This window comes from Conger conger, chromosome 3 (assembly GCF_963514075.1).
Source record: "Conger conger chromosome 3, fConCon1.1, whole genome shotgun sequence".
In the NCBI taxonomy this organism is placed as follows: Eukaryota; Metazoa; Chordata; class Actinopteri; order Anguilliformes; family Congridae; genus Conger; species Conger conger.
Genome location: NC_083762.1, coordinates 12,625,676 through 12,755,153, shown reverse-complemented (window position 1 = coordinate 12,755,153; position 129,478 = coordinate 12,625,676). Strand labels below are relative to the sequence as shown.

Sequence of the window (129,478 nt, the reverse complement as noted above, 5' to 3'; positions counted from 1 at the left end):
GGGGGGGGGGGCAGGCCCTAATTTGCATTGGAACAAATTAGCTATGCTTTATGTTTCAAACATTAAAAATAGACAAATGTTTTACAGTAGGTAAAGGGTTCCAACTCCTGTGGTATTTCACTACGAGTAAAGTTTTTGGTTCATATCTACCATATGAAATGCTGGGTACTATGTTTAGAGTAATGTTTCTCATATGGATAAAAAGAAACAAAAAATTATCCTTTCTGCTTTGATGTTCAGTCTGATTAGTCTAATTGCTCTCCTGGACTGTGTGACTCCATTTCTGTAATATAGTTGACAGAACTGAGGACTGCTAGGATATGGACCTTTGCTGAACAAATACACAATCATAGAAAAATATAAAATATCACCCTCACGTGGGCAGCCATGTATTTGACTTCAAGGGACAGGCTTAGAAAGAGCCATGTAGCGGATAGCTAATGTGGGGCAACTAAGCTAATACTTGTAGCAGCGTGGCTGGCTAAATTGATTTTGAGCTACCATCGATGGTTGAGCAGGAAAGGTTTTTATTGAAGGCTGGGAGCCCCGATAAAAAATAGCTTCTCAGCACTGACCAGAGTCCTCAAACCTCTCAGATTCAAACCAATCAGAGGACCTAGCCTCACGGGAGCAGTTATGTCACAAGGCTTATGTGAAATACAAAGTCGAGGCTGTGAGAGTGGTAAGAAAGGTCACAAAAAGCTAAGGCTAGCTGAGGAGGAGTAGTGCTGCAGTGTCCTGTATGCTCTTACAGGAGGGCGGGTGCCAGTAGCATTGGACACACTACTGTCTGTCAAAGCCAGACCTGGTGCAATTGGATGTTCCTGCGGAGGTCATGACAGGTTGCGCTAAATAAGGCATGAATAGTTTTTTATATTACACTATGCATCAACGGCAGCTGATGTTAAACGAGTGTGTTGTGTTGTGCAACAGAAAATCAATATACGGGCAAGGGAAAGAAACCTGCGACTTACTCGTTGTGATGACTGAGTATACACTCGTTTTTATATGTCACACCATCATCCCCACACACAGGACTGGAAACCATGCACATTCTTTCATCCGGAGGTTCTGAGCAATCAGCCTGTTGCGGGAGAGGAGAGAAAGAACAGCCATTAATGGAACGGTGTACGGTGTTGTTTCTGTGATCGTGTATCTGTTCAACAAAGGGCTGCATCCTAGGTAACTGAAAGTCATTGCTTACATTTTCACATGCTACTAGTTTAGCAGATGGTTCTTTACAGGGGCAAATTGTATTACTTGTATTATCTACTTGGCATGTTAACTTGTAGCCACTGCTCGTCAAGGCCAGTTTTCAGACAGCATAACATATAGTGCTGGCCCATGAAGTCTTCAATTCTGTTACCTATATTACGGGAGTGGAGTCAGACAGTCCAGTCCAGGTCTAATAAATCAGACTGAACCTCAAAGAAGACATTAATGTTTTTCTTTGTTTTCTTTTGAATGTGAGAAACATTACTCAAACTCAGGGCTACCCAACCTTGCTCCTGGAGACCTACCGCGTTGTGGGTGTTCAGGACAGTATGTCTCCAGGAACAGGGTCGTCCTCTACGTCCAGTCACTGAGAGCACTGAAAGAAAGAACAGGGTTGCTATGAGTGCCATTTCGGGATTGGAAGTTCATCAGTAAAGAAATGTCATTGCTCAGCATATCTCAGTTGTAGTTCAGTGTGTAACAGTTGGGTTGTTGTAGATGAATACCGAGGGATTGGATACCACTGTCGATCTCCATTGTTGAACAGCATGACTTCCTGTTTTGCGTTCAGGAAAGCACTGTGCATCAAGGACATTTCCTCACACAAGGAAAATGCATTAATTCAGTCATCCATCCATCCATCCATTCATTTTCCAGCTACTTAGTCAAGGTTAGGGTCGCAGTGGCAACGGCACAAGCAGAGTAGCGCAAATGTCCCTCTCCCCAGTGGTGTTTATACATCGTCCCCCCATTTAAGGGCACCATAATGTTTGGGGCACATGGCTTCACAGGTGTTTGTAATTGCTGTGGTGTGTTTAATTGCCACCTTAATGCAGGTATCAGAGAGCTCTCTGCGCCTAGTCTTTCCTCTAGTCTGTTGATGGCAGTAATACAGGCCTGGTAGAGCATCACCAGAGAAGACCCCCAGCAACTTGTGATGTCCATGACAGACTTCAAGCAGTCATTGCATGCAAACAATATACTAAACATGACATTAAATTTCATAACATTGCTGTGTCCCAAACATTATGGCACACTGAAATGGGGAGACTATGTTTAAAAACTGAAACGTATAAAAATGCTCTAAATTAAATAATAAATGAAGGGTTTTTGTCCCAAGCGTTTACCTACATGTTTTTACTTATTCTAGCCTAAATTGTCTGTGTGTAATGCACAATCTGTGTTATTTGTTATATTTTAAGCCACTTTGGCCAGTACTCCCTTGTAAAAGAGATATACATCTCAATGGGACTATTTCCTGGGAAAATAAAGGTTAAATAAAAATTATGGAGGGCACTATTTTTTATTCTGTGAGCTGTGATAACAACACCGTTTTATGTTCTAAAATTTTTTGAACATGCCTTAAATGTCGTCAATAAAGAGGAAATCCCCTCACCATCCCCACCTTCAACACATAAGATAAAATAAGACACCTATTTAGGAAAGGTTAATAAATACAGATTCAGCACATTGTGCCCTGAACTTGCGGGTACTCACCAGAGAGCAGCACCAATGTGCAAACCAGGATAGTTAGTTTCATGGTGCCTCTGAGGTGGTCCTAATGAGAGTGTGACTGCAGGTGTGTAGGTCTCTGTTTCTGTCTCTGATCTGCTCCCACTTGGCTTTATATAAAGCCTGCCTTCCAGCATGCCATCCACCCTCCCTTCCATACACCAGCATTTGGTTGAAATGTAAAATAGGCTGTATTAGCAGAGCCAGAATTGTCCAGAATGTTCCAGAAACTTCAGCTCTTCGAGCAATTGGCAACATGAGTTCACCACAAATGGCCAGCGTGAATCATTGTTCATTGACTGCCCCACCTTACATACAATCCCTCATCACTCCCTACTCCCCAGCTAGACCACTCCTGTCTGGCAGCTCTGGTCACCTTACGGTTCCCTCTCTACGTGCATCTGGCGGTCGAGCTGCACGTTCACGCCTGTTTTCCGTTCTGGTTCCTCAGTGGTGGAATGACTTGCCTACCACTGTCAGAACAGCAGAATCCCTCCCCCTATTTCGACGCAGACTCAAAACCCACCTTTTCAAACTCTACCTTAGTCCTCCCTCCTGATTTCCCCTGCCCCTCCTTTCTGATATCCCTATCCTTGTCTAACCCCCTCCCCCCCAAAAAAAAAAAAAAAAAAAAAATGCACTTATGATGACAACTATGTTTAGAACAGCATTTCATGTGTATTTTGCTAGTTTCTGGATGTGATGCTTTGACTTATGGTAGAACCTATGCACTTGTAAGTCGCTTTGGATTAAAAGCGTCTGCCAAATGACTAAAATGTAAATGCAAATGTACAGAGCTGAAATATGAAGAACCAGCCATCTTTTATGACACCCACAAGTTTAAATTCGTCTCAAACATTGAAATGGGAGGCTACATATAAAAAGTGTTACTGAATGGTCAAACGAAAATATACAAAAATACCCTTTAGCCCTACTAATGTGTTAGGAAGCTACACACACCTTTTGTGTTTATGGTTAATTTTGACTCTAAATGGTACACTTAATGGTAAAGTTAAACATGGCACACTTCTATTTTCAAGCAAGATTATTTTTATTTTAATATTTTACAATTTGAAATAATAATTAAAAAAGAAACAAGTTTCAAAAGTTTGGGACCCCTGTCAGTTAGTTCTTTGTAACCCCTCCTCGCAACTATTACAGCTTGCAAACACTTCCTGTAGCCAGCTAAGAGTAATTCAATTCTCGCTTTTGGAATTTTTCCTCATTGTTGCTGGCAGAACACCTCTAGCTCAGAAATATTCTTCAGCCTCCTTGCATGTCCAGCATGTTTGAGATCTCTCCACAGATTTTCAATAATATTCAGGTCTGGGGTGTGTGGTTGCCATTCTCAAAACCTTCATCAGTCTTTCCTCTAGGTACTTCATGGTTGATTTTGAGGTATACTTTGGATCATTGTCTTGCTGGAATACCCAACCTCTCTTCAACTTCAATGTCTGGACTGACCTTCAAATAACAGTGTAGGTGTGATGTGTTGCTAGGATATAGTTAGGTTAAGGAGGCCAATGAAAATATGAATGACACTACATGACTGATGTTTTATGCTGTGCCTTGATAACAGCATGCAATTGATGTTTCTGATTTTTCCCATTTTAGTTGCCAATTGTACACTGTTTATTTCAATGAGCCATGTTGAGCCGTGTTGTAACACTGCTACAGCCCCTTCCCCCAACGGCTAGAAGGAGACGCCTTCTTCAAGCTCCGTCGTCTCATGCTCCGGACTGTGATTCCGGGGTGATCCGGGGCCCTTTTTGTACGCAGCGATCTTCCCTGCCTAATCACATGGCCTCCTCATGCGCTGGCCGTACTCGGTTTTGGCAGGACCGGGGTGCGAACCCGAGTTCACAGTGTGCAACTTGGACTGATGTCTGTATCAAGGTCCGATGCCTTAACCGTGCTCACACCACAACATGTGATTGGTGTTTTGTTCTCTGGTAAATCTGTCCTGATTTTCATGTTTTCTCCAAAATTCAACATGACTTAAAACTCATCGATAGAGAAAATCTGCACCTTCAACACAAAATGTAAAATGGCACCTTTTAAGGAAAGACATTTGTATCGTTGTACCCAAAACATGTCGGTAATGAAAGCACGACTGCTGGCATGTAGGTCTCTGTTTCTCATCTGGTCCCCCCTCTCTTTATAGAGCCAGAGCCCTTTCTGCACGTGCTGCTTCCTCCCCTGCATACGCCAGCATTTGGTTAAAAGATTAACTGTACTTATAATTTAAGTCATATTCAAAGAATATTTGAAGCAGCGCCAGAATGAGTCCTCTCAGTCTTTTCAGCACTGAGCACATTTAAATCTCTCGGAGTGCAAACTTTGTAAAATGTGTACACTGCAATCAACCAGCATGGACTATTGACACCATTGTTAATGTTTTGAAGCATGTTTAACCATTTTTTATGTTTTATGTACAGCACCTATATACTAAGAAAGTATTCACAATATTTTTACCAGCCATCTTTTATTACACCCATCACCCATCAGCTATACAATACTGTGCAAAAGTCTTAGGCACCTGTATAACATTCTGTACACATAAGAATCTTTCAAAAATAATTCAATGAAACGTCTTAAATAAACATACTATACATATTACATTACATTTTTGTAATTTGGCAGAATAGTTAAAAACTGAATCAAATCAATATTTTTTGTGACCACCCTTCAGCGTTAAAACTGCATCACTTCTCTAGGATAGCCAACGCAGTCCTACAGTTCTATAAGACAATCAGCAGGGAGGTTATTCCAAGCATGTTGGAGAACTTGCCACAGTTCTTCTGCAGACTTTGTTTGGCTCCTTGCTTCTGATCTCAGACAGCCTTGATCAAGTTTTTAAGTAAAAAGTAATGAATTGGTTATTTATTATTATTTACCAGCTATGTTGCTCCGTGATCCCTCTCCTTCACTATTATATTCTCTCCACTTAAGCTACACTTTTGCCACTGTCCACCTTTTCATTTTTCTCTTAAACAGTCGACTAAAATATGTTTCTGAAACATTTGAGGTGAGAAATAAACAATTCAGTTGCTGAATCTGGATTCATGTTTGATCTGCAATGCCTAGTTTGAAAGTTCGATCCGAGTTCTGCGTGTCAGGTGAGTGCCGGAAGTTCATTTTGGTTTTACATTGAAAAATTTCTCACTATTCTACACGATTTCTTGGATTATCTTGGACTTCTGATGACGTAAAAATGATAATTTATTTTACTTTCACCGCCTCAGGGTACTAATGCACCAAAATATTTATTCTCTGATGAAAAATTGGTTGTAATAAGGACAATATCCATTCTAAAATGTGTTAAGAACATAAACTAATTTTATTAGGTACTTATTCCGCTTACTTCTGCAGTCTTCTGCTGCTGTAGCCTATCAACATTGTATGTTCAGAGATGCTCTTCTGCATACCACTGTTGTAATATGTGGTTATTTATGTTTCTGACATTTTCCTGTCAGCTTCGACCAGTCTGGCCCTTCTCCTCTGACCTCTCTCATTAACAACACCTTTCTGCCCACAGAACTGCTGCTCACTGCATGTTTCTTGTTTTTCGCACCATTCTCTGCCAACTGCATCAAAATCAACAGTACTGAAACCACTCTGTCTGGCACCAACAATCATTGCACGGTCAGCCAGTGGCAAGACATAAAGGATTGTGTGACCCAGCCTTGTGTTGAGTTCCAAATGCATGAACTCCTACAAGGAACACACTGCACATTACAATGCATGTAAAATAGAGAAATTAAACATGTAAACTGGTTCATTTGCATATGGAACTTGTTGTTTTACCACATGCAGTCTATTGTGCAACAATTGGCAAGCTCCACAACTGTGACATGTCCCTATGGCAGGGTCAACGGGTTCAAATCAAAATTAATAGTCCAAAAGTCCCACGACTTCAGGAGACCACGAGTGAAAATGCTTCTATTTTGCATTATTTTCAATGGCGTTGAGGTCAGTTCATTGTGTATTTCCCAGCACTCCTTGCTCTTCTTTGGTTTTCGGGTAGTTCATGCAAAGCTTTGTAACTTTCATTTATTTAAATTTTTTCAAAATCCTAAAACTTTCTGTTGATTTCCAGGAGACTATTTCAATGTGGTCTCAGACTTTTGGACCCCACTGTATATGCACATTTTCACAGAAAACGTATTGTTAAAGGCTTGTATTTTGCTTTGTCAAACATAGTTTTCCCTTAATAATCAGTGTATTATCCCAAATGTGATAGAATAATAGATATTCTCAATAGTAAGAGTGCTAAAGGAGGGCCTTGTCTGAAAATGTGTTTTCGAATAAGTAAATAATTGTTCTTATTCATATATCATGTAATGTTCATCGTTTATTATCAACGATCATGAACTGAATGCATATCTCACACTCCAGGTGGCAGTAATTCCGGATTTCACCATCATTTTAAAGCAAATGAATGCAAATCGTCTGATTCCCCCTTGATAAAATTGTGTGTGTGTGTGTGTGTGTGTGTGTGTGTGCGTGTTTGCAGTTGCTGTTTGCTATCGGTTTGCTGCTGTCTCATTCTTTTTGCTAAAAGTTGGGTGGCGTGCGAGTGCTGGGGGATGCTTCCCAAGCCTCAGGGTGCGGGGCTCTACGTGTGAGAGTTACAGTGGGAGCAGTAATTATTTGATCCCTTGCTGATTTTGTAGGTTTGCCCACTTACAAAGAATGGAACTGTGTAGAATTTTAATCATAGGTACATTTTAACATTGAGAGACAGAATATCACAAAATAATCCACAATAACAACATCATATCAATTTTATAAATTTATTACTGTATTTTTGCATGAAATAAGTATTTGATCGCCTACCAATCAGCAATAATTCTGGCTCCCACAGACCAGTTCGTTTTCCATTAAGAAGCACTCCTAATCTCAACTCATTACCCAAAACACCTGTGTCAACTCGTTACACCATATGTAGCTGTATAAAAGACACCTGTCCACACAATCAATCAGATTCCAACGTTTCCACCATGGCCAAGACAAAGGAGCTGTCTAAGGACATCAGGGCCAAAATTGAAGACCTGCACAAGGATGGGATGGGCTACACGAAAATAAGCAAGCAGCTTGATGAGAAGTTAACAACTGTTGGAGCAATTATTAGAAAATGGAAGAAACACAAAGTCACTGCCAATCTCCTTCGGTCTGGGGCTCCAGCAAGATCTCGCCTCGTGGGATATCAATGATCATGAGAAAGGTCAGGGATCAGCCCAGTACTACACAGGAGGAGCTTGTTAATGACCTGAAGGCAGTTGGGACCACAGTCACGAAGAGAACCATCAGTAACACACTACACCATGAAGGATTAAAATCGTGCTGCACGCGCAAGGTTCCTCTGCTGAAGAAGGAACATGTACAGGCCCGCCTGGATGATCACCTGGATGATCCAGAGGAGGCTTGGGAGAAGGTGATGTGGTCAGACGAGACCAAAATAGAGCTATTTGGCATAAATGGTAAATGGTTGGCATTTATATAGCGCCTTTATCCAAAGCGCTGTACAATTGATGCTTCTCATTCACCCATGCATACACACACTCACACACCGACGCCGATTGGCTGCGATGCAAGGTGCCGACCAGCTTGTCAGGAGCATTTAGGGGTTAGGTGTCTTGCTCAGGGACACTTCGACACAGCCCGGGTGGGGGATCGCACCGACAACTCTCTGACTGCCAGACGACTGCTCTTACTGACTGAGCCATGTCGCCCTATCATCAACTCGACTCGCCGTGTTTGGAGGAAGAGAAATGCTGAGTACAACCCCAAGAACACCATCCCCACTGTGAAGCATGGAGGTGGAAACCTTATGCTTTGGGGGTGTTTCTCAGCTAAGGGGACAGGACAACTTCACCGTATTGAGGGGAGGATGAATGGGGCCATGTCACCCTCAGTGAGGGCACTGAAATAATTATTGCTCCCACTGTACCACCCTGCGTCATGACATGCTTGTCATGACCATCACTGTTGCTTGGAAACTGGGGTTGTCATTTGAGGATATTAAAGGATCATGAGGAAAACAGTAAGTTTCATGATGTGTGTTGGACATTCACCTTTATACATAGTCTTGTTTCGTTACGATTATATTACCTTGTTATGTTGAATGGTTATCGTCTTAGTTTCGTTTTGTGTTATGTTTTGATTTATGTTTATTGTTACGTAGACTGGTTACTGTTTTAACATACACTTTTACATGTCTTTCCGCAAACCTTGCGTTCCGCCTTTTCTCTCTCTCTCTCTTTCTGTCATTCACTCCCTAATTGTTTCCATTTGTCTATTTATTAAAACTACTAACGCTAGATCAGGATTGGGTAGAAACTAACAAACTAATCTTGTGTTCATGTTACCTTACGTTTCTCGTGCATGTCATTTACTAATTTACTAATGCTAGGGCAGGATAGGTTTATTACTAACGATCACCTTGTTAGACTTGTTAGGTCCATCGCACCTGTTTTTCCATTTCCTTGCTACGCTCTAACTAATTGTCTACACCTGCATTTATATCCCAGTCACGCTACTGTTCACTGCGAAATTGTCTGCCTCTAGTTTTACTACGCAACGCTTGAGCATTATTTCTGATTGATTCACGTTAAGAGCCAAGCCTGTTTTACCGGCCACCGTTATTGATTTCTGTTTCGTTGACCATTGTTTGTGTTTGACCACGTCCTCGCCTAGCGTCTTTGTACTTTTGCCTCGCTGATTGTTTTATGGTTTCGACTTCCGCATCGCCCTCGACTACGACTCTGCCTGCCGTCCGCCTGTACATCTGCCCCGCTGACGGCTCTCCTGCTACCGGACCTCCCTGCACGTTTACCGACTACGAGTTTGCCTCTTCCCTCGGCACCGTGCTTTTTATTTGTTTATCATTTGTTTGGCTGGATCTACGTGTATGGACTTTGCTTGTTGTGACTACGCTCCTGGGATTCGTCCCAAATAAAGCCCTGACGGGACTTTATTCCATTATTGTTTCTGAGTCGTGCATTTTGGGTCCAACCACCATGCACCCGTCTCACGTTGTGAGGCTGAAGAATAAGAGGAGCACTCTGCAGTAGCAGGAGCTGGCCCTCAGAGAGCAGGGCCTCGAGGAGGAGGAGGGCTACCACGGGGAGATTCTGACTTTTGGACCCCACTGTATATGTACATTTCCACAGAAAACGTATTGTTAAAGGCTTGTATTTTGCTTTGTCAAACATAGTTTTCCCTTAATAATCAGTGTATTATCCCAAATGTGATAGAATAATAGATATTCTCAATAGTAAGAGTGCTAAAGGAGGGCCTTGTCTGAAAATGTGTTTTCGAATAAGTAAATAATTGTTCTTATGCATGTTCATATATCATGTAATGTTCATCATTTATTATCAACGATCATGAACTGAATGCGTATCTCACACTCCAGGTGACACCCCTGAGGGACGGAATGGCACGATACAGGCAAATGCAGTAATTCCGGATTTCACCATCATTTTAAAGCAAATGAATGCAAATCGTCTGATTCCCCCTTGATAAAATTGTGTGTGTGTGTGTGTGTGTGTGTGCGTGTTTGCAGTTGCTGTTTGCTATCGGTTCGCTGCTGTCTCATTCTTTTTGCTAAAAGTTGGGTGGCGTGCGAGTGCTGGGGGATGCTTCCCAAGCCTCAGGGTGCGGGGCTCTACGTGTGAGAGTTACAGTGGGAGCAGTAATTATTTGATCCCTTGCTGATTTTGTAGGTTTGCCCACTTACAAAGAAAGGAACTGTAGAATTTTAATCATAGGTACATTTTAACATTGAGAGACAGAATATCACAAAATAATCCACAATAACAACATCATATCAATTTTATAAATTTATTACTGTATTTTTGCATGAAATAAGTATTTGATCGCCTACCAATCAGCAATAATTCTGGCTCCCACAGACCAGTTAGTTTTCCATTAAGAAGCACTCCTAATCTCAACTCATTACCCAAAACACCTGTGTCAACTCGTTACACCATATGTAGCTGTATAAAAGACACCTGTCCACACAATCAATCAGATTCCAACGTTTCCACCATGGCCAAGACAAAGGAGCTGTCTAAGGACATCAGGGCCAAAATTGAAGACCTGCACAAGGCTGGGATGGGCTACACGAAAATAAGCAAGCAGCTTGATGAGAAGTTAACAACTGTTGGAGCAATTATTAGAAAATGGAAGAAACACAAAGTCACTGCCAATCTCCTTCGGTCTGGGGCTCCAGCAAGATCTCGCCTCGTGGGATATCAATGATCATGAGAAAGGTCAGGGATCAGCCCAGTACTACACAGGAGGAGCTTGTTAATGACCTGAAGGCAGTTGGGACCACAGTCACGAAGAGAACCATCAGTAACACACTACACCATGAAGGATTAAAATCGTGCTGCACGCGCAAGGTTCCTCTGCTGAAGAAGGAACATGTACAGGCCCGCCTGGATGATCACCTGGATGATCCAGAGGAGGCTTGGGAGAAGGTGATGTGGTCAGACGAGACCAAAATAGAGCTATTTGGCATAAATGGTAAATGGTTGGCATTTATATAGCGCCTTTATCCAAAGCGCTGTACAATTGATGCTTCTCATTCACCCATGCATACACACACTCACACACCGACGCCGATTGGCTGCGATGCAAGGTGCCGACCAGCTTGTCAGGAGCATTTAGGGGTTAGGTGTCTTGCTCAGGGACACTTCGACACAGCCCGGGTGGGGGATCGCACCGACAACTCTCTGACTGCCAGACGACTGCTCTTACTGACTGAGCCATGTCGCCCTATCATCAACTCGACTCGCCGTGTTTGGAGGAAGAGAAATGCTGAGTACAACCCCAAGAACACCATCCCCACTGTGAAGCATGGAGGTGGAAACCTTATGCTTTGGGGGTGTTTCTCAGCTAAGGGGACAGGACGACTTCACCGTATTGAGGGGAGGATGAATGGGGCCATGTCACCCTCAGTGAGGGCACTGAAATAATTATTGCTCCCACTGTACCACCCTGCGTCATGACATGCTTGTCATGACCATCACTGTTGCTTGGAAACTGGGGTTGTCATTTGAGGATATTAAAGGATCATGAGGAAAACAGTAAGTTTCATGATGTGTGTTGGACATTCACCTTTATACATAGTCTTGTTTCGTTACGATTATATTACCTTGTTATGTTGAATGGTTATCGTCTTAGTTTCGTTTTGTGTTATGTTTTGATTTATGTTTATTGTTACGTAGACTGGTTACTGTTTTAACATACACTTTTACATGTCTTTCCGCAAACCTTGCGTTCCGCCTTTTCTCTCTCTCTCTCTTTCTGTCATTCACTCCCTAATTGTTTCCATTTGTCTATTTATTAAAACTACTAACGCTAGATCAGGATTGGGTAGAAACTAACAAACTAATCTTGTGTTCATGTTACCTTACGTTTCTCGTGCATGTCATTTACTAATTTACTAATGCTAGGGCAGGATAGGTTTATTACTAACGATCACCTTGTTAGACTTGTTAGGTCCATCGCACCTGTTTTTCCATTTCCTTGCTACGCTCTAACTAATTGTCTACACCTGCATTTATATCCCAGTCACGCTACTGTTCACTGCGAAATTGTCTGCCTCTAGTTTTACTACGCAACGCTTGAGCATTATTTCTGATTGATTCACGTTAAGAGCCAAGCCTGTTTTACCGGCCACCGTTATTGATTTCTGTTTCGTTGACCATTGTTTGTGTTTGACCACGTCCTCGCCTAGCGTCTTTGTACTTTTGCCTCGCTGATTGTTTTATGGTTTCGACTTCCGCATCGCCCTCGACTACGACTCTGCCTGCCGTCCGCCTGTACATCTGCCCCGCTGACGGCTCTCCTGCTACCGGACCTCCCTGCACGTTTACCGACTACGAGTTTGCCTCTTCCCTCGGCACCGTGCTTTTTATTTGTTTATCATTTGTTTGGCTGGATCTACGTGTATGGACTTTGCTTGTTGTGACTACGCTCCTGGGATTCGTCCCAAATAAAGCCCTGACGGGACTTTATTCCATTATTGTTTCTGAGTCGTGCATTTTGGGTCCAACCACCATGCACCCGTCTCACGTTGTGAGGCTGAAGAATAAGAGGAGCACTCTGCAGTAGCAGGAGCTGGCCCTCAGAGAGCAGGGCCTCGAGGAGGAGGAGGGCTACCACGGGGAGATTCTGACCCTCTTGACCATGTCTGCCACGTAAAATATTTGCATTAACAAGCTGGTGTACCGTTCTACTGAATAAAGTGCTCACTGTGTGTATATCACTTAGTGGACTTGTGTTCAATGAGTTTCTGACCTCATCACCTGTCATTTATCACTGCGGTCCCCACTGTTAACATGCATTAGAAATATCAGTTAGAAACTGTTGGCCTACAGACTATGAGTCATGGCACATAGATAAACTATTAATGAAGAATGAGGCACACGCTGAATTATTTTATTTCTGCGGTGTAATGAGGAAAGAGGCACACATTGAATGCCGAAATACTTTAATACACTAATTACTGCAGCGTGCAGATTAGCGGTATGCAGATTACACATAAAGCAGCGGTCTACAGATTACTTATAAAGCAGTGGTCAGCTGTACATTCCCTCAATGCAGGAGAATGTGCTTTGAGCATTGTGGAACGTTTAATACGACTCCCTCAGGAACCGTGTAGTGATTCCTGGACATTCGCCCTGTTGAACAATCCCAACATTCTTGTTGTATCTCCTGCAAGACAAATACAGCATAGTATCATGGTTTTACAGTGTTTGGTGTTTGAGATCATTTTGAAATACATATGCTTTTTTCACGTAATTAGACCCTAAACGTGAAACAGTTACGAAGTGCCGTTTCTTTGTCCATTCGTGCACCGACACGTCGGACAATGAGGTTTGGTGAGTTCAGCGATATATATGCGAGGCCTTTAACCTTTCCTTTTAGGCTTACTTAATTGCGTATTTTTATGGGACGTGTGGTTTATTATTTTTGAACAGTTCCGGTGGCTAGAGCAATTGTCTCGGGTGCACTCCGAGGCATTGGTGGAATCGCCAGTTTTCTGGTTGTTTTGCCATACCTGCGGGCTTGGTGCTCAATTCATCCCACCACCGGCCTGTTCGAAGCTTCGCGTTTAGTTAATTACATGGGTTTGTTTTGTTTTGCCTAGGGGGAATGGTCATTGGCCTTGGCTTGTATTATCGCTGGGCTTCCCGGTTTAGTTTTTGTGGTCTGACTTTGGTTATAATTAGTCTCCTATACTGTTTCGTTCAGTTGGTGATATGCGCGCAGTTGCTTGAATAATGACATCACTTGTTGAAAAGTTTGTGGAAGAACCTTCCAAGGTTGTGTTGGGAGACAGACAGATTTGTGTAATACAAAAACTTCACATATGCATGTTAATGTCTGCAGGAAGCTTCCATTGTTTTATAGACAACCAATAAAACACAGCGGTAGAAATTGCAGCCTATAGGGCAACCCTGTATTACAAATGACCAATCAGAGGTCACACTGTATTTAGCACCCAAATTTGAATACATGCAAATGTACCTGTATAAAGTCCCCAAACTCCAATGGTTCGATGGATACTTTTGTGTGAATCCTTCATGCTGGCTTCCTGCAATAAATACTTTCCTGACTCAAGACACAAACATCGGATTTGCTGCTTCCTGAGAAAACGGTCACTTTAATTATTTGGTAAAACTTTGTGTTACCAACAGTTGTGTTTGATGCATTAACCAAGGACCAGTTGATACAATTGGCTGGTCATTACAGAATTGAAGTCCCATCTATACGTGTTAAAGGTGAGGTTAAAAAAACGGTGAAGTATGTGCTATGCGTTTGATTAATGCATCCGATTACGCATCTGATGAGGAGGGTGAAAAAGACCCTCCCGTTTCAGATGAGCGACCAGAGTCCTCAAACCTCTCAGATTCAAACCAATCAGAGGACCTAGCCTCCCGGGAGCAGTTATGTCACAAGGCTTATGTGTAATACAAAGTCGAGGCTGTGAGAGTGGTAAGAAAGGTCACAGAAAGGTCACAAAAAGCTAATGCTAGCTGAGGAGGAGTAGCGCTGCAGTGTCCTGTGTGCTCTTACAGGAGGGCGGGTGCCAGTAGCATTGGACACACAATTGTCTGTCAAAGCCAGACCTGGTGCAATTGGATGTTCCTGCGGAGGTCATGACAGGTTGCGCTAAACAAGGCATAAATAGTCTTTTATATTACACTATGCATCAACGGCAGCTGATGTTAAACGAGTGTGTTGTGTTGTGCAACAGAAAATCAATATACAGGCAAGGGAAAGAAACCTGCGACTTACTCGTTGTGATGACAGAGTATACACTCGTTTTTATATGTCACACCATCATCCCCACACACAGGACTGGAAACCATGCACATTTTTTCATCCGGAGGTTCTGAGCAATCAGCCTGTTGCGGGAGAGGAGAGGAAGAACAGCCATTAATGGAACGGTGTACGGTGTTGTTTCTGTGATCATGTATCTGTTCAACAAAGGGCTGCATCCTAGATAACTGAAAGTCATTGCTTACATTTTCACATGCTACTAGTTTAGCAGATGGTTCTTTACAGGGGCAAATTGCATTGACTACTTGGCATGTTAACTTGTAGCCACTGCTCGTCAAGGCCAGTTTTCAGACAGCATAACATATAGTGCTGGCCCATGAAGTCTTCAATTCTGTTACCTATATTACGGGAGTGGAGTCAGACAGTCCAGTCCAGGTCTAATAAATCAGACTGAACCTCAAAGAAGACATTCATGTATTTCTTTGTTTTCTTTTTGTCCATGTGAGAAACATTACTCAAACTCAGGGCTGCCCAACCTTGCTCCTGGAGACCTACCACATTGTGGTAGGTCTCCCTGGCCGGTTCACATCCCTGGCCGACGGGGATTTGAACCCAGGACCTCCTTGCTGTGAGGCGGCAGTGCTACCCACTGCACCATCCGTGCCGCCAAAAATCTGCACCTTCAACACAAAATGTAAAATGACACCTTTTAAGGAAAGACATTTGTATCATTGTACCCAAAACATGTCGGTAATGAAAGCATGACTACAGGCATGTAGGTCTCTGTTTCTCTTTCTCATCTGGTCCCCCCTCTCTTTATGGAGCCAGAGCCCTTTCTGCACGCGCTGCTTCCTCCCCTCATATGCCAGCATTTGGTTAAAAGATTAACTGTAGTTATAATTTAAGTTATATTCAAAGCATATTTGAAGCAGCGCCAGAATGAGTCCTCTCAATCTTTTCAGCACTGAGCACATTTAAATCTCTCGGAGTGCAAACTTTGTAAAATGTGTACACTGCAATCAACCAGCATGGACTATTGACACCATTGTTAATGTTTTGAAGCATGTTTAACCATTTTTTATGTTTTATGTACAGCACCTATATACTAAGAAAGTATTCACAATATTTTTACCAGCCATCTTTTATTACACCCATCACCCATCAGCTATACAATACTGTGCAAAAGTCTTAGGCACCTGTATAACATTCTGTACACATAAGAATCTTTCAAAAATAATTCAATGAAACGTCTTAAATAAACATACTATACATATTACATTACATTTTTGTAATTTGGCAGAATAGTTAAAAACTGAATCAAATCAATATTTTTTGTGACCACCCTTCAGCGTTAAAACTGCATCACTTCTCTAGGATAGCCAACGCAGTCCTACAGTTCTATAAGACAATCAGCAGGGAGGTTATTCCAAGCATGTTGGAGAACTTGCCACAGTTCTTCTGCAGACTTTGTTTGGCTCCTTGCTTCTGATCTCAGACAGCCTTGATCAAGTTTTTAAGTAAAAAGTAATGAATTGGTTATTTATTATTATTTACCAGCTATGTTGCTCCGTGATCCCTCTCCTTCACTATTATATTCTCTCCACTTAAGCTACACTTTTGCCACTGTCCACCTTTTCATTTTTCTCTTAAACAGTCGACTAAAATATGTTTCTGAAACATTTGAGGTGAGAAATAAACAATTCAGTTGCTGAATCTGGATTCATGTTTGATCTGCAATGCCTAGTTTGAAAGTTCGATCCGAGTTCTGCGTGTCAGGTGAGTGCCGGAAGTTCATTTTGGTTTTACATTGAAAAATTTCTCACTATTCTACACGATTTCTTGGATTATCTTGGACTTCTGATGACGTAAAAATGATAATTTATTTTACTTTCACCGCCTCAGGGTACTAATGCACCAAAATATTTATTCTCTGATGAAAAATTGGTTGTAATAAGGACAATATCCATTCTAAAATGTGTTAAGAACATAAACTAATTTTATTAGGTACTTATTCCGCTTACTTCTGCAGTCTTCTGCTGCTGTAGCCTATCAACATTGTATGTTCAGAGATGCTCTTCTGCATACCACTGTTGTAATATGTGGTTATTTATGTTTCTGACATTTTCCTGTCAGCTTCGACCAGTCTGGCCCTTCTCCTCTGACCTCTCTCATTAACAACACCTTTCTGCCCACAGAACTGCTGCTCACTGCATGTTTCTTGTTTTTCGCACCATTCTCTGCCAACTGCATCAAAATCAACAGTACTGAAACCACTCTGTCTGGCACCAACAATCATTGCACGGTCAGCCAGTGGCAAGACATAAAGGATTGTGTGACCCAGCCTTGTGTAGCTGAGTTCCAAATGCATGAACTCCTACAAGGAACACACTGCACATTACAATGCATGTAAAATAGAGAAATTAAACATGTAAACTGGTTCATTTGCATATGGAACTTGTTGTTTTACCACATGCAGTCTATTGTGCAACAATTGGCAAGCTCCACAACTGTGACATGTCCCTATGGCAGGGTCAACGGGTTCAAATCAAAATTAATAGTCCAAAAGTCCCATGACTTCAGGAGACCACGAGTGAAAATGCTTCTATTTTGCATTATTTTCAATGGCGTTGAGGTCAGTTCATTGTGTATTTCCCAGCACTCCTTGCTCTTCTTTGGTTTTCGGGTAGTTCATGCAAAGCTTTGTAACTTTCATTTATTTAAATTTTTTCAAAATCCTAAAACTTTCTGTTGATTTCCAGGAGACTATTTCAATGTGGTCTCAGACTTTTGGACCCCACTGTATATGCACATTTTCACAGAAAACGTATTGTTAAAGGCTTGTATTTTGCTTTGTCAAACATAGTTTTCCCTTAATAATCAGTGTATTATCCCAAATGTGATAGAATAATAGATATTCTCAATAGTAAGAGTGCTAAAGGAGGGCCTTGTCTGAAAATGTGTTTTCGAATAAGTAAATAATTGTTCTTATTCATATATCATGTAATGTTCATCGTTTATTATCAACGATCATGAACTGAATGCATATCTCACACTCCAGGTGACACCCCTGAGGGACGGAATGGCACGATACAGGAAGATGCAGTAATTCCGGATTTCACCATCATTTTAAAGCAAATGAATGCAAATCGTCTGATTCCCCCTTGATAAAATTGTGTGTGTGTGTGTGTGTGTGTGTGCGTGTTTGCAGTTGCTGTTTGCTATCGGTTTGCTGCTGTCTCATTCTTTTTGCTAAAAGTTGGGTGGCGTGCGAGTGCTGGGGGATGCTTCCCAAGCCTCAGGGTGCGGGGCTCTACGTGTGAGAGTTACAGTGGGAGCAGTAATTATTTGATCCCTTGCTGATTTTGTAGGTTTGCCCACTTACAAAGAATGGAACTGTAGAATTTTAATCATAGGTACATTTTAACATTGAGAGACAGAATATCACAAAATAATCCACAATAACAACATCATATCAATTTTATAAATTTATTACTGTATTTTTGCATGAAATAAGTATTTGATCGCCTACCAATCAGCAATAATTCTGGCTCCCACAGACCAGTTCGTTTTCCATTAAGAAGCACTCCTAATCTCAACTCATTACCCAAAACACCTGTGTCAACTCGTTACACCATATGTAGCTGTATAAAAGACACCTGTCCACACAATCAATCAGATTCCAACGTTTCCACCATGGCCAAGACAAAGGAGCTGTCTAAGGACATCAGGGCCAAAATTGTAGACCTGCACAAGGATGGGATGGGCTACACGAAAATAAGCAAGCAGCTTGATGAGAAGTTAACAACTGTTGGAGCAATTATTAGAAAATGGAAGAAACACAAAGTCACTGCCAATCTCCTTCGGTCTGGGGCTCCAGCAAGATCTCGCCTCGTGGGATATCAATGATCATGAGAAAGGTCAGGGATCAGCCCAGTACTACACAGGAGGAGCTTGTTAATGACCTGAAGGCAGTTGGGACCACAGTCACGAAGAGAACCATCAGTAACACACTACACCATGAAGGATTAAAATCGTGCTGCACGCGCAAGGTTCCTCTGCTGAAGAAGGAACATGTACAGGCCCGCCTGGATGATCACCTGGATGATCCAGAGGAGGCTTGGGAGAAGGTGATGTGGTCAGACGAGACCAAAATAGAGCTATTTGGCATAAATGGTAAATGGTTGGCATTTATATAGCGCCTTTATCCAAAGCGCTGTACAATTGATGCTTCTCATTCACCCATGCATACACACACTCACACACCGACGCCGATTGGCTGCGATGCAAGGTGCCGACCAGCTTGTCAGGAGCATTTAGGGGTTAGGTGTCTTGCTCAGGGACACTTCGACACAGCCCGGGTGGGGGATCGCACCGACAACTCTCTGACTGCCAGACGACTGCTCTTACTGACTGAGCCATGTCGCCCTATCATCAACTCGACTCGCCGTGTTTGGAGGAAGAGAAATGCTGAGTACAACCCCAAGAACACCATCCCCACTGTGAAGCATGGAGGTGGAAACCTTATGCTTTGGGGGTGTTTCTCAGCTAAGGGGACAGGACGACTTCACCGTATTGAGGGGAGGATGAATGGGGCCATGTCACCCTCAGTGAGGGCACTGAAATAATTATTGCTCCCACTGTACCACCCTGCGTCATGACATGCTTGTCATGACCATCACTGTTGCTTGGAAACTGGGGTTGTCATTTGAGGATATTAAAGGATCATGAGGAAAACATTAAGTTTCATGATGTGTGTTGGACATTCACCTTTATACATAGTCTTGTTTCGTTACGATTATATTACCTTGTTATGTTGAATGGTTATCGTCTTAGTTTCGTTTTGTGTTATGTTTTGATTTATGTTTATTGTTACGTAGACTGGTTACTGTTTTAACATACACTTTTACATGTCTTTCCGCAAACCTTGCGTTCCGCCTTTTCTCTCTCTCTCTCTTTCTGTCATTCACTCCCTAATTGTTTCCATTTGTCTATTTATTAAAACTACTAACGCTAGATCAGGATTGGGTAGAAACTAACAAACTAATCTTGTGTTCATGTTACCTTACGTTTCTCGTGCATGTCATTTACTAATTTACTAATGCTAGGGCAGGATAGGTTTATTACTAACGATCACCTTGTTAGACTTGTTAGGTCCATCGCACCTGTTTTTCCATTTCCTTGCTACGCTCTAACTAATTGTCTACACCTGCATTTATATCCCAGTCACGCTACTGTTCACTGCGAAATTGTCTGCCTCTAGTTTTACTACGCAACGCTTGAGCATTATTTCTGATTGATTCACGTTAAGAGCCAAGCCTGTTTTACCGGCCATCGTTATTGATTTCTGTTTCGTTGACCATTGTTTGTGTTTGACCACGTCCTCGCCTAGCGTCTTTGTACTTTTGCCTCGCTGATTGTTTTATGGTTTCGACTTCCGCATCGCCCTCGACTACGACTCTGCCTGCCGTCCGCCTGTACATTTGCCCCGCTGACGGCTCTCCTGCTACCGGACCTCCCTGCACGTTTACCGACTACGAGTTTGCCTCTTCCCTCGGCACCGTGCTTTTTATTTGTTTATCATTTGTTTGGCTGGATCTACGTGTATGGACTTTGCTTGTTGTGACTACGCTCCTGGGATTCGTCCCAAATAAAGCCCTGACGGGACTTTATTCCATTATTGTTTCTGAGTCGTGCATTTTGGGTCCAACCACCATGCACCCGTCTCACGTTGTGAGGCTGAAGAATAAGAGGAGCACTCTGCAGTAGCAGGAGCTGGCCCTCAGAGAGCAGGGCCTCGAGGAGGAGGAGGGCTACCACGGGGAGATTCTGACCCTCTTGACCATGTCTGCCACGTAAAATATTTGCATTAACAAGCTGGTGTACCGTTCTACTGAATAAAGTGCTCACTGTGTGTATATCACTTAGTGGACTTGTGTTCAATGAGTTTCTGACCTCATCACCTGTCATTTATCACTGCGGTCCCCACTGTTAACATGCATTAGAAATATCAGTTAGAAACTGTTGGCCTACAGACTATGAGTCATGGCACATAGATAAACTATTAATGAAGAATGAGGCACACGCTGAATTATTTTATTTCTGCGGTGTAATGAGGAAAGAGGCACACATTGAATGCTGAAATACTTTAATACACTAATTACTGCAGCGTGCAGATTAGCGGTATGCAGATTACACATAAAGCAGCGGTCTACAGATTACTTATAAAGCAGTGGTCAGCTGTACATTCCCTCAATGCAGGAGAATGTGCTTTGAGCATTGTGGAACGTTTAATACGACTCCCTCAGGAACCGTGTAGTGATTCCTGGACATTCGCCCTGTTGAACAATCCCAACATTCTTGTTGTATCTCCTGCAAGACAAATACAGCATAGTATCATGGTTTTACAGTGTTTGATGTTTGAGATCATTTTGAAATACATATGCTTTTTTCACGTAATTAGACCCTAAACGTGAAACAGTTACGAAGTGCCGTTTCTTTGTTACTTTGAGCCGGTAACAAATGGGGGCTCGTCCATTCGTGCACCGACACGTCGGACAATGAGGTTTGGTGAGTTCAGCGATATATATGCGAGGCCTTTAACCTTTCCTTTTAGGCTTACTTAATTGCGTATTTTTATGGGACGTGTGGTTTATTATTTTTGAACAGTTCCGGTGGCTAGAGCAATTGTCTCGGGTGCACTCCGAGGCATTGGTGGAATCGCCAGTTTTCTGGTTGTTTTGCCATACCTGCGGGCTTGGTGCTCAATTCATCCCACCACCGGCCTGTTCGAAGCTTCGCGTTTAGTTAATTACATGGGTTTGTTTTGTTTTGCCTAGGGGGAATGGTCATTGGCCTTGGCTTGTATTATCGCTGGGCTTCCCGGTTTAGTTTTTGTGGTCTGACTTTGGTTATAATTAGTCTCCTATACTGTTTCGTTCAGTTGGTGATATGCGCGCAGTTGCTTGAATAATGACATCACTTGTTGAAAAGTTTGTGGAAGAACCTTCCAAGGTTGTGTTGGGAGACAGACAGATTTGTGTAATACAAAAACTTCACATATGCATGTTAATGTCTGCAGGAAGCTTCCATTGTTTTATAGACAACCAATAAAACACAGCGGTAGAAATTGCAGCCTATAGGGCAACCCTGTATTACAAATGACCAATCAGAGGTCACACTGTATTTAGCACCCAAATTTGAATACATGCAAATGTACCTGTATAAAGTCCCCAAACTCCAATGGTTCGATGGATACTTTTGTGTGAATCCTTCATGCTGGCTTCCTGCAATAAATACTTTCCTGACTCAAGACACAAACATCGGATTTGCTGCTTCCTGAGAAAACGGTCACTTTAATTATTTGGTAAAACTTTGTGTTACCAACAGTTGTGTTTGATGCATTAACCAAGGACCAGTTGATACAATTGGCTGGTCATTACAGAATTGAAGTCCCATCTATACGTGTTAAAGGTGAGGTTAAAAAAACGGTGAAGTATGTGCTATGCGTTTGATTAATGCATCCGATTACGCATCTGATGAGGAGGGTGAAAAAGACCCTCCCGTTTCAGATGAGCGACCAGAGTCCTCAAACCTCTCAGATTCAAACCAATCAGAGGACCTAGCCTCCCGGGAGCAGTTATGTCACAAGGCTTATGTGTAATACAAAGTCGAGGCTGTGAGAGTGGTAAGAAAGGTCACAGAAAGGTCACAAAAAGCTAATGCTAGCTGAGGAGGAGTAGCGCTGCAGTGTCCTGTGTGCTCTTACAGGAGGGCGGGTGCCAGTAGCATTGGACACACTATTGTCTGTCAAAGCCAGACCTGGTGCAATTGGATGTTCCTGCGGAGGTCATGACAGGTTGCGCTAAACAAGGCATAAATAGTCTTTTATATTACACTATGCATCAACGGCAGCTGATGTTAAACGAGTGTGTTGTGTTGTGCAACAGAAAATCAATATACAGGCAAGGGAAAGAAACCTGCGACTTACTCGTTGTGATGACAGAGTATACACTCGTTTTTATATGTCACACCATCATCCCCACACACAGGACTGGAAACCATGCACATTTTTTCATCCGGAGGTTCTGAGCAATCAGCCTGTTGCGGGAGAGGAGAGGAAGAACAGCCATTAATGGAACGGTGTACGGTGTTGTTTCTGTGATCATGTATCTGTTCAACAAAGGGCTGCATCCTAGATAACTGAAAGTCATTGCTTACATTTTCACATGCTACTAGTTTAGCAGATGGTTCTTTACAGGGGCAAATTGCATTGACTACTTGGCATGTTAACTTGTAGCCACTGCTCGTCAAGGCCAGTTTTCAGACAGCATAACATATAGTGCTGGCCCATGAAGTCTTCAATTCTGTTACCTATATTACGGGAGTGGAGTCAGACAGTCCAGTCCAGGTCTAATAAATCAGACTGAACCTCAAAGAAGACATTCATGTATTTCTTTGTTTTCTTTTTGTCCATGTGAGAAACATTACTCAAACTCAGGGCTGCCCAACCTTGCTCCTGGAGACCTACCACATTGTGGTAGGTCTCCCTGGCCGGTTCACATCCCTGGCCGACGGGGATTTGAACCCAGGACCTCCTTGCTGTGAGGCGGCAGTGCTACCCACTGCACCATCCGTGCCGCCAAAAATCTGCACCTTCAACACAAAATGTAAAATGACACCTTTTAAGGAAAGACATTTGTATCATTGTACCCAAAACATGTCGGTAATGAAAGCACGACTACAGGCATGTAGGTCTCTGTTTCTCTTTCTCATCTGGTCCCCCCTCTCTTTATAGAGCCAGAGCCCTTTCTGCACGTGCTGCTTCCTCCCCTGCATACGCCAGCATTTGGTTAAAAGATTAACTGTACTTATAATTTAAGTCATATTCAAAGAATATTTGAAGCAGCGCCAGAATGAGTCCTCTCAATCTTTTCAGCACTGAGCACATTTAAATCTCTCGGAGTGCAAACTTTGTAAAATGTGTACACTGCAATCAACCAGCATGGACTATTGACACCATTGTTAATGTTTTGAAGCATGTTTAACCATTTTTAATGTTTTAAGTACAGCACCTATATACTAAGAAAGTATTCACAATATTTTTTACCAGCCATCTTTTATTACACCCATCACCCATCAGCTATACAATACTGTGCAAAAGTCTTAGGCACCTGTATAACATTCTGTACACATAAGAATCTTTCAAAAATAATTCAATGAAACGTCTTAAATAAACATACTATACATATTACATTACATTTTTGTAATTTGGCAGAATAGTTAAAAACTGAATCAAATCAATATTTTTTGTGACCAACCTTCAGCGTTAAAACTGCATCACTTCTCTAGGATAGCCAACGCAGTCCTACAGTTCTATAAGACAATCAGCAGGGAGGTTATTCCAAGCATGTTGGAGAACTTGCCACAGTTCTTCTGCAGACTTTGGTTGGCTCCTTGCTTCTGATCTCAGACAGCCTTGATCAAGTTTTTAAGTAAAAAGTAATGAATTGGTTATTTATTATTATTTACCAGCTATGTTGCTCCGTGATCCCTCTCCTTCACTATTATATTCTTTCCACTTAAGCTACACTTTTGCCACTGTCCACCTTTTCATTTTTCTCTTAAACAGTCCACTAAAATATGTTTCTGAAACATTTGAGGTGAGAAATGAACAATTCAGTTGCTGAATCTTGATTCATGTTTGATCTGCAATGCCTAGTTTGAAAGTTCGATCCGAGTTCTGCGTGTCAGGTGAGTGCCGGAAGTTCATTTTGGTTTTACATTGAAAAATTTCTCACTATTCTACACGATTTCTTGGATTTTTTAGGACTTCTGATGACGTAAAAATGATCATTTATTTTACTTTCACCGCCTCAGGGTACTAATGCACCAAAATATTTATTCTCTGATGAAAAATTGGTTGTAATAAAGACAATATCCATTCTAAAATGTGTTAAGAACATAAACCAATTTTATTGGGTATTTATTCCGCTTACTTCTGCAGTCTTCTGCTGCTGTAGCCTATCCACATTGTATGTTCAGAGATGCTCTTCTTCATACCACTGTTGTAATATGTGGTTATTTATGTTTCTGACATTTTCCTGTCAGCTTCGACCAGTCTGGCCCTTCTCCTCTGACCTCTCTCATTAACAACACCTTTCTGCCCACAGAACAACAGTACTGAAACCACTGTCTGGCACCAACAATCATTGCACGGTCAGCCAGTGGCAAGACATAAAGGATTGTGTGACCCAGCCTTGTGTAGCTGAGTTCCAAATGCATGAACTCCTACAAGGAACACACTGCACATTACAATGCATGTAAAATAGAGAAATTAAACATGTAAACTGGTTCATTTGCATATGGAACTTGTTGTTTTACCACATGCAGTCTATTGTGCAACAATTGGCAAGCTCCACAACTGTGACATGTCCCTATGGCAGGGTCAACGGGTTCAAATCAAAATTAATATTCACTTAAAGTTGAAAACAAATCTCCACAAAAAGTGTCTGGTTTGATTTACCAAGGTCTAAAAGGAGTCCAAAAGTCCCACGACTACAGGAGACCATGAGTGAAAATGCTTCTATTTTGCATTATTTTCAATGGCGTTGAGGTCAGTTCATTGTGTATTTCCCAGCACTCCTTGCTCTTCTTTGGTTTTCGGGTAGTTCATGCAAAGCTTTGTAACTTTCATTTATTTTAATTTTTTCAAAATCCTAAAACTTTCTGTTGATTTCCAGGAGACTATTTCAATGTGGTCTCAGACTTTTGGACCCCACTGTATATGTACATTTCCACAGAAAACGTATTGTTAAAGGCTTGTATTTTGCTTTGTCAAATATAGTTTTCCCTTAATAATCAGTGTAATATCCCAAATGTGATAGAATAATAGATATTCTCAATTGCAAGTGTGCTGAAGGAGGGCCTTGTCTGAAAATGTGTTTTTGAATAAGTAAATAATTGTTCTTATGCATGTAAATATATCATGTAATGTTCATAGTTTATTATCAACGATCAATAAACTCACACTCCAGGTGACACCCCTGAGGGACGGAATGGCACGATACAGGCAGATGCAGTAATTCCGGATTTCACCATCGTTTTAAAGCAAATTAATGCAAATCGTCTGATTCCCCCTTGATAAAATTGTGTGTGTGTGTGTGTGTGTGTGTGTGTGCGTGTTTGCAGTTGCTGTTTGCTATCGGTTTGCTGCTGTCTCATTCTTTTTGCTAAAAGTTGGGTGGCGTGCGAGTGCTGGGGGATGCTTCCCAAGCCTCAGGGTGCGGGGCTCTACGTGTGAGAGTTACAGTGGGAGCAGTAATTATTTGATCCCTTGCTGATTTTGTAGGTTTGCCCACTTACAAAGAATGGAACTGTGTAGAATTTTAATCATAGGTACATTTTAACATTGAGAGACAGAATATCACAAAATAATCCACAATAACAACATCATATAACTTTTATAAATTTATTATCGTATTTTTGCATGAAATAAGTATTTGATCGCCTACCAATCAGCAATAATTCTGGCTCCCACAGACCAGTTAGTTTTCCATTAAGAAGCACTCCTAATCTCAACTCATTACCCAAAACACCTGTGTCAACTCGTTACATCGTTATGTAGCTGTATAAAGACACCTGTCCACACAATCAATCAGATTCCAACGTTTCCACCATGGCCAAGACAAAGGAGCTGTCTAAGGACATCAGGGACAAAATTGTAGACCTGCACAAGGCTGGGATGGGCTACAAGAAAATAAGCAAGCAGCTTGGTGAGAAGTTAACAACTGTTGGAGCAATTATTAGAAAATGGAAGAAACACAAAGTCTCTGCCAATCTCCCTCGGTCTGGGGCTCCAGCAAGAAAGGTCAGGGATCAGCCCAGTACTACACAGGAGGAGCTTGTTAATGACCTGAAGGCAGTTGGGACCACTGTCACGAAGAGAACCATCAGTAACACACTACACTGTGAAGGATTAAAATCCTGCTGCGCGTGCAAGGTTCCTCTGCTGAAGAAGGCACATGTACAGGCCCGCCTGAAGTTTGCCAAAGAACACCTGGATGATCCAGAGGAGGCTTGGGAGAAGGTGATGTGGTCAGATGAGACCAAAATAGAGCTATTTGGCATCAACTCGACTCGCCGTGTTTGGAGGAAGAGAAAGGCTGAGTACAACCCCAAGAACACCATCCCCACTGTGAAGCATGGAGGTGGAAACCTTATGCTTTGGGGGTGTTTCTCAGCTAAGGGGACAGGACGACTTCACCGTATCGAGGGGAGGATGAATGGGGCCATGTCACACTCAGTGAGAGCACTGAAATAATTTTTGCTCCCACTGTACCACCCTGCGTCATGACATGCTTGTCATGACCATCACTGTTGCTTGGAAACTGGGGTTGTCATTTGAGGATATTAAAGGATCATGAGGAAAACAGTAAGTTTCATGATCATGTCTATTCGTCCCCTCACCACCAAACTAGCTCGGGCCTCCCCCCCCAGTCCTTGGCTTTCTGATGCTCTACAAGCTGTCCGAACCGAACTGCGGGCGGCGGAGAGAAAATGGAAAAGGTCCTGTCTCCCCAGTGATATGGCTTCTTTCCATGCCCTCTTATCATCTTTCCATTCCTCTGTCTCTCTTGCTAAATCTTCCTTCTTTCACTCGAAAATTAACACGGCCGCCTCTAATCCCCGCAAACTGTTTTCAACTTTCTCCTCTCTTCTGGTCCCCCCTCCCCCCCCACCCCCCTCATCACTCACACCTGATGACTTTGTCTCCTTCTTTGAAAAGAAGGTTGATGCTATTCGCAATTCCTTCTCCCAACCCTCCACCCCTGCTGACCCTCCTACCCTCCCCAACTCCCTAACCTCCTTTTCTCCCCTCTCTGACGCCGACACACTGAAACTCCTTACTTCCCACCGCCCAACCACCTGTCCTCTTGACCCCATCCCCTCTCCCCTCCTACAATCTATATCTGATGACATTCTCCCTTTTCTCTCCTCTCTAATCAACACCTCCCTCTCTTCCGGCACCATGCCCTCTTCCCTGAAGAGGGCCAGAGTCACTCCCCTGCTCAAAAAACCTACTCTTGACCCCTCTGCCCTGAACAACTACCGGCCTGTCTCTCTTCTTCCCTTTCTCGCTAAAACTCTGGAACGGGCGGTCTGCTCCCAACTGTCCACTTATCTTCTCCAGAACAATCTCCATGACCCCAACCAGTCTGGCTTCAAGAGTGGCCACTCCACTGAAACCGCCCTGCTCGCGGTCACTGAGGCACTCCACTCTGCTAAAGCAAAATCCCTCTCCTCCGTCCTCATCTTCCTCGACCTGTCGGCCGCCTTCGATACAGTCAACCATGAGATTCTGCTCTCATCGCTGTCTGGGATGGGTGTCATAGGTTCTGCACTCGCTTGGTTTTCCTCCTACCTCTCTGGTCGCTCCTACCAGGTGACTTGGAGGGGCTCAGTCTCCGACCCTCAACCCCTACGAACTGGAGTCCCGCAGGGCTCGGTTCTTGGGCCTCTCCTCTTCTCGCTATACACCATGTCTCTTGGTTCTGTTATCTCTTCCCACTGCTTTTCTTATCATTCCTACGCTGATGACACCCAACTCTTCATTTCCTTCCCCCCCGACACCCAAATCACCACACAGATCTCTGCCTGCTTGGCTGATATCTCTGACTGATGACTTCCCATCACCTGAAGCTCAACCTTGCCAAAACTGAGCTTCTCTACATCCCTGCTAAGTCCTCTCCGTCAATCGACCTCTCACTGACTGTTGAGGACTTTGTAGTTTCCTCCTCCCGTACGGCAAAGAATCTTGGGGTGACTCTTGATAACTGCCTCACCCTGGCTCCGCAAGTATCCTCCACTGCCAGAACCTGCAGGTTCTTTCTGTATAATATACGCCGTATCCGTCATCTCCTGACTGAGAAAGCCACCCAGCTCCTAGTCCAGGCGCTCGTCATTTCCCGCCTGGATTACTGCAACTCCCTCCTAGCCGGTCTCCCAGCGTGTGCCATCAAGCCCCTCCAGCTGGTCCAGAATGCTGCAGCCTGCCTGATCACCAGTCAGCCCAGGTCGGCTCATGTCACCCCGCTTCTCATTGGCCTCCACTGGCTTCCTATTGCCGCACGCATCCGTTTCAAGGCCCTAGTGTTGGCATTTCAGGCTGCTAAGGGGACTGCCCCACCTTACATACAATCCCTGATCACTCCCTACTCCCCAGCTAGACCACTCCGGTCTGCCAGCTCTGGTCGCCTTACGGTTCCCTCTCTACGTGCACCTGGCGGTCGAGCTGCATGTTCACGCCTGTTTTCCGTTCTGGTTCCTCAGTGGTGGAATGACTTGCCTACCACTGTCAGAACAGCAGAATCCCTCCCCCTATTTCGACGCAGACTCAAAACCCACCTTTTCAAACTCTACCTTAGTCCTCCCTCCTGATTTCCACTGCCCCTCCTTTCTGATATCCCTATCCTTGTCTAACCCCCCCCTCAAAACAAAAAAAAACAAAAAAAAAGACTTCTGATGACAACTATGTTTAGAACAGCATTTCCTGTGTATTTTGCTAGTTTCTGGATGTGATGCTTTGACTTATGGTAGAACCTATGCACTTGTAAATCGCTTTGGATTAAAAGCGTCTGCCAAATGACTAAAATGTAAATGTAAATTCTATTGAAATAATTATGCCCATTTGTTTTGTTGTTGCCTAAAGACAACTGGCAAATGTCACATTCAACCACTATGTTACTCCTTTAATTTCAGGGTTTTATTTTTTATTAACTGTTATTTAGACAGGGTAAGTTGACTGAGCATGCATGCAGTTTTTGCAGCAACACCCCGTTAATGCCCCCCACCCAATTTACATCAGTGTAAATTTTAGGGGACCACAAGTAATTGATAGGCTTCTCAGATGGTGTATCCAATCGCTCACTTAGAGCAGGTATAAGAGAGCTTTCAGTATCTAGTCTTGATTCGAGGATCATGGAGGCCATTGTGAGGCTGAAGAATAAGAGGAGCACTCTGCAGGAGCAGTAGCAGGAGCTGGCCCTCAGAGAGCGGGGCCTCGAGGAGGAGGAGGGCTACCACGGGGAGATTCTGACCCTCTTGACCATGTCTGCATGCTTTTATGCATTTAGTTGCTGCCACGTGAAATATTTGCTTTAACAAGCTGGTGTACAGTTCTACAGAATAAAGTGTTCACCGTGTGTACATCACTTAGTGGACTTGTGTTCAATGAGTTGCTGACAGGAGCCTCATCACCTGTCATTTATCACTGCGGCCCCCACTGTTAACATGCATTAGAAATATCAGTTAGAAACTGTTGGCCTACAGACTGTGAGTCATGGCACATAGAGTAACTTGTAATGAGGAAAGAGGCACACATTGAATGCTGAAATACTTTAATACACTAATTACTGCAGCGTGCAGATTAGCGGTATGCAGATTACACATAAATCAGCGGTCTACAGATTACATATAAAGCAGTGGTCAGCTGTACATTCCCTCAATGCAGGAGAATGTGCTTTGAGCATTGTGGAACGTTTAAAACGACTTCCTCATGAGCTGTTTAGTGATTCCTGGACATTCGCCCTGTTGAACAATCCCAACATTCTTCTTGTATCTCCTGCAAGACAAATACAGCATAGTGTCATGGTTTTACAGTGTTTGGTGTTTGAGATCATTTTGAAATACATATGTTTTTTTCACGTAATTAAACCCTAAACGTGAAACAGTTACGAAGTGCCGTTTCTTTGTTACTTTGAGCCGGTAACAAATGGGGGCTCGTCCATTCGTGCACCGAAACGTCGGACAATGAGGTTTGGTGAGTTCAGCGATATATATGCGAGGCCTTTAACCTTTCCTTTTAGGCTTACTTAATTGCGTATTTTTATGGAACGTGTGGTTTATTATTTTTGAACAGTTCCGGTGGCTAGAGCAATTGTCTCGGGTGCACTCCGAGGCATTGGTGGAATCGCCAGTTTTCTGGTTGTTTTGCCATACCTGCGGGCTTGGTGCTCAATTCATCCCACCACCGGCCTGTTCGAAGCTTCGCGTTTAGTTAATTACATCCGATTACGCATCTGATGAGGAGGATGAAAAAGACCGTCCCGTTTCAGAAGAGGAGGAAAACCCTCTGTCTCCTAAACCTAAGGAAACGTTGACTTTTGAGGAGCAGAAAGAATGGCTTCGCATCCAGTTGGAGAATAGCAAACTTGAGAATGAACGCGCTCGCCGAGCATTTGAGCGGCAAAAGCTCGATCTTGAAGCTGAGCGTTTGGATCTTATTCGACAGGGGAAAATGCCTACACCTACTGGAGTAGATGCTAACAATGATCTTGTCACTAGTCTACGTTTCATTCCTCCTTTTAATGAAAAACACATAGATACTTTTTTTCTCCTGTTCGAGAGAGTGGCTGACGCGCAAGGTTGGCCGAGTTCACGCCGTGCGCTTATGCTTCAGTGCGTTCTTACGGGGAAAGCACAGCGGGCTTTCCCCGTAAGAAATCAAAGTCCAAAAGCCGCTATTCTTATGTAAAGCCTGCTATGTTGGCTGCATCCCCTTTTAAGTTGGATGTACATTCACGTTCTACTGAACCGAATTCCAATTACTATTCATTTCAGATGGATTGGTTTCCTTGATTGGCAGTGACGAAAAAGTTCCTGTAAAAATCCTGCGTGACACAGGAGCGTCAGAATCCTTCATTTTGGAGTCTGTTCTGGCAGATCTGTTTTGGTCCGTGGAATTGATCTCACTACCTTTGAAGTCCCTTTACATAAGATCTTGCTGTACTCAGAGTTAGTTGGGGGGGGAGGGCGAGTTGGGAGTACGCCCTGCCCTCCCTGTGGACTCTGTCTTGGTGATACTTGGAAATAATTATGCAGATGGACACGTTTGGCAGTGTAACCCTGTGCCAGTAGTGTTGTCTTCTCCTCAGCTGAGAAATGAAACTGATGATTGTTCGAAGCAGTTCCCTGAGGTGTTTGCAGCTTGTGCTGTGACCCGCTCGGCTGCTCGTGCAGGGGCGGAAGCCAAGCGGGTCAAGGTGGCTGCAGAGAAAACTAGGTTTGCCTTACCAGATTTTCCATTGAATCTGTCCTATGAGGACCTAGTTAAAGAACAGCGTGCAGATCAGTCCCTGTGTTCATTGTTTGACCGTGCTGTCCCAGCTGACATTTTTGAGAGCACGGCTCATGGGTACTCAGTTCAAAACGGTCTGCTTGTGAGAAACTGGACCCCCTCCACTGACACTTCGGTGGGGGAGCCATGGTTACAGGTTGTTGTGCCTGCCACCGCTAAACTTGCTGTGATGAAGATCGCTCATGACCTGTTAGGGCATTCTGGTGTGAGAAAGACATATGACCGCATTATGCGCCATTTCTATTGGCCGAGGTTAAAGAAAGACGTTGCTGCTTACATAAAAACTTGCCACATCTGCCAGATGACTGGTAAGCCCAATCAGGTCATCAGGCCTGCACCTTTGGAGCCGATACCTGTGGAGGCTGGTCCTTTTGACCATTTACAGTTGGACTGTGTTGGGCAGTTGCCTACTTCTACAAGTGGTTCTAGGTATTTGTTGACCATCGTGAGCCAGGTGACTCGTTATCCTGCTGCCTACCCACTGCATTCTATTAATAAAGTGGGCCTGGCCTTCGAGAGAAGCGGCGGGAGCTTTGCTTTGTCTTTTGTTCTGTTTGGCGTTTGAGATCATTTTGAAATACATATGCTTTTTTCACGTAATTAAACCCTAAACGTGAAACAGTTGCAAAGTCTCTCCTGCCGTTTCTTTGTTACTTTGAGCCGTAGTAAATGGTCTGCATTTATATAGCGCTGTACAATTGATGCTTCTCACACACACACACACACACACACACATGCTCACACAACAATGGCAATTGGCTGCCATGCAAGGCAACAGTTGCCCCATACAATGGGTCAGCAGTGTAGGTTATGCTGTTAGAGAACAGCATCACAGCGTCAAAATGGCAAGATGCTAAACTCAGTTTACTCCTGTAAAATGAATCTACTAAAATAGGGGCTTGTAAAAAATTAAGAAATAGCTGCAAATTACCATGGATATGGCCCTTTGCTGTACAGATACGCAATCATAGAAATATAAAACGGTGTCATATTCAACACATCCTTTTAACACATCCTCATTTCCTAATTCATGGCCACAAATAAGTATCTTTAGTGTGCCACATTATCATCTGTTGCATATATTGACAAGCCTCCTCTGTCTGACTTAATGTATTTAACACTTGCTATACAAAGTGCATAACCTGGAGTGCAGCCTAGGTCTTCCACAATGAAACTTGCTCCTCCGGAGTCACATCTCCAGTTTTATTTCTTTCCCTTCCTGTCTTTGTACTTATTGTTTCCTTAGTAAAGTTTCATTTCTTGTGTCACCCCATTTCTGTCTCTGTCTGGTTTTCTGCACATGGGTCCACACTTCATCACATTTTCTGTTACAAATTCCGCCTGCTTTCTGATGAAAATCGCTCAGTGTTGCTGCCCTAACTTTTTTCTTGTGTGGCTATAGCTTATGTTTGGCCCAGAAGGCCACAAGAAGGCATTTTCTATTATACTGCAAGCCTCTATGGCAGCTAATTTGTAAACCGAAGCTTCCCAACCCTGTTTCTGGAGATTCAATTCCATTTTCTTTCAGGAGCCTTTAAAAAGTCAAATCAATGTTTGTTGTGACCACCCTTCCCCGTTAAAAATACATCAGTTCTCTAAGGTAGACTGTCCTGCAGTTCGAAATGAAAATCAGCTGTTATTTGTTATTTGTCTCTTTTGCTGACTTCTGGCTCTCCAGGTAATCCCTGACAGCCTTGATCAAGTTTTTATCTGAAAAATGGTCTAATACTGAATATGTGACTTTATTTAACTTGATTTATTTGATTTAATGTTTTGGGAAATGAGTGAATGGAAATCTCACATGTTTTTACAAAACAAAACAAAAAAACATCCAAGACCAAAATTAGGTAAAATGATTGCACAGTACTTTAACTAAGCACTTGTCTCCATGTACCTCTGTGCACTTGTCTATATGTGCAATATGTGTTCTTTTTGTGCAACAGAATACAGCCAATACACAGGAGAGGTCATACTTGCTACATACTTGTTGTCATAACAGAGTAAACACTCAGTGTCATAAGTTTTGCCGTCGTCGCCACACACAGGTTCGAGAATTCTGTCACATATTCCAAGTTTAAACCTCACTGAGCATATAGCCTGTTAGAGAAAGACATGAAAAACAGCCATTAATTAGTGCACATGTACATGTATACAAAACATTTATACGATTGTGTATCTGTTTAGCAAAGGGCCTTATCCTAGGTAACATGCAGTCATTGTGTACATTTTCACATGCCACTAGTGGAGTAGATGAATACTTATTGGAGCAAATTGAGTGAAGCATTTTGCCTACTTGGCATGTGAACCTGTTCTAATGAGACTGAACCTCAAAGGAGATGGGATTCTTTTTTCTTGGTGTTTTTTTAACCATATGGGTGACAGTACTCAAACCCAGGGCTGCCCATCCCTGTTCCTGGAGATCTGACACAACATAGCATTTCATACGACTTACTTAAGCAATTTTTCACACATGCAAATGTGTGAAAGGTGTTGGAACCATTTACTTGCTGTACAACTTTACTCTGTTTTGCATCTTTGAAACATAACATATAATTAGTTCAGTGCACATAAAGGGAGACTTTTCAAACTTGGCTTGTTACTTAGCAACATAACTTTTCAGTCGTCCCCTCTAGAATGCCTCACCTCTCTGGGTGGGGTCAGTTTCCATCCTTGTCCCGTCACTGAGATCACTGAAAGAAAGAACAGGGGCCGATTGGGATTCGAAGTTGGACAGTAAAGACATGTCATGGCTCTGCATCACACAGTGTAGTGGATGAATACTGAGGGATCAGCCGCCACTGATCTGAGCCACTCTCTGAACTGAAATTTAATCCCACAAGGAAAAGTATGTTCTCGTAGAAACTATGGCAAATGTCTCCACCCTGCTGGCCTCTACTGTGAACAAAGTCACAGGTCCTCCTGGATGGTTGAGCTCCTCACACTCTCAAGGAGAGTAAGCCCCACCACCCTGTGGGGGAGCCCCATTTTGACTGCTTGTATTAGCAGTCTTACAGTTTTGGTCACTATCCATGGCTTGTGACCATAGGTGAGAGTAGGGATGAGGATGGAGAGCTTTGCCCTTTGGCGCAGCTCCTTCTTCACCACCACTGTCCCATATAGTGCCCGCATTACTGTGGCTGCTACATGGCAGTTGATCCTTTTCCCCCCTCACACCTGGGGCAGTTGCTCCCTCCCCCCTCACTGGAAGGGGACCATGGCCACAAACCTGGAGGTGCTGAACCTCATCCCAACCACATCACATTCAGTTGCCAACTGTTCGAGTACACATTCAAGGTCACAGGATGAGAGGATGAAGGATTAAAAGGACGACTTCATCTACAAACAGCAGGGATGCCACCCCATCTGATACTTCTCAGCGCTTTACAGAGCTTGTCTGGTATATTGGAATCTATGAAATTACATTGCATTACATTACATGTCATTTGGCTGACGCTTTTATCCAAAGCAGCTTACAGTTAATTAGACTAAGTTTGAGAAAATCCTCCCCTGGAACAATGCAGGGTTAAGAGCCTTGCAGCTGTGTGAATCTTATAGTGGCTACACCGGGGATCAAACCACCAACCTTGCAGGTCCCAGTCATGTACCTTAACCACTATGCTTAACCTTAACCACTACAGGCCGCCCCATACTCATACAAAAAGTGCAAACCTGACCTTCTGGTCCTCCTGGTTGAGATTGCACCAGGCAAGATAAATTGAGCACAGAAACATCCAAAAGAATTATGTATCTGAAGAGAAATTATAATATCTTTAATTCATATTAGGATACGCCTGACATGTCAGTAATACTGTATTCGTCTTGCCTTGATGACAAACTGCACTTGTGAACATTTAATTTTGACAGAAATATGTCAGGATGTTTCCTCAGAAGTAATCATCCCTTAAATGTCATCAATAAAGACAATAAAGACAATCCCCAACAGCTAAAATAAGACATATTTTAAGGAAAGGTTAACAAATGCAGATTCATCACATCGTGCCCTGAACTTGCGGGTACTCACCAGACAGAGAGAGCAGCACCAATGTGCAGACCAGGATAGTTAGTTTCATGGTGCCACTGAGGTGGTCCTAATGAGAGTGTGGCTGCTGGTGTGTAGGTCTCTGTTTCTGTCTGATCTGCTCCCACCTCTCTACCTTATAGAGCCAGAGCCAGTCCTTACCATCCTCCCCTTCATGCACCAACATTTGACTGAGAAAAAAATATAATTTAAATGATATTCAAAGCATTTGAAGCTGTGCCATTCTTTCTTTCAGCCGACTAATCATGTGGCCTGTGCCACAGGCATTTCTCAACAACTTAGACATGTACATTAAGCTGTCAGGCCCATAATGTTTTATTTCTAGCTACCAAACCTCAGGTTCAAAGGTGTTCTTGGCAATAGTTAGTGTGCTGAATGGCTAGTGTTGCAATTGCCAGCTGAATAATTAATTACCTGAGAATTTGCTGTGGGTCGTATATTTTTCAACGTTACCATTTAAAGGTACAACAGGTAAGATTTCTGTGTTAAAACATTCTTACAAGACCATTGTAAATCCCTTCCTATCATCGAAGAAGGCTCACTGACATGTTGACTCACCCTCTGCCTATGTTTATAGTCCTTAAATTCGGGTTTCAAAATATACAGTTAAGGGCCTTGCTCAAGGGCCCAACGGCTGTGCGGATCTAGTTCTCATTACCACGGCCAAACAGGTGAGCTTTTACAGTTTTAAATACATTTAAAGGATATTTAATAATATTTATTAAATGCATATTTGTTTTGTTGTTGCCAAAAGACAACTGGCAAGAGACACACTCAACCACCACGTTACTCCTTTAAATTCAGGGTACTTACATCTGTATCGGGTGATGCGTGTTGGAATGACATTCACATTTATATATAATCCCCCCCCCCCACACACACACACACATTTTAGGGGACCCAAAGTAATTGATTGGCTTCTCAGATGCTCAGATGGTGTATCCAATCGCTCACTTAGAGCAGGTATAAGAGAGCTTTCAGTATCTAGTCTTGATTCGAGGATCAAGGAGGCCATTGTGAGGCTGAAGAATAAGAGGAGCACTCTGCAGGAGCAGTAGCAGGAGCTGGCCCTCAGAGAGCAGGGCCTCGAGGAGGAGGAGGGCTACCACGGGGAGATTCTGACCCTCTTGACCATGTCTGCGTGCTTTTATGCATTTAGTTGCTGCCACATACCTGGCTGATAAAATATCTGCATTAAAAAGCTGGTGTACAGGTCTAGAGTGTATATCACTAAGTGGACTTGTGTTCAATGAGTTGCTGACAGGAGCCTCATCACCAGTCATTTATCACTGCGGCCCCCACTGTTAACATGCATTATAAATACCAGTCAGAATCTGTTGGCCTATAGACTGTGAGTCATTGCACATAGATAAACTATTAATGAAGAATGAGGCACACGCTGAATGCTGAATTACTTTATTTCTGCAGTGTACAGATTAACGGTCTACAGATTACACATAAAGCAGCAGTCTACAGATTACATATACAGCAGCAGTCTACAGATTACACAAGGCTTCGGTCTTCTCCACTCTTCCCCCAGGACACCACCTTACTGGATGAGCAAGCCGTTAGGGCAAGTGTAATGCGACAGCCGTTTACTGTACATTCCCTCAATGCAGGAGAATGTATTTTATAAGATGTAGAATGTTTACCCCCTTACCGGGTACAGAACACATTCGCCCGCTCGAACGATCCTGACATCCTTGTTGTATCTCCTGTAAGACAAATACAGCACAGTGTCATGGCTATACAGAGAAACACTTCAAGCCTGATATGTCGGCAAGTAACAAGCCATGGTTGAAAAAAAAAAGTCCCTGTACGAATTTGCATTTACATGATCAGGTGATCTCTATCATGGCAAATGCTGGGTAGTGCATTTACAGTGACGTTTCTCACATGGACAAAAATAAACAAAGAAAAAAGTATTCAGTCTGATTTTTTTGGACCCCCCGGACACAGTACAGTGTAGTAAATGGTCTGCATTTATATAGCGCTGTACAATTCATGCTTCTCACACACACACTCACACACCAATTGGCTGCCATGCAAGGCAAGAATGTCGCCCCATACAATGGGCCAGCAGTAGAAGTTATGCTGTTAGTATAAGTATGTTTGCTCAACTCGGTTTACTCCTTTTAAATTAATCTACTAAAATAGCGGCTTGTAAAAAATTAAGAAATAGCTGCAAATTACCATGGATATGGCCTTTTGCTGAACAGATACACAATCATAGAAATATAAAACTGTATCTCCAGACTTTTGATTTTACATGCGGTTGGCATTTATATTGCGCCTTTATCCAAAGCGCTGTACAATTGATGCTTCTGGATCCAGCAATGCGGTAGACTCAGTAAGGTGAAACAAACATCCCAGGCATAGCCAGTGTTTTGCTTATTCTTAACTGATATTGTTTTTCTATTTGCTTTGTGTTATCGTTTGATTGGATTCTGTTAGTTGTTTATGTGAATAGATTTGCCGTAATTTGCGTATGTATAGAGTTAAGCTACGCAAGTAGTCTCTCTTTTTCCACAGCTAACACTCTAACACTCCCTCCAGAACTGAAGCTAATTACCCAAGCTACCTACTTTAACCTTTCCTTTGTTCAAGGGACAAGTGGAACGCTTGCGCGTATTTTGTTGTCACATAGACATGAGAGCCGAGTTAAATCAGTCTTTCAAAGAAATTCCAACCTTCAGGTTATCCTTATCTTCAAGCATAAATATTGGTTATTTTAATTATTAATTAAAATAATACATTTGTGGTTAGATATTTCAGATAACAATAATTTTATAAGACTGAATACTTTGCAGTTATACTGCTACATAACATTAATTGGCGCCATACATGAGGATTATTAGTACAAAATGTTGGATGTATCAATCCTAGCAATCTCCACATAGCGTGTAGGTGTCAGGTTCTGTGTTTTTCACTGTCTAGCTTTGTCTAAGCTGTTAGCGTTTCCGTGCTTTTGTTACCTCAGTGCACACCGTAGCCATCCTGTCAGTTCGTTCACCTCATTCATTAGTTTCACCTGCGTTTCACTTCCTATTTCCACACCTGATTACCATTCCCTCTTGTTACCTATGTTATTTAAACCCCTTTGTTTGTCCAATTTGTCGCCAGATTGTTATGTGTCTTATCCATACTCTCCAGCATTTCCTGATTGATACCTATTACTACCGATTTTGCCCCCGACTTCCGTGTTTTGTTTATCCCATCTGTTTGATTTGGATCCGTAGCTTATCGACCTGTTTTTGGACTCCAACGTTTGTGTCTGGATTTTGTTTCTGTCTGCTTAGCCTGCGAGTTACCGCCCCTCATCTGTGACCACGATTAAGGTTTGGATTATCCCTGTTATACCTGCTATACCACTGGAGTTTTGACCCATTGCCTGGACTTTGTACGATGAACTGCCTTATCCCTGTTGAATCTTATTGAATATTGAATCTTATCCTGTTTGACTCACCTAAACAAAATAAAGACTCTGAACAAACTTTCTGTTTGATTACTGTGACTCGGTTCACTTGTTCTACGAACCTGATAGAACAATCTCGCCAAGATGAACCCAGCAGATCCAAATGCCAAACTGGCGTCCTGAACCAGGACGTAGCTACCTTGGTGGGCACCTTGACCGGCGCCCAGGTCCAGCAGCCTCCTCCTCTACCGGCCCCCATACCAGTCCATTCCCACCTGCACTGTCAGTCAAGCCAAGACGCTCACTGCCTCATTGGAGAGCTTTGCGAAACTTGCAACCGCCCAAGGGGTCTGTGTTTGACAACCCTTGGAGCAGTATGTGTATTTATTTATTTATTTATTTTGTTCAGTAAATACAGTATGTTTATTTAGTTGGAGCACTCATAGGTTTCCTGCATGGTCAGCTGAGCCGATGTGAGCGTCAGGTGAATCTCTGTGGCTTTCGGACTTTCCTAAAGTCAAGGAGTGTACACGGTCATTGGAGTATTGCCACTCTCAGCAGAGAGCTTTGCGAACTCGCCAATAAGCCCAGGGTTCACTTTCTCACTTACAGTCCTAGCTAGGATATGCCGTGCAGAAGTCTTAGGCACCTGTATAACATTCTGCACAGATAAGATTCTTTCAAAAATAATACAATGAAAGGTCCTACATTACATTACATTACTTTAATGGCATTTGGCAGACGCTCTTATCCAGAGCGACGTACAACAAAGTGCATACCCATAACCGGGGATAAGTGCGCTGAAAGACCCTAGAGGGAAGTACAATTTCAACTGCTACCTGTAAAACAAAGATAAGGGCCTATTTGAATTTTTTTTTTTTAACAAACAAACAACAAAGCAAAAGTGACCAAACTTAACTATCCGAACACTGCTTACCTAGCCAACTAAAAATACCAATACACAAAGTAAATCACAGAAAGACAACAATTAAGGTTCACAGGGAGGTAGGGAGGGACGGGGAGAGATTTATGTACATACATACAGATTTATGTACATACATACAGATTTATGTACATACATAAATGTACTGTACATTTTACATTACATTTTTGTAATTTGGCAGAATAGTTAAAAACTGAATCAAATCAATATTTTTTGTGACCACCCTTCGATGTTAAAACTGCATCACTTCTCTGAGATATAGAACTGTAGGACAGTGTTGGCAGGGAGGTTGTTCCAAGCATGTTGGAGACCTTGCCACAGTTCTTCTGCAGACTTTGGCTGGGACCTTGCTTCGGATCTCAGACAGCCTTGATCAAGTTTTTATGTAAAAAGTAGTCAATTGCTTACAGTAATATGTAACATAAAAAAAATTTTAATACAGAAATGTCTCTGTAAAATTAAATGGAAAATGAATATTTGGAAATCTCGAATGTGTTATTTTATACAAACACACACAAAAAAATAAACATATATATAATAAAGTCTAGTGTGCCTAGCACACAGAATTGTATGTCCTAATCATCTTGTTTTACTAATATCCCTCACCTCAGGGGATACCCCTACAAAAAAATGTGTGGTTATTTTTTGTTATGTGGCTATACCTTATGTTTGGACCAGAAGGGCACAAGAAACAAGCCATTTTATATCATAAAGCAAGCCTCTTTGGCATCTAATTTGTAAACTGAGGCTGCCCAACCCTGTTTCTGGAGATTTCATTCAATACAATTCAATTTACTTTCAGGAGCCTTTAAAAAGTAAAATCAATGTTTGTTGTGACCACGCTTCACCATTAAAATTGCAGCAATTCTCTAAGGTACACTGGCCTGCAGTTCTACATGAAAATCAGCTGTTAGGTTGCTCCAAACATATTTGGCTGTCTCACTTACTTCTGCCTCTCTGGGTAATCCCAGACAGCCTTGGTCAAGTTTTTATCTGAAAAATGGTCTAATACTGAATAATAACTTCATAACTTTCTGTGCACTTGTCAATGTGTGCATTATGTGTTAATTCCGTGCAACAGAACACAGCCAATACACAGGGGAGGTCAAGAAACTTGCTACATACTTGTTCTCATAACAGAGTTTACACTCGTTGTCATAAGTTTTGCCATTGTCCCCACACACAGGCTTGAGAATGCTATCACACAGTCCACGTTCAAACTTCTCTGAGCATTTAGCCTGTTAGAGAAAGACATGAAAGAACAGCCATTAATTAGTGCACATGTTTAAAAAATATATATTTCTATGATTGTGTATCTGTTTAGCCCAGGGCCATATCCTAGGGCAGTGATTCTGGAACTAGGGGTCGCGATCCCCAAAGGGGGTCGCCAAAAACTTTCGTGGGGTCGCCAAATGATTTGTTTCTTCAATCGGAAATTTGCCTGTTATTACGCCAGGTGAAACAACGAAAAATAAAATGTCAATAAAATGTAAATCTGCCTTTTTCTAATTCCTACACGCTGTTAAGACAAGAGAGAGAGAGAAAAAGTTATCTGTCTTTCAGTGGCTCTGGTTTAGTTTGGGCTACTGGTCCTCCAATGTAACTATCTGCTCCCACTACGCAAACTCAAACTTCTTCCCGTTTTTTTTTTTTATAAAACAAAACAAACGACATAGCCTACTAGCCACGTTTCTTGCGTTACTAGCCACGATAACTTGCATGGAAAATGGACAGCCGACATCCCGATGATGCTCAGAAACCTGTGACATTCTTTCTGCGAAAAGAAGCTGCGCTGCATGGGCAAAAGACTGTAGCGCCTTGGCAAGCTACTGTGCCCACCAAAGCCTTGGCAGCGTCATACGAAGTGGCCCACCTTGTAGCAAAAGCACAAAAGCCACACACAATAGCTGAAAGCCTCATCCTTCCTGCAGCAATTGCGAAGCCCACCGCAATGCATGGTGAAAAGATTGCAAGTGCGCTCAAACAAATCCCCCTCTCCAATGATACCATGTCCAAGCGCATTAACGAGATCGCTAATGACATTAAATGGCAGCTAATCGAGAGAGTAAAAACTGCCGGTTTTATTTGCAGTCAGACGAGTCTACTGACTTGATTAATGTCGCGCACTTAATGGTATTTATTCGCAACAGTTATGACGGGAAACCTGACATGCTGTTCTGCTCTTCGATGGAAGGAAGGTGTACCGGTGGTGACATTTTTAACTGTCTTAATGGTTGGATGGAGGAGGCAGGGCTGTATTGGAATAACTGCCTAAGCATATGCACTGACGGTGCCGGAGCTATGCTGGGGGAAAATAAAGGACTGAAAGCAAACGTCCTTAGCGTTGCACCACACGTCAAGTTCACTCACTGCATTATCCACAGGGAAGCCCTGGCATCCAAGACACTTGAGCCCGATCTTAACGATGTTCTCCAAACAGCAATCAAAATAGTGAATTTCATAAAATCGCGCCCACTAAATTCCAGACTCTTCGCCCTTCTCCGTCAGGAAATGGGGTCTACATATGAATCCCTTCTTTTCCATTCAGAAGTAAGGTGGCTTTCACGGGGCAAGGTTCTTACACGCCTGTTTGAGTTGCGAAGCAAGGTGCGCACCTTCCTCAGATGCGCACTCCCCTCTTGCGCACCATCTCACTGACTCGAAATGGATATCACGTCTTGCTTACCTGGCATGCATATTTGACAAATTAAACACTCTCAACATGTCACTACAAGGCCTCAACACTAACATCCTGACCCTCTCCGACAAAGTGAACGCTTTCACAAAAAAGTTGCAGCGTTGGGAAGCTCGTGCGGAGAGTGGGGATTTTGAAATGTTTTCGGAGCTGCATGACTTTTTGGAGGAGAATGACATGAATGCAATTCACTGAAAGCCTCAATTACCATTCATCTCCGAAGTCTCCTCGACAAATTCCATCAATATTTTCTCACGGAAAATGTAGAGCATTATGACTGGATACGACAACCATTCACCAGCTGCTCTTCAAACGACCGGCAGTCTGAGCTCGAGGATGCGCTGATTGAGCTGTCCAGCGACCGCACATTACAGACGTTGTTTGCCTCAAAAACACTGGATGAATTCTGGCTGTCAATTGCGCAGGAATACCCCGGGTTGTCCAGGGCTGCCATGGACATTCTCACGCCATTCTCACGACCTATCTATGCGAGAAAACATTTTCGTCTCTGGCCTATATAAAAAATAAATACAGATGTCGGCTCAGCAGCGTGGAGGAAAATCTTCGTGTCGCCGTGTGCAGCATCAATCCAATAATTAACTTGCTATGTTCGCGGAAGCAGGCCCATCCTTCTCATTAACATAGCCTATGTATGTTATTAAAGAAAATAAACCAAAGGAAGAAACTAAAATAAATAAAGTGAGATCGTTATAGCCGTGTCTCTGTCTCTCTCCGCCTCCATATTAGCTGCTCTGGTGTCTCTTGTCGCCCGTTTTAGATCGGGACTGGATCTGATGATTTGTGCATTTGTTTAATCGTGATTGCTCTGCTTGTTCCGGTTCTTGTTCGTTTTAATAAATTGTTGTAGTCTAGGCTATTTCTTACATTGCCTTATTCGTTTTGGCTTGATTGGCAGTTGTTAACATGGGTTTGGAATGGGTTTTGGGAAAGTGGGGTGGCCAGACCTCTCCTGTTTTTTTTTGTGGGGTCGCCAGACAAAAGGTTTAAGAACCACTGTCCTAGGTAACATGCAGTCACTGTGTACATTTTCACATGCCACTAGTTAAGTAGATGAATACTTATTGGAGCTATATGAGAGACAGTACTCAACCCCAGGGCTGCCCATCCCTGTTCCTGGAGATCTACTGTCCTGTAGGCTTTCAGGACGGTAGATCTCCAGGAATAGGGTTGGACAGCGCTGCTCTAAATACACTACATAGCATTTCATATGACTTAATTATACAATTTTTCACACAGTCAAATGTTGCAGGTGTTGGAACCATTTACTTGCTATACAACTTTATTCTGTTTTGCATGTTTTGCATGTTTGAAACATAACATATAATTAGTTCAGTACATATAATGGGTGACTTTTTTTCAAACTTGTTTTACTTCACAACATAACCTGTCGGTCTTGATAATGCCACAGCCTCCTGGGCTGGAACGGATTCAATCTCTGTCCCATCACTGAGATCACTGAAAGAAAGAATTGGAAGTTAAATGGACATTTTTGACTGGACACACTCCAGATCTCGGTTGCACCTGGAGATCCTGGCCATGAATACCAGGAACAATGTGTCTAACACCCACATTTAATTCATTTTTAAAAGGATGTGGTCAAATATCTATTCCACAGTTTATGCATATTCCCTGTTGCAATTTTACAGGTGGTGCTACTGCATGTGTTGCTTGGACAATATGCATATAAAATAGTTTTTGAGCATGGGAAAATGGTGGAAATGTAGTGATGAGCAAACTAAATATGAGAAGAAGGAGATTATTATATTGTAATTATAATAATTCTTATATTGCAGCTTTAACACTAAAATGCTGCTCAAAGTACCTTTAAGAAATGCATATATACACATATACAAGTTATACACACAGTGCATACATGTTAATGGCTTTAGTAAACAAAAGCTATGGGCGGCCTGTAGCGTGGTGGTTAAGGTAAATGACTGGGACCCGCAAGGTCGGTGGTTCCAATCCCGGTGTAGCCACAATAAAAAAAAAGAAATCTGCACAGCCATTGGGCCCTTGAGCAAGGCCCTTAACCCTGCATTGCTCCAGGGGAGGATTGCCTCCTGCTTAGTCTAATCAACTGTACGTCGCTCTGGATAAGAGTGTCTGCCAAATGCCAATAATGTAATGTAATGTCTATTGCTTCACAAGCTCTTAATAATTTCAGGCAGATGTTTGTGTGGGTTTTCAGAAACTAGAGTATAGTAAAAACAGCCAGCAGAACAACATGATACATTAAAATATCTTGAATTCATATGAGGATACGCCCTACATGTCACAAATACTGTATTCCTCTTGCCTTGATAACAACCTGCAATTTGTGTTGTAAAAAGGTATTTTTTCTCTGGCAAAAATATCTGAGGATGTTTCCTCAAAATTCAACATCCCTTAAATGTAATCCATAAAGAGAAAATTCCGTCACAATCTCCACCTTCAACACCACAGGCACACTATGCATTCATTCATTATCCTAACCTGCTTATCCTGAACAGGGTCGCAGGGGTGCTGGAGCCTATCCCAGCATACATCGGGCGAAAGGCAGGAATACACCCTGGACAGGTCGCCAGTCCATCACAGGGCACACACACCATTCACTCACACACTCACAACCTCAATTTAGACTCTCCAATCAGCCTAACCTGCATGTCTTCGGACTGTGGGAGGAAACTGGAGCACCCAGAGGAAACCCACGCAGACACGGGAAGAACATGCAAACTCCACACAGAGAGGCCCCGGTCGACGGGGATTCAAACCCAGGACCTCCTTGCTGTGAGGCGACAGTGCTACCCACTGCACCATCCTACACCATTTTTGTCCCTGGACTACTCACCAGACAGAGAGAGCAGCACCAATGTGCAGACCAGGATTGTGAGTTTCATGGTGCCTCTGAGGTGGTCCTAATGAGAGTGTGGCTGCTGGTGTGTAGGTCTCTGTTTCTGTCTGATCTGCTCCCACCTCTCTACTTTATAGAGCCAGAGCCAGTCCTTACCATCCTCCCCTTCATGCACCAACATTTGACTGAGAAAAAAATATTATTGAGTGATATTCAAAGCATTTGAAGCTGTGCCATTGTTTCTTTTGATAGACTAATCATGTGGCCTGTGCATTGGTAAAGTAATAGCTTAAACGTGTACAATAAGTTGTCGAGCCCATAATGTTTTATTGCTTACTACCAAACTACCATTGCTAGCACTCAACAGCCCAACTGTAACTGCGCTATGACTGAGATATGCTGTGATATGGTCTTTCTTTTGTGAACAACTTCCAAACCCAAAAGGGCACTCGTAGCAACCCTGTTTTTTCTTTCAGTGGTCTCAGTGACTGGACAGAGACCATCCAGAGAGGTGAGGCATTATGGCGCATAAGTCTGATATTATATTGCCAAGTAACAAGCCTTTGAAAAAAAAGTCTCTCCTTACCCATGAGCACTGAACAACATTTAAAACAGACGAAAGTTTTACAACAGGTACCAACAACCTATATACACTCAGTGAGCAAGTTATTAGGTAGACCAGCTTGTTAACGCAAATATTTATTCAGCCAATGATGTGGCAGCAACTAAATGCATAAAAGCACACAGACATGGTCAAGAGGTTCATCTGTTATTCAGACCAAATGTTAGAATGGGGAAGAAATGTGATCTAAGTGAGTTGGACCGTGGCATGATTGTTGATGCCAGACAGGGTGGTTTGAGTACTTCAGAAACTGCTGATCTCCTGTGATTTCCACACAAAACAATCGCTAGATTTCGCAGAGAATGGTGAGAAACAAAAAAAAACATTTTAGGTGGAGTGTGGGGTGTTAGGCCAAACGCAGACACCAGAGTTCCTAAAAGCTGTTCGCAATTGAACAACCACTAAATCTGCAAAGCAGACTAAAGGGACAGGAAAACAAAAAGATAAAAGGAGGAATAACCTTTAACTGAAAACTACCCCACCGGGGAAAACCTCTCACAAAGGGAAGGATAAAGAAGGAGAACTTAAATAGATCCCAATGGATGTAAAAAGAAAACTTGTCATAGCAAATAAACTAACACAGGGAGAGTAGACTCCCCCAAATACGATTCCCAGGGAAAATAGAAGGGCATTCTAACAAAGAAGACTCCCACAAACGCTTTTCCTAGTGAACCAGCGACACCGTTTACCAGCTTCAGCATAACACAAATTACACAGAAGCACCCAAGTGCTGTCAGAGGGTTTATCATGGGTGCAGACTGATTGCACAGAAATTACTACACCTGTGAGTAAATAGGCTGAAAAAGCTGTCAACCGACCAAATCACAAAAAAAACACACTGTTAATGAGAGATGTCAGAGGGGAATGGGCAGACTGAAGCTGGGAGGAAGATGACCATAAATAACCACGCATTACAACAGTGGTATGCAGAATAGCATCAAACCTCCAAGTGGATAGGCTACAGCAGTAGAAAACCAATAAGTAAAATTAATACCTAATGAATAGCTAATAAAGTGCTCACTGAGTGTATTATAACTCTGGTATTCTAACTGTGGTATTTGAATGTGTTGTAAAAATATGTTCTTCGGCCCTTTCTACCATAGTAAATGGCGGGAAGTGTATTTACACTAATGCTTCTCATATTGATAAAAAAAACAAAATATGAAGAAACTGATGTCCAGTATGATCATTTTCAGACCCCTCTTGGACCGTCAGACTCCACTTCTGTAATAATATGAAATAGTCAACAGAACTGAGGACTGCATGGGCCAGCAGTATAATGCTGTTAGACAACTGGCCTCGACCAGCATTCCTCTCCTAAAGTGGCATGTGAAAATGTAAGCAATATTCGTAAGTTACCTAGGATACAGCCCTTTGCTGAACGGATACACGATCACATAAACGTAAAAAAACACGTACCCCGTTCCATTAATGGCTGCTCTTTCATGTCTTTCCCCCAAAGGCTGAATGCTCGGACCGTTCTGAAAGAGGGATGTGTATCAGAATTTGCGAGCCTGTATGTGGCAGTGTTTGCTCTGTTACCACAACACGTAAGTTGCAGGTTTCTTTCCTTCACCTGAGCATTGAGGGTTTTCTGTTGGACAACAAAATAAAACGCACAAATAAAACGTACAGAGTGCACAGAAGTTGAGAGTTATGTTTCGAGTACGTTTTATATACACTGTTCCTTGCCATTCAGTATAATGTCAAATGCAGTTGTTTCTTGTGCCTCTATGGCCAAAACATTTGGTATAGTCGCAGAACAAACAATGGTTTAAAGGCGAGGACAATATTTAACCAACAGTGAGAGACTTCCATAAGAAAGCAGGTGGTCACCTTGAACGGGCAAAAATAACACGTTTCTTTGTGAAAGAGAAAGACCGATATGAGACGGGACTCCGCTGTTGTACTGCATGGACTCAGACAGAGGAGGCTTGTCTACATATGCGCCAGATGATAATGTGGCAAACTATAGATTATCAGAATATTTATGGACACAAATGACAGGAAATCTAATGGATGTGTTTAATATAGTTAACCACAACATGTCTAGGACATGAATCACACCCAAAAGTTATACACCCCCAAACATATATGAATTTGCTATATTCAGATCAAGAAATAGAGAATCCAACCTGAGACTTGTTTTTATTTTGGAGAAATGTAAGTAAATTGCATACAGATGACCCAAAACAAGCAAAGATTGTGAGGGAGACCAAAGTTACCAATGTTAAATTGAATAACCACTGGTATAATCTAGGAACCCCTCACAGATGTGTGGGCCATTAGAGGAGAGGGAAAAAACAGAAAACGGGAAAGAAACTCCCTGGCAAAATGCCAACTGAAACAAAACCGCAAAATCGGTCAAACAGTGTATGTGCAAACCAGCACGGAATGCCCGAAGAAACGGGCGAGTTTCATGTGAAAAAAATACTGGAAAAGGGAACCAAAACTCCCCGGCTATTCGACAACAGAAATTTAACCTGACCGTTACGTCAGGGAAAAATGAGATTCCTCAACCTGTCTCGATAAGACTAAACCTCAGAGGCGAACTCCGCTAGTCGCTCCTCTAAACTGAAGAGGGCTTAAGAAACCAAAATAGGGAAGGTCCAGGGGAGCCACCCAACCAAAGAAAAGCCGAACTACTAGGCCCTATGCTTCTCATTAATTCTAAAGAGGTTACTGAATGCCTTCCCAGACTAAAAGCAATTCAGTCCTCCAACTACCTCATTTTCGGCTCAGTGTATGTGTCAAAATGAAACACCAAAGCCCAGAGCAGCTGACTGCAATCGGCAATGATTACGCCCGCATTCTGCATGCGGAAGGTCATTTCTCATGCTGAACGTGGCTGGCGCACCCTCTGGTGGTCTAGAGAGGTAAAACCCGGAATTTCCATTTGTAGGCAGGGGAAACCATGACAAAGAATTCAGAGGGTGGCTATTTAGTCTCCACTTTCTCAAGTCTGAGAGACACATTTTATATTTCTATGATTATGTTCTGTTCAGCAAAGAGCCATATCCATTTTTACATGACACTAGTTTACTGGAGTAGACAGATATTTACAGGAGCAAATACGGCATGTGAACTTGTCTGCTGGTCAAGGCCAGTTTTCTAACAGCATACAGTAACTCATAATGCTGGCCCATGCAAACCTAGGTTCTGTTAACAATTAACAGAAGATGAGTCTGACAGTCCAGCAGGTATCTCACAAATCAGACTGAACCTCAAAGCAGACTGGATTATTTTTACATAACTGTACATTACCAAACATTTATATGGTAGACATGACTTGGGAATTTTTAAACATCATTTTCATTGAAACATGTATTGGTCTAGGGCGGCATGGATGGTGCAGTGGGTAGCACTGCCGCTTCACAGCAAGGAGGTCCTGGGTTCGAATCCCGGTCAGCTGGGGCCTCTCTGTGTGGAGTTTGCATATTCTCCCCGTGTTTACGTGGGTTTCCTCCGGGTACTCCGGTTTCCTCCCACAGTCCAAAGACATGCAGATTAGGCTGATTGGAGAGTCTAAATTGCCCATAAGTATGAGTGTGTGAGTGAATGGTGTGAGTGAATGGTGTGTGTGCCCTGCGATGGACTGGCGACCTGTCCAGGGTGTATTCCTGCCTTTCGCCCAATGTATGCTGGGATAGGCTCCAGCCCCCCTTCGACCCTGTTCAGGATAAGCGGGTTAGGGTAATTAATGAATGAATGAACGTATTTGTCTATCTGACTTTTTCAAGAGAATGGTATGCATTAAAGCAAGATTGAAAAAGTATATGAATGTAAGGATTCAATGTATATGTTACATATTAATGTAATGTTAAATTGGCTAATTGGTGAAGCCACTTGCAGCACTGTTTTATAGAGGAGACTGAGGTGGTTGCAAAGGCACCCAAGCAATCCCCATTAGCAGGAACTAATCACCTACCTCAAATATGAAGTCCAGGAAATTTAGCTGAAACCATTGAAGGAATGTTTTCAGCTCAGATAAGAGCTGCTACCTGGTATAAAATAAAACAAACTTTTGTCTGTGTCCCTTATTTTAATTAATAGTTGACATAATTTCACATTTCCCAAAATTATCAGGGAATGATAACTGTTTACCCATCCAGTAAGATAGTGCCCTGGGGGAAGAGCCTAGAAGGACCGCATCTTTATGTGTAATCTGTAGACTGCAACCTTCTGGGTAATCTGTACACCACTAATCTGTACACAGCAGCAATAAAGTAATTCAGCATTCAGCATGTGCATCTTCCCTCTTTACAATCTATGTGATACGATGCATGTTAACAGTGGGCCTGCAGTGATATATGACTGGTGATGAGGCTCCTGTCAGAAACTCATAGAACAGAAGTCCACTTAGTGATCCTATCAGAAACTCATAGAACAGAAGTCCACTTAGTAATATATACACACAGGGTATGAGGCTTTCCAATACTATGTGTAAACAGACCACAGTACTGCCTGGCCAATAGTTTTTAAGAAACCTTAAAGTTCAATGCAATACAAAGGCACAACACAATTACACATTAATAGAATCTCAAGTAAAACAGTGTCAAGTAAAACAGCTGCAGGCCTCAGTTTTTAGAGTCTGAAGTAGACTTTTTAAATTAATTCTGTGCATGGATGAGGTACAGTAAAAAGTGGCAGGTTCTGGGAGCGGAGGTTGTAGGAACTTGTTTTCCAGTTAAAAAGGCAATTTAAATAGCCAGGGAGTTGGCTTTAAGAATGCCAATGAAGCCATCTACGGTTGTATAATGAAGACCTGCCTTTTTATACAAATCACAGCAATGTGTAAGGGATTTAGCATTTGTGATAAAACATAAGGCTCCATGATAGACATGATAGACTCTATAGTCTGAAAAGTGGTAGCAGCAGCATGCATATAAATAACATCACCATAATCAAGTACTGGGAGAAATTAAGCTACGACCAGTTTTCTCAGAGCGGCAAAATTAAAACATGTCTTATTTCTAAAATAAAAACCCTATTTTATCTTTAGTTTAGATTGTCAACGTGTATTTTAAAAGTAAGCTTTTCATCCAGCCAGACTCTGAGGTATTTATAAGTAGACACCTTGAAAAGCAGACATTGACATTGAAAGCAGCAGACTGTCAGCCTGACCTGGAGAAATGCATAGCTTTGATGCCAGCTTAAGTGTCACGTTTCAGGTCTGTCTCGCCATGTTTTATGTTTATTCATGTTGTCTTAGTCACGTAGTGTCTTCATGTATTATGTTAGTCTAGGTTCGTCATGTTGTTTAGTTATGTTTCGTTACGATTTATTTTCTTGTCATGTTTAGTTATGTCTCGTTACGATTTATTTTCTTGTCATGTCTAGTTATGTTTTCGTACGATTATATTCCTGGTTATGTTTAGTGGTTATCGTCTTAGTTTCGCGTTGTGTCATGTTTTGATTTATGTTTATTATTACGTTAACTGGTCACGGTTTATGCATACACTTTTACATGTTTTTCCGCAAACCTTGCGTTCCGCCTTTTCTCTCTCTCTCCTTCTGTCATTCACTTCCTAATTGTTTCTATTTGTCTGTTTACTAAAACTACTAACGCTAGATCAGGATTGGGTAGAGACTAACAAACAAATCATGTGTTCATGTTACCTTACGTTTCTCGTGCATGTCATTTACTAATTTACTAATGCTAGGGCAGGATAGGTTTATTACTAACGATTACTAATCTCCTTGTTAAACTTGTCATCCATCGCACCTGTTTTCCATTTCCTTGGTACGCTCTAACTAATTGTCTACACCTGTCTACACCTGCATTTATAGCCCAGTCGCGCAACTGTTCACTGCGAAATTGTCTGCCTCTGTTTACCACGCAACTCTTGAGCATTATTTACTGTTTGATTACACGTTACGATCCACGCCTGTTTACCGACCATTGTTTATTGATTTCTGTTTTGTGACCATCGTTTGTTTTTTGACTTCGTCCTTGCCTACCGTTTTTGTACTTTTGCTTCGCTGATTGTTTCATGGTTTCGACTCCCGCTTCGTCCACGACTACGCCTCTGCCTGCCGTCCGTCTGTTCATCTGCCCCGCTGACAGCTCTCCTGCTACCGGACCTCCCTGCACGTCTACCGACTACGAGTTTGCCTCTTCCCTCGGCACCGTGCTTTTTGTTTGTTTACTTTTTGTTTGGCTGGATCTATGTGTATGGACTTTGCTTGTGTTGACTACTCTCCTGGGATTCGTCCCGAATAAAGCCCTGAGGAGTCGTGCATTTTGGGTCCAACCCCCACGCACCCGTCTCAGAACAATTTTGCCACAATGGACCCTGCTGACTCTACTGCCATGTTCCACGCCCTCCAGGAACAAGGAGCCATCGTCCAGCAGCATTCACAAGGAATCTCCGAGCTTCACCTGGAGATTCGTGAACTGTGTGCGGAGATGAAGAAGCTCACTGTCGCGGTCCTGCTACAACCACGGGAGGAGCCTACCCACCCACCCACATCCCCAGCGTTCAACCCCATGCAAACCTGGCAATTCCGGGAGCCCCAACAACCCCCCCCGGAGAGGTTCGGTGGAGAACCTGAGAGGTGCAAGGCTTTCCTACTCCAATGTGACTTCATATTCAGGCAACAGCCCCAGACCTACAACAGCGACGACCGTCGGATAGGCTATGTGATGGGACTGCTGAAGGGGAAGGCATTGGACTGGGCTACTGCAGTGTGGACCGGGGGTTCATCTCCTCCTCGTTACCCGTTTTTTTCCAACACGCATCCAGCGACCAGGAGCCATCCCAGAGACTGATTGCTCTGCGCCAGGGACGGAAGACCGCGGCAGACCACTCCATCGACTTCCGCACCCTCGCGGCGGCCACTAGTTGGAACGATGCGGCGTTGGCGAATCTCTTCCTGGCCAGCCTGAGTGAGACGCTCCAGGACGAGTTGGCGCGACTGGACCCCATCACCCAGCTCGACCAACTCGTGCGCACCACGATCCGCCTGGACAACCGTGCCAGACTACGCCGGTCGGAGAGACCGATCCTTCCCGGCAACCCGTACCCCAGGCAGGGGCCAAATCCTCGACATGAGGAGCAGCAGTTGGAGGGACCCGAACCCATGGACCTGTCCCGGGCCAGTACCAAGATCTCTACCGAGGAACGAGCACGCCGCAGAACCACCGGCTCGTGCTTCTACTGTGGGAGGCCGGGTCACACCCAGGCTCGGTGCTCCTTCAGGACCAGGCGACCAGTAGAGGTGAGAGCAGTCGACAGGCATGAGGGTTCTGACAGAGACAACCATCGTCCCATGCTCACCACCCTGCTGATTCTTCCCGACGGAACAACCCGGGTTAACGCATTGGTGGATTCTGGAGCGGACGCCAACCTCATCGACGAAGTTCTGGTGTCTGAACTGAACATTCCCACCCTCCCTCTACCCCACCCTGAGAATGCGCGGTCGCTGGATGGAAGGACGTTCTGCCGCATGACGCACATCACTATTCCCGTACAACTGATCATTTCTGGGAACCATCGGGAGATGATCCAGTTCCGCGTCATCCAGTCCCCTAATGACCAACTTATCTTGGGATTACCCTGGCTCCAGAAACACAACCCCACGATCAACTGGAGTTCTAACCAAGTGCAAGCATGGGATCCTAAGTGCCATCTGTCCTGCTTGCGTTCCGCCCCACCACCAGCAGAGGGAGTGCCAGCTCTACCACAGACTCCCAAACCCTCCCTGGAGAGGGTCCCCTCTCCTTACCATGACCTGGGCACAGTGTTCTCCAAGACACAAGCTCAGTCTTTGCCGCCTCATCGGCCCTACGACTGCGCCATCGAGCTCCTTCCCGGTTCGTCACTCCCCTCTAGTCGTCTATACAACGTCTCCAGACCAGAAAGGGAGGCTATGGAGAAATACATCCGTGACTGCCTGGCTAACGGACTAATTCGCCCATCTTCCTCTCCCGTCGGTGCGGGATTCTTCTTCGTTCAAAAGAAAGATGGCTCCCTACGCCCGTGCATCGACTACAGGGAGCTGAACAACATCACGGTGAGGAACAAGTATCCTCTGCCCCTGATGGACTCCGCGTTCCACCCACTTCACGAGGCCACCATCTTCACCAAGTTGGATCTCCGCAACGCTTACCACCTGGTCCGTATCCGTGAGGGCGATGAATGGAAGACCGCCTTCAACACCTCTCTCGGACACTTTGAATACCTGGTCATGCCATTCGGCCTCACCAACGCTCCTGCTGTCTTCCAGGCCCTGGTTAATGACGTTCTTCGGGACTTGTTGGGCCGCCATGTGTTCGTCTACCTGGATGACATCTTAATTTACTCTAATAATGCCAAGGATCATGAGAACCACGTCAGGCAAGTGCTACAGAGACTTCTAGAGAACAGATTGTTCATCAAGGCGGAGAAGTGCGTCTTCCACTCTGACACAGTTGAGTTCCTTGGATTCATCCTTGAGAGGGGACGGATCAGGGCGGATCCCAAGAAGATTCTGGCGGTCACCGACTGGCCCACACCTACCTCACGTAAGCAACTCCAGCGCTTCTTGGGATTCGCCAACTTCTACCGAAGGTTCATCCGATCCTATAGCCAAGTGGTCTCCCCTCTAACCAAGCTCACGTCCCCTGCGGTGCCATTCCGGTGGAGCCCCGAAGCTGAGACGGCCTTCACCAAGGTCAAGAGACTGTTCTCTTCTGCTCCCATCCTGGTTCACCCCGACCCCACCCGCCAGTTTGTGGTTGAGACGGATGCTTCCGACTCGAGGGTGGGAGCTGTGCTCTCTCAGGTGGCGGCCGCGGACAACCGACTACACCCCTGCGCTTTCTTCTCCAAGAAGCTGTCCCCGGCGGAGAGGAATTATGATGTCGGAAATCGCGAACTGCTGGCAGTCAAACTGGCGTTGGAGGAGTGGAGACATTGGCTGGAGGGGTCCGAGAAGCCGTTCATCGTTTAGACCGACCACAAGAACCTGGCATACCTCCAGACAGCCAAGAGGCTGAACTCCCGACAGGCCAGATGGGCACTGTTCTTCGGGAGGTTCAACTTCTCACTCACCTACCGCCCGGGTTCTAAGAACGTTAAGCCTGATGCCCTTTCTCGCCAATTTAACACCTGTCCTGAGCGTGAGGTTCCTGAGAACATCCTTCCGGCCTCCTGCACCGTGGGGTCCGTCACCTGGAAGATCGAGTCGGTGATTCAGAGGGCTCTACGGGAGGAACCCAATCCTAGGCCCAACCCCGGATTACGCCTATACGTTCCCGCAGCCGCTCGGACACAGGTGCTGCAATGGGCCCATTCATCCCTCCTTTCCTGCCACCCTGGCTTTACCCGCACCTTGGCGGTGCTGAAGAGGAGATTCTGGTGGAGTTCCATGATCCCCGACACCAGACGCTTCATCAAGGCATGTACCACCTGTGCCAGAAGTAAGGCCTCCCACCAAGCCCCGGCTGGTCTACTCCAACCTCTGCCTGTGCCCAGCCGACCCTGGAGCCACATCGGCGTGGACTTCGTTACCGGACTTCCCCCTTCCGAAGGTAACACCACCATCCTCACTGTGGTGGACCGATTCAGTAAGGCGGCCCACTTCATCCCCCTGCCAGGGTTACCCACTGCCCAAGAGACTGCAGAGGTACTTATCAAGGAAGTGTTCCGCATCCATGGAATCCCCTCAGACATTGTATCCGACCGGGGCCCACAATTCATTTCTCAAGTGTGGAAAGCTTTCTGCCTGGCCCTCGGTGCCACAGCCAGCCTCTCATCCGGCTACCACCCTCAATCCAATGGGCAGACCGAGAGGGCCAACCAGGATTTGGGAGCTGCGCTACGTTGTGTCTCTGCCCAGAATCCGGCCTCATGGAGCAAGATGCTCACCTGGGTTGAGTATGGGCACAACACCCTTCCATGCGCCGCCACCGGAAAGTCTCCATTCGAGATCTCTCTAGGCTACCAACCTCCTTTGTTTCCCGACCAAGAAGCTGAGATCGCTGTTCCCTCCCTCGCCACCCACATGAAACGATGTGCCAAGATTTGGAGGGACGCCAAGGCCGCGCTCTTACGCACGGCAGATCGTAATCAGCGTTTTGCTGATCGCCACCGCACTCCAGCTCCGGCCTACAAAAACAGGTGACTCCGTCTGGCTGTCCACTAAGGACATTCCCCTCCAAGCCACTTCCCACAAATTGCAACCCCGCTTTATTGGTCCCTTTAAGATCCACAGAATCATCAACCCTTCCTCTGTTAAACTGTCACTCCCTGCTTCCCTTAAGATTCACCCCACATTCCATGTCTCCTGTATTAAGCCTGTATCCTCTCACCCCATATGTCCCCCGGATCCCCCACCACCTCCCCCCCGCATTATTGACAACCACCCTGCTTTTACTGTTAACTCTTGAACATTCGTAAGAGGGGCCGTGGGGTTCAATACTTGGTTGACTGGGAGGGCTATGGCCCTGAGGAGCGTTCCTGGGTCGCTCCCAGTCTCATTCTGGACAAATCGCTCATCAGAGACTTCCATCGTGACCACCCTGATAAATTCCAAGGACCGCCAGGAGTCGGTCGTTAAGGGGGGGGTCCTGTCACGTTTCAGGTCTGTCTCGCCATGTTTTATGTTTATTCATGTTGTCTTAGTCACGTAGTGTCTTCATGTATTATGTTAGTCTAGGTTCGTCATGTTGTTTAGTTATGTTTCGTTACGATTTATTTTCTTGTCATGTTTAGTTATGTCTCGTTACGATTTATTTTCTTGTCATGTCTAGTTATGTTTTTGTACGATTATATTCCTGGTTATGTTTAGTGGTTATCGTCTTAGTTTCGCGTTGTGTCATGTTTTGATTTATGTTTATTATTACGTTAACTGGTCACGGTTTATGCATACACTTTTACATGTTTTTCCGCAAACCTTGCGTTCCGCCTTTTCTCTCTCTCTCCTTCTGTCATTCACTTCCTAATTGTTTCTATTTGTCTATTTACTAAAACTACTAACGCTAGATCAGGATTGGGTAGAGACTAACAAACGAATCATGTGTTCATGTTACCTTACGTTTCTCGTGCATGTCATTTACTAATTTACTAATGCTAGGGCAGGATAGGTTTATTACTAACGATTACTAATCTCCTTGTTAAACTTGTCATCCATCGCACCTGTTTTCCATTTCCTTGCTACGCTCTAACTAATTGTCTACACCTGTCTACACCTGCATTTATAGCCCAGTCGCGCAACTGTTCACTGCGAAATTGTCTGCCTCTGTTTACCACGCAACTCTTGAGCATTATTTACTGTTTGATTACACGTTACGATCCACGCCTGTTTACCGACCATTGTTTATTGATTTCTGTTTTGTGACCATCGTTTGTTTTTTGACTTCGTCCTTGCCTACCGTTTTTGTACTTTTGCTTCGCTGATTGTTTCATGGTTTCGACTCCCGCTTCGTCCACGACTACGCCTCTGCCTGCCGTCCGTCTGTTCATCTGCCCCGCTGACAGCTCTCCTGCTACCGGACCTCCCTGCACGTCTACCGACTACGAGTTTGCCTCTTCCCTCGTGCTTTTTGTTTGTTTACTTTTTGTTTGGCTGGATCTACGTGTATGGACTTTGCTTGTGTTGACTACTCTCCTGGGATTCGTCCCGAATAAAGCCCTGAGGGGTCTTTATATTACTATTGTTTCTGAGTCGTGCATTTTGGGTCCAACCCCCACGCACCCGTCTCATTAAGATCACTAAAAGCAGCCTGCCTAGAGATAAATTGTAGAGTTGTTTGCCACTGAGCTAATGTTATTTATGTAAATAGTGAACAGGACTGGACACAGAATAGACCCTTGGGGTACACCGCGGGAAATTAACTTGGAAGACGATTTCTGACCATCAGCATGAACACTCTGAGATCTGTCTGATAGATCATTTTTAAACCAGCTAACTGCTTTGGGGCTCTTATTTCTAGTTTTTCTTTGCCAATATTACCATTGAGGTGAGAAAATTTTGACTCTTTTCAAGCTTTGCAAATGGGGTAAGAATATTTCATTTGTCAAGCAAATAATAGCTTTAAAAAAAGATAATATTTAAGATTTTAAGTCTAATTTCAAGACTAAAATACTTGTTAAGACAGGCCTTTTGGTGCTTGGATGATTTGGCAGCCATAGTGCAGTGCACTGTTCCTGTTAGTGCAGTGCAACAGGTATGAGGTGGGCCCAGTCCAGTATATCTCCAGCACAGAACCCAGGGACAGGAATGCAAACACTGATGGACAGATCAGCTCCTGAGGGAGGGAGGAGCAAGCCTTGAGCCTGAACATTTCACTAAACATTCAGCAGAACACATGGATACTACATATAATTTAGCATTTTAGCAGTAAACTAACCATCAAATAACTCCTTTTTTGGGGGAAGACTATGGGAGAAAGATCTTACAATGACTAACAGGACTATACATTGGGATGTGGTGTGGAAAAATACATTTAAGGCCTCAAATATCTCAACCATCAATTCATGCATTTCAAAATATGTCACAGAACATATTTAACACAACAGACACACTATAAGCAAATGTATTTTGGAGCTGATAAAATAAGGAAAGATGAATAAATACACAGATTTTTAACATTGTGCCCTGAACTTGCGGGTACTCACCAGACAGAGAGAGCAGCACCAATGTGCCGACCAGGATAGTTAGTTTCATGGTGCCTCTGAGGTGGTCCTAATGAGAGTGTGACTGCAGGTGTGTAGGTCTCCGTTTCTGTCTCTGATCTGCTCCCACTTCGCTTTATATAGAGCCAGAGTCAGTCCTAACCACACCCCCTCCGCCCTCCCCTTCATACACCAATATTTGATTGAACAAAAAAGGAAAATAATTTCCAATGGCAGTGTGCGAGTGTGCCAGATTTCCATTCTCATGATTAATTTAATGATCTGTCCTTTGGTAAAACAACAGCAGAGGCATTTTTCAACAGCTTAGATGTGTACAATAAGTTATCAGGCCCATCATGTTGTATTGCTACCTACCAAGCTACCATTGTTAGAACTCAAAGTGAGTTCACTTGGCTAGCTACAAGGCAAAGTGAGTTCACTAGGCTAGCCAGGCTAGCCAGCAAGCTCTAGCTATGCATAGAAATGGCAGTGACAGTATGAGCTAATACCAGATAACTCGCTAGACTAGTTAGGCTTTTAAAAGTAGTTTGCTACTAGTAGTAGCTACCTGACTGGCTGATATGGGATATTTCACATTACACATGCAATGAGAGAACATGCAATATCGCGAGCAAGATAATATTTGAATACCGTGTTGATGGCAGACAACTGGTGTCTCCTTAAGATTTGACTGAAGAAAATTGTTTCAGACAGCAGAATTATCATTGAAATGATGCTAACTATACTTTTTAAATCATGTATACTAGCTTTAAAAACAAAACATTTGGTTGAGAACTCAACCAAGAATTTATCATCAATGAATGGCAAAATACCACTTTTTGCTCATAGATGGCATCCACATATAAGAAATGGGATTTTCTTTACTTTAGTTAGCTCTTGGGCAAATTCTCAGCCAAGGGTTTTATTTTTTATTATCAATCACAAAAAACAGTTTTAAGTGAAATGTTTGCATTTGCTGAAAGTCTCAAAAGACAGGAAATTAAATTGATCAGCCCTAACACTAACATCAGCCTGCTCTCCATCAAGGTATCAGCACAGATGTTTGACAACATGCTACAGCCCTGTAGCTTATATTCAGTTTGTGCAGAACAAGACTCTCATTTATACCCAATTATTTGCATAGCATGGAAAGGCAGAATAATATGGCAGCATTTATATATTTTTTTATTATAATTTTTTAATAATGTTTTTCGGATTTTTTCCCTTTTTTCTCCCAATTTGGTAGCCAATAGTACCCCGTCTAATTCAATTAGAGCTAGTATTAGAGACACCGCCCACACCCTGTCCCTCGGCGGCCCTACTTAGAGCGACACACCTTCTTCAAGCCGTCTCGCCACATGCTGGTAACCGTGATTCCGAGGCACCCGAGGTGCTTTTTGTGCGGCGATCTACTAACCCTGCCAAGTCCCTCCCCCTGGAGCAGCGAGCCAATTATGCTGCTCCACGTGAGCCGGCCAAACTTGGCTTTTTTGGCAGGACCGAGAATCGAACCCCGGTCTCCGGTGTGCAACTGCAGCGAACTGCAACCGCATATTTTTGTTTGAATAAATTCAACAGATGCTAAATTAATTGCATATATTACATACAACATTATAACATTTATTCCTACACGATCATTGAGTGACTGTGAATGCATAGTAGTTAGCCATGACAAATATTCATAATTATAATACTGTAGGCTATATATGTCTTTGTTTTTTTATCCAGTAGGTGTATATGAATGGGATCATGGCAATAACTCTTTAATATAGTGTATATTAACATACACTTTAATGCAGGATCAATCAATTAATCACAATTTTTTTTTGTTTATGGGAAAGCTATGTTGAAAGAATGATACAAAATATGTGGCCCCATATTGGAAATGTTGGAAATAAAGCATGCTTTAGAAAAGTGCAAAATAAGTATATTGCCTCTAACTTTTATATGCAAAATTGTCAATTGCCAATACAATTTACAGTGCACTACTCTAAGATTTTGAATTATTTGAGAGACTTGAATCTTAAATCTTAATTTCCTGTCTTCTAAATCTTAGGCACATAAGATTATTTCAAAAATAATTCAATGAAAGGTCCTAAATAAACAAAATATACATTTTACATTACATTTTAGTAATTTGACAGAATAGTTCAAAACTGAATCAAATCAATATTTTTTGTGAGAACCTTTGCTGCATCACTTCTCTGAGATATTGAACTGCAGGACAGCATTGGCTAAGACAATCTGCAGGGAGGTTTTTCCAAGCATGTTGGAGAACTTGCCACATTTCTTCTGCAGACTTTGGTTGGGACCTTGCTTCTGATCTCAGACAGCTTTGATCAAGTTTTTATGTAAAAAGTAGTCAACTGCTTACAGTAATACTTTTTTAATGAAATGCAAAAATGTAAAATAAAATCTTTTGGAAAATGAATATTTGGAGATTGTATAATGTATAATAAAGTCTAGGGTGCCTAAGACTTATGTGCAGTACTGTATATACAATCATTCCACAGATCACTTTTCTTTCCCATTATTTGCTTTGAAAAACATCTGAAACGCTTGATGCTTTTATGCATTTAGTTTTGCCACATTATCGGCTGATTAAATATTTGCGTTGACAAGCTGGTGTACATGTCTACCTAATAAGGTGGCCACTGAGTGTATAATGCCACAAGCACCTCTGAACCTGTGGTTTGGTAGCTAGCAATAAAACATTATGGCATAACAGCCTACACATGTACAGTATAACTTGCTGTACATGTGTAAGCTGTTGAGAAATGCCTCTACTGTTACTTTACCAAAGTACAGATCATAAAATTAATCAATGAGAAGGGAATACTGGCTCTGGCTCTATATAAAGCGAAGGGGGATCAGAGACAGAAACAGTGACCTACACACCTGCAGTCACACGCTCATTAGGACCACCTCAGAGGCACCATGAAACTAACCATCCTGGTCTGCACATTGGTGCTGCTCTCTCTGTCTGGTGAGTACCCGCAAGTTCAGGGCACAATGGTAAAAATCTGTATTTATTAACCTAAAAGGTGTCTTATTTTAGCTGCTCCAAAATAATAAAATATATACTGTCCACTTCTGTGGTGTGGGGGATTGTGAAAGGAGTTTCTCTTTATTGATGACATTTAAGGGATTCTGAATTTGTGAGGAAAATATTTCTGCCTCAGGTATTTCTGCCAGAGAAAAAATAGCTTTAACAGCACAAATTATAATGTTGATATCAAGGAATCAAGGAATAAAATATGTGTAAGATGTGGGGAATATTTCTTTTATGAATTCAAGATACTGTATTTTCATTTCTGTTGTTCAGGTTGTTTCGCTACTTTACTCTAGTTTTTCAAAAACCCACACAAACGTTTGTGACGTGACAGTCTTTGTTTACACTGTATTGTATACACTGTGTGTAACTGTCTTTATTCATTCATCACATTTCTGTATGAAAGGTGCAATATAAATTGTATTATTATTATTATTGTCATTCTTATTATTCTTATTTCTCTATCGTCTCTATGATGGCTGTCTAGTGCCCCTGTGGAACTAAAAAGCTTATTACAGGGAACTATGGTTTTTACCACAGATGACATTCCATATAACCATGAATAACCATGGCTAAACAGTAAAATGAATTAATTTGTTTGTCCTACACTGTACAACAATGGAGAGTGGCTCAGTGGTAGCTGATTCCTCAGTATTCATCCTCACTAGCCCAACTGTAACTGAGCTATGACTGAGACTGTGCTGTGATATGGTATTTATTTAGTGACCAACTTCCAAACCCAAAAGGGCACTCACAGCAACCCTGTTCTTTCTTTCAGTGCTCTCAGTGACTGGACACACAGGTCCATGGCCCAGACAGGTAAGGCATTATAGAGGAGAAGTCTGATATTATGTTGTCAAGTAACAAGACAAGTTTTTAAAAGAATGTTTCTCATACAGATAAAAAAAGACAACATGAAGAAATTGATGTCCAGTCTGACCCCTCTTGGACTGTCAGATTCCACTTCTGTAATAATATAAAATAGTCAATATACAGAACCGAGGACTGCATGGGCCAGCAGGATAAGTTATGCTGTTAGACAACAGGCCTTGACCAGCAGTGGTGGCACGTTCACATGCCAAGTAGTGAAAATGCTGAATTTTCTGTAAGGTTATGTAAAGGAAAATGTAAGGTTACATAGCATACGACCCTTTGCTGAACGGATACGCGATCATTTAAACGTTAAAAAAAAACACGTACCGCGTTCCATTAATGGCTGCTCTTTCATGTCTTCCCCCAAAAGGCTGAATGCTCGGAACCTTCTGAAAGAGGGATGTGTGCCAGAATTCACGAGCCTGTATGTGGGAGTGACGGCAAAACTTATGAAAACGAGTGTAAGCTCTGTTACCACAACACGTAAGTTGCGGGTTTCTTTCCTTCACCTGAGCATTGACGGTTTTCTGTTGCACAACAAAATAGAGTTATGTTTAGAGTATATTTTATAAACATTTTATTCAAATGAAATTATATTCTTTTGCTTAATCGTCGCTGCCATTGAGGCATGCAGTATAAAATAAAGTGCAGTTGTTTATTCTTCCTTTATGGCCCAACCATTTGGTATAACCGCACAACAAACAATGATTTAAAGGCGAGGCGAATATATAACCAACAGTGAGAGACTTTCATAAGAAAGCAGGTGGTCACCTTGAACCCGCAATAGAAATAACACGTTTCTTTGTGAAAGAGGAAGACCGATACGAGACGGGACTCCACAACTGCTGTGCTGCATTGTACTGCAGAGGAGGCTTGTCTACGTATGCGGTAGATGATAATGCGGCAAACTAAAGATATTTGTGGCCACAAATCACAGGAATTCTGGAAAATCAAATGGATATTTTTAATATGGTTAACCAGAGCATGTCTAGGACATCAATCACACCCAAAAGTTCCAATCATATATGATTCATTCAGATCAAGAAATAGAGAATCCAAGCAGAGACTTGTTTTTATTTTGGAGAAATGTAAGTAAATTGCATGCAAATGACCCAAAACAAGCAAAGAACTCAAAGGGAGAATATTTAGTCTCCACTTCCTCTGTCTGAGAGGCACATTTAATATTTCTATGATTATGTTCTGTTCAGCAAAGAGCCATATCCTAGGTAACTTGAAGTTACTGCTTTTATTTTTACATGCCACTAGTTTACCATAGCAGATATGGCATGTCTGCTGGTCAAGGCCAGTTTTCTAACAGCAGACAGTAACTCATAATGCTGGCCCATGCAGTCCTAGGTTCTGTTAAGTATTAACAGATGTGGAGTCTGACAGTCCAGCAGGTATCTAACAAATCAGACGGAACCCCAAAGCAGACAGGATTTTGTTTAATTTTTTTAAGGTTATTGTTGGCACCTAACCAAACCAACAATATACTTTGTGTCTTTTGATCATAAAGCATCATTTGTTCAGTGCAAATTAGTACCGGGACACTTTTTTTTTCAAACAGGGCTCGTAACTTGCAAACATGATTTCTGTGTTTCCTTTACAGGAAAAACAAGATGGATGTCAAGATCCTGAACGAAGGCCAGTGTCCAGCAGAGAGTTCCAGGCGTTAAGGGGACCACACGGACTGTGAAGCATAACAGAATTTAAATACTTCCTCCTGCATGGTTTTATATCAGGGAACGTGAACAGCTTCCAAACGTTCAAGTGTCATCTGTATGCTGCAGTTCTGTGTAATCTGTAGACCGCAACCTTATGTGTAATCTGTACACCGCTAATCTGTACACAGCAGCAATAAAGTAATTCAGCATTCAGCATGTGCATCTTCCCTCTTTACATGTTTATCTATGTGATATGATGCATGTAAACAGTGGGACCGCAGTGATATATTACTGGTGGCGAAGCATGAGGCTTTTGAATACATTGTGTAAACAGACCACAAATACAGCAGAATTGCAACAGTACTGCCTGCCGGCCCAATAGTTTTTAAGAAACCTTAACATTTCTGATGTAACCATTTCATGCATCTCATACTTTTGGAAAACATTTCCTCAGCAACTGAATTAAAAAATGAACTGTAAAAAGTTCACCAATACATTTCTGGACTTGTCTAGTTTTCAACTAAGATTGTTGTGGCACCTGACCAATTGCAGTTGAATTTAACACACAGCCTTGCCAAATATACAGACGGTTCACTGCAGAAATGAATCAATAATCAATCTCAACTAGTATTTTAGACTTAAAAATCTAACTTCTATTAGTGTTTTTCCAACATTGCCATTGAGGTGAGACGGTTTGACTTTTTTCAAGATTTGCAAATGTAAGAATATTTCACTTGTCAAGCAAATAATGGCTTAAAAAAAGACTAAAGACAGGCTTTTTAGTGCTTTGATGATTTGGCAGCCATAGTGCAGAACACTGTTCCTGTCAGTGCTGGTACTGGGGCTCTCTGTTCTGACAAACAGAGCTGTATTTGGTATTAATTACAATGTCATTACATTAATGGCATTTGGCATTTATCCAGAGTGATGTACAATTGATTTGACTGTGCGGATCTTATTGTGGCTAGACCAGGGATTGAACCAACGACACTGCTGGTCCCAGTCATGTACCTTAACCACTATGCTACAGATCCCCCCAAAGTAGTTTGTGAAAATTTAGAAATCACTTGCCAGTGTAGAAATGAAACGAATAGCATGTAATATACTTTAAAAGCACATATTTTCAGAGTAAACTAAAACTTACCGATCTAACTTTAGCGAGCCATTCATTGGTAGCTCAGAATTATAGGCTGGCTTTGCACTTTAAAAGGACAAACTGCTACCATGCAGCACACAGGGCGCAACAAGGGGTCAAGGGCCTTCGAGCAGGGCACAACATCCGTGCAGACCTTATCACGGCTACACTGGGGCTTGAACCACCAACCTTCCGGGTCATGGTCATGTACCTTAGCCACTACACATTTCATGAAACATTCAGCAGAACACATGGTTAATACATACATTTGTGATGTCAATTGCCATCGACAGTACTTTCTGAAACCCAAGCAACGAAAATGGACTATCTCCTGAGACCACTTTAACTGTTTTACTTCTTTTACATAATACAAGTGTGTTGGAAAAGAAAAACATGTTGCAGTGAAAATATTGGTAAATATATATTTTATTTAAATGTCATTGAATTTTCATTTAACTTGTAATGAGGGGGTATGACATAGGCCTATATATTTTCTCATCTTGTTTTCTTAACATAACATCATAGAACATAAGAGAACAGGCCATTCGGTCTAGCAATGCTTGCCGTTTCCTAACTAAAGTGTATCTACTGCTTTGTTTACCAAAAAGCTAGATAGTGTCTCGCACTGTATCAAGTCTGGTATTGAAAACCACCTTCTGCCCCTACTACATGACCTGGCAAGCTTGCATTTTTCACTATCCATGTGTTCTAAATTTGTCCCTGAAAGAATATTTTCAAAGCCTAAAAATGGCCTGTGAACGTTCCGTCACATATGGGATATTACAAAGTATAAATGGCAAGAGGAGTGCGATAAAGTGTGTTTGTGCCTGCCTGCTCTGTCCACCTGCCTGCCTGTGATATTTTGTTAGTTGCAACGACAGGCATGAATGTGACGAATTCTGAGCACCAGTGAATGTGCCACCCCTTCACGGTCATTCAGATGAACTGCATAGTTGGAATAATGGAATGGAAAGGAAGAAGTGAAAGGATCAAGCAGTGGAGAACTAAACGTCCTAAACGTTATTAAATAATTCATTATTTAAATGAATTAAATAATTACTTAAATAATTTACAACCCATGACTGTCCTTCTGTTCTTTCAAGAACATGTCACGGTCGGGTCTAGAACGCCGGTCTCTGGCGTGCTAGTCAGACGCCAATCCCCTAAACCCCCCTAAAGTACTGAGGATGACTCAATTGCGGATTACTGCAGGTGTAGTCCAATGATTTATTCAAACAAAATACAAAGTTCCAAAAGCACAGAAGATTTACGAACCAAAAATCAAAAACAGAGGATTTTCCTAAATTCCATTAAAGCCAAAAAACAACGATGAACTTCCAAAAAGGGTAAACTAAAAATACTCCAAAAGGTAGCCAAAACACAAAGGGCAATCCAAGTCTCGTAGTGTACAAACAATCCAGGGTCAAAAACAGAATATCCACTCAAGGTACACATAGACAGGGAATCAGACAGGGTTACTCACAGAGGGTTAAAGTGAAGACTCAACAAAGACCAAGTGAAAAGGACCAGGCTATATACAGGAGACAATGGGCAACACTAATCACAAGACTTAACAACAGGTGCGTACAACAAGACAATTAGGCAGTGAGACAAAATCAACGTAGTGACACCTAGTGGCTAGCAACACAAAGTGCAACAATGTGACATAACGCAATCCATTTCATAATTGCATGTTGCGTTTCAGGGCGGTACGGATGGTGCAGTGGGTAGCACTGCCGCCTCACAGCAAGGAGGTCCTGGGTTTGAATCCCCGTCGGCTGGGGCCTCTCTGTGCAGAGTTTGCATGTTCTCCCCGTGTCTGTGTGGGTTTCCTCTGGGTACTCCAGTTTCCTCCCACAGTCCAAAGACATGCAGGTTAGGCTGATTGGAGAGTCTAAATTGCCCATAGGTGTGAGTGAATGGTGTGTGTGCCCTGCGATGGACTGGTGACCTGTCCAGGGTGTATTCCTGCCTTTCGCCCAATGTATGCTGGGATAGGCTCCAGCCCCCCTGTGACCCTGTTCAGGATAAGTGGGTTAAGGTAATGGATGGATGGATGGATGTTGTGTTTCAGTATGTCTAATGGTGTTTTCATTTCTTAACTCCCTTATTCATTTCAAAACGATACTTACTAACATGGTAAGAGCTCCTGTCAATCGATTTGAATTTACTAAACAACTGATTCAGTATGTCCCATAGATTCCTATAGAAATGTGCTAGCCTCCTCATGACCTGCAAATTCAAATAATTTCCCAAATAGATCCGGAGCTTAACACCGTGCTGTTCAAAGTGCGCTGACTCTGGGGTTCAGGGTGGGTGTTTGGTCCACCTGTGTCCCATAGAGGGCAATAAAGGCGACATTGCTGGAATTGCGTTCGCGTTCCTGTCTCTGTGTTCTGCGCTGGGGATATCATGTACCGGGCCCCACCTCATACCAGACGTGCGTTCGAGAGAGCGAACATTCACTGCGAACAATTTGAAACTGTTGAACGATTTAAAATTACCATTCCACTTAGTTCGCCACCAACGCATTTTTAATTCAATTGGATGCGATTTTAGGTCTAACAGTGCCAGCTAGCTGATTCTTTAGCTAACCTGTGATTCATTTTAAAAGGTAAGAACAAATATTGCACTGCGATGAGAACAGATACCGGCTGCCAAATCATTGCTATTGCTATGCCGACACCTTCCTCTGACCACCAGTCTTCTGCTTATTTGGTGAAGCTGTTGGTAAGGTGCATCAACAATCTTAGTTGTAAACTAAGTTGTAGACAAGCCCTAATATTTGTTACATTGTTCCGTTGTTGAGGAAATTATTTTCAAACGTGAAATGGCATAAAAACTATTGACTAGGCATTGTTGTTGCAAAGCCTAGCCTAAATTGTTGTTGCCTGTTTACACATATTCTAAAGCCCAATGTGTGTAGGCCTATATCACTAAGTGCACTTGTGTTCAATGAGTTTCAGACAGGAACCTCACCACCAGTAATTTATCACTGCGGTCCCCACTGTGAACAGGCATTATAAATATCAGTTAGAAACTGTTGGCCTATAGACTGGACGTCATGGCGCATATAGAACTTGTAATGACGAAAGATGCACATGCTGAATGCTGAATTACTTTATTGCTGCAGTGTACAGATTAGAGATATAGGTTACATATCAAGCAGTGGCCTACGGATTACAAAAAGAGAAACTATAGTGTTTCTAGGCCAGGGCTGTCCAATCCCGTTCCTGGAGACCGACTATCCAGTGATTGTAAGTTTAAAGTTCAATTCTAATTTTGCACACCTGATTTTAATAATTAGCAGCTCAGTGATCTCTCTAGCTGTTGAATGAGGTGTGCTTTGTTAGGATTGGAAACCTACAGGACAGTAGATCTCCAGGAACAGGGTTGGGCGGCCCTCTTCCAGGCTCGTTCCTTAATGGATGAGCAAGCAGTTAGGGGAAGTCTCAGGCGACATTTGTAAGCAGTTCCACATTCCATTTCATGAGACAATGGCGGAGAAATTATTTGAATTGTCGTGGAAAGATGTTGATGACGTCAGAACCTCTTGTCCTATATGCCTTTGTTTTAACACTTGCCATTGCGCTTGACCATGACATTTTCCTTGGCTATCCTGTAAAGCAAATGCAACACAGTGTCATGGCTAAGCAGAAAAACAACTTCAAATGTGACATTATTTTGGCAAGTCTGAAAAAAAGTCTCACTGTTCTCATTTGCACCCCTGTTCTCAGTTCTCAACACCGGTGATATTTGGATGTCTGTAAATTCCATTAATATGTCATGTCTATAATATCAGTGTATTTACATTAATGTTTCTCAAAGAAAATAGAAAAAGAATCTAGTCTGCTTTGACGTTTAGTTGAATTTTTCTAGACCCATCCAGAATTTTCCGAAACAAATTCCAAGCTGGTCATAGCTGGATTTTACACCAGGATAGAGCAACTTCCTGTGTCTGACTTCAAGTATTTTTATAGCATGTGTGAAGTGTAGCCTTGTTTCCACAACAAAACTTGTTTGCTTTTTTCTATCGCCAACTCAGGTCACCATCTGCTTTTATATGAAAATCTCTCACTGTTGGTTAAATATTTGCAGAGCCTTTTAAACCATTTTTATTGTGTCACTATTTCAAATGTTTAGGCCAGGGGGGCACAAGGAACAAGGCATTTTCTATTATACTGCATGCCTCTATGGTACCTTATAAGCCGGGGCTGTCCAGCCCTGTTCCTGGAGATCTGTCATGAGCTCTCATTTCAAGCCTTACTTGGCACACCTGATTCTACTAACTAGCAGCTCAATGGGATCTGTAGCTTTTCAACGAGGTGCGCTTTGTTGAGGTTGAAAGATGGTCGATCTACAGGAACAGGGCATCCCTGATGTAAATGAAGGAGTACAGTACTGTGCAGAAGTTTTCAGCACCCGAAAACTTGCTGAAAACTGCTATGTTTCTTTTTTTGTGTGTTTGCATAAAATAACACATTTGAGATTTCCAAATAGTCCTTTTCCAAAAGACTATTTTACAGAGATATTTTTGTATTTCATTTTAACTTTTTACTGTAAGCAATTGACTACTTTTTACATAAAAACTTGATCAAGGCTGTCTGAGATCAGAAGCAAGGAGCCAACCAGAGTCTGCAGAAGTACTGTGGCAAGTTCTCCAACATGCTTGGAACAACCTCTCTGGTCAGCGTTCACTATCTCAGAGAAATGATGCAGTTTTTTAGAACTGCAAGTGATGCAAATATTGATTTGATTCAGTTTTCTATTCTGCCAAATGATGTAAATGTATGTAATGTAATGTAAAATGTATAGTATGTTTATTTAGGACCTTTCATTTTATTATTTTTGAAAGAATCTTATCTGTACAGAATGTTATACAGGTGCCTAAGACTTTTGCACAGTACTGTATGTAATCTTTGAATCCTCTGTGCACCTGTAACCTGTAACTTACTCGTTGTGATAACAGAGTGCACACTCGTTATCGTAGGTGTTTTCATTAGTTCCACACACAGGGTTATACTCTCTGGTGCAGATCCCATCTTTGGACCTCTCCGGGCACTGAGCCTGTTGGGGGTGAGATATGAAAGAACAGCCATTAAGGAATGGTTTACATTTTTAAAATGTTTCTATGATTGCGTATTTATTCAGGGCCCTATCCTATGTAACATGCAGTTGATTACATTTTCATATGCCACTAGTTTAGTAAATTCATATTTACTGGAGCAAATTGAGTTAAGTATTTTCACTACTTGGCTTGTGAACCTGTCACCTGATGATCAAGGCCAGTTTTCTGGCACCAAAGCAAACTGGATTATTTTTTCTTTGTGTTTTATTTTTATCCATGTGAGAAACATTACACAAACCCAGGGCTGCCCATCCATATTCCTGGAGATCTACTGTCCTGTAGGCTTTCACAATGATATATCTCCAGGAACAGGGTTGGGCAGCTCTGCTCGAAATACACTATACAGCATCGCATGCGGTAGACATGATTTAACAATGCAGTTTTACACATTGACAGTCAGTGTGCTGGAGCCATTTTCCTGCTGTACTATTTTTTTTTTCTGTTTTGAATGTGTGAAACAAAGTATAATTAATTGAGTAACCATAGTCAGAGGGAGCCTTTTTTCAAACTTGGCTTGTTACTTGGAAACATAATGTCAGACTTCCCCTCTATAATTCCTCACCTCTCTGGGCCCGGGCTCTCCCTGTCCAGTCACTGAGAGCACTGAAAGAAAGACAGGGTTGCTATGAGTGCCCTTTCGGGATTGGGAGTTTTACGGCAGTACGGGAATGTCATAACTGTGGCTCTTGTGCTCTGGAGAATAAACTAGAGATTGTCTGCCACCGGGCTGCTCTCCATTGTTGAACAGCATAGTGCAAACATGACTCCCTGTTTGTGCTGGGGAAAGCAGTGGGCATCAAGGAAATTTCCTTCCAAATTGTATTTATTTATTTGTTTAAATCGAGATAATGTATTTGAATGGTCACTTGTATTTATCTCCCTTGTTTCTGAAACAGGCTCACATACTATATAGTATGTGTGTAGCTTCGTTTAAAAATAAGGCTGGAAAAAATACAAGTGACCATTCCAATAAATTATTAAAAATTTTAATGCATGTAATTTTACTTAACTTTCACAGTTACAAACATTTCAATTCTGAGGGAACCAATATTTGAATCAACAAACAAATATTTGCTTTAGTTACTTTTTTGGTCAATATTAACAATACCCTAAAGGAATGAGGTTGGTCGAAAGCTAATATTTTTCTCAAATATCAATTGCCTCAAAAAATATTTGAATTCTGTTATTATCACTGTTGCAAAAAAGTAATTAAAGCAAATGTTTTTTGATGATTTAAATATTGATTGCCTCAACAAATATTTGAATTCTGTTATTATTATCACTCTTGCAAGAAACTAACTAAAACAAATATTTGTTTTATGATTCCAATATTTGAATTCTGAATATTTCAAATATTTATGAATCAATATTTGAATCAAAAAACAAATATGTATGTTACTGTGAAAGTTAAATTAAGTTAACTTACACGCATTTAAATGTTAATGATTGATTGGAATGGACACTTGTATTTCTCTAGCCTTGTTTTTCAAGCCGATTAACGTATATAATATAATATTTTATGTTATCATCACTGTTGCAAAAAAGTAAGCATCAAATAGAAATGAGTCACACTTTTCATTGACAAAACCAACTGCAAATATATCTATTTCTGTACCGAGTTATCCATTGACTAATAGCTCTCAGTTCCTCTGTAATCTATACAAACACACACACACACACACACACACACACCATTCTTTATGACATCAACTTGTTGTTTTTTATATACACTGATCAGCTACAACATTAAAACCACCAGTTTAAACCAGTTAAAGGTGCACTTTCACGCTTTCTTTCAGTTGAGATTATTTGGATTAAATGCTTAAATTATGTGTGTAGGCCTTTTTAGCCGTTTCTTAAATATGGGGCAAAACTTTCAAGGGCAAACACAACCAGTGATGTCACTGGACGTCATTTAAAAATGCATCATGTCATAAAAATGTGATGTTTCACCCCTCTTCCATCCATTGGAATTGCATGGTACTACATGTGGTGAAACTTATGTAGGAATAGATCCCATGCATTTTTTTAAATGGCGGGTGGTCTTTATTTTTTTTTTATATAAAAAATTCTACAGGTGCTGGAGCATGAACACCAGTACGTTCCAAGATAGTCAATAACAAAAATGTAACTTTTGAATGCAATTCATTATCTGCTTATATAAGTATACATTTCATATAATGAAATATTATGTGTTTATAGACAAGTTTATACAGTTTAATAATTTAATCATGAAAAAACTGGTTTAATATTTTGGCTGATACAGTGTTCAGTTGACTGGGCTGTCTAACTCTCTGGTTTATACTGAGCTGCTGTCTTTAAATACTTAAAAGTATTTGGTTTAAAGGTTGCTATTCAAAAATACAAATGTAAAAACAATTATGCCAAACAGGTCTAGTCCAAACCATAGTTATTACTACTACTACTACTACTACTACTACTATGACTACAACAACAACTACGACTACTACTACTACTACTACTAATAATAATAATAATAATAATAATAATAAGAAGAAGAAGAAGAAGAAGAAGAAGAAGAATATCATTATTTTGATTTCCTCAAAATTCTATAGCCTTTAAATCTCATTAGTAAAGAGAAAAACGCTTACAATCTCTACTTTGGACAATCAACACCCCACAATCAACTCCATGGACAGTAAATGCAAATGTATTCTGGAGCAACTAGAATAACACACCTTTTAAAAAGGTTAATAAATACAGATTTTTAACATTGTGCCCTGAACTTGCGGGTACTCACCAGACAGAGAGAGCAGCACCAATGTGCCGACCAGGATAGTTAGTTTCATGGTGCCTCTGAGGTGGTCCTAATGAGAGTGTGACTGCTGGTGTGTAGGTCTCTGTTTCTGTCTCTGATCTGCTCCCACTTCGCTTTATATAGAGCCAGAGCCAGTCCTAACCGCACCCCCTCTGCCCTGCCATTCAGTTGCACAACAATACAATTCCAGTTCAAAACTTTTGGAAAACATATGACCCCTTTGTATTCAATATGTACAAATCTCAAATTTGATGTTTTTGAGTAAAATCCTATTCTATCTTTGAAAAATCAACCAATCTGGTTTCTGTTCAGCATTGAGACAGCTCTAATTAAAGTTGTGAATGACATTAGAGTTCATTTGTAATATAAATATTTCTGCGACCTTAGTGCTGCATTCAACACTGTGGGACGTGAAATCCTCATCTCCAGGCTCAAATATGAGCTGGTCTTTCCATCACAGTTTTAACATGGTTAGAAATCTATCAGCTGGTTCTTGAATATTATGTCTCCTTTAATTATTTTAAAAGCTTCAACATTGCAATGGCGTGCCCAATGGCTCTATCCTGTTTAATGGGCATTTTATTTGATGGCAATCTGAATTTTGATGCACACATCAGAAATGTGACCCAAACTATTTTTTTACCATTTAAGAAATTCTGCCAGACCCTTCCTTTCGAAATAAGGTATTTACACCTTGATGTGTTAAACAAATTAGAACATAGCACCTTTCATATCAGACCGCCCTATTTTTTGTTGAGCAAAAGTATTGGAAGAGAGAGAATTTAAATAAATTAAAGTAACACTTTAATTCTGAAAATTTGATGCATGCATTTGTCACAAGTCATTTGGATTATTTTAGTCTCTTCCTGGCAAAGCAATCAAACTGTGACTAATTCAAAATGCTGCAGCCAGGGTATTAACTCCAACTAGGAAATGTGCTATTTTAAAATCATTATATTGACTGCTAGTTGATTTTAGAATTGATTTATAAGTTTAGAAACCAAAAGGATTTTTGTGGACTTTTTGGTTTCCATAGTAAGATACAGTATTCTGTGCAGTATTCTTAGGCTTAGGATAATTTTATATTTCTTTTTTTGTTTTCCGCATTTATGTTTCAGTAGAAAAGAGAACATTTGAGATTTCCAAACATTCCTTTTCCGAAAAATATTTTTGCTTTTTTTAAAATAAAGAAACATATTAAGTAATCGAGCACTTTTCAGATTGATCAAACTTGATCAAGGCTGTCTGGGATGACCTGCATAGCCAGAAGCAAGAAGCCAAGTCCGGAGAAGAACTGTGGCAAATACTGCTATATGTTTGGTACAATCTCCCAGCTGAGTTTCCTATGAAACTGCAGGACAGTGTACCTGATAATTTAATGCCAAAGGGTAGTGAAAACAAATATTTGCGTGATATTTGAACTATTCCTAAGTTATTGCTTCATATTTAAAACTGTATTATATTATTTTTAGATCTAAGACTAAAACTAATGGAGAGGCTGCTCTCAGTGTATTTGCCCCCAGACTGTGGAACAAGCTACCTTTGGATGTGACGGCAACTGATAAATGTACTTTTCTTTCGGAACTATTTTACTCATTTTAACTTTTGAATTTACATTTTTATCGATTTACTTTTTGTTGTCGATATATTGAATGGGTTTTGTTCTTTTAAATGTGCTATAGAAATGTATTATTATCTTATTATAATTTTATTTTATTTGTGTTTTTTTTTTTTTTGTATATATATATATGCTTTCAATGAGCAGCTTAACCCGTTCACTTTTTCCTTGTCGTTCTGCTTTGCTACAGTACAGAGATCATGCCAACTATGCTATTAATCTGAATGACCACAAGGTGGAGACACATTCACAGGAATTCATGCATGCAGTTACAATCACCATTTCACACATGCACAGACACGCACACATGCTGATTTCCATATAATAGAACTTTACAACTATTTGTGTGCATGAAGTGTCAATGAACTGTACCTTTCATAATGTAATGCCATCTAAAATGGTTTCATGAAAACATAAACCTCTGAACAATGCCGAGGGCACGGATAATAGAAGAATCTTGCACGTGTTTCACAAATGGACAGTGATAATTTTAGGTCAGTAGTATACTATACCTAATGTAAACTATACCAAATGTAGTATACTATACATGTCTGCATGTTATTATGCATTTAGTTGCTGCCATATGACTGGTTGATTAAATATTTCTGTTAACAATCTGGTGTACAGGTCTACCTAATAAAGTGCTCTGCGAGTGTATATCATGCCATAATAATGGGTTTTAAAAGCAGCGATTTCAGGGGGCAATGTGACCCTACGTCTCCTTTTACATGCACACAGTATCAGTCCTTTCATACAAAGCCATAATTATGTATTTTTTCTTCTTTAAGGGCCCTTCTATTTAGTCATATTATGTCAGTAGAAAAATAACAAAAAGGAAGCCCATTATGCTGTCATTGATGGCAACCCCTCCACCCAGCTCTTAAAATAAATGATGGACAGAGGTAAGATAATGAGCAAGTTCATGGAAAAATGATGAGAGAAAGTAAACTCAAACTTTAATGGGGTCAATAAGCATTGAGGTAAAACAATGCAATTTGTAGTCCGTGGCTCTCAGTAATACACTGTTCCCTGGATGAATTGCAGCTGGCTCCCATATGATCAGAGCCTACAACAAATAGCTTTTTACAGCTGATCTTTAATTCAATTATCTTTCCCCAAATGTCATGTATCATTACAGTTGCCCATTGATAAACTGAGGCAAAAAAAATTTACATTACATTTTATTTGGCAGATGCTTTTATCCAAAGCCACATACAATAAGTGCACACCAAAGGTCACTGGAACAACTACAAAACCCTGGTCAGATAAAGTATAAAGTAGTAATTATCCGTAGCCATGAACATCAAGTCTAATTCACACAGTAAACACTGGCTAAATCAGTAAAGTTATGGCTCGGTCATGAGCTAGACGTGAGTCGTGGTTACAGGAGACATCGATAAGAGACATTGAGATCAAGAAACAAGCGCAACTTGAAAGTGCTAGAAGCTGAAGATATACTGTAAGTGCTACATGAAAGTGATACTTCATGGGGGTAGTTTAACAGAGAAGTACAGAGGCAAAGGAGAGACTCATAACATGGAACATGCTACCCTATTCAATTTAGTGTCTACTACATTCTAAACACATATCCAGTGTGTTAAAAATAGAATCACAGGAACAGATTTTTTTACGTAACCGTGCATCATTGTCGGTAAAGCTTGGGAATATATCTTAGTAACATCACTCTGTGTCCCAATTAGCGACTCAGCACTCCCAGAGGTTCCTGGCGTGGTCAGACTGGTGATGAGAAGGATGTGTTTTTTTCTTTTGTACTGCTCTGCTCTCTGCATTAATGTATAATTAGTGCCCCTCACTGGACACACACCACCACCATAACATTATACAGAATGTCAACCAGACACAGACAGCTAAGGTTATGCCCTATAAGTGTGTTTCAGTATTTTCTTAATTAAACAAGCTTGATTTGGAAAACCGTGAAGTGGTGCTTTTGTGGCTCGATTTGCAATCTACAGGCAAATTTAGAATGTTGCTCAGGGTGTTCTGCTGTTATACTGAGGAGCCATTAGAAACAGCGCTTTTCAAAAAATATTCTAGCTGCATGAATGGTTAATTTATAAAACATTATACATCCACTAAAGTAAAAAAACTAAAACATTTTTTAAGTACTATATCTTGTCTACCTGACCTATGCAAGTGTATCACTAATTCATCTTTACTGAACTCACAGTGACAGTTAAGCCACAGGCACATACACTTCGCAATCTTTGTATTTTTTATTTTTTTTTGAAAAACTTTGGTGTCACATCAGTATTCTTGTGGGCCACCATAACGCTGGTCCTGGAGAGCCGCAGACTGTGCTGGGGTCCTCACTCCTGGCCCTGGAGAGCGGCAGGGTGAGCTGTTTTTTCTTTTTCGTCTTAATATCAGCAACTGGCCTCTGAGTTGAGGGACATACATTATAGGTAATACTGACTTGGCTACTGCAACAATGAGGAGGTGGCAATAGGAGCACTCAAGAGATACTGGTGGCAGGAATGCTGCTGAGTGTGTACAGAGGAAGTAAGGTGTTTCCCTAGCAGAATCACTCTTCCACATTTTTGGACCCAGCATCTGTTGCAGCTTATTTAACCTGCCTACTCCCATGACAGGTTAAATGTGTTAAAAAACAAGAAGCCTATCCACTACAGGAAAAAAGAAGACAGTTTCTATGTTTAAAAAAAAAACAAAAAAACATTGTTTTCCCCAAAGTAATCCGGTCAGTGATCTCTGGGAAAGGGTCTGTCTGACAGCTGTCTGAACTGTATAAAATAACTGATTGGTTGTTGCAAGGTGTGATTGGCTGAAGGGTGGGTTTTTCTTCTTCAGTGTACAGAAATGTGCAGTGAGGAGATGACAATCTTTTAAAGCTGTACTTGCTCAGCATTAGGAAATAGCTCAGCCTCGCAGGAAGAGAGAGAGAGAGCGAGAGAGAGATCCTCAATAGATGGCACCAATGATCCATAACTGTACAGAAGTGGTGAGTCACCACAATAAAGCTGTCGCCACAACATTTGCCTCTATGGAAATGGCATTATCAATTATCACTACAAGAGAAGACTGAAAAGTGAGTGATGTCATTGATCTGAAGCATTTTGCTCATGTACAGTAAGCCGCATCCGTCTACCATGTCCTTTCAGCATATGTAACCTACAACAGTTTCAAAGCATTCAATACTTGCCACCTAAAATAAGCATAAAAATCGCTACTGTTTTGTCAGCTGAAATTTTGTTACGTTAGACAATTCATTGAAGGCCTTTTTTTAGCTTTTTTGTCGTTTGTGGTGCGCGCTCTCGCGCGATCCCGAAGCTCGTTTCCGCTGGTTATGACGTCACAACCCCTCCCCTGCCCGCAGCTGCTCGCTCCCCCAGAGTGCCTCGCGCCGTCTCATTCCGTGAGAAGAAGTACATCCACCTCGAGACGGGAGAGGAACGACAAGATGGCGGAGTGAATGAGTTGCGCTTTGGGAAGAAAGCAGCGACTCTCACTATTCCCAGGATACGGACGGGAAAGTAAAATCAACACAACTAGCGCGGACAACACAGAAACCGTTAAACCGTGAAAATAACATCGCCCTTCACGCCGAGGCGTTTTGAAGAGGAACGTCGTAATCAAGAGGGCTTGTGGACTGCCGTTGGTGTCCTTACGCTAGCTAGCTAGCCAGCCTGCTAGCTACCATAAAGACTGGACTGGAAGGCTTGGTGAAAGCAATTGAGAAAAAGCTAGAGAGTTAGAGTTAGCCTTGCTAATCCTCACTGTATAGCAGAGCTTTTCGACACGAATTTAAATTTGGTTAAATTCGTGCCGGCTCCGTTTTCAAAATTGGCTATCGATACCTAGCTAGTTTGCTAGCAACATTGTTTCTCGTACGTGGTCGCTGACGACTACACCGAGGCTCTTTATGTTCTGTTAACGAAGACACCGAATAGGGCAGCGCCGGATCGATCCCAGTGTATCTTTTTGAAACCATCGAGTGTTGGCTCGTTATTTTGAGGATATGGCAAGCAGTAGCGGCTCGAAAGCCGAATTCATAGTCGGTGGGAAATATAAGCTCGTAAGAAAAATTGGATCCGGATCTTTTGGCGACATTTACCTGGCAATCAATATCACGAATGGAGAGGTAACGTAAATGAACATGTCATTTTGCGATCGTTACATCGTGGGCTGCTAACGAGCTAACTATAGCAATGGTCTTTACCCCTCTTAAGTTAGTTGGTGAACTAGCTAGCCAGGTAGCTAACTTACTGGGTAAATAATTTGCTAGCATCTAGCTTTACTGATGTAATGTACAGCTATATGATTTATAGCTCCCCTTGATAAGTTACGGTTGTATGAAACCTGTCTAAATTTCAAACTAATTAGTCTAACGTTAAAGTGATTGTTATCCGCATGCCTTGATCTTGATTTCGCTAGCTACGTTTTAGTTAACATGCACATCGACATACTTAACTAGCTAACTGGATATATTGATAGTTATAAACACCCATATAACGATAGCATTTTTTGTTTCAGGAGGTTGCAGTAAAATTGGAATCCCAGAAAGCCAGACACCCACAGCTATTATACGAAAGCAAATTGTACAAAATCTTACAGGGAGGAGTGGGAATCCCACACATAAGGTAAGAATCTAGCCTAATGTTACACAAGCCAGTTCATATTTTAACGGAAAAAAACATGATCAGAAATGGGTTCCCCACTATCTGGCATATGTTTGCTAACATTATTTAGCTAGCTGACTTGGATAACTAGCGGTAATGCATATTAGCCAACTTGTAGCTAATAGTGAACACCATGGATACGAGTAGCTGGTTATTGAAAGTAGTAATAATGTATGGTCAAGTAATCCCACCAACTGTAGCCTAGCTATTCATTTTATTGTTCATTTGAAGCATTCACAGGCCTATTTGCTCTCTACGAAAGCCCATTAGTTAACATTAGCTAGTTAGCTATGTAGCGATAGACTAGCTTATAACGCAGCATAAGATAACATCAGCTACATGTTTCACTGTATTTTTATGTAAAATATCGCACAACGTAGTAAATGTTTCGACGATTTCCCACAGCAAATGTACTGAACTTATGAAAATACAGTATTTCTGTGTTCTGATATGAAATGTCATGGCTAACTAGCAAGCTATCGGCGCAAGTTGCAAATGGCCGCTCCTCTTTTGTTGTGTTTGTTTCAACATGTCTTCCTGCTCTGTTAGAAAATGGCGGCTGTGTGCAGGCGAAAGCAACTTTGTAGGCCTACGGGCATTATTTTCAAGGTGACTTCAGAGGTTACTACCAGGCCGTTAAAAAAAAGAGTCAAAAACGCGTTTGGTTTTGTAAATCACATCATCTACCGATGTTTGTAACGTATGTAGGTCGTCGTATGAAAACACCCCATCAGCCATCTTAGGATTTTCATCTAACTCGCTAGCCTGCTTGTGGTTGCTTGCTAACTAATGTTCATTTGGTAACGTTTGAAGATGAGCATAATATATTATGCAGTTGAAGTGAATATGTATGCAGATTGGTCGTTTTGTTGTATCTTTCATTGGTATTTAGTACCTCCCATCAAGTACTCCAAAGCCCTGAACACGACTTACTAGTAAGACATTCTCAATCTGTAGTCAAGCCTGTTTTTCCCCTTTCAAATGTAACCTCACCCACCCATTGTATGGCATTTTACTCGTGATAGCTGGTTTGCGGTTCAATTGCAGTCACAAACCTGGGTTCTATGGATTGGTGTATTAATTTGGCAAAATCCACTTTAAAGGATATTTTAAGATGGTTTGTGTGGTAAATACTAATTTGGTTTGGACCTAGTTTGAAGGTATACGTGTTATACTCTAAAAAAATAATATACAGTAGCCTAATTGGCTGCCTTTGTCAAGTGCACCTTGTCATCACCAACTTATTTGCGTCCCTAAACACATCTTATAATTGTCTTAAGCAATTCCTTTTTTTGGACATACAGGATTGAAACCTGCAACCTCGCTGAAGGCCTGGTTACTCTTCTGTTTAAAAAAAATAAATAAAAATAAAATAAAACATGGCTTGATATGAGCATGGTTAATCTCTTTTAGTAACGTAGGTTCCTTTGAAGCACACAGGAATAACTGTTTAAAACAGACGTTCACAAACACAACCTCTCCACGATCCCTTTGTTGCTTTGTCACAGACTAGGATGAGGCCAGTGTAGACTAGTTCAGAAGTTACGCTGGTCAGTCACGGCATGGAGGTGGACTGAGGTCTCTGCTTTTGCGGCTAAAACACTAGGCAGTGCCTCAGATAATCCTCCACAGAATGTTTGACCGTTTTTTCCCCTGATTAAGCCTGGCTGTCACAGCGTATAAGGGTCAGGCTGATCATGAGGCTCTGCTGCATAGATGGATGGAAGGGATAGATTAGACTACCGATCCTCCAGTGATCCATCTGGATCAGTTCTTTCCAGTCATGCTTTTACCGCAATTATGGTTTTATTACTGCTCACTTTAGACTACATCTTATGGGCCTTGGGATTGATTTATTTTTTGTGTTTAGCACTCATTGAAAATGACTGCAGAGATGCCGATCCTTCTTTACCTTAGTGATAGTTTTTTATTGGAAGTGTTATCGTCTCATGGGGGGTGAGGAATCAGAACATTCCTGTAGTTCTGGTTCTTCGTAAGGGTGTGAGGATTGATGGAAACATTAGAAACGGTTAAAAATGGCTTATGTCCTTTAAGAAAACGACTATCGTAGTTCCAGGTAAATGAACACTAACAATGGTTGACCTTTGGTTTGATGGAACGATTAGGAAGATTATCATTTTAAGAGCCAATACGGCCTTTGGTATTTTAATTTCATTTGTTATTTCAAAATGTTTTCTCTAGCCTCTAGAGTAAGTTGGGAATAAGACCTGTGCGCATGGTTGAAATTAGCTTTTGGCCCTCATTGATCACCATCGAGCCTACTTCGCATGTGGGTATCGCAGCTTTGACACAGCTATAGAAGTACTGCTGAGGTGTTTGGTGTAGGCTGCACTGTCTGTCCCTGTAAGTTAATGAAATATCTGTGGAACTGGAATTGCCACTATGTACAAACATTTGAACAGTAAGGCATGTTTAGCTCAGCACTCACTGCCTTATAAAGTATGTCATGTAATAAGGAAGTGTCTCCCTCTAAACTGTAACCTGCGATGTGATGTAGATAATTATGTAAAGAATTTTTTGAAACTAGACCAAATGATATTGTATATGCTGGTATGAAGAGCAAACAAATGTTTACAGATTTTTATTGCTGTTGAGAGGCACGGTTACTAAGAGATGGCTGTTTGGAATCAGTAAATTGAATATTTCACTCCAATTTTTGAAATCCCTGGTTTTTAGTTCATAGACCCATTTCTGAGATTACTTGGTTTCAGCTAAATGTGAAAAGACTCCGTGATTGGATTTTAATATCCTAGCAGAGAAAAAACAGGTCCCAGTTTAGATTTGTCTGGCTTCAAATTCCTAATGCCATATCTAGCCATTAATCTATTGAGGTTGTTTGGCTTGAGCTTGTAAATTTGCTTTGGTCATACTAACGTGATGGCACTAATTTGATTGCTTATAACATTTGGCGTAATCTGTAGGGACTAGTTTGAATGCACAGTTTCTCCCTTTTAAAGATATAGCTAATGCATTTGGCCTGCAGATTCTGTTTGTGAATTAATTGGATTTCGTACTTTGATCTTGCTCTGGATTATAGAAATGCCCCCCTCAACTAAACTACTGGTTTAATGTCATACCATCGCCTCTGGATTTCCAAACTATATGTACCAGTTGGATACTTTATGAATATGTAGCCAGTGGATTTTGTTTGCTAGTATGTAGATCAGTGAACATTCTGATAGGTGTGTCTGCATTCTACCCCGGCAGTGTTCTTAATAGCTTCCTCAGTGTATGCATAACATTGAACAGAGAAAGTGCCGAAGTCCATCTGACATTTTTGGCATTTTAGAACCATACCCAGCGTCTTGGATGTTGATGGAATGGTAGCCTGCCCCCATTACAGCCATTGATAGTTTTCATACAAGTTTGCTTTATTGCTTGTTGATGAGCAGGTGAATGTAAAGGGGCAGCCTGTAGCCGAGTGGCGAAGGTATGTGACTGGACCTGGAACATTGGTGGTTCAATCCCCGGTGTAGCCACAATAAGCCCCTTAACCCCACATTGCTCCAGGGGAGGTGTCCTCTGCTTAGTCTAATCAAGTGTAAGTAGCTTTGGATAAAGGCATCAGCTAAATAAATAATTACTGTTAAATTATTAATATTAAAATGGACATATACTGTCTGTTCCCTTAAATTCATTGGTGTGGAGTGCAACTGACTGCAGTCACAGTGATGCCATTTGTCCTTGGTTTTTATACTCATTCATTTGTGATTTTCTAGTTGAGTTTCTGATCTTTCACAAGACCTGTTGTTCAACATTTTTTTAGGGTGGAAATGTAGCCAGGAAGATGGCTGTCCTTAAATGGTAAGGAGGTTCAGTTTTGAATGCTTTCAGAACCGGTTTCCCCACAAGTTCTGTTTCAAATGATGGTCTGACCTGCTGTGAATCCAATAAAAAAAAATGACAAATTGGACCTCGTCCAGTTCAAGCATGTAGCCTTAATTAAGTTTAAAGTCTTGTGGGATTTTCAATGTTTCCTGGTGAATAAATTGGCACATTAGTCTCAGTGTTTTGGATAATTGACAGGCTTATTTACCTTAACAGTTTTTGGTAAGGAATGACTGAAATGAACCACTTCCTCAGCTGTGGTAGGCCCCTGAATGGTAAGTGTCTTGTGGAAAATGAGTTAACATTATGACATTATGACAATTCGAACCCTGAAATGAGGAAATGTGTCCATTTGCATGCAAACTGTATCATGCTGTACGTTATGTAAATGGCCTACTTGCCTAGCAACTCCGTGCGGCACTCTGCCAATCAACTTTCTGAGCTTTTGCTGACAAGGCGCTATTGATATGGGGCTGACTGCCAGAGAGTTTGTGGTGTTCTCTCCCGTCACATTCAGGTGTACCTGGCCCTTACTGTGGATTGTACTGAACTGGCCCTGTCCTTTTCCTTCGGCTACCACAGGGTGCAACTGCAGTGTTTCTCTGCCTGTGCTGCACCAGCCGTTAATGCAGGTCACAAAATAATGCAGACATTTTTAGAATTTTTTATTTTATTTGGTTTGAGCGATTTCACATGTATGTAGTAGTTTAATTATGCCTGCAATTCCTGGACCCGAGTCCTGGTTGTTTAGATATGTTGCCAACCGCTAAAATGCTCTTAGCCTAATGGGAATAAATGTAGTTTGGCACGATTGTGTTACCGGACAATAATTTGCTCAGTGGAGCGGACCGCCACTGTAACTGCTTTAATGAATGAAGTTTGTCTGGCCGTATGGCAGTCTCGTATGTCACTCGGAATTAAACGGCACAGTGCGTTCAGCCGCCCGGCCTGCACGTCAGTGGCTTCCCTGCTTTTAATACGGCTGCATGTTCAGATGCAGCTGGCCAGCAGGGAGGCCTCTGCGTCCTAATGCGTTCAGGGGAAGAGCCTGTCATTTAAATGCCTTTGGAACAACAAGTTTTGAATAGTAATGCGTGTTGCCCGTACAGCTGTTCCCGGTGTGGAAACGAGGTGATTTATCTGAAACTGCTCGACATAAAGCTCGTATTGGTGCCCATTTTGAGGGCTGATGGCACTGAGAAACTAGATGCAATAATCAGGTCATGAAAGGGACTATGCCCCAGTACCGTCTCCATTGGTACCACGTGCTGCACACGCAAACCAATGTTAGTCTGCCTAGTTAGTTGTTTGGGAAATGATACCAGTATTTATCAGCCATATTCAGGCTAAGAATTCTGTATGTGAAATGGCAGTACTCTCAGATTCCAGTGCAAATTTTGCATAGAGCTTATTCTACATGACATTTGTTTTCCACTACCATGACATTGGCACCACCACATACTTTTTTTAGGCTTTATTTAAAACGCAAAATCTGTTTGCATCAGGCAAATGAAGCCGTTTTACAATGGCAGCAATGCCTTTGTGGATGTCCCTCCTCCCGAGTGCCCTGCCCTTGTCTCAGGCCCCTGGCCCAGGTGCTCCCCGGATGAATAAGGACCCCGCTTTGGAGGATCCAGAAATGACTGCCATCAAAGCAGCAGTAAGACTGACCGAGTCGTGATCAGCGCGGGGGTGAAGCATTACCCAGCATCCCCGAAAACCCGCGCTGGTCCCAGACCAGTCCAGTCAGTCAGCCGGCCAGGTTTACCACTAACTGCAGCAGTTGTACAATTATTCAAGGCCTGTTTCTTGGCAGGTTACTTTTGTATTGGGCTTTGTTACGCACTCCACGGACTTGCCAAGGGGAATAATGAAGCCGTTATATAACGGGGGGATTTTCGAGCCTCTGGCCTCGATGGCTTGGGTAGTCGCATTGTTTTTTTTCGGCGACATCAGCATGTTCCCAGTGTCCTCGAGTTTGAATCAGCCCTCAGCAATCTGAGGCAGTGATCCCCGTCTGGCAGATGTGTACGCATGTAGTGCTTTTGTAGACACATGCTCTCCAGTAATTTTTTATTCAGGAGCCCCTTTCATGTTCATGGCTCAAACATGGCAGATTGGACATGTCCTTTACCAATTCATGTTGTGGAAAGCCAAGCATATACTTTGTACATTTTTTTAGTTCAAATTTAGGGAACCGTGTACAAGTGTGCTCATGCACCTCCTGCAGCCCCTCCAGGTTCTCCTCCCTATTCAGCTGCTTCTCCTTGCTCCCCACAGCGTGGGTGGAGGATACCCACTCATACGCGTGCACAGACTGCAAGCCACGGCTGCCTTGAGAGCTAACCATGGTCACTGGAGCATTGAACCCTGCTATCCCTTCAGATTGAATCCCTTGGGTCAAGCCTGTTGTCTGCCACCCATGCAGAGCTGCTGGCCCCTGTTGGCACGGGCAAGATTCAGAGAATGCGGAACTTGCGGTATATTAATAATTTGCAGTTATATCGCTGCATGCCCATGACAATGCAATATTTAGCCAAACCCTGTGTAAGCAGAGTGTCGCTGTAAAATGCGAGAAGGTTCTTCTACATCAGTCATCGTCACGACATGACTATCATATCATGCTCAATTTCTGCAAAACCGCTGTGCATACATCTTAAATGCTTTACCAAAAATGTTATTGCTTTTCATAAAGTATGCCTCCCTGCCCCAGTATGGTATTAATGCATTTTTTGGGGGCGGGCAAAATGATAATGCATCTAAAGCATAAAATATTTTGGTGTTTGGAGTGATGAACACGCCCAGTGTTGACTTCTGAAGTGCTCACACTTGAGCGTGCTCTCACAGGATGAGTGGAAGCACTTGTGTTCAGTGCGTTTCTTCTTGCGCAGTGCTGTTGCCTAATAACTGCCGTTCCACACTTGCATAATTTATCCTGCCGTCACATCTTCTGAATCCGAGTATATCGAGCCAGTGGATGACGAAGCATACCCGTGAACTTCCTGGGACCGGGTGGCCTTCGTACGTTCCGTTGAAAACAGGATGAGCTGTTGAGAAAATGACATTAGTCATCGACCGTCGATGAAGAAAATGTGTATATATTTTAAATGTAAATACTCATCTGTCGAGTGGGTGGTTAATTCAGGTTTTCCGAAACGCTGATTTGCTGCTGCAGTGACATGGGTATAGCATGACAGGGGAAACTCTTGCTTGTGGTCTTGCCCTTGGCTGCGTGCAGGCTCCTGGGTGGAATGCAGGGGCTGGGGCTCACGTCCAGTTACTGCTACAGGCCAGGTGAGACCCGATCCGAGCTGGAAGACTGGGAGCCCCTGGTCATGGATATGCTAGTCCCCTGGTGGCAGGGAATTTCTCTGAGTCACCAGGCTGAGGCCAGTGGAGATCAGTTGAGATGTTGTGACTGGGCTCTCGTACCAGGACCTGCTCGTCAGTGCTTGCCTTGTTCGATCCCTGACGTTTCCTGCATGGTACACAGCAAGAACCAGTTCGGGAAATGTGTGTGTGGGAGCACGGAGAGTGTGTGCATACATCTGTGGAAACGTGCGTGTCGTGTCTGTGTCGTGTGGTATCTTTGTGTGTGTGTGTGTGTGTGTGTGTGTGTGTGTGTGTGTGTGTGTGTGTGTGTGTGTGTGTGTGTGTGTGTGTGTGTGTGTGGCGCATCTGGGAGTATGTCCGTCTGTGGGAACGTGTGGTGTCTCTTGCGAGTGTCGATGGTGGTTAGGCAGGCACACGGGAGCAGTTTTTCCAGCCCTGATGGAAATTAAGCTAGCTCTGGCATACACAAAAGCTGTAAACAAAAACCTTGAGGGAAAGCCTTCAGCTGCTGTGTGCTCCATGTATGCAGGGCTGGCGGATTCCACCTCCTTAAAATGGCTGAACACCAGACTGTGCCTGCCGCCTCTGCTTCTGCCTGTTCTGCTCAGTTTTATCTGAACCACCTTTAATCCGCGTTAGTGACATTAGTCACACTCCAGTTTGTGTTGTGTAGATTATAGTTTCGGACGGCCGTTTAAATCAAGTTGGAAATTAGTTGTAAGTCTCCTTGGGTTATTTTATTGACATTTTATTTGTATTACAATTATTTTTTACCCGGGCCAATTGCATCGACTTCACTTAAGACAAATATGCAGGGAAGAGTTTCTTTGATTATTAACAACTTGAGATTTTCTTACTGTGATTATTTTCAATTGAGTTGCATGTTTTTAACCCTATTTGGATTTCCCGGCTGCGACCGCAGGCGGCTCGCATCTGCTGCATCCTCTGTGAGATTGTGGGCTACGACACGCTGGTGCTAGATAGCGCAGAATCAGCTGACCTGCTCCACTGCGTGGCTGTGCAGCCGGGAGGCAGCTAGCAGGCTCCAGCTGGACGGGGCCGGGGCACAACCTGCCAGCTGAGGCTCCCTGGGTGACGCTGGCCAATGGTGTTATCCCGGGCTATGGCGAGTGGTGGTGTTCTTCAGTCCCGCCCGCAGTGGTTCCTGGATGCGTTCAGCGTTTAAGCTGACCTTCGTCTCCTCATTGTGGGTTTCCCTGGACGCTGTCCCTGAAACGGTGACGACCGTTCAACTTTAGCTGAAACTAGGCTAATCCTCCCTAAATGTCCTTTGTCTTCCAGTCCCCAATTATCCTGTGGGGCTTTGTGCTGTGCCTGGCTGTTAGCGTAAGTGCAGCTAACTGATAAAATGGATACGGACTCAAAAGTCCAAAGAGCAAAGCGGACCTACTTTAAGGGTTTAGAGTTCGTTTACGTGACCGACCAAGTAATGAGCAGAGAGTTGGGAGTCTGAGCTTGCCAGCAGTAGGTTATTCAATAAAGTATTTTGAATGAGCTTCTTTCGAAACTTCAGAGGGTCGTATTGTGACAGCCCTTTCATGGCGGATAGATAAGGGACCTCTCTGTAGCTGAGATTAGGTTTCTGTGAGCGCTCCGTTTGCTGTGCTCTTTACAGATGCACTTTGAATAATTAAGAACTTGCCCCGTAATTTGCAAAGGGCTCCACAATTAGGAGGTCTGGCTAAAGGTCCTCCCCCCCCCAACCACACCCCCCAAAGCCAGGTTCCCTCGCATAAAGTGCAAGGTCTGTTTTATAAACCGCCAGCAATTTTAATTACTTTGTTTTGCCCTCTTGGCTGAATGATTAGCTCAGGAGTACAGAATTGGGGGGATGGGCGAAGATCAGTGATCCAATCAGAGAGCTCTTTTGCATATGCGTACAGCTGATTCCTCTGCCTTTACATGCTGGGGTTTTTTTTATTTTATTTTTTTTGGGTGGCAGTCATTTGCAGTTTGCTCTGTCCTCCGTGGCTGTGTTTGCATGGGTGTGTGTGTGTGTGCGCGCATTGCTTGGGAACTGTGTTTGTCAGTTCAAAGTGCGCCCCCTCCCTTCCCCGCCGCGGCTCTCTCTATTGTTGCAGTTGTGCAACAGGCCGGGCTGCTGAGAAACGAAAGGCCGCTCCGCCCGGCCTCTGAGTGTAAAGCGATACGGGCGCGAGCAGCCGCAAAATGGCAGCGGCTCGTCCGCTGCGACTCGTCTCCCACCCCCCCCACCCCTCTTTGTTCAGCAGAGTTTTGGGCCGGGTGGTTGCCCGGCAACTGTGGCTATTGAGTGTTGGCTGGCGAGGTCTGGGACTCCCTGTGACCTCTACCAGAGAAGCTGTCGGGAGAGAGTCTGAAAAATAACCTTCCCCCGCTTCCCCCCCCCCCGACAGCACAGGTTGCTTGGAAGCTTGTTGCTTGTTGCTTTCCTTTTTTCCGTTCAGCGAGTGTGGGGTCATTGTGGTGTTGGAAGTGGGGGGGGGGGGGTGCTTAGGAATATGAAAAGGCCCGGGTTGGTTTCATAACCGTGTGCTGTTATGGTGGTGTGTTGCGCAAGACGATATTCCATCTCCATTTTGGGGGTAACTTTAATGTCTTGCCCTATATTGGGACTGGTGAGCCATTATGACGTGTATGAAGGGAAATGAACGGTCGTCCTACCACTTTTGGATGCTGTGTCTTGTATGCTACAGTAGCAATCTGGGATTCAGTTTTTGGGTTTATCTCCAATAGAATACCTATACGGCGGTGAGAATTGTTTATTGACAGTTGGTCTCTTTGTGCCTAATTTCAGCTAGCTAATTTCCCCGAACACTTTTCGGTTACAGACATGATTTAACCCAACCCCATCGTGGAATGATGAGTCATTGACCTGTTTTCTTCACTTTCAGAACCCTATGCGTTTCGAAATGCACTTTTAAAACCGTTTTTTCTTTGTTTTCTTTTTTTATATAAATGCAGAACAGCGCTGTTTGATGTCGATTAAGTGTATAAAAAGCCACTTCAGTTGTTTCACTATTGTAGCTATATGCTCATATTTTAGTTAGATTTGTAAGAAAAGTTCACGTGTAGATGGGGGAGGACTGAAACGTATGTTCCCAAAGCAGAAAAGCAAAGGTAATGCAGTCTGCTTTTGACAAGGCCATGTCCACAGGCATCATTGATCTCCAACTACAAAAACACGGCTGATTATCCTCACGGCAGTAGAAGGAAGAATCACAAAATCCATAACTGATAATTCTGTGTGGTTCTCCTCCTTCCTTTTTTCAGGGCACTTGTTAGTTCTTGTTTATTAACGTGGGTATTGGCATCTACGTTTCTATGATAGTTAATCCATAAAGGACTTGGTTAATGGAGGCAGTGCAACAACGTCTGGATCGATGCTTTAAAAAAAATAATAAAAAAATAGAAAAAGTTACTAGCTTGTTTTAATTTGTCAAAGCATCAGATGCTATGGTCCATTCATATAAGGCGGTTTTATTACATTTTTTTGAATTCTTCTATTTTTTTTATTATTTTTTTTTGTGCTCATTGACTATTACAAGCTACCAAAAGGGCCTTATGGCAAAATTTGTGTAAGGATAAATAAGCAGTTGACATCTTTCATGAAGCTTTGCCAAATCAGGTCAACCTAGCCATCGAGAATATATTTTATTTTAAAGCACTATATATTTTATTAATGATCAGATAGATATATGTGCCTGTCTGGTTCAGGGCTGTTGTCATTAATTAACTGGTCATGATCTCTGTGAAATATATATATATATTTGAGTAGTGATGAAATGGTTGCCATTCGGGTGACATTCGACAAAGCGGCTCCCTGGAAGGAATGCAGTTATGTGATTTTCTGAGCTTACAGTGTTTGAATGGGGGACTGAGTCACTAAATATATGTATTTTTTGAGAGGAATGTTTTACCCGCTGCCGTGTGTGTGCCAGGATGCAGTGTTGGGCTGTGATCCCACTGAGAATGTGATGCATTTCCCACCGCAGTGGGTTTGGTTATGGGGGGGGTAAGCCCTTTGAATCCTGCTCTGTGATTGGAGGAGGCCCGGAGACCTCCCAGCTCCTGACCGGTGAAGCTCGTGCTGGGCAAACACACGGCTGGCGGCTCATGTTCCGCAGCGTTTCATTGGTCCGTTGTGTTTCTGCCTACGTGCTAGTCCGTTGACCATTTTTGAGAGGTTACGATGTCTCCCGAGTAAATAAAATAAAATACATTTCCTTGTGCCTTAAGTATTTGTTATTCTTACAAGCCTCATTTGGCTTTCAAACCAGAGAAGTATCCAGTCAGTCAAACAGTCGTTCAGCTGCTACGCACACTCGTGTTGAAGTAAACGCCTTGCCCTGGCAGTTTATCCCAGAGCTGATAAAAGCTTTGCTGTTCTTATGTCGTTTTTTGATGACAAACTGTCAGACTCACAAACCCCTCTGTGGCTGTGGAGTGTGTGTGAATTCAATATGCACAGAGTTGATGTTTCAATCTCTCTTCTGCCTGGGCAATTAACCCCTCCTCCTCCCCCATGGGAATCTTGTCATGATGGGGAATGATTATCTCTAGGGGCACAGAACAGTGCGCACGACTGCTGAGATCTCGAGTGTTGATCAGTCTCATCAGTCCTTATCGGAGGCATCGATGCTTTTTATGGGCTTGGAATAGGCCTTCGTCAGGTCCTTTTGTGCTTTTTAAAAATGACATTATGTGCTGTGCGTGTGACCCTTTTCTCCCCATGTTTATTCCATTCACTATGACGTCGGTAGCTCACACACAATCGCTAGTTTCCCCTCTTGTATTCCTCATACCAGCTGCTTGCTGATATTTTTGGATGATTTTTTACTCAATGGGCAACAGTTCTGTCATTATTAGCCAAGATGGTCGTTTGGGGCGTTGTTGAGCAAACCCGCAGAAGAAACTGTTCATTAATGTAATTTTGTTTGTTAGACTGCCAGGCAGCTGTCTTGAGCATTGTTTGCGATTTGGCGTATGCAATAGTTCCTATTGTTCACCTGGCCAGAGGAAACCTCCACGCGTCCCCAGGTTGCATTGTGCTTGAGCTGTTCATTCCATGCCCTGTTTTCTGAAACCGATTGCTACAGCGTGTCATTGTTCATCTGGGCGGGGAGGGTGAAAGGTCAACCGTAACGCAGGAGCGCCGCCGCTGTATTTGAATAAAACGAGTTTTCAGGATTTCCCAGCATGCCCTGTGCTCTGACGCTGCCACGCCGAAGCCTCGCGGCCTCGTGCCTGTCGAAGGCCCCCTCCTCTCGACAGCGTGGTAACCCCGCGGGCGCTCTTGTTTTCCAGGTGGTACGGGCAGGAAAAGGACTACAATGTCCTAGTGATGGACCTGCTGGGCCCCAGTCTGGAGGATCTTTTTAACTTCTGCTCGCGCAGGTTTACAATGAAAACCGTACTAATGCTCGCAGACCAGGTAAGCTCCTGCCGGGCGGGGCGGGGGGGGAAGGAAGTGGTGTGATTACACGGCTCCCAGCCGCCACGCCTAGTCAAACCTGTATTTGTGTTGTGAAATGGCACTTTGCCAGTCACTGCCCACGTAAAATGACTGCTTTGAACACTTGCTAAATGTGGCCTATGTGTTTAATTATTTCGCTGCGCAGAAGTTCGAGATCCAGATCGAGAAAAAAGGGCTCAAGAAATTAGAGAGTTTTTGTTTGCGCACGAATCCCGGCCGTGAACTGAAACTGCAAGTCATTTTTTTTCTTCGCAGATGATCAGCAGAATCGAGTATGTGCACACAAAGAACTTCATCCACAGAGACATCAAACCCGACAACTTCTTAATGGGTATCGGGCGTCACTGTAATAAGGTAAGACTGCAGCCCCGGCTCCTGGAGGTCACGGGGACTGTATGTGGCGTTAGCCTGACCAAGCATGATGGATTGCTGTATGATCGGCAGCTGTAGCCTGATCCAGTGTACAGGAGTATGTATCTGTTGTCAGCTGCTAAAGCTAATGATTCAGTAAGTGGCTCCCACTGTAGTTTTCTCCCCTTTGAATATTTAATACGAATCTACAATACCATAAATATAATTGATCCATGAGTAAGTATTCATCGACGTCACCGTTTCACGTTTTCATGGGGCAGGTTATTTTTGTATTATTATTTATTTCTTTAATATTATTTGACGCTGAAGTCAAATGTATCTTTTTTTTATTTATTTTTTCATCCCCTGACAGTGAAGCATTTGAACGACATGGCTTTTTACAGTAACGCTTACATGATACCAGCTCTTCCTCCAAACGGACAAAGCTTTGACCGTTGCTATGAGAACAGATGCGTGCAGGTTGCCAGGTTTTAGTCTAACACTTGGCTGGAAGATGCCAGGTGATGCAGGCAGCCTTTGATGCCCAGGGTACCCTTGTGCGGCCCTGGTGAGCTACCTCGTGCTTGGGGGGGGTAAACGAATGCATTGTGGCCATGGCTTTCTGTCTCCGGTCCTTTGGTTGCCTCCACAGCAGTAAGAAAAGGCTTCTGCATGACTTGTAATCCTACTTGTTTTTTTTTTTGTTTTTTTGTTTTTCCTGCAGCTGAAAAATTTGAGGTATTCTGTGTATTTTCTTTCATTTATATTGTTCCTAAAGTTGCCTGGTTTTTATTTTTTCTTGTAAGTTCGTGGTTTATATCGGAGCCCTTGCAGACAGGCAACCTTTGGCGAAGTTAAAGCATGATGTGCGTTAGCACGCTACCAGCTGCGTTAGCTCTCCAGGTTGTCAGAGTTACTGTGGAAAGGGTAGATTTAGATGGGGTGGGGGTGGGGGGGGGGTGACATAGTACCTGTAACTTACTCTTACCATCGAAGCCTGTATTACCATTTTTGGCGGTGCTGTCTGGACCTAGTTGTTTACCATTGTGTGTCTGTGTGAATGCCAGCCTCAAGCTTTGTATTTATTTTTTTTACACACATACATGAAATATCACTTTTTATTTTATTTTTTGTACACTGAACTCTATCTTTAAAAACCCTCACCCAATGAGCCAATCTCCCTCCGGACGCTGTGATATCCTGTCCGATAGTTACCGCTGCGGAAACCACCACCAGATCCCACGGATGGGGAAGCCTGGAAAAGCGGCCATAGCTTTTGCAGCCAAAATCAAAGCTCTTTTCTCTGGTATTGAAGCAACGAGCTCATTTCATTTGAGTCTTCCTGCACTCTGCCTACACTCCTCTCCTCCGCCCTCCTGCTTTTTTTATTTTTTTATTTTTTTCCCCCATCTAGGGTGCTCGTTGCCTTTTCCGACTTGTCTCTGTTTTGTCCTGTCGAGCTGCAGTGGTGGGACGTCCATTTTGGGACTGAAACTTCCCCACACTGCTTTGTCGCTCTGCGCTTGGTTGTTGGGCACTGGGTCATTTAGGGAGCTGGTTTCATCCACGTAAAGGACCCTATTCCGTTCCTCAGTTCTTACTTTATGCCCACCTCGTTAACAGTGGTGGTAGAGGATCATTTCCTCATAGCCTGATGTACCGAATCTTATTCGTCCACTCGTCCGTTACCCTTCCTACTCCCGTCCCTACCAAATACATATTAATCATGTCACAAAGGACAAAAAATAAGACTTGTGCTCCATCTCCCTATGAATATACCCTTTCTGTCCTCAGGAGCGTTAAAAATAAGATCTAAACATCCCCAGCCGGTTAAAAATATAGACCCGTTTGTTTCCTAAACGCATCGTCCCCTGAATCGACTGCTTTCCCCTCCCTCCCATGCTGTGGAGAACTGCAGCTCCTCCTGGCATCATTGTGGCCTATTTGCTTCTGTAGTTTTTATTTTTATTAATTTATTTATTTTTGTTGTCTGAGCTGCCCCCCTTTAAACCTCCAAAGCAGAAACCACAATCGCAAAAAAAAGAACTGCTCTGTTCGTTTTTTTCCCTCGGCTGTACTAAGTCTGTTGCTTAAATCACGCCTACAAAATAATTCATGCTCATGAGTTGAACTGCATGCCTTTTTTTTTTTTTTTTTTTTTTTTCGTTTGGCCCTATTGAGCTTCTGTTTGCCTGGTGGGCCCCTATGAAGGTTGCCAATGCATTCTACCCTCTTCCTTACTGAAGTGTTCCACCTATTCAGCGCCCCCATGACCAAAAAAAAACGAAGACAAATGTCACATTTGATTCGTTTTCCTTTTTTGTTACTCAAGCGATGACGGTGGGGCGGCGGTGGAGTTTTGGGTTGCTGCATTTGTTTTTAAAAGCTTCTCATGCCTGTGTTTATAAAAACAAGCTCCCGTTCTAGCGAATGGCCTGAGAATTTGCCCTTTTAACCCTAGCTGTGCCCCGCGTCACTGGCTGCTGCCTGTCTGTTCGCTGCTCCACGCTGTCGTGGTGGGGGGTGCACTGGGCGGCACGGCTAGCGTTAAACGCTGGGATTAATAAAAAAAAATAAAAAATAATTTAAAAACACCACTGCAAAGTCAAAAAAGAGAAACAGGCTTGGAAGTGTAAACTCATAGCTAAGTGTAGGGGGGGCAGGGGGGTGCCAGAGCTCTTAATTCTCCTAGTCAACCTGCCAGAATGGCTTTTGGAGTGAGGAGCGGCGCGGTCTGTCCCTGGCAGAGTGCGGCCTCCAGCCTAGCCCAGGGGTGTCAAGAGGGCCGCCTGAGAACATTCCTGCTCCTCCCAAACCCACTTCCCCCTAGCTTTAATTGGTCCAGTAAATTTGGAGCGTCCACCCATTGTGCCTTGCTGGTTTTCAGGTCTCCCGCCTATATCGCACAGCCATCATTTTACCTGTAAAAAAAAAAATATATATATATATTATAAATTTGACGATGGCGTCCGAACACGCAATTAATGTTAAAATGTTTGCCCCGGTCCCCGGAGGAGCCGCGTAGACACCCCTGGCCTAGCTCCCGGAGTTACGGAGGTGGCCATTTTGTAGCCGAGTCCGGTCCGCAGAATCTCTCTCCCCGCCTCTCTGTCCCTCTGGTGTTGGCTAGAAAGCTTCTGCTCGCGGAGGAGGGGACCGCCCCCCCCGTGCTCTTCTCTTCGGCCCGGCCTCCCGTTCTTTTTCTGAGCCTTGGTGTTGCCTGTCTGCGCTGGCCGTGTGCGGTTGTCAGCAATACTGTTTGATGCACTGCACCCTCTATTGTCTGTTCAGTGTTTAGAATCTCCAGTGGGGAAGAGGAAAAGAAGCTTGGCTGTTAGTGCTTCTCAGGACCCATCTTTCTCAGGATTAAACCAGGTCTGAAACCACAACCGCCTCATCAATATATTCCCCCAAAAATTTCATTTCCCACTTCCGGTTTTATATATATATCTATATCATTTTTTTATTTTATTTTATTTTATTTTTATTTTTAAAGCAAGTATTATTTTGATTTGATCAATAACCATTAACAATTGTTGGCATTTAATCCAGACACACATGCTAAACAGTTTGAGGGGATTAACACCTAATCCAGATTGCAGGCATCTGCTCAGATGGCTGAAGGACGTGGCGACGCTGAGTGTGGGAGATGCGGGGGATGGGGATGGCGGGGGGGGGGGGGGGGGGGGGGGGCAGATCGTGGGTCTGAGAACCTTTCTGAGTTCAGGTAGCCGTCTTCATTCCTCTGTCTGCAGTCTCGAGGCTGTCGCTCAGATGAGTTTCCTGTCTGTGGTTTGAAGTTGTTTACCAGTGCGGCTCTGTTGCAACACACGGAAATGTCAGATGTGCTCGCGTGGGAGAGCGATAGTCACCCCCCCCCCCCCCCATCCCTGCCCTGGACTTCCTCAGAAGGGCAGACTTCACCTGTGTCCTCCCGAGGAAATGTGAGCCTCAGGGTGAATGTTGACGACTAAGCGCTATGGTTACGCGAGCAGAGCAGAACAGGACGTTTCTCGTGATCTGTATCGGGACCGAGGGTAGGATTGCAGTAGTTCCCCCTTCTTTTGTCTGAGTATGTACTGCCATATCCCACTCTTGGCCCTTTCTGAAGACTGAGCCGCGGTGTCAGAGCTGGACGTTGGTGTAGCTGGTGTGGGAGCACCGCCCTTATCGGTGCCTAATCAACAGCCCTTAATGGAGGCCCCTACGGTCAGCTGTCTGGAGAAACCCATGAGCGCATGCACACTTTCTCTGCTACCTGTGGCTGTGACAGCTTCTCCATTCAGTGGTCTTTGAAGGCAGCGGTGTGGGGGATGTGCTTGCTAGAGAGGGGGGTGGGGGTGGGTAGGTGAGTGGTTGTGGGGGTGGGTAGGTGAGTGGTTGTGGGGGTGGGTAGGTGAGTGGTTGTGGGGGTGGGTAGGTGAGTGGTTGTGGGGGTGGGTAGGTGAGTGGTTGTGGGGGTGGGTTGGTGAGTGGTTATGGGGGTGGGGGTGGGTAGGTGAGTGGTTATGGGGGTGGGGGTGGGTAGGTGAGTGGTTGTGGGGGTGGGTAGGTGAGTGGTTATGGGGGTGGGGGTGGGTAGGTGAGTGGTTATGGGGGTGGGGGTGGGTAGGTGAGTGGTTAATGGGGGTGGGGGTGGGTAGGTGAGTGGTTGTGGGGGTGGGTAGGTGAGTGGTTATGGGGGTGGGGGTGGGTAGGTGAGTGGTTGTCGGGGTGGATAGGTGAGTGGTGAGTGGTTATGGGGGTGGGGGTGGGTAGGTGAGTGCTTATGGGGGGTGGGGGTGGATAGGTGGGAGTGAGGAGTCTCCTCTTTAGAGGTCATCTCACTGCGCGGGTCCAGGATGAGCTGGTCTGAAGCGGCCGCTGACGTCAGGGCCTCCCTGCCACTGGCTGCCAGCCAGGGCCCTGGCGGGATGGGAGGGCGGCGGGGCAGGGGTGCGAGCTCTGAGGCACAGGCACTGCGGAGTCGCGGCTGGGCCTGGCAGGAGGGCGCGGTCCTGATTACCGGCCAGCCATTTCCTCCTCCTCGGGGCTCATCCCGCGAGGGAGCTTATTTTTCCTTTTTTTTTTTTTCTCTTTTTTTTTTTTTTCTCTTGCTTCATTCTGTTTGACCGCCCGCTTTCAGGCAGCTACCGATGAAGCCTTTTTCTGTCTTATCACACTGGCCGACTGATCATTTATTTATAAAAAATTTTTAGTTTTGTTTTCTAAGATGAAAGATTGAACCACCAGGCAGACTTTCTTTCACCCATGGTCACGTGTGTATTTTTGCTTTGTTTTTTACCCACCCCCCCCCTTTTGAGCCTTGCTGCAGCTCGTCTCTGTCTCTGTCTGAGTCTGTGGTTCAAGCGGAGTTGCAATTTTCACACTAGCGCTGTTAGTCATGCATGCCCCACTGTATCTGATGTAGGAGGGTATATCGGTATTTTCTCTACTTATCTTCTCAGTGTTTTGACATGGATTCTGATTTCTGACACTTCTGGCAGGATATGTACAAATCGTATTCCATTTTGTAGAGGGAGGGTATTCTGGGCTGGAAAGTTAATCAGTCTATGCAAATTTCACTGGTAGATTTTCCCCATTTGAACTGACTTTTGCTTTTTGTTTTAGCTGCGTCTGCGGTGTCGTAGCGAGGAACGGGAGTGGTCACATGGCTCAGCGCCCTTTGTTTACAAGAGACCACTTCCTCAACTTGAAAGTAATTGGCTTTTTGAAGAAAAAGAACTGCATCATTAGTCATATCGTGTCATCCAAAAATGTAGTTTCAAAACGCTTCCTGTTAATATGCAAATTTTACATCTCATTTTCAGAACCTAGTTCCTCACAATTACACCCTGCTGGCTGATGACCGTAGTTGCTTTTCTCAGAAACTGAAATTCTCAGCTTTCTCTGGTTTCTGTTTTGTTGGGCCGTTGGAATTTTCTCACTCGATGTATACCACTGGTTAATTTACCATTCCAAGTCAGTTTTTTAATTTTTTAATTTGAAAAAAATGCAGTTATCTATCCACCCCCCATCCCACTCAGAATCGGGGTGTAAACCTCGAGCCTGACTGGCCATTTCACCACACCTACAGAGAGGTAGGCGCACCGTGTAGATGGACGTAAGTATTTGGACAGTAAGGGCTGTAATTCCTACACGATATGCTCCATATGGATGCAAAAGCCCTTCCGATGCCTGCTTTAATTCGAGGCTAATGCACACATATGGAGGTAATTACAGCCCTTTTTAATTGTCTCTACAAATACTTACAGGGCTCTCTGCGAGAATCACGCACCTCTGATTAGTAAGGACAGTGATATGTTACTCAAAATTGATTTAAATTCACTAAACGCACATAACCCCTTTTTGTGTTTGAGTGCAAGACTCAACAGTTTGCACAACTTGGCCAGGTCTCTTGCAAAAAGAGTTTTTTAATCTCAATGAGACTTAAATAACGGTTCATAAGAAAAGTAAAAGAAAAAAAAAGAAAAAAAGCCTCTAACCGAAACCCTCCCCCTCCGGTGGAAGCTGTTGCCAGTTACGTTTCCCTGGTAACCGTTGGCTCCCAGGTAACAGTTGCCGCCGTTACGGGGTACGGTTCCTGAGTGGCGTTTGGCGGAACTGGTGCTGACTTGTCTCATTCTGGGCCTAAGGGCCTATATCACAACCTTCACTGTGGGGGGGGGGCAGGGTGTTGGACAGAGATTGGTTCCGTTTAGCACATCACATCTTCCTAACGCTGAAGGTAATAATGGAGCACCCCAGGGTTCCACCCCCCACCCCCGAACTGTTTGGTGAATGCTGAAAGATGCTATATCGGGCGTCCTTGTTTAGTCACATGGAGTATTTATAGACTGCAGTGTTCCATTCTGCTCCTCCTGCTGCTGCAGCTGAACACAGGCAAAAGGTACTTGAGGTGTCGAGGCAAATGGGGGAAGGGGTGGAGGCTGAAGTTAATGAACACCTAAAATGCAAGCAGCAGGACCTGCCGTCTACTGCGGCTGATGCTGCTCAGGTGTCTGTGTCTGTGAGTTACGGTGTGTGTTTGCTATGAGGAGGATTGTGTGTTTTGTGTGTGAGAGAGCGAGTACCGTGTGTGGTGTGTGAGGGGGACCGTGTGTGTGTTTGTGTGCGTGTATACGTAGCAGCCATTTCCCAACTGGGCCCTCCTGATAGAAGCGTCTAAGTGGAATTTCACGCTTGGCGTAACTCATTTTCTCGACAAGAGGAAATAAGGTTTGAGGCTGTTCCTGGGCCGAGCAGGAGGAGCCGAGTGGTTCTGCTCCAGTGCTGCTGTGCGCTGTGTACCGAGTGCTGCTGGTGTGAGGGGTCAGGGGCGGGGGGGGGGCGCTCTTTCTGTGGGCCCCCCCGCACGTCAGAACATCGAATTATGAGTGTCCTTTTGTCTTAGAAGGGACCTCAGGACTGAATGGAGAAATTTGTGTGTTTGTCCTTGCCTGCTTTTGAATAGCTCTGTTGGTTTCCTGCTCTTTCTTTCTCTCTCTCTCTCTCTCTCTCTCTCTCTCCTGCTCTCTTCTGCTGGGGAGCCATTCCCTTTGATCGTAGGGCATGGGGGCATAGGGGGAGGGGGGGCATATGGGCTGCATTGTTTCCATAGATAAGCATCTCGGGTCAGGAAGATAGCTGCTTACTCGCGCTAAGACAAAGGACACACCAGGCAGGAAATTGGAAATGGAGAGAACAACTAGCCGGCTCCCCGTTTTCACATTCATCGTTCTCTCGCCTCGACAAACGGCATGACTGAAGCGTCTTTGTGTGCGCACATGTTCTCAACCCCCCCCCCCCCCCCCCTCCCTCCACCCTTTCCCCCTGCAGTTGTTCCTCATCGACTTCGGCCTGGCTAAAAAGTACCGGGACAACAGGACACGGCAGCACATACCCTACAGAGAAGATAAGAATCTCACAGGCACAGCGCGCTACGCCAGCATCAACGCACACCTGGGCATCGAGCAGAGGTGAGAGTCCGCTGAGTCACCGCTCCTGTGGGGAGGAGGGGTGACGTCACGTGCGCTCTTCCCGCTCCTGTGCCCCCCCCCCTCCGGGATGTTTCCGCATAGCGATGCATCACGTTGCATTGCATTACCGTTATTTTTAACTGACGTTTTTATCCAAAGTGGCAGGGGCCCTTACCCTCCCTGGAGCAATGTGGGGCTAAGGGCCTTGTTCAAGGCTCGATCAGCTGCACTGATCTTATTACGGCTACACCGGTGTTTTGAACCGTCAGTCTTCCGGGTCCCAGTCCAACTCCTTAGCTACAAGGCTCTAGGCCTCCTCCATCTTCAGTCGAAAGAGAAGTGAAAGTGCGCGGTGTGTTCTGAGCGCCTTGCCAGCGGAGCGGTTGCCTTTCGCTTTGCGTGAGAGGCGTGCCTTTCCCACGCAGCTCACATCACATCAGAATCAGACCTGGGTCAAATACGCCAATGTTACGCATTCTCATTTTCTACACTTTACTGAGCTTGTCTGGTGTATTGGAACCTATGGAATACTCTAAATAAGTCAACCCTGCCTTCTGGCGCTCTTGATTGGCTCTGTTGCACCACCTAAGATGAACCGAGCCCAGAATTATTTCGGTCCAAAACGATGGCGTATTTGACCCAGGTCTGATCAGAATCCCTACGTGAATATTGTACATTTGTACATTTTCAACATTTTAGCATTAGGTTATGTTACATTACAGGTTGTGTTAGGTGCGCTACTTTTTTCCTGTGTTGGGGCGCTGAATAGCTTGTCCTTGGTTTCAGTCGCCGAGACGACATGGAATCTCTGGGATACGTGCTGATGTACTTCAACAGGACCAGCCTGCCCTGGCAGGGGCTAAAGGTAGGCCAGGGATGTGCTCTGGGGCTCCCGCTTGGGAATCCCCGCTTCCACACTTCACCATGTGCCTTCACTGCCCTCACGCTGCTCCACGCTCTCCCTGGCAAGGAGGTACAGCGTTTGGACTCTTCATGTGTATAGCCTCATGAGTAGCCCCTTCTTATTGCGGAGGCCTCGTGACCCTAATGGTTGGCTGTGGTGGCACTCGACTTTATACCTTTTATCAACCCGTCAACATGAATGCTGTGCTGTTACTCTCAGCCCCTATTAAAACCCTGCTGAATTCTCAACTTCATCCATTTTCTCAACTAAAGCCAAAAGCCCTGGGGATTTGGGTGGTGCCACTTCATACTGGGCTTGGGACTGAAGGGGTTAAGGGAGGTGAGAACTGTCACCCCTCCTCGATGATGTGGCACGTATGGGCTTTAGATATTCAAATCCGTCGGAAGGTCACGCACAGTATCTTACACATCAGCCTGTTGCTGCACGCCCCAGCCTTCTACTGCCGAACGACTGAGCAGAGGAACCTGGTCTGCGTCTTGGTCCTGGTTGGACCAGCAGTGCTGGTCTGTGTGGGTGTTGGCTCGTAGACCTCTGTCCTCTCTCCAGTCTGGAGGAAGTGTTGAATGTCTGCAGACTACCCCACTGATGGCGGACAAACATTATATGATTTTCTAATGACGCAGGCAGTAGGGCCACATGATGTACCGTATATTTATCGTCATCACGATATGAACATGTGCGATAAACACATCTCAGAACACTGCTTCAACTGCGATGAATAGTATTATTTCGATTGATCTATTAAAATGATTTGGATGGGAAGGATGGGATCAGCCCCTGGTTGGTCAACGGGGATTGAAATGCTGAAGCCATTTTTTGGACATGTCAAAAAAAATAACCGGCTTCCATAAAGCAGTGTTTCTTAACTCCAGTCCTTGGGACTCACGTGCCAGAAGGTTTTTGTTGTAACCAGGAACTCACACACCTGATTTAATGACTGAACCAATTGATTAGTTAAACCAGATGAGTGAGTTCCTGGTTACAACAAAAACCTGGCCAGTGGGTCCCGAGGACTGGAGATGAGTCGACCGTAAACCAGTCAGACTCGGGATGGTGTCTCACACCGAGCGAGTCACGACGTTGACCCATATTTTTCTTACCGTTTGGTCTTGATCTGATAACGGTCAGCGGGGGGGCCCGTAAGTCGTATAACGCCCCCCCCCGCCCGCCTTACCTGGCTGTTCCCCCCCCGACCCGTGACAGCTCTGCTAGCTTGTAGCGAATCTTTATCACACAACGTTTTCATTTCCCCTCCACATGTTCCGCAGGCGGCCACAAAGAAACAGAAGTACGAGAAGATCAGCGAGAAAAAGATGTCCACTCCCGTTGAGGTTTTGTGTAAGGTAAGCACGCCCGCCCGTTCCCCCTTCGCCGTGACGGTGTACGGGAAGCCATTTTGCTCATTCCCTGCCCCTTCTGAGTTGGCACCAAGTGAAAAGTTAAAGCTCACTCTTCAGTTATGGAGCTTATGCCAAGGCTGGGAGAGTAGCCCGCTAGATTTACAAATGGAGAACCTGTTTGGGTCGTTGGGTAAAAGTTTTGAGGGAACCAAAAACGTCTGTGGGAAAGGGCGAATCTACTTGCATGCTTTAAGTGGCGTTACTGTAGCCTGCAGGCTTCATGCGAGCAGATAAAGGGATGGGCACGATGCGTGCGTTCCTTGCCAAGCCGGCTGAGATGTACGAGACCACGTGACGCACACTTTCTGTTGAGCAACGAGCTTCAGGTTCACTAATCCCCCGGGGAGCTGTCACGAAGGCTCAGGCCCAAGTTACAGAAGAGGCCTGGAACCTGTGAGCTACCAGCTTAGCCGGCAGCCGTTGTGTGCGACGGCGCTTGGTATTTTCGATTTTTACGCTACTCCCAAGGATAAGTATAGAATAAGCTAGGTTCTTCTGACCTCCTTAAGGTGTGAGATCAGGAATGTGTTCTTGTACGTTCTCATGCGGTCACGATCAACTGCTGGTGAAAATGAAAGCCGCGGAGTTCTGGAACACTGAGTTTAAACAGAAAAACGGTTAAAACAAAAGTGGCCAACTGCCTGTTCCTAGCTTGGATATATAAGTACAGTGTCAGCTATGTTTGAAGGGAAGTGTGTACTGAACTTGTATCAGCTTGTCTGTAAAATGGTTCCTTTTTTTCTCTTTTTTTTTTTTTTCCTTGGCGCAGGGTTTCCCAGCAGAGTTCGCCATGTACCTGAACTACTGCCGTGGGCTACGGTTCGAGGAGGCCCCTGACTACATGTACCTGCGACAGCTGTTCCGCATTCTCTTCAGGTGCCCTACGCTGTCCCCGTTTCCCGTTTAGCGAATGTGAAGCCGTGTTTGTGTGCATCCTTCAACCCGTCTACTTCAGGCCGTGTTACATTGAATAGTACTGTAGAGGATAGGTCTGTGTATTTGCATCAATCCATGCGTTGCATGTAATGTCAATCAATTAAGATTCGAGCTCAGTGCTGCACGTGATGGAATTTAGGACCCAGTGGGGTTCCCCCCCCCCCCCCCTCCCGAATGAACATTACTGCCAAAATCACTCACGGGCTTATTCCGGTCTTGAATCTACCCAGAATGCAATGGTCTGTAGGCAATTAATCCTTAAGCACAGTGAAAGTTCATCATGGCATAGCGTCAGTATGTGGAATCTGTACACTGTGTACCTGTGTCCTGTCGTTTGCCTGGGGGGCATAGTCTGGGTAGTGATGACTGTGCAGGACTGCAGCGTGGTGTGTAGTTTATTCATGGCAGTACGTATGGGAAGGAGGGACGGAGCAGGTAGCATTTTGATTAAGAATGGCAGCTTACTCGATAATAGGCCACCTGTTGCCCGCCCGTGTCAGTCGCCGTGGCTAAAATGGCTGCCGGCTCGTAGCGCGGCACAGATTGCAAAGTAGTCCGCTGCAGTGTTTCAGAGTACGTCTCTCAGTTCTCCCCTTTCCCAGGTTAATGGATATTGCGGCTCGGTTGCCGCTGCGTATTGCAGTTGGTACCGCGCGGTTTTCTAAAACATGCGTCTTAAGAATATCGCTGGCATTGCTGTTGAATATAAAATTTGGTTGGATGTCAGAGTCGGCATGGAACGCAGCGGCCTTGACGGGCGTGACCAACCGTGGTGATCCACTTAGGCCAGTGAATCATCAGAATAAGTGTCAGTCGGTGCCTTTTCTGTTCGGGGGGGGGGGGGGGGGGAAAGCATTCTCCCTTGCGCGTCGCGTAGCAACGAGCTGCAAGCTTCTGCATAGCAACCGACGGCTGCGTAGCAACCACTTGAGCTGGTTCAAATGGTCAGAAAAGCAAACTTCCAGGATAGTCATTTTATTTTCTAAATGTTTTTGTTACCGAAAGCGGGTGGGCGAATTTTAATTGACGTAGAAACACGGACGGGTCCTTGTTGAAGGTCAGCGGCGCGCTATCGGTGAGCTCAGTTTGGCAGCAGCTTGTCCTGCTCTTGTGAAAGTCGCTGGTGAATTCTTCCTCTTATTGTCTGTTCCAGAGAACCAAGAAGTGGCGTGTAGTCTCTCTGTCTCTGTCTCTGTCTCTGTCTCTGTCTCTGTCCGCACGTTTGCACACTCCTTTGAATGCTCTGTTCCATCGCAGGCCATCGCAGATTCTTAGCCTATTGGCATAGCTTGAAATAAAAAAATAAAAAAATTTAAAAAAAAACATCTCGCCTTATCAGATTAAGTCTTAAGTGTAAGACTGAAATTAATTGACTTATCTTTTGGGTTTGACACCAGCATTTTTAGCATGTTTTCATAACACCCACTGAGTTTTATCTGTGGCTGGTCAGTTTGTGTGCTCTACCAGATAACCATCCATCACGTAGTGGAGGTGTGTAAATATCGAGATGGTGAAATGACTCTTGCGATGCTCCAACCACGGTGGCCACGTGGACGACGGTACTTTCCCTGCCCTGTGCTCACCCCCCCCCCCCCGTGCCTTTGCCCGTCCCCTGTGCAGGACCCTGAACCACCAGTACGACTACACGTTCGACTGGACCATGCTGAAGCAGAAAGCCGCCCAGCAGGCCGCCTCCTCGGGCGGCCAGGGCCCGCAGGCCCAAACCCCCACAGGCAAGCAAACCGACAAACCCAAGAGTAACATGAAAGGTTAGTAGCAAACAGCCAAGCGACGTTTTCAATGCAGAAATGGAGACACCAATTGCTTTCTTTTTTTTTTTTCTTTTTTTTTTTTTTTGTATTTGCTTTTTAATTTTTTTTATTCCCCCATAGGTTTTTAAAACACAGAATATAGTGGATTTGGAACATCTTCTTGCCCCAAGATTCTTTGGTAGAACAACAAAGTAAAAATAAACCCAAAAAGGAAACAGTGTTAGTTCGAGGAGACGCCCCAAAAAAAAAAAAAAAAGTCTATTTTCATAAATTTTACTACTTTTTTGAGAAATTCAATTGGTCTGTCTTGCAGATGCAAAGACGTCCTTGGGAAATTTGACTACTAACTTTAAACAGAAGTGTCTTTCTTCTTTGGGATGAAGGGGTGGCTTTACCATTGTCATCTGTTGACTCAATGACATTAAGTTTGATCCCTCCTTAAATTAACCTCCTTCCAAATGGGAATGTTATGTTGACACCGATTTCTCTCAATCCTTGTTCCTGGATCTAACACTTGTTAATCAAACGCCCTCAGATAATACTGTTAAACAAACCAATTTGGTGGGTCTGAAATTCTAACCCCACACTAACAATGTTTCTGGTGTTGGCCGGGTCGGTGAAATTTCATTGTGTGTTGGTGTTTGTGTGGTTTGATTTTCACTTTGGTGCGCCCCCGGTTCATGTGCTGCCTTGTGATGCGATTTTAACCATTGCCTTTTTAATCCCAGTTCTAGGTTTCCGCCGTTTTTGGTCTCAGTCCCGATTAGATGAATGAAGATTCCACCATTTCTCCGGGTATTCCCGTGTAAAACGGGATGCCCTGATCCCTGTGTTATATGTGGGTTGTGCAGACTTAGAGCTTCACTAGTTTGTAGAGCTGCCTTGAGAAGACCCATATTTTCATCCCTCTGCCTTCCCCCCCATTTACATGTTACATGATGTCCTTAAACCTGGGCTTAGCAGGTTTGCCTTTGAAATGACAGTTTAATGACATGGAAATGAACCAAGAGCGGTTTTCACATTTGACTCCACAACTTGGTCCCGCCTGTGTCTCTGCCAGTTCCCTTCACCCCTGTAGAGGTACAGTTCTGTGCAAAATCTAAGGCACCCTAGATTTTTTAAATATAAATAAATATAAATATATTTTTTCTCCTGCATTTGTGTGTCACTAGAAAAGGAAAAACTTGAGTTCTACCTTCACTTACCAAAATTAAATGTTATCGACAATTATGTGTAATTTCTAAGTTACATAAAAAATGAGTAGCTGCCTTTTCAGATAGACTTGACCAAGGCTGTCTGGGATTGTCTGGAGAGCCCGAAGCAGTGAGGCAGCCAGAGTCTGCAGAAGAACTGCAGAGTTCTCCGTTATGTGTGGAACAACCTACCGGCTGCTTTTCTTGTGAAGCTGCAGGACAGTGTTCCTAAGAACTCCAGCCAAAGCTGGAGGGTCGCAAGGGTCATAACAATACGAGTTTCAACTGTTCTCACTGCTCTTCCTAGTAATTCTTTTGATATTTACAACCTTTATTGTTTTTGAAAACGTCTTCATTTTACAGATTTTTTCAAATATATGTGCCTCAAGACTTTTGCACTGTACTGTAAGAATGGTCCTGTCCCACCTGCCTCTCATGGCCGTTATCCAAGCTTCATGTTCCCCAAATCCGGCCCTGGGAGGCAGATCATCAGCCTGCATATAACGTCCGGTGTGCCAGCGCAGTTAAGAGTGAATGAAGCACTCTGCGCTCAGCCTTGGCTTTGCGTCCCGTTGAATATAAAGGTGAACCACATAACCAGCGCATCCTGTAGCCCCGCTATCATCAAATATGGCCCTCGAATCCAAATCCAGCCCTGGTTGTGTTTTCTCCCGGGTAATTAACTGAACGACTACTGATGGGCCAGGCTCTTCACCCCAGACTCCCAGGTTAAGGGAGGTTGGGAAACCAACTGCTCTCTGCCCTCGATTTGATGAGCCCTGCTATAGACTGTGTCCCTGTCTTGGTCAGAAAGCTCCAAACCCCCTTGGTCATGCCCCACACTGAGTTCCTCGCAGGGTTTGGGAGTTAGCTGCTACCTGTTAGTCTGGGGCACCCAGGCCTTATGACAGACCCAGGATAAAGCTTGGTCTGCAGTCTCCCTGTACGAACCATTGGTTGAGTGCCCCTCCCCCCCTACACTCTGAGGTCAGGAGATATTTTACATTAGATGACAAACGTACACGCTTTGTGTATTCTGCCAGTCTGTGCTCCTCTCTGGGTTTGGAGGGAGTGGGAGCCAGAGAGGCTGAAGCATTCATTAAATATAGATATGTAAAATAAAAGCGCAATGACGCTCTTGTTCTCTTTGATGTTGCATCTTCTGCGGTGGTGGGGAAACAAGCGCCTGGCAGAAAAGGCGGCTATAAATAGGACTTTCTGATGACGCGGAGTTGAGGTAATCCTTTGTCTGCTCTGCCACCGGCCCCTCTGCACACTGTAGCGGCTCCTAGGGGCCTTGGCCCCCGCATCCCTGGTCTGGAGGCTGGAGGAAATCCTCCTCAGAGAGGGAACATTCCTTTCACCCCAAACATTTACTACTTCTGTTACTGTGGCTCTGGAATCTTCAGCTGACATTCGCCCCCCTTCCCTTCAGTTTAGTTTACAGAAAGGATGTGCTTTAAGAGAGGGGTCGCTTAACCCTTTCACGTGTGAGGTCACAAACGTGATTGGAATGTTCGTAACTGAACATTCTAATGCTGATGTAACAATCACTGCTGCCAATTCAAAAGCAATGGAACACCGACTTGGAATTTCTAAAAGATGTTCCAAAAAAGGGCCCCGCCCCTTCAAAGGGGTTAAATATGGCTGTAATGGTTGGAATGTCCATTGCGAGTTCTGTCCCTTTAAGGGGGAGAAAATTCTTTGCAGCACAGAGAGAGAGCTTGAAAGCCCACAGCTTGGAATTTAAATGGAAGCTAAACACTCTGGAGTACTGGAGCCTGAAAGAACTTTCTTTAGAGTGTAGGGGGGTGGGGGGGTGGACTGCTGGTTTCTTGGATACCAGTTTGGCTTGCCCATTATATTAGCCTGTAACAATACAGGCATTGTTAATGTGGGTTTGCATTTCGGCCCTCCTGCGCAATTGCACAATGAGCGCATTAAATGAACTGCATTCAAAGTGAGCAATTTCAGCAGAATGGGGTTAGCGCAGGTAGCCTGACTGAAAGCCTGTAGGGCTTTGTCAGCCAGTCAACTCTTCCAAACGCTGTCCCCAAAGATTCTTTGTTTTTATTTTAAAAAGAGGAACAGAAACGGTGACTGCTAGCGTCTCGGGACTGTCCACCCGTTTAGAGCGACTCCAGATCCGTGGCCAGGCTCGCATTGTACACGGCAGGCCTTTCGCTATTTCTGTGCAAATCAGCTGTCGCATGAACGGAGGGCCACTAAAGCAGAGTTGAGCCCCAAGCTGCTGCACAGCTTTGTCCTTTATACATGATCTAATCTCATTAGGGTATTTTTACCTTTGCTTTGATTATTTGTATCTTTCCGGTGTGCCCGTCTGGTTGTGTGCTGTAATCGGGCGGGGGGCTGTCCATGTGTGTGGCCTTCATTTTGTGCTGTGCCCTCCTCCGTGCGCCTGTCCCTGACGGTGCTGAGATTTAAGGGGTTTGATTCCTTGCCCTGACCTTCAGAAACGAAACTAAAGGCAATCACAGGAAGCTGAGGGGGGGGGGGGGTTGGTGGACGAGCACAGGTGTGGGTAAACCGGTTCCCCCAGGAAGTGCTTTCCGTCCCCCCCTTCTCCCTCAGTGGTGGATTCTCCCAGAAGCCATTTGCTGAATTGGTTGGGGGGTGGAGGGGTGCTAAAAGTGTCACATACTGAGAATTAAACCGCCCTTTCACCTCATCTGCTATGCCTGGCCTGTTACGTCAGCTGGTCTTCAGCCACTCCAGGGAAATGAAAACCCAGGCACTTTGAAACGTCAAATTTAGTGGCCAGGGGAAGAGCCGAGAGGCACAAAATGGCCGACCCGCAGGAAGGATGGAGCTGTGTCGCCAAAGAGGCATAAAAACACCTCTCGACCCCTGTGTGTGTGGACGGTCTACTGGGGTCAGAGATCCTGCTTTGGCCCAGGCAGGCTTCTTTGATTTGAGGCACCTCGAAAGCTCAAGTCAGCCCTCCCCCCCTGTTCTCAGACTGCGACTTCCTGGTGTCACTACCTTCGTACAGTCACTGTTAGCACGGAACATTTATTTTATTCGATTTATTTACCCGGGACACAGTGCAAGTTAATCAACATTTTCAGTTTCCGCATCAATGTAAATGCGCCAGCGTTAGCTAATAAGCCCATTTTCATCTGTACTCCCTTACCCGCATGTCTTTGGACGGCCGTAACCACAGCTTCCGTGTGCCGGATGGCACCGGAGGGCGGAAGCCGGGTCTCGGATTGCTGACGGCTGCGGCTCCTCAAGCCCGGCTGCGGGTCCTAATGCACTCGTGTACGGACTCGACCCGTTTTAATCGCCGTTTGCAGGGCGAGGCCAGCGTGCGTCAGAGACGCGGCTCCCTGCTTTCATCCGTCCTGGAAGGCTGGCAGAGGGAATTATGAGATTATTGTGCACAGGGCTCTGATGTTCTTGCTTCAGGTTTTTAGGCTGCAGCAAAAAAGCACTTTAGTGCTGTAGAGCAGCCCGTCTCGTCTGTGACTGGAAATGTTCTGTCCGCCTGGCGAAATTTCTAAAAAAATTATTATTTTTAGAAAAAGAAAAGAAAAAAAAAACTCGCTCAGCATTTTTTCGGGCTATAGTTGGCACGTCATTCTCAGCAGTGAAGACTTTCCTAGTGGCTGCTCTGTCAGTGGGAACGTGAGGGCAGGAGGTGGTGACAGCTGCATTACCCATAGTGCTTTTGGGAGGGGGTGAGAGCGGACAGCGATCTTGTGTATCGCCCCCCCCCCCCCTCCCCCCTTCCCGGCAAAATGGTCGCCCCACAGGGTGCAGCTTATACCCCCCATTTTAGCTGAGCAGGAAGAACGCACGTCCCAAGTCTCATCGCCCTAGAGCTCTGGAGTACACGCCGATCCTGAGCAGGCCTTCCCCAAAATAACCTGCAAATGGCGTTTGTGTCGTCTACCCCTCGCCCCGACCATGTTATGTCTGAGCTGTGTGTTCTCTTTGGCAGGACACCCCACACTTAACTTCAAATGTTAATCACTCTGTAGCTCTTCACATGGCATGATAAATGAGATTGGTTCAGCGGGCTCCAAGTATAGCCACATGAATGTTTGATTGGCCCTCTTCAGCAGCGCTTTGCTGCAGCCGGTCCCTGGCCCTGCCTGGGGGCCGAACACTGGGCCTGTTTATTTGCTTTACTTTTTTTACTCTGACCTCGCTGATGACATTGCCTGCACCCTTCCCCCAGCTGAGAATACCGGTTAAACCTGACTGTTAACAACCTTCTTTCTCCGCTGTGTCTCTCTCTCTCTCTCTCTCTCTCTGTCTCTCTATCCGTCTCCTGCAGGTTTCTAAGCATTAAGACAATGTAATGAAGCAGAGCAGAATGGTCGTAGCAGGATTTGCCTTCCAACACACCCCGGCATCTAGGATCAAATTCACCGGACCCTGCCAGGCACCGTGGGCAGCCATTTTCCGCTGTTAAAGAACTTTGTTCCATATACTATATATGTAATCAGTATATATAGATACAATGCCCAGCATCTATCTATATATTGGTATGTATATACTATATACACAGAAAGCAGGCTAGATATGGAGCTTTGAAGCTGTAGCCTTTTCTATTGTCCTGTTCCTGAAGACTTTTTCTTTTTTGTGTTTCTTCAAAACTGAAAACTATATAAAATGGTCGGCTCACAGAGGGTATAATTGTGCAAATGCCAATATTTTTTCCCAGAGTTCCCTCTTCTCCAGTAAAGAAGCGCTTGGGTTCACTCCCAAGCTCTCACTCATCAGAAAAGCTTTGCCCCTTTTCCGTGTGGTCATCGCGTGGCATGAACTCCCCACACGTTTTCGGATAACGCCGCTGTGGCGCGATCTCCGACACGCATCAGCCCGTACGGTCACTGTGTGTGTGTGTGGCGTGATCTCCAACACGTATCGGTCTTTACGGTCAGTGTGTGTGCGTGCGCGCGTGCGTGTGTGTGGCGTGAACGCCGACACGCGTTGGTCCTCGTGGTCACAGTGTGACGTGATTTCCGACACGTGGCGGCCCTTGCCGTTGGATGTAAAACATTTGAAATGCACATTTCTTTTTTTTTTCTTTTTTTTTTTTCCTCATTCTCATGCAAAATGAAAAGATGTAAAACTGTTTATCATCATTATGAATGAATCCTTGAATCCTGGATATTACTAAGCAAACATTGGGTTTCTTTTTCCATAAAGGTAATTAAGACTGCCTGCTGATATGTGCTAGAAGAGCTTCTAATGTGAAGATTTAAAAAAATAAATTCTAGTGACTACTAGGTTTCTCTTTAGAGCGCTGCATTAACTATATTGTACTTGGTATACTGAAGTCTAAAAAAAAAAGATATATACACTCCACAAAAGCATATTCATTACAGATTAGGCATCACTTGACTAAACCTGTATGTAAATTGCTTAGATGAAAATTGTATGCATCCATGATCTGTTTTTTTTTTGTTTGTTTTTTTTTTTGTTTTTTCCCCCCCCATTTGAAAAATGTTAACATGTTGAAATGGCGAAAGTAAACGTTTGTCAGATTCATTTTACTGCTACGCTGGCCTCAGTGTTCCATTCTGAGACGGATGAAAATTGTGCTTACTCCACCTCACCCTACCTGTTATCATTTTTATATACATATATACATTTTTTTTTATCAGTAAGAATTAACTTTTTTTCCCTTCAGTTTTATAGTTTGACTTTCCCTCTTTTAAATTGATCATTTTTGGGGAAAGGGTGTTTTTGTTGCTTCTTCCTGCGGTGAAGCAAATCTTGTAAGATATCTCTGGGACTTTCTCTCTCTGCGACTGAGAATTTCGCTGCTGTTTAGCGTAGCGACCTTTTCCTCCTTTTTCCTTCCTTTTTTTATTGCAAAGAAAGTGTGTTGGAGGGGTTTTTTTTTTTCTATATACTTTGGAGTCTTGTAAAGAAAAAGCAAGATTAATTTGACTTAATCTCAGCCTTTAGCCACAACTGATGCTCACCGGAAATTTAGCAGGCTGATTCCTTTTTTTTCCTTTTTTTTTTCTCCCAAATCCCCCCTACCCCCCTCCTCCCCATTCCCCCTCTGACCCAGCTCAAGGTATTTTACTGCTGGACATTCTATAAAAGTGTAATTTATTCCCTTTTAGCATGTCAGAATAAATTAAAATGACTTGTCAGAACCACTGTCCCAGTCTCTATAATTTTGAAAATAATAATACACAAACCTCTGCCTTAGGGTTAAGCGTCCAATTCATATTTTTTCTGTTCAAACGTCCATTTCTGTTCATTCCTGTCTTCACTGTACTACACACACATGTCTGAACTACCACACAACCCTCGCATTGTCAGCGTTTTTCTTTGAAACGTGTATTATGGGAAATGGGAGTTTTAAAAATACCAGAGAGAAATCGATACATTTAATTGGGGAAAAATATATATACATTTCAAAAGAAATGTCCTCTGTGGAATTGAATTTAGGCAAAAGGTGAATTTGTGGACATGGTGCACAGGTGTTGCTGTTATCTAGAGAAGAGGTTCCTGTAAAATGATTAATTGTCAGGGGGTGGCGGGTAGCTATAGGTGCTTGTGGTGGTGTTTTACCAATATCCAGGATTTATATCTGTAAATATTAAAAATGGCTTTAAATTGCAGTTGTGGAAATTTGTTTGTGCAAATCACACTGACACCAGTGGCTTGAATGTAATGGGAGTATTGGGAGTTTGGGGTGGGGTGGGTCAAATGAGCTTGTGAAGAAAGTTTAATTTGCTCATTGGGATGTAAATGTTATGCTCATAGTGCGTGCCCCCACGCACACACAATCCCTGTTGGAATTGTGAGAAGCTGCCTACGGCGTTGAGCCATTTCTCTGCTGTTGTATAATCAAAGAAACTTGCCCCCCATTGCGATCCAGGAGAAATGGGAGGGGTATTAAAATTGTGTGATTGTTTCAGTTCTGAGATTTCCGTGGTAATCTCACTGCAGTCATTTTGGCTCTGGCTTACAGAGAATCAAGACCGAGAGGAAGATTGTCTGGAATGAACACTGGAAATGTAGTAAAGAATGGCCTTGCAGCAAAACCCCCCCCCCCAACAATGCCCAATTTCCCATTGCATTGTTAATGGGGGAGGACTAGTGTGGGCCACTGTACAGAACTGTCCAAGAATACCAGCTCCACGCACTACCGTTTCACCATAGCATACATTTTTACTTTTTTGAGAATTTTTGTGCTTTTTTTATTTATTTTTTTTCCTGTAGCTGAATGTTTTCCAGATTTGTATCATTGTCACAGAGTTGATTGTTTGCACACGGAAGTCTGATGGCTATCTGGAAAACCCAAGTTCCTGTGTGTATTTGAACAGGTTTCTGTTTGTTTACCGGAAATTGTGCAAGCGCATTCATGTACAAGCCCACGCGCACGCGCCTCTCCTCTTCCTCTCGTCCGGCAGTGCCTGGCTTGCCTTTGTCCTGTACTATGAGGCGGTCTACTTTCCTCCAACCCTGATGTCGTCTGAACATGCGGTCAACAGGAAATGGGACCCCCCGGCTCTAAAATATTGAACCAAACTGCCATTTTGGTGGGGAGGAAGGGGGCCTGGGATAGAACCTTGTACGGTCGCGGTCTTATTTTCCTGGGGTAAGGGATGGCTCTGTCCATCATCCGTGTGAACTGAGGGTTATTGGGGTGAAGTATCTGGGCAGAAAAAGTAAGCGAAGGAGCTGTCACCCGTTTACCCATTGTGGTGAAAACGTATGTAAGAAGCAGCTGCTCCAGAAAACGGGGGTGGGGGGGTGGCAGACAGCCTACCAGCTGGACAATGGGGGCTGGTGAAAGACCCCAAGTCTGCAGGGGGGAGGGGAGAATCTCGCATGGGCCAAGTAGGACACAAGGCTTGCATTGGAAAGCCTGTTTGAAAACGAACACCGAATGACTAATGGGACTGTTTTCCGTTTGGGAGAAAAAAAAAAAAAATGGCATGACAGTGAAGTCGTTAGAGCAGTTGGGTGCGGCTGGTGCAAATAATTGCAGGTGTCGCATCACCGCACCAAAGCGGCAGATTTTTTATTTTATTTTATCACCAGGTCGGCCTGTGAGTGTACCTCTTCGCCTCGGTGCCGAGGCTGGTGTGCGAGGTGTCTGCTGGGATGTAGACCGGTCTCCATGGCCCCTTGATTAACGCGTCACGTGCTGCGCAGGCGCACGCCCCCCCCCCCCCCCCCCCCCCCCCCGCTGCTGCGTAATGTAATCCTATTGCTGGGCTAAGCTTCTCCACCCCCCCCCCCCTTTCTTTCTCTGCAGGGTAGGCCTTCCTGATCTCCCTACCCTGCATTTCATCAGCATCCGTCTGTTCGAGGGCGTTGCTTTGTCATAAGCATACCAGGATGGGAATCCTGGAATATTTAAATCTGGACGAGAGCGGGCCAGGCACCTCTGGGTATTGGGGACGTACTTATTTGTGCCGGTGGGGGAGGGGTGTCCGCGACCCCGTGCTGTGATCGCCCGGCTCGAATGTGGGATCTCGGGAGCTTCAGAATTGGGAGGGAGGATCGTACCGTAGGCTACGGCTGGGACGGTAGCACCTGTGGTGTATGCAGCTGCAGGTCTCGGCACGTAGTCTACAGGGAGACACCTCACTGAAACCGACTATGTGGCTTACGTAAGCATCCCTGCGCATCACACCTATGTACCAGTCAATTTGAGTCACCACTCCTGCTTTTTTTTTTTTTCCTTTGTGCAAATTGCACGTTGCTTTTAGATTTGGCTTTCAGCCTCTAAATCAATAACAATTTAAATATAAATAATGTATATATATATATATATATATTTTTTTTTTTTTTAAAGACCTACCTAAGGTCTATCGACTATGTGGAACTAAACAAGGAATTCGCACACACACCTTGCTCGATCAATGGCCTCGGTAACATAAACAGAAATCCAATTATATTTCACAGATAGCCTACATTACAATACAAGACGTACAATTAACAGACACGTCAACAGCGTGGCTGGTAACTATCCTGGCGGCATAACGACGCTGTCTGCCAGCAGATGACAGGTTTTGGTGTGTGGACCTCGGTAGTAGGTTGGAAACTGTGGTTCCCAAAGGGAGAAAAAAATATGACGGCTTCTCGAGGAAACAAGCCCGTATTTTAACCCGGAACACAACGATGTTCCTTGCTGTTCCACGCTGGCTCATTCACTCGAGAGATTAAAACAAATCTGCAGAATTAATCTGTTTTGAGTGACTACAGCGACCCAGATACGAACGCATTGCCCTGGCTTCAACCTCCACATTTAATTTATCAGGTCTAAAGACCCTTTCTTTAAAAAAGCCATACACGTGACTGTGAAGTGAACAACAACGCATATTCGCCGGATTCCCTCCCATATTTCTGGCGGGGCTGTTGTGGAGGGTTTACCGAAGTTCCCGTTTCATTATGCTAGGTAATTGCGCGCTTGTAACGTCCGTGAAAATACCGATATTCAAAGGTCAAACGGAGAAAGGGGAATATCGCTGGAGGCACGTTTCCACGCGGGTCGCCCCTGCTGAATGAAGGAAAATTGTTAGAGAACATCCAGTACACATTTCAGCATTAAAATAAAAAAGTCGAGAGAGTAATGATTTCATCAGGCACCGGGTAGTTAGATTTGAACTCACCTGAACCTAGAACAACACCCTTTTTCCTTTGCCACACAATTCAATTCCTCCATGCGCGCCCCTTTGTGGCCATAATGGGAAAATACACAAGCTTTCCAGGTACATTGTGTAAGCAAGGCTGCGTCAGAAAAGGCTCTGCAGGATCAAATTTCGGCCTTTCTTTTCTTAAAGCTAGTCCTTCTCAACGTGCGCACAATGTAAAACTAGACCGATGCTAAATGTGACTGCCAAGTATAAGGACGTATGACAATCCACTCCACATAATGTAGAAGTTGAGATGCATGTCGGGGTGAAGTATCAAATTTCGTGCGCCTCGTCAGTCGTTAGTTATTGGCGTTTGGGGGTGCTATGAATGGCGTCGTAATTCAATAGCAATACAGCTCAACCGTGTTGCACGCCGTGTATGTGCATGAGCTCGTTTCAAAGGGCAATATCCATAATTATTCTGTACATACGTGTGTACCAATATATTTAGGCCTATATGAAAACCAATCGATTTAGATTAAACATCTTACTCTAAATATATATATATTTAATTGATCTGGCTGCCATAAATCCACACAGCAGTAGATGCGTAAGCGACCGGGCATGTCCTCCTCCAGCTGCATTAAAAGGGTTGAATTTCCTGTGTTCGTGCAGCAGAATCGGACCGTTCTGTCTTTAATTAGAACAGCGTTGTTTCCCCCCTTATCGGGCCGCAGTGGACTCAGACGGTGCGTGTTTGCCTCAACGAGGTGTGAATCGGCGCGGGAGCGGTCCTCTCCAGTGCAAATTGGATTGCTGAGTGGCGTGATGTGTCGGCACTCGCTTTTAATGACACAAAAGCCTGGTGTGTCCCCCTCCTTCCCCTCTGCCACCCCCCTTCTACACAGGGGGATGGGTTTGGGGTTTATAATGTAGAGCTGGTACTATGCAGGGATGGGTTTGGGGTTTATAATGTGGTTCTGGTACTATGCAGGGATGGGTTTGGGGTTTATAATGTGGTTCTGGTACTATGCAGGGATGGGTTTGGGGTTTATAATGTAGAGATGGTACTATGCGGGGATGGGTTTGGGGTTCATAATGTGGTTCTGGTACTATGCAGGGATGGGTTTGGGGTTTATAATGTGCTGGTACTATGCAGGGATGGGTTTGGGGTTTATAATGTAGAGATGGTACTATGCGGGGATGGGTTTGGGGTTTATAATGTGCTGGTACTATGCAGGGATGGGTTTGGGGTTTATAATGTAGAGATGGTACTATGCGGGGATGGGTTTGGGGTTCATAATGTGGTTCTGGTACTATGCAGGGATGGGTTTGGGGTTTATAATGTGCTGGTACTACGCAGGGATGGGTTTGGGGTTTATAATGTAGAGCTGGTGCTATGTAGGGACAGGTTTTGGTTTTATAATGTGGTGCTGGTACTATGCAGGTATTAGTTTGTTTATAAGTATTATGACAGGAAGGGGAAATGTGATGCCTAGTTTTGAGCCCCCCCCCCCCCCCCTCCCATTCTCCTCTTGAAAAATCTCCTCACAGGAAATGAGTTGGGAGAGCAGGATTCCCACCCCCCCATAGCATTGTGTTGCCCAGGGTGATGCAGTCCATTGTATCACCTGTTCTTCGTTGCTGCAGGAAAGACTCGTTTTTCTTACAGAAAATTGGATTAAGGCTCATAGAGAAGCTCTGTGCGGAACCCCTCCGGGGAGAAGATTCTGGAGCTTTCTCTGGATGAAAGGTCCTACGATTCAGCAGCACCCACCCGTACTCCCGCCCGTGTGCGTTTACACACGGAGCGCACTCAGCTTCCCTCTCAGATCCGTTCCTCCGGCTGTGTTACGAGCCTTGCTGCACACAGAGGGCTTTCCCGGCGCTCGGGAACGCGGGGATGGGTGGACCTTTGATGAGAAATGAGCGGAAGAGGAAGAGGTGGAACAGATTGCTGATCCTAACGAGCTGTGCTGTTAGTTCCCGCAGGATATGAGGGGGAGGGCGGGGGGTGTTGTGCTGGCGGCGAGCCAACATGCCACACTGCTTCTGGGACACCCCCCCGCCCCATATTTGCGCGTCTTTGATCGCATGTCTCAGTTATTGTGGGAAAGATAATGATCAGTCAGGCCTGCGCTGTTTCTCAGCTGATGAGCGGGAGTGTAAGAGAGTAACGGAGTAAGGGCTTGTGGATGTGAGCTGGTCTCACAGGGTGCGTCACAGGCCAGGGAGAAACACTGCATGGAGAAACAGTGTATGGCCTAAAACAGACCAGGGAGAAACAGTGTATGGCCTAAAACAGACCAGGGAGAAACAGTGTATGGCCTAAAACAGACCAGGGAGAAACAGTGTATGGCCTAAAACAGACCAGGGAAAAACAGTGTATGGCCTAAAACAGACCAGGGAGAAACAGTGTATGGCCTAAAACAGACCAGGGAGAAACACTGCATGGAGAAACAGTGTATGGCCTAAAACAGGCCAGAGAGAAACAGTGTATGGTCTAAAACAGACCAGGGAGAAACACTGCATGGAGAAACAGTGTATGGCCTAAAACAGACCAGGGAGAAACAGTGTATGGCCTAAAACAGACCAGGGAGAAACAGTGTATGGCCTAAAACAGACCAGGGAGAAACAGTGTATGGCCTAAAGCAGACCAGGGAGAAACAGTGTATGGCCTAAAACAGACCAGGGAGAAACAGTGTATGGCCTAAAACAGACCAAGGAGAAACAGTGCATGGAGAAACAGTGTATGGCCTAAAACAGGCCAGAGAGAAACAGTGTATGGCCTAAAACAGGCTGGGGGAAGGCTGGGGCCCCTGACCTCTGCTACATCCTGCTCTCTAAATCAGGATGAGGATGGAGGGTGAGTGTTTTATATTCATGTTTGTGTGTGTGCATGCCTGTGTGTGTGTACATGTGTGTGTGTGTGTGTGTGTGTGTGTGTGTGTGTGTGTGTGTGTGTGTGTGTGTGAAATCCATGTGCACTGCAGTCAGTATCTGTATCCTGGCGTGCGTACTGTACACACACGTTTAATAATGCACAGCTTATGGAGAGAAACAGACCGCTGAGCAGAAGCCACAGGAATCCCTGTGTACACACTCCGGTGAAAGCACACGAGGAACGGGTCAGACCTGAAATGGGAAAGGGTGGGGGGAGAGCTGCGTTATATAAGCCACTGTTCACAGGTTTCAAGTGGTTACAACAGGAATAAAGGTCATTTCTGCCCCACCTTAACACTGCCGTGATAGTGGAGTACGACAGTGTGACCAGCCTTTTTACACCCCCAATATACACGGTTCATAACTTTATCACGCTTTTACGAGTGCGTGACAAGTCGCGGCCCTCCATTTCCCAGCATCCACGTGCCAGCTCCAGTGTGACGGCACGGGGAGTCACCGGGCGCCCGGCGCGCTGAAGGAGCCACGCGTTGAGGCAGGCCCCCGAGGCCCCCGGGCCCCCGGGCCTCCAGGCGCCCCACCGTCCCGTGGGACACCGCTCAGAGACAGGAGGACTGATTGAGTCTCAGAGCTGGGCCACACCCAATTAAAGGTGTGTTTGGGGCTGCTGAATGAGCAGATAAAGGACTGGGTGGGGGTGGGGGGGTGGTAGTAATGCGTGAGTCATAGCACCCCCCTCCTACCCCTTTACCTGCTCTGTTGCTGCATGCCCCCTCCTTATGAGTCACCGCCGCCCGCCTCTCATCCCGCCCCTGCCACATCCCCTGCTTCCCGCTTTTCTCTTTTCTCTCTCCCTTTCCCTCACTCTCTCTCCCTCCCTCCCTCTCTCTGTGTCTCTTTCTCTCTTTCTTTCTGTCTCTTTCTCTCCCTCTCTCTGTCTCTCTCCGTCTCTCTTTACTTTTGTTGTTTATAGTTCAAACAATGAGGTATTTAACACAGGAAACACATCCTCACGTAAATGATCAGGTGTCACATACACGTAGATGTTATGTTCTTTTCTGTTTCTCAATTTCAGTTTCCTTCATGAGTATGACAAACACTCATTAGCACATTAGCATTACCAAAGCACATACATATACATGAAAGACACATTAACACACAATGGAGAGATACATCGAAAATATTTATTATAGCAATGAACTGTCATTTAAATTAAAGTTGACAGTAAAAGAAAGCCAAATAAAAGAAGAAGAAAAGGCCAGTTCCTCAGGTTGTTGTGGGTTACCTCCGACAAGGGGAGGGGAGGCAATGACTTGGAATTTTACAAAAAAGTTTTTTTTTTTTTTTAAGCAGAAATCCTTACTTCCTCATATTTGTCTCGGTTTGTTTAGTCTAAATCTTTTATAAACTGCAGTGTGAACACAGTTCTGTTCTCCCTGGGTAGCCATGTTTGTGTTCTCTCTCTCTCGTTCTCTATCTTTCTATCTCACACACGTCTGTCTCTCTGTCTCACACACAGGCACACACAGCATGGCTGTCTTTATAGTAGTTCCCCTTCAATCCGAGTTCCCTCTCACTATACATCCCTCTGTCTCTTTCCCTGTCACTATACATCCCTCTGTCTCTCTGTCTCACACACAGGCACACACAGCATGGCTGTCTTTTAGTAGTTCCCCTTCAATCTGAGTACCCTCTCACTATACATCCCTCTCTCTCCCTAGCAGCTTGAGCACCACCAGCAGAATACATGTACACCATGGTCACTGCAAAAACTGAAAAATATTTGAGTCTTGTATTTAGACTTGTATATAGACTTTCCTTTTTTTGCTAAATGAAACAAGAAGAGATAGTCTGACTGATTTCAAAACTCACCAATAGGGTAAAAACAAAACACATTTGTCAAGCGTTCAGTAATAAGCTAATATTTTCTACTTGAAGTAGGATTTGAAGTGTCGGTACAGCTAGGAGGGAGGGCCCGTTGAAATATCTCCTGAACTCTGAAACACTTGGGCCTGGAACAGGATAAGGCCAATGTCAATGGAAAGATATTAGGAGTGTCATATTTGTTGAATAAATGATTAGCTTTGACAAAGGTGGGTCCTTGGATTTAGGTATATTTGAGTTCCGATTGACATTTTAACTGTTTTGCAATTCGAAATCAGCAGCCTTCCATTAGAGAGGTGGCCAGTATCACCGTATCCTGTACACAAAAACACCCTTTTTTGTGTCCTTCTATTAAAACACTGGCCTCAAGATCCAGAATTGAATCCCACCCATGTTGACTGTGGCTTCAGTTGGCTCTGTCATTGTTTGATTAAAATATCTCTATATAAACATACATTTGATACATATATCATATTTTGCTTTTTGTATATGTATGTACTGCAATGATCGTATTTGATTTGCAATATATCACAATCTACAGCCATGACGTTGTGGAACGCCAATAATCTTATCACCCGGGCTGGTTCCTCGCTCCTGTTAGCATACCGGGAGACTCACTTATGCCACCTAGTGGCTAAATAATAACTTTTACTATAGTTATTTTGCTCACAGATAGATGGCGCTGTTCTTTCTGTTTTCATAAACGCCAGAGGTAGAAATGCCTGTATAGTATTCAAATTTACATACATTTCAAACAGAACATTTCACTAAAATATTCAGTATGGTATATTGTGGCACCGCACTAATAAGCAGTATTTATTGAAAATGATGTATTCCTAAATGAACAAAATACATGTGTGCATTTTCCTTTGGTATTTTTAACTGGGGTGTATTGTTAATCGAAAGGCACTTGAATTTATTTATAGTCAAAGAGTTAAAGTTGACTGGAGCAGGTGTGCAGTGGATCCAGGTATATGAAGAACATCCATATGATTTAGTGTGGAGTAAGACTTTGAATATACAAGCCCAGTTGTCTTGATATCTGGTCAGTGTGTCCCATAATGCACACTCACTTATTTCAGATCCCCCCTTCCTCCTGTGGGTGTGTGAATAGGGGGCACAGGGCCTCCGAAACACTGCACTCTGCACACCTACACACGGTGCCTAAAACCAGGGTTTTTAAGTCCATTTACCCCTTGTAGCAGGAGCGCTCGTATGAATGCACATGTCCTCTCGATAATAATGATTGGTTATTTAGCTGACACAGAAAGTGACTTACAGTTGATTAGACTAAGCAGGGGGCAATCCCCCCTGGAGCAATGTGGGGTTAAGGGCCTGGCTCAACAGCTGAGCAGATCTTTGTAGATTGTGGCTACACTGGGGCTTGGACCGGGTCCCAGTCATGTACCTTAACCACTAAGCTACAGGCTGCCCCCTACAATTACATTACATCTCCAAACTTCTGCACTCATTATTAAGATGGATTTCCCATATAAATCCTAAAAGGGAGGGTTCTGGCACATGTGTGTGCTGGACGAGGGTAAACCAATGTAAATAGCAAGGGTTTGACGTGTCAATAAAATAGTCTTGATTGTTGCAGTAGGTTCATTATCTATGACAAAGGCGTGTTTGTGGATTTTGGCTCACGCTGGTTCCTGCTGATACTATGACCTTTTGCACACAAACACCTTCTTGAATCACAGTGCTATTATTTAAATATGAATCCTGGTTATTTCTCTGTGCAACTGCACTGCTGCTGCCACAGGCTTTGTGATTATACGTTTGGTTTAACATCCTCTATGCACACAAACATATGTGTGGAACACATATATGGTTCCCTCTATGTATGCTTGCAGCCTTGACCATATGTGGCGTTCAGCATGTTCGAATCTCCAGGCATTCTGTTCTGGAATGCCAATAATCTTACCAATCACATGAGGGATGACTGAGTGACTACTCTAAATATAGTAGGAGACTCAATTCTGCCACCTAGTGGCCAAGGAATAACGTTTGTCCTTTTTCCAATGCATAGATGGTGCTGTTTTCTCATTTCGGCCGTGTAAAACATCATACATTTTCAGTGTTAAAGACTGGTAATTTATAACAGAAACGCACAGACACACGTAAATTGAATAGCTCTTGTTTATTGAATATTTCAGTACATTTGGAGCAATTTTTATCAAAACATAGCTTATACTCCATATTTGTTATAGTATATTGTATATGACACTGCACTAGTAAATATATTCTTTTTTTTAAATACATCACCGGCCTAAAATAAACAACATACCTAATGTGCATGCTGCTTTAACCTTTTAAAGCTTTGTTTACTCAGACTCTGAGGTTTACCTTACACAGACTCTGGGTTTATTCAAAGTCAAATACTTCAGTTTAAGTGGAGCAGGTGGCGGAAGATCTGTCAATAATTACTGCATCTGGAAATCTTTCTGTTCTATGATCAAAAGGCCTAGAATCAAGGTGTTTTCGTGTGTCTGTGTGTGCATGCCTGTATATTTGGTGTGTGTGTGTGTGTGTGTGTGTGTGTATGTATGTCTGTATGTGGTGTGTGTGTGTGCATTTGTATGTATGTGGTGTGTGTGTGTGTGTGTGTGTGTGTGTGTGTATGTGTGTTTGTGTGTATGTGTGTGTGTGTGTGTGTGTGTGTGTGTGTGTGTGTGTGTGTGTGTGTGAAAGGAGGAGGTCCTTGTCATCAAGTTGCCAAGCCCCACCCCCAAGAACAGTATTTCCAGGAATCCCCCTCATGATTGCCCAAGGGATTCCTGGGAAAACTGGACCCCGGGGGCAAGGAAAAACACTGACCGTCGGAGCAGGAAACAGAAGGTCAGGGACGGAAAACAAACTAAAAAACAGAACCCAAACTCAAAAGTAGCATCATCTGTGTGCGTGAATGTGATGTAAAGGATGCTGAGAAGGAGGAGTGTTTGAGCATCGCCCCCTGCCTGTTCTCTGCTCAGAATCCCTGGCTCCTGTTCTCCGGTGGTCAGCTAGGAATTCCCAGGCCAGGACAAAATTGGGAACCCCCGTTCCCATTACCCAACACCCCTCCCCCCACACATGATGTTTGGTAATAAATTAAAAACAGTGACACCCCATATCCTGCTGCCTGGGTGGTGGTCATAAACACGCAGTCTAGCATGCATTGCTCAGATAGCAAGAACGTCTGAATGAATGTACTGTGATGTGATGTAAAGTAATGACCGGGCTGAGAGAACAGAAGCTGTGTGTGGGGCAGGAAGTGACCTCACTCCTTTGGTAGTGCCCCCCCTCCCGAGCTACAGTGCTTCATCTCAGACTCCCAACTGACCAGAGATGCAGCACTGCACCTTGGGCCGGGAGACCAAGGCCTGGGCCAATACCGCACCCCCCCCCACCCAACCCTAACCTTAACCACCACCCCAACCCTAACCCTAACCTTAACCACCACCCCAACCCTAATCCTAACCTTACCCACCACCCTAACCCTAACCTTAACCACCACCCCAACCCTAATCCTAACCTTAACCACCACCCTAACCCTCACCCTCACCCTAACCTTAACCACTACCCTAACCCTCACCCTAACCGTAACCACCACCCTAACCCTCACCCCCCAACCTGATCCAAACCCTAATCCCCACCTTAACCATAACCCTAACCCCCATCCTAACCCTAACCGTAACCACCATCCTAACCCTAACTCTAACCCACCCTACCCTCCACCCCGTCCCAAAAAAATGGTCCCTTCTTGGCTTATAACCACTCTTATAAGCCACCCATCCCCCACTACAAATAACATTTCACCACCCAAAAAGCACAGGGACACCCACCTACACTCCGCACCTACCTGTTTTCCTCCCGCACTGACCCCACCTCCAGCGTACGCTCTGCTGGTCTGACTCTGGATCAGTGGGGGGTGGGATATGAGTCTGGAGGGATCGCTGTCCACACTGCTGCTGCTCCCTCTCCTGCCTCTGTGTGAAGACGGGAGGATCCATACATTACATTACATTACAGTTATTTAGCTGCTGCTCGTGTCCAAAACAGCTAACAGTTGATTAGACTATGCAGGGGCCAATCGCACCTGGACCGATGTTGGATTAAGGGCCCCCTACTAACTCCCCAGGTCCCAGTCAAGCGCTTTATCCACCAGGCCATAGGCTACCCATACCATAGATACCATAACTGTGAATGACATCCGCAAAGACTTGTGTCTGTGAAGGCACCGTTTTTAAAGGGTAAAGGATTTCACCTCCACATTACAGATATCCCATATGGAACTGGAATACATAGAAAAATATGCTGAAATAAATACAGTATCTATACATATATCGTAAGACTTATTATTTATATATGGCAAAATATATTGCAACAATGACTATATTAGCCAATATTATATTAAATATTGTGACAATAAAATGTACTGATTATTGTCACCTTACGATATAGTGTATTACACTTCAGTGGTATATTTGTCATTGTATTTTCCAAATGGGCTCCCATATTTATAATATATTGCAGTAGATTCCATAAGGGATGAGGTAGCTGTCCCAGGCCAGTTGATGTGCCATACAGATGGTATTGTCCAGAGGGGGCCTTCATTTTGGGGGATCAGTAGGAGGCAGGGAGCGTCAGTTATAAAAGCAGGGGTCAACAGGAAGTCGCTGTGACCCCTGCATGTCTGCCTTTGAGCATTAATGTCCCTGTTTCCTGTCCTGGGTCCACTGTCACATTCTCCCCTCCACTTTCCCACACCCCCTGGCCTTACTGCCCCGCCCTACCCCTCCCCAACCCATATAACTGTGACTGTAACCACGGTAACCTCCCTCTCTGGGGTGAGAGATGCATTATGGGAGTTTCACAGACTCCTTCCACATGAACCACAGAGGAAGTAATGTGCCAAATATGCCTTCCTAGCAAAAACCCTGTCTCCAGGATCTACCAAACCAAACCAAACTCCTCCTACCAGAAACCCTGTCTGCATAATCTACCAAACCAACCGCATCCTCCTACGAAAAAAATACCCTGTATGCAGAATGAAATACCGAACGAAACACCTCCTCCTACAAACATCCCGGACTATAGGACCAACCCAGGCAAGCCAACCCAACTTTTGAGTCTGCACAGAAGAGAGTAACAAGAAACTTTATTGAGAAGCTAAAACTAAAATCTCAAATTCAGTGCAGAGCAGAATGTTCTAGGAATTTTCACACAGTCACCAAAATAAGTGAAAGGAAAAAAGGACATCTCACATGGAATGTGCCTGTGATGCTGAAGCTGCTGCTCTGTGTGTGTGTGAGAGAGAGAGTGTGTGTGAGTGTGTGTGTGTGTGTGTGTGTGTGTGAGAGAGAGAGAGAGTGGGTGTGTGAGTGTGTGAAAGAGAGAGAGTGTGTGAGTGAGAGTGTGTGTGTGTGTGTGTGTGTGTGAGACAGTGCGTGCATGTGTGTGTGTGTGTGTGTGTGTGTGTGTGTGGATGCGTATGTGTGTATGTGTGTGTGTGTGCATACGTATGCATGTGAGTGAGAGAGAGTGTGTGTGTATGTATGTGCATGCGTATGTGTGCGTGTGTATGTGTGTGTATCAGTGTGTGTATGCGAGTATACCGCATGTGTGTGTGTGTGCATGAGTGTCTGTGTGTGAGAGTGTGTGCGCATGTGTGTGTGAGTACACTTGCATGTGTGTGTGTGTGGCCGAGGTATCCGTGTTGGAACAGGATGTGTGTCACAGCCGTGACGGTCTGTCATTGAGTTCACGGAGGAGAGAGCAGGAAGTGGTCTGTACAGTCTGTGAGCCTAGCGCACTGTGGAATGCAGATTCCCGCCTCTCCGCAGCACAGCTGTCTGAGAACGGAGGTGGTCCGCAGGGAGCAGGCTTGCTGGCACCTCTCCTAGCTCCGCGGATCACGGTCTCTCAGCGGAGGATACGCAGAGAGGCTCCATACGCAGAGAACTCAAAGGGAGCTCAGAGAAAAGCTCTACTACAAGATTACTCACAACACTACCGTGAGTCCTAACCCCAGCCACACAGTCACAGAGCAGTTCGTTCTGAGCAGTTAGAGCAGAAACCACACTGATTCATTCTCTAAACCGGGAAGTCAAGAAAAGTTCCATTTATTACACATTAAATGATGCAACCCCACTCCCCCCCGTCACACACATACATATTTTCCTCTCTCTTTGACTGTGTCAGTTATTTTTGAATTTCTCACAATTTGCTAAGCAGTGGAAAAAGAAACCAAAGCGCTGAGCTGACATACCGATGACTTCAGCGCTCTCTCTGTGAGCGACCTGTGTGACCCACAGTGGCGTTCCCCTGCTCCACTGCGTTCCGTGCGGCGTTCCGTGCGGCGTTCCGTGCGGTGGTCCGTAACGCCGTTCCCCTGCTCCGCTCCGCTCCGTGCGGCGGTCCGTACTGGCGTTCCCGGCGGCCCAGAGCAGCTGTGTCAGCGTGGAGTGGAGCTGCCCCTCCGCTGGGAGGAGGAGCCCGGGAGAGGGACACCGAGACGGGCCCCGCTACGATCTGGAGGAGAATTTAACATCCACCTCAGTGCCTTTTTTATGATGCCCTGCCAATGTAATCACACACACACACACACACACTGCATACACACACTGCATACATACACATACACATACACACACACACACTCACACACACACACACACACACACACAAACACTGCATACATACACATACACACACACTGCATACATACACATACACATACACACTCACATACACACACACACTGCATACATACACACACACACACTGCATACATACACATACACACACACTGCATACATACACATACACACTCACACACACACACTGCATACATACACATACACACACACACTGCATACATACACATACACACACACACACACACACACACTGCATACACACACACACACACTGCATACATACTCATACACACACACACTGCATACATACACATACACACTTAACACACACACACACACACTGCATACATACACATACACACACACTGCATACATACACATACACACACACACACACACACACACACCGCATACATACACACACACACACACACTGCATACATACACATACACACACACACACACACACACACACACACACACACACACACACACACTGCATACATACACATACACACACACTGCATACATACATACACACACACACACTGCATACATACACATACACACACTGCACACAGACAGACACACACTGCATACATACACACACACACACACACACACTGCATACACACACACACACACACTGCATACATACACATACACACTCACACTGCATACATACACATACACACTCACACACACACTGCATACATACACATACACACACACACTGCATACATACACATACACACTCACACACACACACACACTGCATACACACACACACACACTGCATACATACTCATACACACACACACTGCATACATACACATACACACTTAACACACACACACACTGCATACATACACATACACACACACTGCATACATACACATACACACACACACACACACCGCATACATACACACACACACACACACACACACTGCATACATACACACACACACACACACACACACACACACACACACACACACTGCATACATACACATACACACACACTGCATACATAC

The 129,478-nt window shown here is 43.9% G+C and overlaps 4 protein-coding genes across 7 annotated transcripts; 1 reads left to right on the top strand and 3 right to left on the bottom strand.

Moving 5' to 3' along the window:
• Positions 1-30,408: 30,408 nt before the first annotated feature.
• Positions 30,409-36,348, bottom strand: LOC133125217 (serine protease inhibitor Kazal-type 1-like). Its single transcript, XM_061236972.1, has 4 exons — positions 36,186-36,348; positions 34,808-34,854; positions 34,149-34,261; positions 30,409-30,649 (listed from the first exon to the last, which is right to left on the bottom strand). The coding sequence occupies exons 1-4, from the start codon at positions 36,232-36,234 to the stop codon at positions 30,568-30,570; spliced, it is 291 nt and encodes a 96-aa protein (XP_061092956.1). The 5' UTR covers positions 36,235-36,348; the 3' UTR covers positions 30,409-30,567.
• Positions 36,349-37,655: 1,307 nt separating this feature from the next.
• Positions 37,656-67,550, bottom strand: LOC133123204 (serine protease inhibitor Kazal-type 1-like). Its single transcript, XM_061233539.1, has 6 exons — positions 67,539-67,550; positions 48,152-48,213; positions 46,108-46,295; positions 44,662-44,732; positions 41,687-41,799; positions 37,656-37,918 (listed from the first exon to the last, which is right to left on the bottom strand). The coding sequence occupies exons 3-6, from the start codon at positions 46,154-46,156 to the stop codon at positions 37,852-37,854; spliced, it is 300 nt and encodes a 99-aa protein (XP_061089523.1). The 5' UTR covers positions 46,157-46,295; positions 48,152-48,213; positions 67,539-67,550; the 3' UTR covers positions 37,656-37,851.
• A 1,636-nt stretch (positions 67,551-69,186) lies between these two features.
• LOC133123142 (serine protease inhibitor Kazal-type 1-like) lies at positions 69,187-74,045 on the bottom strand. The gene is made up of 4 exons (XM_061233439.1): positions 73,945-74,045; positions 71,746-71,786; positions 71,010-71,122; positions 69,187-69,674 (listed from the first exon to the last, which is right to left on the bottom strand). Exons 1-4 carry the CDS (start codon positions 73,991-73,993, stop codon positions 69,629-69,631), a joined length of 249 nt encoding a protein of 82 aa, XP_061089423.1. The 5' UTR covers positions 73,994-74,045; the 3' UTR covers positions 69,187-69,628.
• Positions 74,046-78,977: 4,932 nt separating this feature from the next.
• csnk1a1 (casein kinase 1, alpha 1) lies at positions 78,978-114,042 on the top strand. Of its 4 annotated transcripts, none has more exons than XM_061233754.1 (11): positions 78,978-79,697; positions 80,090-80,196; positions 92,725-92,851; positions 93,149-93,247; positions 96,536-96,619; positions 101,063-101,202; positions 101,989-102,067; positions 103,396-103,470; positions 104,297-104,403; positions 106,084-106,196; positions 111,732-114,042. In XM_061233754.1, the coding sequence occupies exons 1-11, from the start codon at positions 79,575-79,577 to the stop codon at positions 111,737-111,739; spliced, it is 1,062 nt and encodes a 353-aa protein (XP_061089738.1). In that variant the 5' UTR covers positions 78,978-79,574; the 3' UTR covers positions 111,740-114,042. The 4 variants fall into 4 exon arrangements, with proteins under 4 accessions (XP_061089738.1, XP_061089736.1, XP_061089739.1 ...); XM_061233752.1 differs by having other exon boundaries at positions 106,084-106,232; XM_061233755.1 differs by lacking the exon at positions 96,536-96,619 and having other exon boundaries at positions 106,084-106,232.
• Positions 114,043-129,478: the final 15,436 nt, after the last annotated feature.

Bases quoted from the DNA above. Each gene is read 5' to 3' on its own strand.
- LOC133125217 (XM_061236972.1), bottom strand. From the start codon at position 36,234: ATGAAACTAACTATCCTGGTCTGCACATTGGTGCTGCTCTCTCTGTCT. The intron at 34,855-36,185 runs GTGAGTACCCGC...TCTTTCTTTCAG, and splicing joins GGTGCTGCTCTCTCTGTCTG to TGATCTCAGTGACGGGACAA. The intron at 30,650-34,148 runs GTATGTAGCAAG...TTTGTCTTGCAG, and splicing joins TTACTCTGTTATGACAACAA to GAGATACAAGAAGAATGTTG.
- LOC133123204 (XM_061233539.1), bottom strand. From the start codon at position 46,156: ATGAAACTCACAATCCTGGTCTGCACATTGGTGCTGCTCTCTCTGTCT. The intron at 41,800-44,661 runs GTTATGTTGTGA...TTTCTCTAACAG, and splicing joins GGCATTATCAAGACCGACAG to GCTAAATGCTCAGAGAAGTT. The intron at 37,919-41,686 runs GTATGTAGCAAG...TTTGTCTTACAG, and splicing joins AAACTCTGTTATGAGAACAA to GAGATACAACAAGGATGTCA.
- LOC133123142 (XM_061233439.1), bottom strand. From the start codon at position 73,993: ATGAAACTAACTATCCTGGTCGGCACATTGGTGCTGCTCTCTCTGTCT. The intron at 71,123-71,745 runs GTGAGGAATTAT...CACCCCCAACAG, and splicing joins GAGAGCCCGGGCCCAGAGAG to GCTCAGTGCCCGGAGAGGTC. The intron at 69,675-71,009 runs GTAAGTTACAGG...TTTGCTTTACAG, and splicing joins GCACTCTGTTATCACAACGA to GATAGCCAAGGAAAATGTCA.
- csnk1a1 (XM_061233752.1), top strand. From the start codon at position 79,575: ATGGCAAGCAGTAGCGGCTCGAAAGCCGAATTCATAGTCGGTGGGAAA. The intron at 92,852-93,148 runs GTAAGCTCCTGC...TTTTCTTCGCAG, and splicing joins TACTAATGCTCGCAGACCAG to ATGATCAGCAGAATCGAGTA. The intron at 101,203-101,988 runs GTGAGAGTCCGC...CCTTGGTTTCAG, and splicing joins CACCTGGGCATCGAGCAGAG to TCGCCGAGACGACATGGAAT.